We start from the raw sequence: 144,179 nt of genomic DNA, 5'->3' as shown, positions 1-144,179 counted from the left end.
GAGGATATCTATTTGAGAAATACAAGCTTGTGAATTTTTATCTAAATCAAATAATGAAGAAAAACCGCGAACATTCTGAAAAACGACATTTAATTTTTCATAATTGTAGCTAATATCTAAATTGTGGACATTATTGTTAGTATTAATTTCACAATAAGAAAAATTTTGATTAAGTATAGAACTACTTCTCTGCTTTTTTGTGGGGGCGAAAAAATTCGCCAATTTTTGAAGTTCTTGGAATCTTCTGAGTCCTCTTCCTCTTACTTTGTGTACTGCTTTCGGAGATATCAGTCGCATCGGATTCATCTAACTCTGCTTCATCCCCTAATAATCCTCGTACGTCTCTTTTAGGCTTGGTAATATTACTTAAATCCTCTTTACTTGTTATCAGCAATGGGCGAGATGATTCAGATATTTTAACAAATATTTTGCCATTCCTTACCCAAACAAATTTTAGCAGATTGCTCTTCTTCATGTTTCGAGCCTCTCTGAAGATAGCTGCCATTTCCGGTATTAAATATTCCGATATGTAGATTTGTGTGTTCGGTAAAGTTTCTTCAATCATTTGAGAAGTTAACCTTACTTTATTCTCTCTTAGAATCTTTAGAAAAGACATTTTATCTTTATTTCTAAGGAATTTCACTATAATTAAAGGGGTGTACACACTATTCTTAGAACTCAGTCTGTAACAATCTTCTATGAACACTATATTTACGCTAAACTTAATGTATTTACAAACTTTCTCAAAAATAGTAAAAAGATCTTCATTTTCACTAACAGGAAAATTTGAAATTTTTATTAAATTTTGTTTGGTTGTCTGCTTTAGGGCCAAAATTTCATTTTTATCATTAATCATTTCTTGCCTCAAATTAAATATTTCATTTTTCAGTTCTCTACAATTTTTCTTAAAGTACTTTTCCTGAGACGAAATAGAAAGAGAAATACGTTTGTTATCTTCTCTTAGTGCTTCCAAATCTTTTCTCATTGTTTTAATTTCAGCAGTAATATTTTGCATCATATCAAACATGCTAGTTAGAAGATTATCATTGTAATCCCCACTACTTATTTTAGGCACACTGGAGCTACTCCCACCTGACTCTATGTTTTCGTTTGTATTCGGCATCTTGATAAATATACAAACAGACAAAAGTTCAACAATCCGACTAATTTGAAATAAAGCACTCTTTCTCTATATTCTAAGTTATTTTACACTAAAATAATTAGAAAATTACTCGGTAAATTGTTCTGAAAATTCACAAAACTATTACCCACACAATAATCTCAATTTCTGCTAATTTTCACAAATGTCACTCACCATAAACCATAGAAAAAACAAGAAAATTACAGAGACGAAGTGTACACCTGCACAGTCACTGACAAACTCCTCGTCTCCAATAAAATGATAATATCGAATTGATTTAGATATTTAATAAATTCCGAATCGTGTTGTTTTCCTTTAAGACCAGCTATATTGTATGCCAAGGCGTCCAGGGAATCATAAATTAGGCTTGATTGCTATGTACCAAGGGCTGTTGCCCCTTTTGTAGACACGCGCTCGAGGTCTCGAGAACCAGCGGATGTAATAAGAGGCTGAATTGTGTCTTGCCCCACTATTGGTTTTAAAGATAGATTTTCACTAATTTTATTTTTCTTTATCATGGACTCATCCACCCGAGATGCATCACATTGTTCCTGTGGCGAGTTTGATAACTTGCGTTTTTTATTGTAAGGTTGAACGTCATCTCTTACAATAAGTTTATCATATTTGAGTGTAGCAAATTTACCCTCTTGCCTGGCTCGAGTGAGTTGTGGTTGCAAATTCTTTCGAATTGCTATCACATCTTTTGAGAAACCTTGTGCGATGAAGATTTGACTACCCTTTAATTTGCTCGCATTCTGTATTACCATCAGTTTCGAACGAAAACTAATGAATCCGACGAGAATAGGGCGACTTCTGTTCTCTATGTTTTTACCTATACGCCTAACAAAATCTATATCTTTCACATCAATATTTACAGTCAATTTTTCTAATAGGAAGTTACAGACAAATTTTTCCAGCTCCCAGTAGTCTGAAAATTCTTCCGAGATCCCAAAAATTACTACATTTCTTTTTCTCACCTCACGATCCAGATGACTGATTTTTGTTTCAATTGTTTTCACTTTGTTATCTATACAGTCAATATATTCTTTTATTTCACTGACAGTTTTAGAGCGACTATCTTCAATATCGTTTTTTATTTCACAATATAATTTGTTTAAATGGTCAATCACTTCAGAACCCATATTTTTATATTTAATTAAAAGTAATTTTATTATAATAAATGATTGTAAGAAATATTCTACGAGTATGATGTAGTAAACACAGTAGCACTATAAGCACGACCTTTAGAAAGTTGTGCACTACACTAATGTTTAATCAACTCTTACTCTCATTTAATTGAATTTTATTTCTTAACTAATTGTATTAATTCTAGTCGATAGATTTTTCTTAAACTTCACATACACAGTCATTAATGCTTGAGAAATATTTATGCAAATTTTCAACACGAAAGGTGAGTTACAAACCACTATTTAACAAGTTTTTTATAAGACACGATGTACACTGTATCACAGCTCAAACTAGACTCTTCTCTTTTAGTATCTAGATGCCCAATTATTTATACACACATTGTCAGGACTGGTTCGTTGGCAGACCATATTAGGGAATGTTCAAAGATGAACCCAGAGATTAAGCAATGTCAAGGATGTAAAGTATTTTGGGCACGATCGCAAATACTTTCATTTCATAAATCCAAATGTGTAAAGTACTTATTGTTGAAGAAAATTATAAAAAACAGATGTAAAAGATTAAGAATAAATTTTTTTTTTTCAATATCTTTTTCTTTTTTTTTTCCTTGTCCTTGACGGGGGTTAGGTAAGAAAAAAAAACACATGAATTTCTAATTCTCTTTATTATCCTCTGGATTATATTCTAGCGTACAAGGCTTATAGATTCTACTTAAATAATTAAACTGATCTTATAAACAATTATACATTGCCAACAGTTGAAAATATTCATTTCTTAATATAGATATTTTAGGAGGCTCTAAATTCAAAAATGTATCCATCCATGTAGGTTCGGCCGTAAATGTAATCACCTTATGCACACCCTTCTTCTCCAAAGTCATTGTCGAATATTGCAATCTAATTTCCTCCTCCTCTAACTTTTTTTTGTTGAAAAAATCTTCACATATTCCACGCTTGTCGTAGAAAACACGCCAATCCTCCTGGCTAATATAAATCACCTCAGCCTTATGTCCTTTCAACGCAGCAATAGAAATATCATCTTCAGATAGACCGGAAATGATTCTCTTACTATTACTATTGTTGATGGCAAAACTGGTGCACAATTGAAGTCCATACTCTTTATTAGACATGTTGGTAACTAAAGGTAGATATAATAAAAACTTGAATATATAATCCCCCACCACCACCACCGATTTCTTATCTAACTACCGCCGCACCACATTTAAGGTAGGTAGTAAAAAACAAAACTGTAGCCATTACTCTTTGCATAATGTTGTGCAATACAGCTGTCCAGTTGGTAAAGGAGTGGGAGTCGCTGAAATCGCTTCACTGAATAGCATAGCAAGGTGATTTCTTACCTATATGAATATATAATCCACCGATTTCTTATCTAACTACCGCCGCACCACGTGACGGCCGTAAGATTCAAATTTATTGCTCTTAAGAGTTTTTACCATAATTCTTTAAGATAAAATAAATATATATCCTATTTATACACGCCGGTAAAGGAAAGTTTGGAGTAAACAAAACTATAACCGGTGCAATAACCCTGCCAACAGCCACTGCCGCCAACGTAACCTTGACATTTAAAAACCGGATCTCAACACCACCGGTGCAATAACCCTGCTGTGCACGGACATGTTCCAGCAGTGCGCCAACCTGCCGCGACACTACCCAGACAACCCCCCTCTAAAGGAATTCACCGGTGCATTAACCCTGCCAGGCACGAACAAGTTCCAGCAGCGCGCCCACCTGCAATAACCCTGATCAAACACCGGGCCCAGTATCACCCACCACGGACCTCAGCCTTGACATTTAAAAACCAGACACAAAACTTGAATCCCCCACCGAGAACCGCCGACCGCGAAACATAAGATTCACATCTTTCATAATCATACACAAGACTACCACTATGGTCAAGGATGGTAAAGCGTCGGCTTTTGGTGCACAGAGTCGTCGGATCGAATACACCAGGTAAAAATAATTTTTTATTTCTCACTAGCTCATTTGGCCTGTCGGGGTGGGAGGGGGGGGGGGAGGGGTTGAGGGTAACAACCTGCACAATGTTGAGGGAGAGGGGTAAGGATATTGTAAACCAGAGGCGGCTGGGGGGCCTGGCTCATTTGCCCCTGTGCCAGGATCCCCACTTTATATCTACTGTACCGTTAAAAAGCAAATAGTCACTGGGCCTATTAATGTTTAATTTAATATTTTTAAATGTTCTATTATAGGAGGAATTTTGAATCCTATCCCGATCGTCTTGCCTGATTGTTTCATTAAACTTTTCTATTAATTGCTGCCTGAATTGTTTAACTGTTTGTGGACACTGTTCCGTCCACAACCACTCAAAGCCCAAATCACTAAGAATCTGCTTAATTTGGCTGACACAATTATAATTTACATCGTTACTAACAGATGATTCTAACTCCACCAATCTGCTATAGCATTGCTTTTCTATTCTATAATTAGGCATTGATAACAAAGTACACCACCAGTCGATAGCTCTCTTAAATACACTAGCACTTAGTTTCAATACATTACATTCTGTACGCAGCATATACCCTGGGGTTAGATTAGATTAGATTAAATTAGGGTGGCCTCAAGGCCTGCGCCACCGCGACACCTATGGATCTATTGTGGCTCCCCGGCTTTAGAGCTCACCCTCCAGACCAGTCCGTTTAATCAGACTCTTAATTCTGGAGAGTGGCTCCTGGGTAAAGCTCTCAGGCCTTGGTTTTTCCTCCCCGAGAAGTAACATCCTTAGCCATACGAGCCCCTCACACTGACTCAACACGTGCAGTGCAGTTTCCTCCTCTTCCTGACAGAACCTACAAAGGCTATCATCTGCCAGGCCCATGCGATGCATGTGCTTTCTGAGCCTGCAGTGGCCCGTTAATAGGCCAACAATTATCCTTATGGCCCCACGGCCTTGACGGATTAATTCTGCGGTCAGTCTCGGCGAATAGCCTCTGATGAACTCCTTCGCCTGTCTCAGACCAGTGGTGGCAAGCCACCACTCCTGAGCCTTATTCTGCACCCATACATTGATGGCCGCAGACTTAACACATTTCTAAACCCCAAAGCAGGGCTCCGGGCCGACGAAGTGTCCCGCAGAGCCTTCCCAGGCCAATAAATCTGCCACTTCGTTCCCCTTGTGTCCTGAATGACCAGGTACCCAAACTAAAAAGACCTTATTCTGGTCACTAATTTCCTTCAGGGCACCCAGACAGTCCCAAACCAGCCTTGAATTGACCTGGTAGGAACTAATTGCCCGTAGAGCAGCCTGAATATCCGAGAAAATTACGACCTTAGAGTTAATAATTCTTCGCCCTTTAATCTCGGTAGCACAGAACCTAATAGCAGCTAGCTCAGCCTGAAAAACTGTAACTAGTTTTCCTAGGCTAACCGAAAAGCTACATTTCGGTTTCGCCCCGTACACTCCCGCTCCTACTCCCTCCTCCATCTTGGAGCCATCTGTGTACCACATTGAATCTCCCACAACTGGGGGTCCACTTTTCCAAGCCTCCCGGTCCCCAATACAGACTTTGAAAGGCTTGTTGAAGTTATATTTGGGAGTCATAAAGTCCGAGGGCAGGCCCAGAATTGGGTCGGCCTCCAGCTCCTCGTATAACTCTTGATACGCTCCTCCATGCCTAACGGTAATGGGGGCTTGTCCTGTCATAAGCCTAATGACAACGGCCTTTGCAACACCTTGAATATATATGTGCAATGGGGGCAAATTTAATAAAACCTCCAAAGCAGCAGTAGGGGAAGTCCTCATGGCCCCAGTGACACTCAGGCAAACCAGCCTTTGAATACCACTGAGCGCTCGGATTCCTCCCACCTGCAAGGTTTTCGCCCACCACGCCACCGCCCCGTGTGACACCATGGGTCTAACCACACTTTTATAGATCCAGAGCGTCATCCTAGGGCTTAATCCCCAACTTTTCCCACACAGCCTTTTACAGCATCCTAAGGAAGCCTTAGCCTTGTGGGAAATCATATTTATGTGTGAATTCTATGTAAGCCCTTTATCGAAGATAACCCCAAGATATTTGGTCTCCATGGACAGGGGGATAGTAACTCCCCCCAGAGTTGGTTGCTCCAATCCACCCAGATTCCTCCTCCTCGTGAAGGGAACAACACTAGTTTTATGAGGATTGATGGAGAGACCTTCCGCTCTGCTCCATCTATCCACAATATTAAGCGCTCTTTGCATGCGCCCCGAAACCGTATGAGTGAATCGTCCTTTAACCACTACTGCCAGGTCATCCGCGAAACCTAGACAATAGAAACTCTCCGCCGTCATTTTCGCTAAGAGATCATCCACCAAAATCGTCCACAGAAGGGGTGACAAAACCCCCCCCTGCGGGCAACCCCGCGCCACTCTGACCTCTACCGTACAGTTATCCAACGTGGCCATAACAATACGGCCTAATAGGTTAGACTTAATCCACTGACAGATAGTTGGCGCCAAGCCTCTCCTTGACAGGGCATCAATCAGCGACATAGCCGAGACATTATTAAAAGCCCCTTGTATGTCTAAAAATGCGGCCATCGCAAATTCTTTGTCCTCTTGGGACTTTTGAAGTAGCCTATTAAAATCATCTAATGCAAGATCCACAGACTTGCCTGCCTGATAGGCATATTGACGATCACTAAGGGGTTGAATTCTTAGGATTTCGACCCGAATATGTCTGTCTAAAAACCTTTTCAATGTTTTAAGCAGAAAGGACGACAGACTAATCGGTCTGAATGACTGCAGTGTTTGGTCACCTAATCTCCCAAACTTAGGAAGGAACACGACCTTCACCCTTTGCCATACTTCAGGAATGAACCTCCAAGCCAAACAGCCTCTGAAGATTCTACACAGGAAGGGCATTAGCACCTCCCCTGCCTTTTGTAGAAAGGCTGGGTAAAATCCATCCGGCCCCGGGGATTTAAAGGTCTGGAACCTTGCGATCGCCCACCGCAGCCTATTTGGCTGAACGATGTGCGTCGCAATCCTCCAATCCGCTCTTGAGGGCCTTTTCGGATCCTCCGAGCTGACCTCTTCATAACCCGAGGCTGATAGTCGAGTGGACCCCGGAAAATGAGTACTCAAGAGTAATTCCAGGGTTTCCTCCATCGACTTAGTGTAGGTTCCATCATCTTTAGCCATGAAACCTACTCTGCCCGCAGTACCTTTTTTCGCCAAGACTATATGTATTCTGGCGCATTCTGGGGTTTCTTTAATATCCTCACAGAATGACCGCCAGGCGCTTCGCTTGGCCTTCCTTATCTCCTTGATGTACTGCGTCAGAGCTTGTCTATATAAATCCCAGTCCTGGTTATGTTTGGCCTTATTGAACAGCCTTCTCACCTCTTTCCTCCTCTTTTCGAGGTGACTATTCCACCAGACTGTTTTCGACCTTTGTGGTCTGATCTTTTCCGGGCAGTTATCCTGATAGGCCTCTAATATCGCCTCGTTAATATGGACCACTGCCTGTTCGATGCTCTCCGTCCTTCTAACATCAACCTTAAAGTTTGTTAGGGACTCTGTGAGCGATTGAGTAAATCCCGCCCAGTGGGTTTCTTTAGGGCTTCGCAGCCTCTTGATAACCAGGGGCGGGACGCATATATCGAATCTGATATGCCTATGATCGGAACAAGACGGCTCGTTCGTTACATGCCAATTAACTACGGTATTTGACATGCAACGCGTGGCTAGAGTTAAATCCAACACCTCCCTCCTAGTTGCAGTCACGAAAGTCGGGACTGCTCCTATATTATACACATGCAGCTGCTCACCAGAAATGAATTCTAAAAGTAACTTACCTCTGGCGTTGTCGTCGGTGCTCCCCCATGCAGTATTATGTGCGTTGGCGTCACACCCCAATATCAGCTGCAATCTATCTCTCCGGCAGTGGGCAACAATGTCGCCTAACAGAGATGGAAGGCAGTCCTCATCACCGGGAAAATAGGCCGAGCAAACCATAAGTTTTCTTGGTCCTCCCTCGGTGATGATGTTTAGAAGAGCTGTAACAAAATCTCCAGAGCGTAGCTCCGGTATTAGTGTACATCCAATTCCATGCTTAAGCACTATACAGGCTCTGGGTCTACTAGCAGACTTGCTGTATAGTGTCTTCCCCAATTTGGGATTAAGTCCCCGGACAAACGCCCCACGGTACCATGGCTCCTGCAGTAGGGCTAAATCTAGCCCCTCGTTGTCAAACCTCCTACACACCACGGCCGAAGCAGCCTTGGCGTGGTGAAGGTTTGCCTGCACCACTTTCAGCTCCATGTTAAGCGTCCAAGGTGGGCGGGGCGACGTCCCGAGTTCCCGCGACTCCCCCCCGTGTCTCAGCGGATCCTCACTCTTGCTCCAGGCCTCTAGGCCTCTGGGGCAAGGATCCGCTTCCACCCGGGAGCTCGCCCACGGAAATCTCCATCGCTTCCACTCCCTCTCCTTTGGGATATCCTACTCCCGCAGGTAATTCGGACAGAGCGGCACGCAGGGCCTCCATTTCCCCCTCCAACCCACTCTGCCCCCCCGACGTAGATTCTTTTTCCGGGTCTGTGGCCTTCAACATCAACCCCTCCTCTTCCGTTGATGTTTTGTCCTCTTCCGGGCCCTGATATTTTGAGGACTTCACCCTAAACTTCACCTGTCCCCAGTCGAAGAAAGGTGACATATTCAGTCTCCTCAATTCGTCTAATGAGGCCCTGTCCATGGAGAAGGTCCACACCTGACCGCCCTCCACAGGCTTACAACCCCATACTTTCCAGTTGTCGGTGCATAACTTTTGATTGCCTACCTCCAACCGTTTCAGCACTATATCGGCCTCTACTCTGCTACCCTGCTAATCGGGGATAAATACTACAGCGGTTTCAGGCCTTGGAATATCATCCCCTAGCAGTGGCAGCAGCCTGGCTCCCTCCCAGGATCTAAGCTTTGGGACAATGTCCCTAAGCCACTCTGCACTGAATTGATCAGCACAGGTGGCTAAGACAAACCCTGGCCTATACATGCATTTGGCTAATCTAACCTGCATGCTCCCTTTTGGGATTTGATCGTATTCCTTCAGCACGGCCTGCTGGATGGCGATGAGCCTTTCCGGAGCCAGCTGAGCTTCAGGGTACCCCTCCTGTACAATGGCAACCTTGACAAAGGAGAGTGCCTCGCTGTAGGATTTCTCCCCAGCCCTAGCCTTAGCCTTCTTTTCCGGCTGCCATTGTTGTGGAGATTCCCCCTCAGATCTGGGTCTTTTAGCTGCCTTAGAGGTTTGCTGGGCCCAGCGATTAAAATTGTCCCGGATTACCTGCCTCTTGGCTTGTACGTAAATTCCGGCCCTCTCTAGTAAGGGCCATGACCCTCTTCTTTGAGCTACCAGAGATACGCGCTTCTGCATCCGTCATGTTCTCTATCGCCTCTAGGGAGTCTGCCCTAAAACTAGATCGTTGTCCACCTCCCGCCCCTAGGGCCTCAGGTGTCTTAGGTTTAACTATACCGGCCATTTTGGTTGGAGGATTACCCATCCCCTTCCCTTGGCCTTTGCTGGGTTTTGTTTCCCCACTTGTACCCGCCATGGCCACATTTTTACGGCCTTTGGCTGTTACTGAGTTGGGATCGGCCTTAGAGGTCGTGGGGTTTTCACCTCCACCCCCCTGGCCAATTACAGTCCTTTCAGTCAGTTGGTCCCGTTGTTTCCGTCTGCTTTGTTTCCTTTGTTGTCGTGTCTGTTGTTGTCATTGTGTCTGTTGTTGTTGTGTCTGTTGTTGTTGTTGATGTTGTTGTTGTGACTGTTGTTGTTGTCCCTGTAGTGTCTGTTGTTGCTGTTCTTGTGCTGCCCCTCCCGTGTTTTTGTTTTTTGTTTTGACGTCCATTTTGGTCTCACGAGTAGCTAGGGAATTAAAAAGTCCGCCCGGCCAGAGCCCCGCATAGTCGGGTAAGGCTACTTACCACCAGGGGGTCGCCTGGTACCCCGGAGGATCCGTTACTGGCACAAAAACCCCTGTGCCATCCATCCCTCAGCACGGAGTCCCACACCTTGGATTGGGGGGGTGTTTTCCAGAGCTGCCCCCGGTGACACCACCCTGGTGACTTCTGAGAGTGACTTCCACCCTAAGCCACCCGGGATTTTTATCGACATCCATGTCTAGATCCGCCGAGTTTAGTTATCCAGCAGGGCCACCTCTTGCAGGATGTAGTATAACTTAATGCTACGCTCGGACGGTCTTGGTGAATAGAAGGTGAAGCCTTAACTATTCACCCTGGCGGAATGGAAGCCCAAAGGCTCCCCCCCTTGACCCCTAGCCAGGGGTTGTTAAAGGTACACCTAACAGCTGTTTAAGAAACTTTACCTGCGTTTGTTCTATACAATCAAAATAGCTAAGCGCCCAAATTTCACTACCATAAAGTAGGTTGTTTTTTACAATGTTATTGTATAAGAGCATCTTAGCCTCCCAAGAAGTGCATTTTGTGCTTATTAAAATTTGTCTGTCAGATGCAATCGCGGCTAAACATTTGTTAGACGCCATTTTACATGCATTTAGAAATACCCCCGAATTACTGAATTTAACACCCAGATAAGAGAAGGACTTCACAATTTCTATTTTAGCATTCTTGTCATAAATAAATTGCTCATCTTTTCTTCTTTCTTTTTTCTGAAAAATTATCATTTTGGTTTTATTAATATTAACTTTAAGTGAGTTAATTACACAATACTTTGTTAGTACGTTAATTTTTCTTTATTTATTGATTTCTTTATTTAAGACGGGCAATCACCCAGTTACAAAGAAATATAATTTAAAATAACATTTAATAATAACTCAATCTATAATAATTATAGAATATACATATATCACACATTTATAAATATATACTTTAACAAAAACTTACAGTTTAAAAAGTTAAGTATAAGGGTTGATTAAACGCCAAAAGGTACACAAATCAGCAAGTACCCAACATTTCATTAATACTTCATTGATATTTAAGTAATTTTACAGCATTAATTTTCATTAATATTTTTTTGAATTTATTAGATGTTTCACAGACCCTTATGCTGGCCATTTTAATCTACAAAATATTTGTTCAAGTAGAACACCATTTAACTTAGATTGACTGTAATATCTAATCAACAAACTATTAATCACAGGTTAAAAATAAAAACTTTATTAAAAAAAATTAAAAAAAAATATGAGGCTAGAAAATTCAAAAACTTTTTTAAAAAAATGCTTACACCAACATTCATCAATGATTTCATTTATTTATTTTTATTTTTAAATAAAAATCGTCGGTTTAAGTTCATTCTTCGATTAAAGTAATTGTTACTTTATGTAGTAGTAAAACGTTTATATTAATAGGTAATAATTATCTGGCTTTATCGCAAATAATATAGTTTTCTTCAATTACATTCTCAATCTAGGTATTCTTTCCACAGTATTATATATTCGGAATATAAGATAAATAAGATATGCATATTTTTATGACAGCTAACATAATTATTCCAGTATTTTACTATAAGTAAAATTAGAGGGACTACATTAAATTACAATTGAGAAATGAATAATTATTGTTGAATAATTTACTTGATATTACCTACGCGTTATTTGTGCTCATAAATACTTCGGAAAGACGAATTCTAGACTGAAATATTGTTTTAAATCCGTGATTCAAATTTAAATAGTAGCCGACTCTACCTTAGTCTTTTTCTACTTTAACGTGCATGTACAGTACATACATGTGACTACTCAGAATAAAAAGCATAATAAAGATAAATCAGAAGAATAATTTGGAATAAAGCTAAAAGAAAGTACCTATTTAATTATGAAGATATAATATACATATTATCATAATTATAACAAAAAAATAAAATATTATGAATGAACAAAGGGAAGGGATTAGCTATGCGGTTAGCGTATTGGATTCCCACGTGGAGGTTCCGGGTTCGAATCCAGCTGCAGACCCTTAGATTTTCTCTTTCTAATAGCTTCTTACAGCTCACTGTCCGGGTGATGGACAGTGTTGTCTGTAACGAGAGAATACTGTCCGGAGGCCGGCAGTGCACTGAAAAAAGCTCCGGGCGCCAATAACCTTAGATGTTGACGCGACTTAAATCATAAAAAAAAAGAAAAAGAAAATGAATGAACTGGCCAGCATAAGGGTCTGTGAAACATCTAATAAATTCAAAAAAATATTAATGAAAATTAATGCTGTAAAATTACTTAAAATAATATCAATGAAGTATTAATGAAATGTTGGGTACTTGCTGATTTGTGTACCTTTTGGCGTTTAATCAACCCTTATACTTAACTTTTTAAGCTGTAAGTTTTTGTTAAAGAGATTTTTGTACCTTTTGGATAGATTTTCCTTTTGTATGTTTTGCAAAGTTACAAATCTGCTTTACAGATTTTTTTAAAATTGGGAATAATAAATTTTAATTTTATCATTATAACCTGAAAAGGTGTTAAGTCGGAGTTACTACCACTGGAGAGAGCTTTTTAAAGAATGATTATAGTTGCGGTCCTCCAAACCATCCTCAATAACAATTTTTTTGAGAAAGCGTTTTGAATAAAATAGGAAGGTAATTTGTACGTAAATAGCAAAATTAAACTGCGATTTCAGTACTTCCCTTAAAGAGGACTAAGAAAAATAAACTGCGATTACAGTACTTCTCCCTAAAAGGCGAAGAGGCAAAAATTTTGAATCGAACTATCAATTCATTGATGTAAATCGGTTCACTCATTGATAATTTTAACGATTGCAGTACTTCCTCTTAGTAGGTGTAAGAGCATGATGGCACTTCACAGCCACGTAGAGGAGCTTTAACCACTTCTTCTTGCTAAATTTTATCAAAATCGGACTAAGCGTTATAGAAATATTGGCAATAATAGTTTTAGAAAGGGCCTAACTTGGGTGGGGCAAACTCCCCTCCTTATGAGGCACAGCGTCGAGACTTTAAAAGTGCAAATCTGTACAAAATTTCGATTCGAATGACACTTCATTCATGAAAATCGGTTCACGTTTCGATAATTTGAAACGATTGCTATACTTCCCCTTAACAAGTGTAAGAGCAGATCATCGTCTTAATGTTACGTAGGGGAGCCCTAACCCTGTCATTCTACCAAATTTTATCAAAATCGGGCTAAGATTTACTGATTAATAAATGATAATAATTTTGGAGGGGGCCTTACATAAAGGGGGCTAACTCCTCTCCCTTTCCATGTACAGCGTCGAGACCCCCAAAAGGCGCATCTACATAACATTCCGACTCGAATGATACCTCATTCATGAAAATCGGTTCACGCGTTTAGGCGCTACGTTGTTTACAAAAAAGGTAACAACAACAAGAAGAAGAACATGAACAATTTTTGAAAATGCCGTTTTTGCACATTTTCGGCAACTTTTTTCTCAAAATCTATCAGATCTAGGTTGTTGCAAAAAAAATTACAGTCATAAAGGAGGATTTGCCCTATATTATAAAGAAAATTTGGGAATTTTATCTTTTATAGAAAAAGAGAAAAAAATTGTCAAAGTTGGGTGTTTTTCAACGTTACGCTTTTTCGTGCAGTTTTTGACGATCAACCCTTTTAATTTCGTAGAATAGAAATAAAAATAAAATAGAAATAATATAAACACATAATTTACTTAATAGATAAAAAATACTTCAAAATATGTACTATAAAATATACTTTAAAAATAGAAACTTTACTCAATTAATAAATCTTAATAATATCACAAATAACTGGTAAGTTTTCCCTAGTACCTATCACCGCAAAATCAGCTATTTAACAAATGTTTCAACTCGATCATGTTGGTGTTGAATATATCAAAATCAGCGGGTAGATGATTAACTTGATCCACAACTCTTGGAAAAAAACTGAACTTACGATAATTAGTAATATGGCACACTTTAGAAAACACTTGTTTTTGTCTAGTACCGTTTATTGGCACGTGAAAATTTAACAATGATAAAAGTTCAGGGCAGTTAATATTATTATTTAGAATTTTGAAAATAAAATTTAAGTCTGTGTCTTGTCTACGAAACTGTAAAGTACTCAAACCAGTAAATTCCATTACGTCATCGTACGGTACCTCCGTCATGGCTTTTGTCTCTCGATACAAGAGCAATCTTAGGAATCTTCTTTGAAGTGATTCAAGTTTGTTGACGTAAGTTTTCTGATAAGGAGACCATAAAGCAGAGCAGTACTCAAGAATAGATCGCACCATTACTTTGTAAAGGATAATTATGGTTTTGGCATCTTTAAAGTTTCGAGTAGATCTAGATATAAAGCCAAGCATTTTATTTGCCTTTGTGACTATGGAGTTCATGTGGAGGTTGAATGAAAGGTTAGCACAGAACGTAACACCAAGGTCCTTCACTTCATTAGATCTACTTAGAGTTGAAGTATGAAGAGAATAATCGAAGTTTGTACACGTCCGACTACGATGATAGGATACTGCCTTACATTTAGAGATGTTTAGGCTCATATCATTTTCATCACACCAAACACTGAGTCTATGAAGAGAGCTTTGGAGGAGGAGAAAGACATCCGCAGAGTTAATGGCAGTATAAATCTTTAAATCGTCAGCAAAAAACAGAAAGTTTACTGAATTGAGACAGGTAGATATATCATTGATAAAAATTTTGAATAAAAAAAAAAAAAGGCCATGAATAGAACCTTGAGGTACACCAGAAGATACAAGAAATTCTTCTGACATTAGTGATTTGCATTTAACAGATTGATGTCTTGCGGTGAGGTAGGAGTAAAACCAGTCCAGTAGTGATCCATGAATTCCACAATGGGATAGTTTGAGCTTCTATAGGCGTATCTGATAAAAGCACAATATCGTCAGCATAAAATAAGACTGAGATACTATTCTTGTTATCGATATTAACGCCTGCACATCCGTTTTCCCCGAAAAAGTCCTCGAGATCGCTGATAAATATCGAGAATAAATACGATGATATTGTGACGCTTTATAAAACTCCTTTACTTATAAAGATTCATTTTCCATTCTAATCTTAGTGTGTATATTATTATAAAGACTGACCAGAATTTGAATAAATTTTCTACTGACGCCATAGTTATATAGTTTTCGCCACAGTATATTTCTGCCTAGCGAATCGAAAGCAACGAACTCAAAGTCAACGAACGTACAATATAATTTTCTCTTTTTATGCCTCAGATTGATACAAATTAATGACGACAAAGAAAAAATGCTATCCCTACAATTCCTTCCCCTTCGAAAACCATTTTGAGTCTGCGTGAGCGGATTTCCGTATTCTAACCAATCGACCAATCGATTACTTAGAGCTCGTGTAAATAATTTAGTCTGATTGTTCATTAGCGTAATTCCTCTATAATTTTCTGGGTTTTCAGGATCTCCCTTCTTAAATAATTGAATTCTATAACTATTACCCCACGTTTCAGGGATTTTCTCGGCATCTAAAATTTTATTAAACAAATTCCTAATAAAAATTATACAGTGTAACGGCAAATTCTTTAAGAATTCTATGGGTATCCCGTTCGGGCCAGGCGTTTTTTGTCTTTAAATTGTTTCAGACCATTTAATATTTCATTTTTACTGAAATGTACATCGAAAAATGGGTAGGTTACATCCAATACCCTGAAATCGGCTATATGTTTATCTGGGTACAAACTCCTAAAGTATTTATTCCAATCACTCAGTTCTATTTTATTATTATTTGCCCTGTTTGAATATTTATGTTACGATACTACATTCCAGAATTCTTTACTATTATTTGTATTTAGTAATTTTAAATTCAGATCATAATAATATTTTTTTTTTGTTTCTGCGATTATCAACTTAAATTCCCTTTTATTTTTCAAAAATGCCGATTTAACGTTGTTATCGAATTTTTTTTTTTGAATAATTTTAGTGATCGTTTCATTCGCAATTTAGCCTTTCGACATTCTGAATTAAACCACACTTTATTATACCGATTTTTTTGGAACCCTTTATTATAGCAGTAGAGAGGATTCGCCGATCCTGGCGCACATAAAATACAAAATGGCGGCCATCCCCACCCCTCCCAACCACCACCCTTATTGTCCAATCATCGATTTCGACGAGGGTTTAGGCCACGCCCTCTACCCCCACCCCACTTTATTGATCAATCATCGAACTCGACGAGGGCTTAAGGCCACCCCATTCCCGCACCCAACCCTTCTTAATCGACCAATCAGCGAATTCGTTGACACCACCTTTGCCCCCACTTCTACCCCCACCCTTCTTAATCGACCAATCAGCGTACTCAACGACACCCCTTTACCCCCACCCTAGCCCTTCTTTTATCACATGACACCTACCTTTACCCCCTCCACTCACACCACCTCTAGGTCGTCGTATTCGTTGGTCACTCAAGCTCCTCCTACAAGATGGCGTCTCTTCTGACAGCTATAGTACACAAGATGGCGGACCTCGTACCAGCTGATGACCACAAGATGGCGGACCTCGTACCAGCCGATGAAACATACCTCCACCCCCTTCGCCCATTGATAGACAGGAGGGTGAATTTTTATATTTTAATTATTTTTACTTACCTGGGATTCGATCCTACAACCTTCGTGCTGGTAGACACGTCATCTGCACCAGTCGGCCAAAGTGGTAGTCTCGCTTACTCTAGTTTTAAATGTTCTCTTATGTTTTAATTTGGAATTATTTTTTAAAAAATCTAACCCCCTCACCAAGAATTTTTTTAAAAATTTAAATTACCCCCACTATCACAAAAATATTCAACTTAAATAAAAATGGATAACCTCACTTTAGGTAATAGAAAAATTATTTACTTACCCCCTCCACCTGGACTGCTTCCGCTGCTGATGACGCGACCTAAACTCACTGAAAACTAAACCCGAACTGACACTTGGACTGCGATACTAGCTATTACTAGCATTAACCCCCCATCAAAATTACGTCACACTCAATATCGATTATCACATCGTCTATATGTATAGATTAATATCGATATATTTCTTAATATAATAATATATAACCACTGCTGTTTAAATAGCAATATGTTTTCACTGCTAACTTAATCAACTGCGCATGCGTAAACTACAGTTAATTGTGTTAGATCGCAATACAGAAGGCAGTTGCAATATCGATTATTCCTATCGATTATCACATTGACTATATGTATTGATTAATATCGATTTATTTCTTAATTCAAGTAATATATTAACCACTGCCATTTAAATAAGAATATGTTTTACACTGCTAACTTAATCATCTGCGCATGCGCAAACTCCAGTAAATTGTGTAAGACCTTAATACAGAAGGCAATTGCACCCAAATACATATGCGCTGCATTTATTAATATTTTTTTTTTTTTTTTGAAAAATTAAATCAAATTTGAACTTATTATGACGCAACTTGTTGCAACCTTAACTAATTATCATATCTTCCGTTTACCAACTATACAAACCTGTATGAGCATGTCCTTTTTGCTTTCTTGCACTAATAGAATGACTCATATTATTTCCGGTTATATTTAATAATTAATTTACCTTAACCCCATAAAACTTTCCTGTAATTTTAAGTGTAAAAAGGAAAAATACGAATGAACAAACATTAATTAAAACATTTTACGAGGGTCGTTTGAAAAGTCCGTGCAAAAATTAAACCTTTTTTATTTTTCAACATATCTCCTTTTAGGCTTATACACTTCGTCCAACGCTGCTCTAGTTTGTTGATCGCTTCCGAATAATAGGATTTGTCCAAGTCTGAAAAATAGCCATTCGTTTCTGCAGTCACCTCCTCGTGTGAATAAAATCTTTTTCCCGCCAGTTATTTCTTCATATTGGGGAAGAAATAGTAGTCCGAGGGAGCCAAGTCTGGAGAACAGGGGGGATTTGAAACGAGTTGGAACCCTATTTCCATTAATTTTGCGACCACAACTGCTGGTGCGTTGTCGTGATGAAAAAGGACTTTTTTGTGGGCCAATCGTGGGCGTTTTTCTTGCAGCTCGGTTTTCAAACGGTCCAATAACGATGAATAAAATGCACCTGTAATAGTTTTACCCTTTTCCAGATAGTCGATGAGGATTATTCCTTGCGAATCCCAAAAGACAGTCGCCATACACTTTCCGGCCGAAGGAACGGTCTTCGCCTTTTTTTAGCGCAGATTCCCCCTTGGTAACCCATTGTTTAGATTGTTCTTTGGTATCAGGAGTGTAGTGATGTATCCATGTTTCATCCACAGTGACGAAACGACGCTTAAAGTCCTGCGGATTCTTCTGGAACAGCTGCAAACCGTCCTTGCAACACTTCACACGATTTCGTTTTTGGTCAAGCGTGAGCAATCGCGGCACCCATCTTGCGGATAGCTTTGTCATGTCCAAATGTTGATGCAAAATATTATGTACCCGTTCATTCGAGATGCCTACAGCACTAGCAATCTCACGCACCTTCACTCTTCTGTCACCCATCACCATATCATGGATTTCTGGAGTAGTAACCTCAACAGGGATGATGATTGTTCCTTGCGAATCCCAAAAGACAGTCGCCATAATCTTTCCGGTCGAAGGAACGGTCTTCGCCTTTTTTGGCGCAGATTCCCCCTTGGTAACCCATTGGTTAGATTGTTCTTTGGTCTCAGGAGTGTAGTGATGTATCCATGTTTCATCCACAGTGACGAAACGACGCTTAAAGTCCTGCGGATTCTTCTGTCATCCACACTATGCCCACAGCACTAGCAATCTCACGCACCTTCACTCTTCTGTCATCCATCACCATATCATGGATTTCTGGAGTAGTAACCTCAACAGGGCGTCCTGAACGTTCAGCGTCACTTGTGCCCATACGGCCACCCCGAAAATTTTGAAACCACTTAAAAACTGTTCTAATCGAAGGTGCAGAGTCACCATAATGTTTATCAAGCTTCTCTTTAGTCTCCTGAGGCGTTTTGCCTTTCATAAAGTAGTGTTTAATCAACACACGAAATTCTTTTTCGTCCATTTTTTGAAAATCACTCGACTTCCTCGATTCAAACGAATGCCAAACACAAAGAAATAGACCGATCTGGCTGAAACTTGGTGTGTGTTCTTCCAAGAGATGCTACTAACTAAACATAACCTCGATACGCGCCAGTAGTGCTATCTCTCTGACTTTGCACGGACTTTTCAAACGACCCTCGTATTTTTATTTAAAGGAAGTATACAAGTAAAATAATTACATTTATTTCACATTACATTTTATTTAAATTCTATGTCATATCTTCCAGTATTATGCCTTTGTACTGTATTAAAAGTTTTTTCTTTGATTGTTGGTAATCTTCCACCATTTCATCGGTAATCACTGCCGCAAATCTGCGTGGAAGGAAGATCCTCGTTGGGAAGTCCATTGTCGGGCCAATATAATGTAAATGGGCAACGATATGAGTATCCGGTTCTTAGATCTGATAATTTGCCAATGCCCGCAGACCTTGTATTCACATCATTCAAAAAGCTTGCCAACTTAGACATCTAAAAGAAGAATATTATATGAAAGTATCACATCATTATCAATATATTGTTTCTTTAAAAAAGTATTATTACTTACCTTTGAAGTATGAAGTTAACCTCTCGAGCTGTGGGCAACGAATGACGAATTACCTTACTAGCCTTACTACTTTACCGTTACTGATGACTCCCCCTCTATGACGTCACTTATAGTTAGCCAATAGAATTGCGTGCTTGTCTTCCCTCTCTCTCTTGCAAGTGTCTCTCACTCTCTAAGGTGAATCATATCTCCCACCTTTGATGCAGGACTCAACCTGTCCGTTAACTTCATATATGTTTCTTCATATATATTTTTAAAACTGAACTTTGCCCTTATTAGCTTTTATTGCTTTATAAATAATAAAACTTTGAATGTTTGTAGACTTAAAAACTTACTTTTTAATAAATGTTAACACGCTTGCACAACATGTTTGAACAGGAAAGTAAAAATAATGATGACTCATACCATTGTCATTTCCTCAACGAGCACAAGCTGCAGCTTATTTTTTTTCTTTTTTTTGAACTAATTTTGTATATACGCCCCTCTTAGTTCGGCTTCCGCCTTAAGCTTCCTCACCACGTCAAGGTTGAAGGTCATCGAAAAAGATTTTTTTTTTGTTTTATTTATTTTTTTTTGTTTTTTGTTTTATTTTTTTATTTATTTTTTTTTAATTTTTTTAAATAATTTTATAATAATAAAAGGAATAATTGAAAAATAAAGCAATAAATTCAACTTAATACATTTATTGAAATAAAACTTAAAAAGATACATATCTACAGAAAAATATAAAAACTTAAAAATCAACTTCAAATACAAATAAAATATTTAATTTCTAATTAGTACATTAAAGTGAAATAAATAAGAAATGTTTTGCTATCGAATCAGTTTATTTTAATGGTTGTTGGAATTTTAGCTGCCTTGCATCCATCGCATTCATACATTTTACAGAATCTGTACAAATCCATTCATGGTTTACGGGGATTTTACACCCCGCCAGTGACCAACATTCAGGTTTGTGTGCAACTCAATGCATTCGCCAGTGATCACATTCGTTCTTCAAGGCAAAAATATTTCCGTCTCATTCCAACCAAACTTACTATTGAGCCAGCAATTGATGGCTTTAATTCGATATTGCGTACATTTCTCTTTACAAGTATTGTGTATAATACACTGATTTCCTGCTGTTTCTAATGAATCAAGTTTTGGACAGTCATAATCTTCTAAATTAATTATACAACAACTGTACAGATTTTGCAAAAGAAATCTTTTCTTTTCATAACCCTTAACAAACACAAATTTATAATTACAATCAATAAACTTGAAAATATCTCTAATCATTTCATATTCAATTTCCCCGTCATTCCATTTAATTTTATGATAATAATTTTCTAACCAATAATTGGTTCTTCTACTTTTTTCACATTGTTTATGTTGGGCAGGTGGCTTGAATATCCAATGTCTGACTGATTGAAAATTATAGTCTAATAGAGAAAGCTCTTTAACAATATAACCTTCTACACTGTCTACAAAGCACTGGAAGTCAGCTATCAGCACGCCAGTTTGAGCCATACTGAACACTGAACTAGCTCTTCAAGCCTTCTTATACCATACGACGTACAATACCTGTTAAAGGATTATATTCTACCACCCTGTCGTGTATAATAAGACAATATGCAGTGGTGTAGGGCGGGAACATTTCTTTTGATTCAAATTCCAATCTAACATCTACCGGGCCACATTTGATAGATTCACACTGTTTAGAACAATCTATTACAATTAAGGGTGTTTTCTCTTTGAAATTTTGTAAAGAACTTAGAGGATATATTTGTTCTCCATAATATGACATTTGAAAGGAAGCTTACATATGATATAGAATAGCAAAACGGTTAGAGGAAAAATCTACATTCAAATCACCGTATGAGAAAGCTTTACAATTAAGATAAAGTTTTACATTTGAAATAGAACAGTGGTCAAAGTGACTAGCGTTGCTTTCCACATTATTAGCACGTCCGATCTGAAAAGCTAGAATGATATATAGGGGATTTTCCATTTGACTAGAAGTCTTTAATGACCAGATTTGCCTCTGAGTGGCCGGCAACAAAGGGTAATCATAGAGTTCCCAACTTCTAAAACTTAGAGCAAATACCTTAGCAGATTTAAGATGACGCATAAGAGCCAATCTCTGATGTTCGTTGACTGTTACATAGGGCAGCATCCAGCAAAGCTTCACCATTTCAATTTTACACCTCTCCACCGCTTGTTCTTCATTCAATCTGTTGAATGCATAGGCATTTCCATCTTGTCTGCTTCTAACAAGTATCAATTATTGTTTAACTTTAATCACAATTTTCTGGCAATCTTCACAAAATCCCAGCAGCGATGATAGCGGAATGCATGAATTAAAACATCCTTCTGCTGAAGTGATGTTGAGAGCATCGCTTTGGGGATAGCACCAGCCCCAGTTTGTAAACTGGCAGCCTGCCTTAAGCGAAACCATTCCATTAAGTGTACAAGCTATTCCTGGGTTTTTTACTCGATCTATTTCAACTCCACTTAGTTCGTATCTTATTTCATCAAATAGAAATGCAAAAGCATTATTGGTCAATTTGGATGAAACAGGAACTGCAGAGCCGTCTTCCTTTAAAAACTTGCCTTCCAAGTAGAGCAAACTTTCACTGGGTAGCGTATATAGATCTTGATGTTGTACACCAATGCGTATTTCATCGCCTGGCAGTAGTTTTGAAGAAGCATATGGGTGATGGGAATGCAATTCTATGCACTCGATTGAATTATCAAACTGACATTTCTCTTCCAAATCTAACACTTCCATGATGATGATAGAACGTAGTAACCTGCAGACTGAAGAAATCGAATACTGCTGTTGGTCAGCGATGTTCGCTCGGCAACTGTTCTCACTGGAATGATGCTCTTTTTCTCCGCAACTGTCCTTTTATCCCTTCTTCTAAAGTCTAAACCCATCTCAGTCTAGTGATCAAATGGCCAACTTCAGTTGTGAGCCTCTTTTTTATAAGATATCCAGAAGGAAGAGTAGACAAAACTGACCGCATTTGTTAGTGCCAACTTTCTGATTCTGCTTCCGGAGTAGTATAGTTTTGGGCATACGAGGACGTTTTTTTGCGTCGACCCCTTATGGGTGACAGGGCGAGGGAATGCAGGGGGGTTTCCCCCTTCCTCACCCCTGTCAACACCAAAATCGAGCGTGCGTACGTATGAGAGGTAGCGCGCGTACGCGCGTCTTCTCCCATCTTTTCTACTTACCAATCATCGTACAGGATGAGGTCTTATGCCAAGCCCCTTCCCACCCCCTCACCCTCACTCACTCTAGGAGTGGGAGTAGGAGGGGATGAGGATGGCTTAGGACCTGCCCCATGTGACGTAGGAGATGCGTTTCTTTGACGTAACACATGCGCATCTCCTACGACGCAAGGAACGCAAGTCCTACGTCACAAGGCATACCTCTCATGCCGGTCAAATGGGTGAGAGGGGTTAGTGGCAGAGAGTACGTCACATGGTCGTCCAGTCCCACGACCATACTAATCTCCTACGTCACAAGAGGAACGCAAGTCCTACGTCACAAGGCATAACCCTCAAGCCGTCCAAATGGATGAAAGGGTTACAGGGGTGGGGGGCATATGACCAGGTACATTGCACATCTCTTATGACACACACACACACACACACATCCTATTAGCGCATTTTAATAATTAATTAAGAATATTAGTATTATTTATGTGGTTATTATGATGGCCATGTAGCGTTTTCCCATGTCCTATGACTCACACACACACACACACACACACGCCTCTCTTAACATGTTCTTATCACATCCTGTTTCTATTTTTTAGCACATCCTATCCAGTGTTTGTACATCATTTTAACACCTTTTTTTTTAATCGTAGAAAGATTATTAAATAATTTAAAAAAGAAAAAGATGGTAAAGCACTCATTATCTACACTACTCTATCTCTATGTTAACCACACAAGATCTCGTTGTGTACTGACCTTGAGGTAATGAGCGGAATCACAAAATGCACATGTATGGGTGAATCATACAAACTTGCATACATAGGAATGTTTATCTGGTTTTTTTTAATTACTATACACGTCTTGTGTCGCCACGCGCGTACGTGCACCTTATCATGTGTTATCACACCCTTTCTGTATTGTTTACATCATTTTAATGTTATTTAGACTTAGAATATTTTTAATTGGGAATATTATTAACACTTAATAACTATATTTATTATTAAGAAAGAGTGTGATATAACAAGAGTTTATTATGGAAAAAGTGATTTATGTTATGATACTAGTCAAGGTATACAACTGAACTTATGGTGTGATTATTCAAGGCTATCTATGGGTGGGCGGTGGTTCACTAAATAGTTGGGGTTGTAATACTATTAAAATAGTTTGTCATATATAATATAAATCTTTTATGTGACATAGTCAGTTTGTAGTTATATCTTAAGATGGCATGTGGTACAGGAATGCAGCTTACCACCAGCTTTCCGTTGAACACCAAACGATCAAAACAAGTGCTAACAGGTCTGTCTGACGACGGGACACCGCTTATCGCATTAAAAACAAAAAAAGCAGTTATCTACTTAAATGAGGAAGATTGGACAACTCTACAGGATAACAAGCAAATATGTGATGATTTCTTTGGTAAAAACAAAAACGGATCCGTACCGGTGGAAGTACAACTACAGCATGCAACAGTTTTCTTTGAGATGTTTACCCATAAAACCATGGTTATACGAGGAAAACCATCATGGCTAGAAGATCTCCTCAAAAATCAACGTCCGAAGATCAATTTATTAAGAAATGAATATTTTAAATTAATGAGTTTAACAGATGATGTTAATAAACAAGTCACTTATTTGAGGAAAATAATGAACTGTTTTAACACCGATGATGATGATGATGTAAAAACTATTGAATAATTTTTTATATAACCATTTCTTATTTTTTTCCTTAACAATGTGGAAGGTTAATAATACACAATTTAATTATAAAAACTTTATTATTCTACTAAATCATTTTTATTTATCCAAGAAGGTTTCTTAAAACCTAACCACTTTACGTACAGCTTATCATTTTTACGTCTTAGTATTTTTTCTACAAGATAAACATCTTTCAATTTAGTCTTCTGCAGTTCTTGTGTATAAAATGCTCCTTGAATAGGCTGTCCTATCAAATCTTCCAACAAGTAAGTATATGGAATAGTGTTGCGGACTTTAATAATTTTAAATAATTCAGTGCTCCAATTGGGTGTGTAACCTCTGCTAAATATAGTTCTCTTTTTCGAAACACGTACATAGTCTCCTTCTTCAAAGCGTTGTTTATCTTTCCTTTTTGCTTTAGAAAAGTAGACATTAGCTAGTAAGAATGCTTCATTGCTAGAATTTACTTCCGTTGGTGCCATACCAACAGTACGATGTACTTTGTTGTTGTAGGTATTTATGAGATCAGGTAAATGCTTTGTATAATTGTAGTTTCCTCTGAGACTAAATAAGCGATACAACATAGATTTAAAGGTTCTATTAAATCTTCCTACAATTGAACTTTTAACTTGGCTGTAAGTACTATAGTGATTAATGTTGCGCTTCTTCATGAGTTTCGTGAAGGAAACATTGTAGAATTCCTTCCCATTATCAGTCTGAATATTTTTCGGTACTCTTCCACTTGAAATAAAAATATCATTCATAGCTTGAGTGACATCTTTAGCGCTTTTGGATTTAACAGGCTCCACCCAGGCGTACTTTGAAAAACAATCAATCACTGCTAATATATATTTGAAACCGCTATTTTGACGAGCATATGGTATCATTTCCATTAAATCAGCTTGTCATAAATCATCAATACCTTTGAGCACTGTACGCCTTCGAGGGTAGCGTGAACGTGCTGGTCTATGAACTTCAACAACTACAGCCTCTTTGCTAGACATGTCTTTATGGTTCAAAAATCGTTTTAAGCGTAGCTGCAGTTATAGGAACATTTGGGTTCAATAAACTTAATCGATTCCTAAAAACAGTGAATAAACCGCGCACAAAATTATCTGTAACTTTTTTTCGGGCTTCGTCATACGTTTCTAAAAGATAACGTTTACTAACAAAGTGTTCTTGTAAATATGTATTTGTTACTAAATCTAACTCTTTTATATACTTTTCCAATTCTTCAGTTATAAAGTGTTCAAGGTAAATCTTATTAACAGCATCTGTACTATCAACAGGACTATTGATTCCAAGTAATCGTTTATTTTCAAAGTCGATATATTCTCCATCTTCCTCATCGCTAACATGAAATAGTGTTTTTAAGTGATGCTAAGCTCTGCCAAACTTATCTACAGACATATCGAAAACCAAAAAACAACTGATGATTTATTCCACAAGTAATTCCTAATAAATAATATCCGCCTCTCTCAACTCTTCGATTATAGAATGAATTTCATTTCCATGTCCAGTGTGACCAGCACTTGTTGATGCATATAAGAGCCGAAGTCGATCCACTAATTCATTTGGATCATCCCAGTATTCATAAATATTTTGCCCCACATCCATACCTTTACCAGTAGTAGTAGTGCCCGTATGTCTTAGACCGTATCTTCTTTGAATAGGCATTGTTGCAATTGTAGTCCGAGGTGTCCTAGTAACTTGATCCGCAGTTGATGGCGGCGTGAAATAGGGTTGAGCCATCTGTTCACCCATAGAAGGATAAAATAAAGGAGCTATTATATTTTTGTATTTGAATCCTTTGCTGGCGCTAAGAGGTTTTTCATCGCTAAATTGTTGTTTATGTGCGTTACTAACTTCTAAAATATTCTTATAATTTTCCAAATCTTCTACAGTGTATTTGTTCAGCTTTTTTAAAAATAATAATTGTAATAACCCAGGAGTACCTTTATACCAGTTTCCATTTACATTGATATCATTATCCTCCATGCCTCCAGTAGGTAACACTCTGATGCCGTATCTGTCATCAAGATCGCTAGTATCTGAAGTCATATGTTTCAATAAATATGGTTTTATTAAAGATCCTATCTCATCTACTTCTTCTAAGCTTTTCTCCAATTCCTCTTTACTATGTATTTGTTTAATTTGCTCTAGAGGAGAATCAGCGTCTTCAAACGTCTCTTCTTCCATTTTAATATCTAAAATATCCTTTCGTGGTATAGGAGTTGAAGGTTTAAGCGGTAATTTGACATCTTCTTCTTTGAGCGGTAATTTAACATCTTCTTCTTCTTTAAGCGGCACTTTAGCATCTTCTTCTTCAAGCGATGTCGCAGAAGTCGAAGCGTCGGATCTTTTAGAACGCTTTTTACTCTGTTCAACTAACTCTTGTAGCGGTTCTGAAATGGGCTTTAAACTTCTTTCCAGATCTTGCTGCGATAATTGAAGGCCTCTCTTTAAACTTTTGAACTTTTCTCGCAGAGTTTTAGAAGTTTTGATAAGATGTTGTGTAACTTTAGGATCCATTATGAATAATGATAGACCGATCGAAAACATTGCTCTATATATAGATGTATGTATCTAAACCTTTTCGAAATCTCCCATTGTGTAAGTCTCTTGTTTTATCTATTGTTAGAAAACTGTATGGTGCATCCCAGCAGACCTTACACATTTCTTTAAAATTATTAAATGACACACTTGGTGAACTTACATGATCGTTATAAATATGCCTTAATTTTAAATCATCTTGCGTAAAAATAACAATAAAATTGGCATTATCACGTATAAGATGTTTAGGAATCCTTGCATAGCTTTGTGTCAAATAGAAACAATCGATTCCTCTATGCCTTCCCATACTGAAATACTGTCTGATTATGTCCTGTTGATCCATTGCAATATCATCAAATACTATGATAGAATTCTTTTCAGCATTGTCTGGTGTGATTACCTGCTGCGTTTCATTGATTTCGTGAAAACCTATTTCTGGAACTAATTTGAATACGGTTTCTAAATATAGATATTTTTCTTGTTGGAGAGATCGGCTACATAAGTACACATTTCCAAATTTTAACCCATTCGGTTGTAAAAGCAAACAAGCTAAGAGATTGGTTTTACCAGACCCCGAACTACCACAAATAAGTGCACGTATATTATCAGGCAACAATTGGCCATGACGACCTTCATTTGCTTCCTGTTCTTCACCTGAAGGAATCACGTTATAAACAGGTAGACGTTCACTTTGTTTCTCCAAACGCATACTGATGTTGATGGCTCTAATTCTCAACCTATATAAGCAGATTCAGATCTAAGAATAGTCATAATAATGAAAAGGAAAACAACGGGTAGAGGTCTGATAAATTCAGTGATTAACAAGCTTCCATTTGAAGCGCATATTCCAGGTTATAGATTTTGTGGTCCCGGAACTAAATTACAGGAAAGATTAGCGCGTGGTGATAAAGGTATTAATCCTTTAGACGAGGCCTGCAGGGAGCACGACATTGCATATTTTAAAAACAAAGATTTAAAATCAAGGCATAAAGCTGATCGCATCTTAGCAGAAAAAGCTTGGCAAAGAACAAAGTCAAGTGACTCATCTTTTGGTGAAAAATCGGCTGCTTGGGCTGTTACTAACGCGATGAAAGCGAAAGTAAAATTAGGTGGTGGTAGTGCAGACAAGAAGAAGAAAAAAACTATCAAAGATATAATAAGTGCTGCTCGCGTCACATCGCCTACATCAATTAGTGGAGCCTCCAAAACAGCTCTGAAAAAAGCTAAACAGTTTTTATCCAAATCAAAACTAGACAGATTACCAAGAATATTACCAGTTCCAAGAACTGGAGGTATTCTCCCTTTTCTGGTGCCATTATTTGCAGGTTTATCTGCTCTAGGAAGTCTAGCGGGTGGAGCAGCAGCGGTTGCTAAGGCAGTTAAAGATACGAGAGATGCTAGAGACCGTCTAGAGGAAATGAGGCGTCACAATCAGAAGATGGAAGAACAGAAAATTGGCCAAGGTTTCTACCTTAAACCTTATAAAAAAGGATATGGTCTTTATATTAAGCAAGATTGACTACTACTACCTAACAGAGCTCTCACAAATATAGAGTTGATGAAATTTGCCAAAAACATACCCCATTTTAGAGGTGTTTATATGCGTGATTCTTTGCCAAGCACTCCTAAAACTCATGAATGTGGTATCGTAAATCTAGATTCAGTGAAAAACATCGGTACTCATTGGGTCGCCTATATTAAGAAAAATAATAAAGTAATTTATTTCGATCCTTATGGAAATCTAAGACCACCATTGGAACTCCTACATTATTTCAGAAACTGTGATATTACATACAATCGTAGAAGATATCAAGATTGGAATACTCCATATTGTGGACATTTATGTTTGAAATTTCTATATAATAACGCCAAATAAGCATTTACGGAATTCAGTCATATCGTACACCTTTACCTTAACAGGAGCTTCGAGCATTCTTAGTGCCGAGTTTTTTCCGCCAATTAATTTATTATACGTTGGTGATGATTATAGCATTGGTTTATTAAGTTTTCAGTCATACAATTCCATACCGAATATCATTGAAGGAGTTAACAATCTTTTTCATTATGGAGACAATGTTATTAGTTTACCTATAGGAACTTATGAAGTGGAAGCTATAGCACGTTATCTAAAATCGCATATAAATTCTGCAGATTCGTTGAAATTGAAAGGTAATACCAACACATTGAAGGTGGAATTAACATGTACACAACCTGTTTACTTCAATAAAGAACATTCGATCGGCCCTTTACTGGGCATCACTAAACATGAGGTGTTGGAAAAAATGATCACTCATAAATCAGACGAAATTGTACAGATTCATAGTGTCAATACAGTTGCAATTAACTGTAATATAGCATCCGGTTCATATAGAAACGGGAAACCAGGACATACTATATATGAATTTTCACCAATAGTTCCTCCAGGATTTAAGATCGTACAAGAACCTTCTCCAGTCATTTACTTTCCAGTTATCGGCGAAGTAATCAACAATATAACACTTGTTATAACGGATCAAAACCAGAACTTAGTGGATTTTAGCGGAGAGACAATTACCATCAGATTACATCTAAAGAAAAATGGGTATTGATTTTCGAAAGTATAAAATGGATTACGCTGCAATGAAATCAACTGGTATTCAACGGTCACCTTACCGAGTGTTAACGCCATCAAATAGTTACTTCCTACAAAGTATAGGACTTTTGATTAAACCAAAATGGAAGAAATACTAAATGTGGATAAAAAAGTGAGTTTTGAAGAGAGAATAACGGACTTTGAGTTTCACTCTCATCAGCCTTACAATCAATCATTGGACAATTCTGACGAAATTATAATTGCCGTACAACAGCAAGACATCTACACTGTTCCATCCAAGAGTTTTCTCTACATTCAAGGACAACTGGTCCAAGAAGGAGTAGCATCTATAGATCCAAGTGTATTGAGTTTAGTAAGAAATGGATTTTTGTTTTTGTTTGACGAAATCAAGTATCAGTTGAATGGTGTATTAATTGACCATGTTCGGAATCCTGGAACTGTTAGTACATTAAAAAGTTATGCATCTCTTAGCCCAGACCAAGCATTAGGATTGGAAATGAGTGGTTGGATGATGCCTGGTGAATATGTGAAATTAGTAGATGAAAAAGGCAATTTTGATGCTTGCATCCCCCGAGACGTTGTAATGGGTTTCTTCGTAGATTACAATCAAATAATTCTACAAGGAAAACACGAATTAATTCTACATCGCAGCAGATCAGATAATGATTGTATAAGAGTTTTAGGGGATCATACCAATGTTAAGGCATCCATTAAATTGAAGTCTATACAGTGGAAAGTAGAGGGAAAAAGAGAGTTCTGGCGTATGACGTCATCAACGTCGGATCCAAACCCCTTCCTCCCGCCATGTGGGTTGGGGGAGGGTCAGGTTAATATAAGAAAAAAAGTTTTTTAAAATACTCCTAGCTTCGATCCTGCGATCTTTTACTCCAAAGTCAGCAGCTCTAACCACTAGACCATCAGTGTTATTAGTAAAAGTATGTATTATTTAAGTTCTATCAAGTTGTGGTGGTCACTCCGCCTTTCCTCGCCGTAGCTGTGCCGATGGAGCGTGAGGTATATGTGGTGGTGGGGGGGGATGTATTGCATTCTCCATAGCTTCATCTCTGTTCACGGTTTAGACCACTAACAACATGCACCTTTTTATATTAAAATTCATAGCTGCCTATATGGTCACATGTTGGAATGCTAGGTTAACATTACTAGAAAATGCAAATTAATCTTTAGTAAATAAGTTCTACACAATGGGGATTATAAGTATTAAAGTGCTAAGTGCATGTTCATCGCCTTTCGCATCTCTACATACATTGTTTATACATTACATTACTTCCGCATTAGTTGAAAGTGCAAATGCATCTTTCGCCGTAATGGGAATTGCTAATATTAAATTTTTCTCACGCACATAAACATTCTATAGTCCATCTACCTAACTGGTTGTTAAAATACGAAGAATCATTTACCATCGCAAGTTAAATACGTGTTGTGGGGGGGGGGGGGTGATATTATTGTGTTTATAAACCACCTCCAGCTAGGAATTTTACTGAGTTTGCTGTCCTGTGTCTGCTGAAGAAAACTCCCATATCACAGTTAGTACACCATTTTGTATGTTTTATTAATTTTTTTTTCTTTCAGAGTCTAAAGTAACTAGAAGTTATTAGCATTACTTTTAATTTCATTGTTTTTAGATGTCTGATTTAAAGGAATTATTAAACCAAATAGCAGAAGAAGAAGAGACCCAATACCTTTCCGTGAGAGATTTAACTCTCAATATAGCCTACCCCATTATCAGTATAAATAAAATAAATACAAAATTTGGGGAAAGTATCTACGTAATTTTAAAAGAGAATAATCGAAAATTGAGATGTTTTTTACCGAAAATTTTCACAAAAAAGATAGATGAAAAAATTATTAATAAATACAAACCTCTTACGCTTTCCCTTATTTATAAGGGTATTGGAAAAAATAAATCTTTTCAGTTAGAATTTGCTTAATACATTTTATAAACAAAAAATATAAGTCTGATAACGAAATAATAGCCAAGGTTTTCAGTGGAAATAGAGGATATTCCCTAAGCAAAAAAATAAAAAGCTTATAATAATTCACAATAGTTCTGTTTCATTCAGACCTGTGTCGGTGAGGGTTACGTGTAAAACCGTGTGATTTCATAATGTCATCCAACTACTGCATTAAATGTAGTAAGTCCTTCACTTTAAAAAATAATCTTCGAAGGCATGAGAGATTTTGCGAGGGTAATGTTAGTTACTCTTGCAAAACATGCAAAAATATTTTTAGTAACAAATTTAATAGAGATAGACATGAATCTTTTTGTATTGGACAACCACCTCTCAAGAAAGTAAGAGTTGATGAGGATGTTTCCATTGAAAGACATCAGCAAACATTAAAGAAAAACTGTCTGGAACCACCCAAGATTCAACTTTTAAAACTTAAATCAGAGCAATATGAGTCAGCATGTTTAGGAAGGTTAAAATCTTATTTTGTGCGTTCTACGGAATTTGAAGACCTGGTTACATTTCTGCACTCTATTAAAAGCCGTCTGTATGAACTAATTAAACTTCAGTTAGAAAAGAAACATGCTTTGAAGATTAACATAGTAGTTGAATGTCTCTTTGAAAATGTAGCTGGGGAGCAGAGTGATCGCGCTTTTAAAACTCGCAACAAAGCTGTTTACACAACTACCGATCTCGATGAGTTTCTCGAACAGGAATTCAAGAAACTAGTAAATGAAATGGAAGAAAGTCAGTTAAAAAAAAGTGGCTGGCAGCTAGTTGGCGTTGATGGCGCGAGGTTGAGAATAAATATGTACAAGCCATTGGGAGGGTCAACTTATATAAAACTTCCTGACGCGATTGCAGCTAAGAAAGCTTGCATAAATCCCGAGAATTATGATGAACAGTGTTTCAGATATGCAGTGCTAGCTAAATATGTTGATAAAGAACCTCAACGAGTTAGTAAATATAAGCATGTGTCTCACAATTATGATTTTTCCTGTATTGCCTTCCCCACACCGCTTCATCAAATTAGGAAATTTGAGAAGGCTAATAGTATTTCTATAAATGTATTTGCACTTGATGAAGAGGATGCAATTTATCCGTTGAAGGTTACGAACAAAGAATTGCCAGACCATCGAGACCTTTTGCTCTTAGAAGATGGTGGAAAACACCATTATGTATATATTAAGGACTTTGAGAAATTAGTACGTAATCAAAAGACTAGACATAATGGTGCGATTAAAGTATGTAAGCGTTGTTTCACTCATTTTGACAATCAGCATGGGAGAACTGCAGCTGAGAAATTAACTGAGCATGGTATATATTGCAATGATAATGATCCAGTAGCCGTTAAACTCCCAACTGATGAGCCCATTATTAAATTCAAAAACGTCCAACATCAGTTAAAAGTGAATTTTGTGATTTATGCAGATTTTGAGTGCATTTTAAATCAAATACATACATGCGCACCTTCTCCAGCGAGTTCATACACAACGAAATATCAAGAACATATACCATTTTCTTTTTGTACATACGTTAAACCTAGCGATGAAATAGATCATCTTTGGTTGACTAAAGAACCATTCTTGTATAGAGGAAGTAATGCTGCTCAATATTTCTTAGACCATCTCAAAGACTTATCAGTTTCTATTAACAAAATTTTAAAAATTAATGAAGAAATGCTGATTGACGAATTAGAAGAGAGAGAATGGAAGGCGGCTAAGATCTGCTATCTCTGTAAGCAAGCATTTACAGAAGATAATCACAAGGTGCGTGATCACTGTCATATTTCCGGCATGTATAGGGGACCTGTCTGCAATAAATGTAACTTACGATGTAGGACACCTAACTATGTCCCCGTTATCATTCACAACCTCAGCGGATATGACGCACATCTCATCATCAAAGAATTAGCTAAGGCACCTGGGAGGATTGACATTTTACCCCACTCAGAGGAAAATTTTATTTCGTTCACCAAATTCATTAATGGAATAAAATTTCGTTTCATTGACTCATTTAGATTTATGTCCGAGAGTCTAAGTCAATTAGTTTTATATCTCCCAAAAAACAGTTTCAGAGAAACAACAAAATTTTTCAATGAAACTCAGTTACCGCTTGTATTAAGAAAAGGAGTTTTCCCATATGATTACGTTAACTCTTGGGAGAGGTTAGAGGAAAACAATTTACCACCGAAAGAGGCATTTTACAGCACATTAATGGACAGTAACATTGATGAAGAAGACTACAACCACGCTATGAAGGTATGGAATCATTTCAAATGCTCTACCTTAGGAGAGTACAGTGATATCTATTTAAAAACAGATGTTTTGTTACTCGCTGATAATCTATTTAAAAACAGATGTTTTGTTACTGGCTGATATCTTCCAAAACTTCAGAAATGTAACAATGGAGACACATAAAATTGATCCTGCACATTATTTCACAGCACCAGGAATGGCATGGGATGCGATGTTACGTTTAACCGGTGTCAAGTTAGAACTTTTACTAGATTATGATATGATTTTAATGGTTGAACGTGGAATAAGAGGAGGTATTTGTCAAGCTTCACTAAGACATTGCAAAGCTAACAATAGATACATGCATAATTACGATCCTTCTCAAGAATCCGTATTTATCATGTACTATGATGCTAACAACTTATATGGCGATGCCCAGAGCAGGTTTCTACCATACGGTGGTTTCAGATGGGTAGAACGACCAGAAGAAATAAGAGTTCAGGACATTCCAGATGATTCTGAATATGGATACATATTGGAAGTGGATGTGGAGTATCCTGAACATCTTCATTTGCTTCACGATGATCTACCATTCCTTGCAGAATCAATTGTACCTCCTAGCAGCAAAGCAAATATAAAAAAATTAATTCCTCATCTTGGCAAACGGGAGAGATATGTTGTTCATTACACTGCTCTCAAACAAGCTCTCGATTATGGATTAAAATTAGTGAAAGTTCACAGAGCCATACAATTTAAACAATCTCCCTGGCTTCTCCCATACATTAAGTTAAATACTGATATGAGAAAGAAGGCGGCTAACAATTTTGAAAAAAATCAATATAAATTGTATAATAATGCCAACTTTGGTAAGACCATGGGGAATGTTCGCAAGCGAATGAACTTCGAGTTAGTAAATAATGAAAAGAGATTATCAAAATTAATTGCAAAACCGAATTTTCTTGATAGAAAAATATACGACGAAAATTTAGTTGGAGTACAGATGGCTAAAACAAAACTATACTTCAACAAACCCATTTACGTTGGATTATCTGTACTTGATATCTCGAAAACAGTTCTTTATGGATTCCACTATGAAGTCATGCTCAACAAATATGGACCTGAGCGATTAAGCCTTATCTATACCGATACAGACGCCGTCTTATATAAAATAAGTACAGAAGATGTGTTCAAAGATATGAGGTAGTTGGAACATCATTTTGACACCTCAGACTATCCTCACGAGCACCCCAACTATTCTACCAAGAATAAAAAAGTGTTGGGGAAATTTAAAGATGAAGTGAATGGACAAATAATTAACGAAGTGATTGCCTTAAGACCGAAAATGTATGCCATCAATGTTGATGGTAATATAAAAAAACGTGCCAAAGGAGTTCAGAAAACCACTCTCAAACGGATAAGTTTTGAAGATTACAGACGTGTTTTATTTGAAAATATTTCCATGTTATCCATAATGAGATCTGTTAGATCGAAGGAGCATAATGTTTTCTCCCTTGAAGTTAATAAACTCTCTCTCTCCGCAAATGATGACAAACGGATAATCTCACAAGATTTTATACATACTAAAGCCTATGGTTTTTGCAATGAAACCCTTACGTGAATATTTTTTATTAGACTTATATTTAAATATAAAAAACATTTGTATTCTTATATTTTTTCTTAATCATTATTGTAATAAAAAAATTAATTCACTCTTGCAATGATATATAATATTGTAATATTAATTAGTAATATATATAATAATCCAAGAAAAGAAGAAGTAATCAAAGAAAAGTCTAAGGCTATGGATTCAATGATGCCTGATTCTATGAACATCAATGAAAAATTTCAAGTAAGTAAGGAGTAAAAAAAAAAAATTGGAAGTAGTAAAAATAGTGACAAAAATAAGCAAAACTAATAATTTTTTTTTTTCAGATAATTGAAAGAATTTTCTTTCATCCCATGATCGAGAACATCAGAACAGTTAAACAAATCTTACAAATATTTAATAATGCTAGTATTGCAGCACTGATCATAGAAAAGGAAGCCAGTGAATATCACGTTTTTGTTAATAACAAGAATTTTTATTCGGGGGTATTTATACCAGCCATATCATCAATTGACTCTAAAATTTATAGGAAGAGCCCCAGTGAACAGTGTTCCATGTATGGCTTTTAAAAACAGTTCAACTGATTTTATCTTTAGATTTCAACCGAGAGGTGCTTTAACGCTGAGTAACTTTGAATATTCCTTGAGAATAAATAATAATGTTTGTTGTATAATGCACAATGAATATTTAATTCCAATAGTAAAAGTTGTTGATAACTCAGCTTCATTGAAAGTTGTAAGCCTTAAGGCAATTACCTCTAATTGTGATATGACTATGAGGTAAATAAATAAAACAGTTAAGAAAAAAAATCTTTTATTTAATCAAACCATTTTTCACAAACCATATACATTCTGGATTATAGAGTTTATGAATTTCACAGGGACACTTCTTAATATTACTTTCTAATTCGAGTCCACAAAAAATACATTTTACACTATGATTTCTTGTTTTGAAAAAGCCATGATATGCTAAAAATTCTGAGGAAAGAGGATAAGTCCAATGGTTAAATGTTTTTTCCCTTATTTTTGCATCATAGAGATCCACCTTTGATCTGTTCCTTGAAATCCAATCAACCAATATTTTTGCAAATTTTAATGAACAGTTAGATTTCCTTCCGCAATGGTAGATGCATTTAGTGAATTCCAACGTTGAAGTGAGACATTTCAGTGATGGACAGCCAAAATCTTGGAGGTCAAAGACTTCTTTTCCTATAAGTTCTTCAAGAAATATAGATTTTTCAAGTCCTTTAGCAAAAAGAATGGTAAAATTTTCAGTTGATTTCTGACATAAGCTTCTTAATTCGGAATATTCCACATCTCCATCATACCAATTTAATCCATGAAGGTTATGAAATATCCATTTATTTGCAGATAAATTTTGAGCATTTTCTTGAGATGGGGGTTTGAATAACCAGTGCCAAAACACTGAAGGGTAGTCCAAATCTATGATAGTCACTTCCTTGGCGATATAACAGTTTTGAGGAGTAAGCTAACCCTGGAAGTCAATCACAGCCGCACGCATTGTGAAAACTAAATTTCTTCTACAAAATCTTCCTCAATTAAATACTAACCCCCACTTCCACTTATATTCTCCTGACTAAACCTGACAGCTGATTATATTCAACTAAAGCATCATGAAAAATTAATGCATAGACTGTTGTATTGGCTTTAAAATTTTCCGTCGTTTCTAGATCTATTCTAATATCAACTGAAGATGATCTAATTGCCTCTGATTGACGAGAACAATCTATAACTATAATAGGTCCTTCATCCCTAAATTCTTCTTTGCTTAAAAGAGGCTGATTTTCTTTAGCATAGTAGCTATGTTGAAAATTTCGATACATATAATAAAGAACCGTAAAATGATTCTTGGAAAAATCTATGTTGAGATCATCATAAGGATAAACTTCAGAATTTAGATGTAACTTTACATTTGATATACTACAGTGATTAAACTGAGACATATCACTTTCTGCATTATTCTTTTTATTTGTTTGAAATGCAATTATGATATAACGGGGCTTTTCTAGATTTGTTGACGTCTTCACAGACCAAGTTTGCTTGTTAGTATTAGTAGGCAAAGAAGGGTTCTCTACAAGGTCCCATGATCTAAATGCCATGTGAACGGTTTTTCCTTTATTGACTAAATTTAAAAACTTTAACCTTTGTTCATCAGACACTTTAACATATGGCATTTTCCATTGCACAGATTTTAGTTTAATAGAAGCTTTAACATTGGGGTGATCTTTTAAAACTTGAATGCTATCATTATCCGTTCTTCTGCGATGTAGAATTAACTCATGTTTTCCATTTAGAATTATTTGATTGTAATCTTCAAAGAATCCCATAACAATGTCTAGTGGAATGCAAGCATCAAAATTACCATTTTCATCAGCTAATTTAACGTATTCAGTAGGCATCATCCAACCGCTCATTTCCATTCCTGACGCCTTATTTGGACTAAGAGATGCATAGTTTTTTAATGTACTTGTGATTCCAGGATTTCTAACGTGATCAACCAGCACACCATTCAACTGATACTTGATTTCGTCAAACAAAAACAAAAATCCATTTCTTACTATTCTCAGTTCACTTGGATCGATAGTTTTAGAACCTTCTTTAATCAATTGTCCTTGAATATATAGAAAACTTTTGGCCGGAACAGTGTAGATGTCTTGATGTTGAACGGCGATTATTATTTCGTCAGAATTGTCGAATGATTGGTTGAAAGGCTGATGAGAGTGAAATTCAAAGTCTGTTATTCTCTCCTCAAAATTCACTTTTTTATTCACATCTAGTATTTCTTCCATTTTGGTTTAATCAAAAGTCCTATACTTTGTAGAAAGTATATATTTGATGGTGTTAACGCTCGGTAGGGTAATCGTTGAATACTAGCTGATTTCACTTCAGCGTAATCCATTTTATACTTTCGAAAATCAATACCCATTTTTCTTTAAATGCAATCTGATGGTAATTGTTTCTCCGCGAAAATCCACCAAGTTCTGGTTTTGATCTGTTATAGCAAGTGTTATATTGTTGATTACTTCACCGATAACTGGAAAGTAAATGACTGGAGAAGGTTCTTGCACGATTTTAAATCCTGGAGGAACTAATGGTGAAAATTCGTATATAGTATGTCCTGGTTTCCCGTTTCTATATGAACCGGATGCTATATTACAGTTAATTGCAACTGTATTGACACTATGAATCTGTACAATTTCGTCCGATTTATGAGTGATCATTTTTTCTAACACCTCATGTTTAGTAAAGCCCAGTAAAGGACCAATCGAATGTTCTTTATTGAAGTAAACAGGTTGTGTACATGTTAATTCCACCTTCAATGTGTTGGTATTACCTTTTAGTTTCAATGAATCTGGTGAATTAATATGTGATTTTAGATAACGTGCTATAGCTTCCACTTCATAAGTCCCTGTAGGTAAACTAATAACATTGTCTCCATAATGAAAAAGATTGTTAACTCCTTCAATGATATTCGGTATGGAATTGTATGACTGAAAACTTAATAAACCAATGCTATAATCACCACCACTGTCTAATAAATTAATGGGTGGAAAAAGATCTGCACTAAGAATGCTTGAAGCTCCTGTTAAGGTAAAGGTGTACGACTTGACTGAATTCCGTAAATGCTTATTCATCGTTATTATATAGAAATTTCAAACATAAATGACCACAATATGGTGTATTCCAATCTTGATATCTTTTACGATTGTATGTAATATCACAGTTTCTGAAATAATGTAGGAGTTCTAATGGTGGTCTTAGATTTCCATAAGGTTCGAAATAAATTACTTTATCATTTTTTTTAATATAGGCGACCCAATGAGTACCTATGTTTTGCACTGAATCTAGATTTACAATAGCACATTCATTAATTTTAGGAAAATTTGGCATTGAATCACGCATATAAACACCTCTAAAATGAGGTATGTTTTTGGCAAATTTCATCAACTCTATATTTGTGAGAGCTCTGTTAGGTGGTAGTCAATCTTGCTTAATATAAAGACCATATCCTTTTTTATAAGGTTTAAGGTAGAAACCTTGCCCAATTTTTTGCTCCTCCATCTTCTGATTGTGACGTCTCATTTCTTCTAGACGATCTCTAGCATCCCTCGTATCTTTAACTGCCTTAGCAACCGCAGCTGCTCCACCTGCTAGACTTCCTAGAGCGGACAAACCTGCAAATAATGGCACCAGAAAAGGGAGAATACCTCCAATTCTTGGAACTGGCAATATTCTTGGTAATTTGTTTAATTTCGATTTTGATAAAAACGTTTTAGCTTTTTTGAGTGCCGTTTTGGAGGCTCCACTAATTGATGTAGGTGATGTGACGCGAGCTGCACTTATTATATCTTTGATAGTTTTTTTCTTCTTCTTGTCTGCACTACCACCACCTAATTTTACTTTCGCTTTCATCGCGTTTGTAACTGCCCAAGCAGCTGCTTTTTCACCAAAAGATGAGTCACTTGACTTTGTTCTTTGCCAAGCTTTTTCCGCTAAGATGCGATCAGCTTTATGCCTCGATTTCAAATCTTTGTTTTTAAAATAAGCAATGTCATGCTCCTTACAGGCCTCGTCTAAAGGATTAATACCTTTATCGCCCCGGGCTAATCTTTCCTGTAATTTAGTTCCGGGTCCACAAAATCTATATCCTGGAATATGCGCTTCAAATGGAAGCTTGTTAATCACTGAATTTATTAGACCTTTCCCTGTCGTTTTCTTTCCCATTATGATGAGTATTTAGGACTGATTCTATTTATATAGGCCGCATATCAAACTTATCATCATCAGTATGAGATTAGAGAAGCAATGTGAATGCTTACCTGTATATAACTTGTTTCCTTCAGGTCAGGAAGCAAAATGAGGCTCGCCATGGCCAATTGTTACCCGACAATATACGTGCACTTATCTGTGGAAGTTCAGGGTCTGGTAAAACCAATTTCATAGCTTGTTTGCTTTTACAACCGAATGGATTAAAATTTGTAAATGTATACTTATGTAGCCGATCTCTAGAACAAGAAAAGTATTTATATTTAGAAAGCGTATTTAAACTAGTACCGGAAATAGGATTTCACAAAATCAATGATACGCAACAGGTAATCACTCCTGATGATGCTGAAAGGAATTCCATTATTGTATTTGATGATATTTCAATGGACCAACAGGACATAATTAGACAATATTACAGTATGGCTCGTCATAGAGGTATTGACTGTTTCTATTTAACACAGAGTTATGCAAGGATCCCTAAACATCTTATACGCGATAATGCCAATTTTATTATTATTTTCATGCAAGATGATTTAAATTTAAGGCATATTTATAACGATCATGTGAGTTCGCCAAGTGTGTCATTTAATAATTTTAAAAAGATGTGTGAAGTCTGCTGGAATGAGCCTTATGGTTTTTTAACTATAGATGAAACAAGAGACTTAAATAATGGGAGATTTCGAAAAGGTTTAGATACATTCATCTATATATAGAGCAATATTTTCCATTAGTCTATCATTTTTCATTATGGATCCTAAAGTTACACAGCATCTTATCAAAACTTCTAAATCTCTGCGAGAAAAATGCAAAACTTTAAAGAGAGGTCTTCAATTATCACAGCAAGATCTGGAAAGAAGTTTAAAGCCCATTACAGAACCGCTTCAAGAGTTAGTTGAACAGAGTAAAAAGCGTTCGAAAAAACCTACTTTAAAATCTGACATTTCAACTTCTACGACATCGCTTGAAGAAGATGTTAAATTACCGCTTAAAGAAGAAGAAAAAGAAGAAGGCAAATTACCGCTTAAAGCTTCAACTCCTATACCACGAAAGGATATTTTAGATATTAAAATGGAAGAAGAGACGTTTGAAGATGATGATTCTCCTCTAGAGCAAATTAAACAAATGCATAGTAAAGAGGAATTGGAGAAAAGCTTAGAAGAAGTAGAAGAGATAGGATCTTTAATAAAACCGTATTTATTGAAACATATGACTTCAGATACTAAAGATCTAGATGATAGATACGGCATTAGAATGTTACCTACTGGAGGCATGACGATAGGAAATGCACAGGTAGCCATTGATGATAATGATATCAATGTAAATGGAAACTGGTATAAAGGTACTCCTGGGTTATTACAATTATTATTTTTAAAAAAGCCTAACAAATACACTGTAGAAGATTTGGAAAATTATAAGGATATTTTAGAAGTTAGTAACGCACACAAACAACAATTTAGTGATGAAAAACCTCTTAGCTCCAGCAAAGGATTCAAATACAAAAATATTATAGCTCCTTTATTTTATCCTTCTATGGGTGAACAGTCGGCTCAACCCTATTTCACACCACCATCAACTGCAGATCAAGTTACTAGGACACCTCGGACTACAATTGCAACAAAGCCTATTCAAAGAAGATACGGTCTAAGGCACATGGCTACTACTGGTAAAGGTATGGATGTTGGGCAAAATATTTATGAATACTGGGATGATCCAAATGAATTAGTGGATCGACTTCGGCTCTTATATGCATCAACAAGTGCTGGTCACACTGGACATGGAAATGAAATTCATTCTATAATCGAAGAGTTGAGAGAGGCAGATATTATTTATTAGGAATTACTTGTGGGATAAATTATCAGTTGTTGTTTGGTTTTCGATATGTCTATAGACAAGTTTGGCAGACCTTTGCATCACTTAAAAACAGTATTTCATGCTAGTGATGATGAAGACGGAGAATTTATAGACTTTGAAAATAAACGAATACTCGGAATCAATAGTCCAGTTGGTAGTTCAGATGCTGTTAATAAGATTTATCTTGAACAATTTGTAACTGAAGGATTGGAAAAGTATATAAAAAAGTTAGATTTAGTAACAAATACATATTTACAAGAACAGTTTGTTAGTAAACGTTATCTTTTAGAAACGTACGACGAAGCCCGAAAAAAAGTTACAGATAATTTTGTGCGCGGTTTATTCACTGTTTTTAGGAATCGATTAAGTTTATTGAACCCAAATGTTCCTATAACTGCAGCTACGCTTAAAACGATTTTTGAACCATAAAGACATGTCTAGCAAAGAGGCAGTAGTTGTTGAACTTCATAGACCAGCACGTTCACGCTACCCTCGAAGGCATACATTGCTCAAAGGTATTGATGATTTATGGCAAGCTGATTTAATGGAAATGATACCATATGCTCGTCAAAATAGTGGTTACAAATATATATTAGCAGTGATTGATTGTTTTTCAAAGTATGCCTGGGTGGAGCCTGTTAAGTCCAAAAGCGCTAAAGATATCACTCAAGCTATGAATAATATTTTTATTTCAAGTGGAAGAGTACCAAAAAATATTCAGACTGATAATGGGAAGGAATTCTACAATGTTTCCTTTACAAAACTCATGAGGAAGCACAACATTAATCACTATAGTACTTACAGCCAAATTAAAAGTTCAATTGTTGAACGATTTAATAGAACCTTTAAATCTATGCTGTATCGCTTATTTAGTCTCAGAGGAAACTACAATTATACAAAGAACTTACCTGATCTCATAAATACCTACAACAACAAAGTACACCGTACTGTTGGTATGACACCATCGGAAGTAAATTCTAGCAATGAAGCATTCTTACTAGCTAATGTATACTCTTCTAAAGCAAAAAGGAAAGATAAACAACGTTTTAAAGAAGGAGACTTTGTACGTGTTTCAAAAAAGAGAACTATATTTAGCAGAGGTTACACACCCAATTGGAGCACTGAAGTATTTAAAATTATAAATGTCCGTAACACTATCCCATATACTTACTTGTTGGAAGATTTAACAGGACAGCCTATTCAAGGAGCATTTTATGCACAAGAACTGCAGAAAACTAAATATAAAGATGTATATCTTGTAGAAAAAATACTAAGACGTAAAAATGATAAGCTGTATGTAAAGTGGTTAGGGTTTAAGAAACCCTCTTGGATAAATAAAAATAATTTAGTAGAATAATAAAGTTTGTGTAGGTTTTTTTCTCTTATCCTGTCCTTACTAAAAAATTTTTAGAGGAATTTATAAAATATAAAAAAACTCAGTTTGCGGGTGAAAATGTTTATGAATTTTCTTTATAATATGGAAATAATGTATTAGGAACACAAAGTTTTGATAAATAATCCAATTGAACATTTACATCTTTTAACAAGCTTTGAAGTTTTAAGTATTCATTTCTTAGCAGGTTGATTTTCGTAGGTTGAAAACTTAGAAGGTTCTCCAACCAAGTTGCTTTCCCCTGGATGGAAATCATCTTGTGCGTGAACTTAATAAAATATATTGTTGCTTTGTTAAGGTTGATTTCACTTGGAGTAACTGCTTCTTTCCCATTGAAGAAGTCACTGAAAGTCTGCATGCTTGACTTCAAAGTTGTCCAGTCTTCAACATCTAGATAAATAACATCTTTTCTCGATCTCACCGCTATTAGAGGCACATAATCTTGGGAGAGACCAGTAATCAATACCTTGGAGTTGTTTTTGTTGAGTGGAAAACTTGTAGTCAGCTGCAGGCCCATTTCACTCGTAGCCATGTTTGCGTAAAACTGATGTTATAAAAGTAGAAATCACTGAAAGTCTCCCCCCCACTCTTAACCAAACCGTTTAAAAAAATATCGGTAAAAAATTAAACTAAGAGAAGAGGTGGTATAACGGAAGTTACTTGAGGAATACAATAGAGGTGGAAGTGAGAAAGATGGAGACAGTTATAAAACCTGCATTTTCTAGTAATGGTAACCTAGCATTCCAACATGTGACCATATAGGCAGCTATGAATTTTAATATAAAAAGGTGCATGTTGTTAGTGGTCTAAACCGTGAACAGAGATGAAGCTATGGAGAATGCAATACATCCCCCCCCCCCACCACCACATATACCTCACGCTCCATCGGCACAGCTACGGCGAGGAAAGGCGGAGTGACCACCACAACTTGATAGAACTTAAATAATACATACTTTTACCATTAACACTGATGGTCTAGTGGTTAGAGCTGCTGACTTTGGAGTAAAAGATCGCAGGATCGAAGCTAGGAGTATTTTAAAAAACTTTTTTCCTTATATTAACCTGACCCTCCCCCAACCCACATGGCGGGAGGAGGGGGTTTGGATCCGACGTTGATGACGTCATGCGCCAGAACTCTCTTTTTCCCTCTACTGTGGAAAATGCCTTACGTTAAAGTTTCTGACGAACAAAGGTTAACATTTTTAAATTTGGTCGACAAAGGAAAAACGGTTCACATGGCATTCCGTTCATGGGATTTAGTAGAATATCCTTCTTTACCTGTAACAAAGAAGCATACTTGGGTAGTGAAAACTACAACAAATTTGGAAAAACCCCGATATGTCATAATTGCATTTCAAACAAACAAAAAGAATAATGTACAAAGTGATATGTCTCAGTTCAATCATTGTAATATATCAAATGTTAAATTGCATCTAAATTCTGAGGTTTATCCTTATGATGATCTTAACTTAGACTTCTCAAAGAATCACTTTTCAATTCTTTACTATATGTATCAAAAATTTCAAAAGAGTTATTATGCGAAGGAAAATCAACCTATTTTAAGCAAAGAACAATTCAGGGATGAAGCTCCTATTATTATAATAGACTGTTCTCATCAGTCTGAGGCAATTAGATCATCTTCAGTTGACATTAGAATAGAATTGGAAGCATCAGAAACGTTTAAAGCTGATACAACAGCCTACGCTTTAATTCTACATGATGCTCTAGTTGAATATAATCCATTGACTGGTTTAGTTAGAAGAATTTAATTGGTGGGAGTGGGGGAAAGAATCACATAGTGCTATACAGTTCACCAATATGCATGCCTTCAATGTTATCAATGTTAACAATACGGCAAGCCTACTTTCATCGTATTGATTTTAATGTTTGGGGAGAGAAATCTTTCAGATCAGCTGTAAGTCCGGAATGACTTGCCTTTAACAAGTCTTCATCAAGAAGATAAGAGAGGATTGTGTATTTATTAGGGACAAGTGAGAGATTTTAAAAGATGTAATTGTCCATGTAAATTACATAGCAATCATGATCAAAATTGTATATTGCTTATGGTATTAAATAAATGGTTTTTTTCTTATAAAAATGAATGGTATTTTTTTTTTCTATCCTTAGATGCAGTTCTTTTTTCTCTAATTTTTCAATCATTAACTGGTAAAAACTCTGCTACATCTTCATCACATGCGCATACTAATCCACAGTGGTGGTGGTGGTGGTGGGGAGGTTTTAATATATTTAGTAACAGATACTAGATAATATTTTTAGTTCACATCCACACATTGTGCGTGTAACTCCTCAATCATGTATCCGCTAATTATTGATTTACAATGTTATCAAAAAAGGAAAAATTATAATAATGACGATACGTTTAATGTTCGTGAAATGGCCATGGCTGACACAAACCTCAACATCATTGGATGTTGGATGTTTAAATTACCCGACAATGACGACGACAGCTTGTGTAGTGCTCCAATCAGGTGGTTAATGAACAACCATCATGGGATTTCACAACAAAATGGCGACCTAAATTATGAGGAATTTGGCGCCATTTTAAAGAAGTCAACACTAGGGTGTAGTTATTTGTTCACAAAAGGTATGGAAAAATGTAGATTTTTAGAAAAGATATTGAACATACCTGTATAAGATTTACACGATTTTGGTTGTCCACCCATTAAATCATTACCTAATATTAATAATTATAAATGTTCGTTTCATTGTAATACTACTTTCATTTGTTCCTTACAATATGTGAATAGATTAGCCTCTTGGGTAAACATTAACAAATTTAAAATGGATTTTTTCAATTATAACGCTAGATTGATTACTTTCCTTCATTGTAATGTTGATGATTGTATGAGTAAAAAAGAGGTGCTAGCTTTTAATGGATCCATTTATGTAAGGAAAAATTGTATAAAATGCGTATATTGTAATCTTGTTTTAGATTTAAATACGCTAACAGATTGTCCATGTAGTAAACACAAAAAGGAAAGCCCCTTTTGTTCTTACCACTTTTAGATAAACTTATATGATTTTTGTAACTAAAATAAATAAATAAAAAATTCAATTTTTATTTTATTTTCCTCACCCCCTCATACTTTCATAATTAACGTATTAGTATATATAAAATATATATATATATATACTAGCTGACCCGGCAAACGTTGTTTTGCCATGTATGTTATTTCTAGGAAACATTTTTATAGTTAAATAAAAATAATTATCTACTATAAGTGTGCGGGGAAGTATTTATAATCGAATGCATTATAAAGAATAAAAGTATGTTTTATTTAGGTTAATAAATAAATCTTTATTAGAGTAACGAATACATTTTAAACAACAGTCTTTGATAGCTATCTAAACATCAAAAATAAATATTTATATTTTTACTATCAATTATGGCAGTTGAAAAAAAAAAAATTAATCTCTTAGCGCAATAGAGTGTACAATATTTTTGGTTAGTCCGTCTTTAGCCAACACAAACAAACTGGATGGTTTTCCCACGCGAGAACATCGCACATATAGTTGTCCGTGGGAGAAGCACGGTGTTTCCAAATCTAAGCCACATACAGACAATGTTTGTCCTTGTGACTTATTGATTGTCATAGCGAATGCCAATCTAATTGTGAATTGAGTGTGAATTCAATTGGCACATCTGTAGGAATCATAGGGATTCGTGGCAGCAACACATTTTCGCCTTGAAACTTGCCATTCAAGATGATGGCTTCAATACCGTTTTTCATTAATTTTTTAATGACTAATCGTGTGCCATTACATAGCCGTGGTGGGTTTAAGTTTCGAAGTAGAATAATCGGAGATCCAACCTTCAATTGTAAATGATGTGGTGGCATGCCTGGCAAATCCAATGAATTTAAGAACTCAATTGGATAATTCACAGTCTCGTTGGTATCGCAAACTGCATCGATAGATTTATATGACACCAAGTCCCCAGGCAACAGCTGTTGTATCTTTAAATTTAACCCATTGACGTCCACATTTTTAGCTGCCAAGATCGCTCTTTCTGCCAGCCACTTATGATTTGCATATTGTGTGTGTTCGTCGGGAAATATGTGATCGATGAGACTATTTTGCGAGTCGATGATTGTGCAGAAGTCCGTCTGTAATTTTATGCATCCAGTATTTTCATGTACAGCAACTTTCCCATCGCCAATATCTAACAGTGGTTTAGAGAAAGTTTCGGCGGATGGATCCTGAAGCATTTGAACGCGCATGTTCACCGTCAGTTGTACTTTTTCAACTTTACGCCATAGTCGCGATGATTTTAAGCACGCGTTGATTTCATCAGCGTAGGTTGAACGCGGAATAACGGGAAGTGTTTGTCTGAAATCACCTGAAAGGAGTAACAAAGTGCCGCCAAATAGTATATCGTTGTTTTTTATATCCTTTAATGTCCTATCCAATGCCTCAAGCGAATGTTTGTGTGCCATAGTGCATTCATCCCAGATAATAATTTTACATTGTTTCAGCACTGTGGCCATAGACGATTGTTTTTTTATGTTGCACACTGCATCTGGATTATTTTTAATGTTTAACGGCAGCTTAAATGCTGAATGAGCTGCTCTGCCTCCATCTAATAAAGTTGCTGCAATGCCAGAAGATGCAACGGCCAATGCGATGCCATTTTTTGATCGTATCTCGGCAAGAAGTAGCGAAATAAGAAATGTTTTGCCAGTCCCACCTGGTGCATCTAAAAAAAAGAATCCTCCTTGTCCTGCCGAAACTGCCAGCATGATACGGTCGTAGATAATTTTTTGTTCATCATTAAGTAGTGGAACATTGCGGCTAACAATGCTCGCCATTTGTACAGTATCGTACTGTAGTTCACGATTCATATCTGTGTTGAGTAAATCAGATGCACTTCGATTCGGTGAGCCCATACCGAAATGACTGATTGGTAAATTCGCAATAGCAATGCAAAGATCCTCGATAGCAATCAATGCTTCATTGTACATTGCTTCACTGAATGATATTGTTAGATCGTTGCACCTTGTACGATGTCGATACAATATATCATCAGTCATTGATTCTTTGTGATTATCCCACAACATTTGTGCTCGGGCCGGGAAACATGTAGTCAGTACTATAGCAAATAGTAGACGAATTTGTGTTCCTGTGCAGTTTAATGCTGCTTCAGCAAGCATGCTGTCCCAATGATTGTCGTCTTCTAGCAAGCCTAGAGCAAGGCATGCATCTTTATACGTAGGATACTGTTGTCCATCTACCTTCCGTATATCTTGAAATGACAATGGTCCGGTGACATTAACCAACAATAGTCGCAGATAAAAGCACTCAGTCTGCCTTGGATTGACGGTATATACACGACCCAAACTATTTGATTTGAATAAACCGGGGCACGCATCAACTGGTATCCCTTGCTTGCGGGGTATCCATTTTTTCGATTGAGCCCATGTAAAATACCGCGGAACTTCAGAATAGAGCAGTGTTTGTGCGAAGGCACCAAAAGCATCCGCACGATTGCACAATTCAAAAAATTCGGTGAGCGTAGTTTTCGGTGGATTTATAGCATGATCAAGCGCTGGCCGTTTTCAAGATGGACAGCTAAATGGATAACTGCTGGATCCCGTTCATGAATTGGGAAACCGAAAATACGCCAGACAGCTTCATTGGAACTGATATACCGGCCAATTTGGTAATTCGTGATTTCATCATTTTGATTCAACGGAGGAGAATGAACATTAGTATTTTCAATCCGAAATACAGCCATATCACTTCCTTTATTCACATACTTGCAAATATATTTGATACTCTTCACCGAACTGCATGACTCAACATTTATATGAGCATTAAAGGTTTTGCTCAGCAGAGGAGAATATGGTACCACCCAACGATTGTCAATGTCGATGTCTGCGTTGTTGGTAGTTTTAATGAAAGATTGTCCGCCATTTTCCAGATTTTTTATTGTAAGTCATCAAAAAATAAAAAAAAAAATTTGCCAAAAAATTAAAGTTTATAATTAACAAATAAAAAATAGGGGTTGATCGTAGAGGGGTGAAAAGTTGAGAGTAATATGAGATTTTTTATTGTAAGTCTTCACAAAAAAAAAAAAAATTTTACTAAAAAAAATTAAAGTTTACAAATAAAGTATAAGGGTTGATCGTAGAGGGGTAAAAATTCAGGGTTGTATGTATTTTTGTATGATGTGTCATAAAATAATAAAAACAAAAAATTTTGCCTAAAAAATAAAAAAAAAAAATTTAGGGGTGGACTACCCTTAACATTTAGGGGGATGAAAAATAGATGTTGGCCGATTCTCCACCCTGGCCGACAATCACGCTAAGGATCACAAAAATCGATCGAGCCGTTTCGGAGGAGTTCAAGTTCGAACACCGTGACACGAGAATTTTATATATTAGATATGTATATATATAGTTACTTAATTAGTAACGTAATATGATATGGGTGCATGCTAAAAAAAAAAAGTGTTAATATTATTCCCTTTATTGAAAATATTCCAAGTATTATTACTCTTAAAAAATATTCCCAATTAAATAATATTCCTAATAACATTAAAATGCACTATTAGAAACAGGATGTGATAAGAACATGTTAAGAGAGGTGTGTGTGAGTCATAGGACATGGGAAAACGCTACATGGCCATCATAATAACCACATAAATAATACTAATATTCTTAATTAATTATTAAAATGCGCTAATAGGATGTGTGTGTGTGTGTGTCATAAGAGATGTGCAATGTTCCTGGTCATATGCCCCCCACCCCTGTAACCCTTTCATCCATTTGGACGGCTTGAGGGTTATGCCTTGTGACGTAGGAGTTGCGTTCCTCTTGTGACGTAGGAGATTAGTATGGTCGTGGGACTGGACGACCATGTGACGTACTCTCTGCCACTAACCTTGTGTCGTAAGAGATGCGCATGTGTGACGTCAAAGGAACGCATCTCCTACGTCACATGGGGCAGGTCCTAAGCCATCCTCATCCCCTCCTACTCCCACTCCTAGAGTGAGTGAGGGTGAGGGGGTGGGAAGGGGCTTGGCATAAGACCTCATCCTGTACGATGATTGGTAAGTAGAAAAGATGGGAAAAGACGCGCGTACGCGCGCTACCTCTCATACGTACGCACGCTCGATTTTGGTGTGGACAGGGGTGAGGAAGGGGGGGGAAACCCCCCTGCATTCCCTCGCCCTGTCACCCATAAGGGGTCGACGCAAAAAAACGTCCTCGTATGCCCAAAACTATACTACTTTCCGGTTCCATGAAATTCGGCTACTCTTTACATAACGGACAAATTCAGAAGGGGGATTGGCACCACTGCTATCGAAGAATTGAATATATTCTCCTCTCTTCTTGTAACAAACCCAGTGAGAACCACTGCCAACACTGCTATCCAAATTAAAAATGGCTCGTTCATTTTTCCATGGTTTCTTTGGAAATTCATCAATCATGAATACTCCTCTGAAATGAGGAAATTTATTTGATTTCGCCAACTTAATTAGATCTAAATTACTTAGCCGCAAGCGAGGTAGCGTACCCAGCATTCGTCTAGCTTTTCCACTCAATTTTGAAGATTTGCCACCCATCCGTCTAGGAGTGGGGATGATTCTCTTCTTTTTCTTCTTATCTTTAGCACGTCTCATGATAAACTGAATCGTTGTTACTTTTTTCTGGCTTTATATATGAACATTTTTAACATTCTCCCAACCGATGTGTGAATTATCTAAGCCCAACCATTTCACCAAAATTCTATCACCTTTTCGTTTAATAACCTTCTCCACTAGGTAACTGTCGGGATGTTTGGCCAGCTGCAGTTCCTCTTGATAGAAACCTCCAGGATACATTTGCCCCTTATAATCTTTCAGATGATAGGTGACCAGTATGGTATTTTTCACTTCAGCAACTTTAAATATTGTTACGCCACCCTCTACAAACACAAACACCGCTGGAGAAGGTAAGCTCAGTGGTGACGGGGGGGTAAGGAGAAATGAGAAAACAAGGAGGAGGCAATATGCTGAATAATAATAAACAAATAACAATACTAGTGATTAGAATTAAAGTTAAAACAATACTCGGATAATAAGGGGAAAAAAATAAAATAAAAATAAATTTATAATAGAAACTAGTTACCTAGTAACAGCTTCTCCGTTAGCAAATCTGTGTAGTGCGCCCCTGCTGGCCGTTACTCTAACCAGATCACTACTTCATTAAATAATTAAATTTATTGTCCATGTGAGATGTTGCTAGGGGTTTAAATAAAGATTCAGGGTTATGAAAATATTATTATTGATCACAACAAAAAAAAGTCTTTTTACAGCAAAGTACAGTATCATAAACCCTGCTTAATACTGAAAAATACAAAACTTGATTACTAGGTAATGAAATAATTGTCCTCAATAGAACCAGAAAACTAGTCACTCTTATTACATTGCCTACACTTACAGTCAATCTCAGGCCTGGTTTTGCTCCAATCTACCCTTCTTTCCTGGTCTTCTTATGGGAAGCTCGCCACCAGTCAGGTACTATTCCTTCCTGCCGCCCTTTGGGAAGTAGAAGGTCCTCCGCTCAATGAATCCTCTCCCAGAGGCAAATCCCGCCAAGGTGATTTCTTTTCACTCCAATTTGTTTTGGCTCCAACCAGCTCGGTACAACAACTAATTTTCCACTCGAAATTAATTCTTTCTGAAAAAATCCCATCAGTCTCTAACCCCATATGATCCTCTCGTCGCTTGTCTTTTTTCCGCTGCCCTCTTCACACAACCCTGTGCTCTTCTCAATATAATTTATCAGCCATACATTCTTCATTTCTCTTGAACAAATTTCCTGGACTCATTTTCTTAATCCTAAATTTTCCCTAACCCTAACTAAATAGATAGAAAAAAATTTAGAAATAACTATAGTCATACTGCCAGAATTGTTTTCGTTTTGAGAAGCTGTTACATCGTAACAATATTTCTGTGACCATGAAGGGCAGTAGCCTTTAGCAAATTGCGCTTTATATTTGGATATGCGTACATGATCACCAGCTTTGAACTTGGGAATGCTGGCATTTTTCAAAGTTTTCTTCGCACATGCTTCTCGTAACAGCTGCTCTTCTATTTCTTTTCCCCGTACTGAAGCCGGTGTCATAGTTCTGTGTTTAGTGTTAATATATTTGTTCACTAGCGATTTAATACTGTTTAACCAGTCGTACGATCCTTGGAGACTAAATTTTTTCCACATTGCCGCTTTCAGAGTACGATTGAATCTCTCCACTATTGAAGCTTTTAAGTTACTATAGGTAGAATAGTGATTTATACTGTTCACGTTCATCAGCTTGCCAAATATCTTGTTGTAAAACACTTTTCCATTATCCGTTTGCAAATTGTTTGGCTTCCGATCGGCTAATACTTTCTCAAATGCTTGACTCACTTCCAGGGCTGACTTATTCTTCAGAGGGATCGCCCATGCAAATTTGGAGAAACAATCAATCACGGTCAACAGATATTTGTGGCCTTTATTGAATCTAGCGTAGGGTATTAGTTCCACATGGTCGGCTTGTCATCTAAGCCCTTCAGAAGGACTGCTCTTCTCTTGAACACTCTTCCTGCTGGTCTGTGCAACTCGTTAACGATCTGTTCCTTAACAGAGGCCATGATGAAATGAAGCTTGCTCATGTACACATTACGCTATTATACCTCCATCTCTCAGCTGGGCTTCAATACTTTTTATTTTCGCGCTGGCATTGTTGGTGCCAAGTAAGCTTCTTAATCGATCTACAAGCATGTTAGGATCTACATATCCGGCACCTCTTTTTGTTGAAAACAATTTTGAAATCACATTCTTGTATTTCATGTGTGTGTTTAGAACTTTAATTGGTCCGGAAGGGCTGTGCCCTTCTCTATGAGCGTTTCTCTGTTGCAGTATGCTCTTGTAATTGATATAATCCGTCTTTTTCACCATAGACAAGTTTGGATTTGTCATGAATAATAACTCAAAAGACCTGGTGTGCCGAAATAGGTATTATCACCAACAGATAGAATATCTTTGCTGATGGAAACCACTGAGTCACCAATACTAAATCTCCGGCCATCATAAACTACACCATATATCATATCCAAGTCCTTGGTCTCATTTTTAATAAATTTTTTTATATATTTTGAAGACGTTTCTCCAACTTCCTTCAAATATTTTGCTGAAATTTCCTTCCATTCGGGCGTTTGTGCTTGTTCTCGTACCTCTTGAAGCGGGCTTGAAGATAACTTTAGAACTTCCGGTCGCTTTGGGGTTGAAAGTTCTTCATGCCATTTTTTTGTTAATCTTGACGGCGGTGTTGTAGCCGATTCCAGACTCAGAAATTTTAGTCTCTTTGGAGGTGGAAGGGGTGTATCACAAGTAGCTACTTACGGTTTAGGAGATTGTATTAATTCAAGTGGTGGCTTTTCCTGCTTTTCCACCAATGCTTTCAATGGACTAAATAAAGGTTGATATTTCATTTTCAAATATTCATCGGTCTCTTCTCTGTTTCTCTTCAATAAATTACACTTTTCTTGAATCGCCTTTCTGGTTTCGATTATTTCACGCATTACAACGTCACTAGTTGACCCCTCCATGGCTCAATGAACAGTGATGTTCAAAAACGAGGTTAAGGTATTATATAGGCTTCGAAACCTTTTCGATACCTTCCCTCATTAATCTGTCTATCTTTGTCCAACACTAGGAAACCATATCTATTTTCTTTCCAACACCAATGGCAAATTTTTCTAAAAGTTTTGAATTCCATGTCGGAATTGATATGGTCATCGTAAATTCTTCTCAAATTTAATTCATCTTGCCGAAAGAGTATTAGGAAATTTGCATTTTGTCTTACTAAGTGCTTAGGAACTCTAGTATAACTTTGACTTAGATAAAATATATTAACTCCACTGTGGCGCCCCATACAAAAATAGGCTCTTACATTATCTTGCTTGTCACATGCTATATCATCGAAAATAATTTTTGAATTTGGCAGGGCCTCTTTAGGTGGGGGAACTTGAGAATTGTCTTCAAATTCAAAGTACCCAATATCTTTTAAAGGTTCTAAAATTTGAGTTAGCTTCCGGTACTTTGGCTGTTGTAATGACTTTGCAAACAAATATATATTTTCATATCTCAACCCTTTTGGATCGTATATTAAGCTCAACATCAGGTTAGTTTTCCCACAATTAGACGGTCCACATATTAAACATCTAATGGAATCTGGGAAAAGCGGACCGTGTTTGGAGCATTTCTTGGAAGAGGCCCTGTCGTCAAGGTTTTGCACGGAGAGGGTGTGATGTTGCTTTATCAAGCGCATGATGGGAACTAATAAGGAACGCTCTCTCGCTTTTGTATATATATAACTAAGCTATGTACATGGCACAGGAAATCTATCTACACTGCATTTACACACCCGCCACCAACATTCACACATCCTATTCACAAAAAATAAAATAACTTAAACTAATGCCCACCACCTTTTTTTTATTTGTTAATTTTTTTATTTTATTTTTTTATTTTAATAAACTATTAGTTAGAAAAAATTTAATACTATATACTAATAATAAATAGAAAAAATATTTACAAAAATAATAATATATGAGAAAAAATATTTTCAAAAATACGTTTAAAAAATTAATAAATAAAGATTGACTAGAACAAAAAAAAAAGACCTACTCTAAACAAGGTAACCATGTACATAGTATATGAAATATATATATTTACAAAAAATCCGCAACTTTACACAGGCAAGTCCGCTATGGTAAAGTGGCCATGGGCGAGAGTATGTACACGATCGACCAGATGGCGTTTGTCGTCGTGGGGCGAAAGGGATACTTTTCTCTGTTCGACGGAAAAGAGTTTATGTTCTTTAAAAATTATTGTTCTAAACGTTGTTGTAAACTCTTTTCCCTCGAACAGGGCAGCCATATAATCATCAAAGGTGATTTTTTTATCTACGGCTGCCTTCTTTATCCCTTTCGCCCGCTTCTTCTCTAGGCCGCGGATGCGTACTGCATACATCTTTGCGTGGAGGCCCACGAATTCAGATACAGGCTCTCCACTGGCTTCATCCTTAAACTTCCCGAACACCTTCTTATTTCTGTTGTTTTTACAACGATGTCCGACAGGGTAGTCACAGGTGTCAAATTCATCTATCATTGTAGTTATGTCCTCGTAAAAGTCTTTCGTCTGTACTAAGTACATGAGGCTGTCAGTGTCTGTGTATAAAAGTTTTAGTTTGTCAGGTCCGTATTTTGTCAGCATTGTAGCGTAATGAAAGTCATACATCCGGACTTTGGACAGATCAAGAAAGGCCATCCCAACATAGATTGGTTTGTTCATCGTGATCTGTTCAAAGTCCAGATGTACAGCAGTCAGCGCCTCAGAGTAGATCGTCCTGTCATTAAAAGTAGGTATTGCTATTAGTTTCCGTATTCTACGTTAGTCAGTTACTAGTTCTATTTTTGTTCGTTTTCGTACGTCCTCCATGAATTTGCCAAATACTGCGTTGTTCATCAGGGCGTAATAGCCGCTCAGATTGTGGAGGAAAACGGGAAGGAAACGAGGAGTGCGGTAGAGGATATTGCAGGAATTGTGAGCAGGACCACGATACACAGCAGTGATGTGATCGTGATCCGCCACTTTAGGATCGGTTCTATTGAAGGGATTACAGAGGTGACATTTTGGGGACCGTTTAAAGTCTTCCAGCTGAGATGGTGACAGGGGTAGCATTGGCCGCTTAATGGAGTATACCAGAGCCACCTTCTCGGCCACCGCCTTTATGTAAGCCATAAATTTCTCTGTGGAATCTTCACCCGTATAGATGTAAGGTTCCGCAGGAAAATCGGCAGGAAGGCAGTGGCGTATGTCTTCTGCCACTTTCACATAAGTGCAGAAACTCATAGGAAGATTGCTCTGGTAGGGAGTTGTGTACGACCGGCCCACATTGTTTCCGTTTGCATCCATTTTTTTTTTTTAAATTGCCTCAAAATCAGCATAAACGACGAAGGGAACCCTCATTTGGTTTTGTATTTTTGTGAAAGATATTTTTGGAGGGGTCCCATCGTCGTTACATTCTGGCAATACAATCCGGGTCGGTCTATTTACTCCACAATACTCCATATGTTCCCTCACCCGCTCGGCGATGCTTTCACCATCCATGTTGAAATGGGTAAAGCACCGCTTGCAAACGTGTACCCTTTTTCCATGCGCAGTAATTTGTCGGACCACTAATTTATTAAAATCTTTGATGTATGTGTAGTGGTTCCGTCCATTCTCTAAAGTCAGAAGAAGGAGATCGCGATGGTCTTCCTTCTCCTGCTTCACCACTTTTAGAGGGTACACGTTTCCTTTCTCTCCAAGGGTGAAAACATTTATCGTAATGTTGTTGTACTTTTCAAATTTTTTCACCTCATGGAGAGGAGTGGGGAAGGAAATGCAGTCAAAATTGTACCTGTGCTCTATATTAGCATATTTACTAACACGTTGTGGATCCTTTGTGACGAAGCGAGAAAGAATTGAGTACTGAAAACACCGGTCATCCGTGTTTTGGACATTGATGACGGCTTTTTTATTGGCAATGTGAGGAGGAAGGGGAATGAAGCTGGAGCCGCCGAGAGGGTTAAATTTATTTACTTTTAAGAGGACTCCGTCGAACTCTTTTAGGCACCAGCCGCTCCCCTTTAGTGTTGACTCCTCCATCTCTACTACAATCTTCTTGAAGCTCTCATTTAGAGAATCGTCTATGGAGGAGTCTTCATAAATTACTTTATTCTTAGTCTTGAAGGCGCTCTTCACAAGTTTCACCTTTGATGTTTTCAAAGTTCGCCTCCAAGACCAAGTTATATTTCAGGGGAGAATCGCTGTCTGCCATTACTTCCTGAAGCAGACGACGTAATGTTTCTATCTGACCTGTTAGAAATTCCATTGCGTCGACTGCCCCGGAACTTGGAAGGAAAAAAGTTCGAAGAGTCCTCCCAAAAGCTGACTCCACTTCATATAAATGGCCTTGAGCTGCCTCAATACGAGCTCTTTTGCCATGACTGGTGTTTCAGTACCGCAGCGTCGCAAATGAGCAAGCATCGTTTTTCTTGAGGAATAACTTTCTCTACAATTAGGACATTGACGAGATTGCTCATTTGCGGCGCAAGCACGTTCATGACGTTCCTTATAGTCCCCCCTTAAAAAGATTTTTCCACATTATTGACACTCCATTATTATTAAAATATTAAAAGAAAAAATAAGTACAAATATATATATAAATTTATAAAGCGCGAATATTAAAAAATTAAGAACAAAAATGAATAATGAATATAAACTAGACTAAGATATTACTAAAGAAATATATACAAGAAACAAAATTAACTATATAAAATGAAATTAAAATTGAAAAACTTATAAAAATGAAATACTAAAAAGTGAAATAATATAAAAAAACGAATATATATGTATATATATTTGTTGAAAATTAACAAAAAAAGTACTTACAGTTCAAAGAAGGCAAGACGTTGGAAAAGCTGTTGACACTAAGAACACTAAACACTGTATGACCGCAGCAGAATTCGGAGCGACTTTTATATTATCAGAAGAATCGATTATGATAATCGATTATTAGTAAAAACATGAAATGCTACTGGCTAACTAAAAGTGACGTCATACCCAAGGGTGGGAGATATTAGTTAGTTACTGACCAATACAAACAAGGCATGCTCAGACATGCAAGTTGAGCAATATTAAGCCATATACAAATAATGAGATAAATAAAGAAGAGTTAATTAAAACTTATATATATTTTATTAATAAGTTCAAAGTTCAATTTACATTTAACTTCATAATAACAAAAAAAATGATTAAAGTGAAAGAGGCAGCTGGCTACATGTCCGGACTTGTTGGAGCATGTACAGGTAAGTTAACCATTCAATAAAACGGAAATAATATGAGTCATCCTATTGAGACTACCACGATATGTTCATACAGGTTTGTATGTAAACGGAAGATATGGTAATTAGTTAAGGTTGCAACAAGTTGCGTCATAATAAGTTCAAATTTTATTTAATTTAAAAAAAAAATATGTATTTGGGTGCAATTGCCTTCTGTATTAAGGTCTCACACAATTTACTGGAGTTTGCGCATGCGCAGATGATTAAGTTAGCAGTGTAAAACATATTCTTATTTAAATGGCAGTGGTTATATATATATATATTACTTGAATTAAGAAATAAATCGATATTAATCAATACATATAGTCGATGTGATAATCGATAGGAATAATCGATATTGCAACTGCCTTCTGTATTGCGATCTAACACAATTGACTGTAGTTTACGCACGCGCAATTGATTAAGTTAGCAGTGTAAATTATTTTCTTATTTAAACCAGCTGGTACAATTGACTAAGGTTTACGCATGCGCAGTTGATTAAGTTAACAGTGTAAAACATATTGCTATTTAAACAGCAGTGGTTATATGTATTATTATATTAAGAAATATATCGATATTAATCAATACATATAATCGATAGGAATAATCGATATTGCAACTGCCTGCTGTATTAAGGTATCATACAATTTACTAGTATATGCGCATGCGCAGATGAGTATGTTAGCAGTGTAAATTATTTTTCTTATTTAAAAAAAAAACAGCTGTTGGCATATATATAAATTAACAGGTTTGATAAAAGCTGTGGAAGGGAAAGAGGGGCTTGCTACAGAGACCTGTCCAGAGAGGTAATCATTTGGAAAAAAAGATGCAATTCTATTGGCTAGTTAGAGTGTGACGTAATTGTGATGGGGGTTAATGCTAGTAATAGCTGGACTGCGATACTGCGGGTTTAGTTTTGTGAGAGTTGCGTCATCAGCAGCGGAAGCAGTCCAGGTGGAGAGGTAAGTAAATAATTTTTCTATTACCTAAAGTGAGGTTATCCATTTTTATTTAAGCTGAATATTTTTGTGATAGTGGGGGTAATTTTAAAAAAATTCTTGGTGAGGGGGGTTAGATTTATTAAAAAAAATAATTTCAAGTTAAAACGTAAGAGAACATTCAAAACTAGAGTAAGCGAGACTACCATTGTGGCCGACTGGTGCAGATGACGTGTCTACCAGCACGAAGGTTGTAGGATCGAATCCCAGGTAAGTAAAAATAATTAAAATAAAAAAAAATCACCCTCCTGTCTATCAATGGTTGAAGGGGGTGGAGGTATGTTTCATCGGCTGGTACGAGGTCCGCCATCTTGTGTACTACAGCTGTTAGAAGAGACGCCATCTTGTACGAGGAGCTTAGGAGGCCAACGAATACGACGACCTAGAAGTGGTGGGAGCGGAGGGGTAAAGGTAGGTGTCATGTGATAGAAGTAGGGCTAGGGTGGGGGTAAAGAGATGTCGTTGAGTACCTGATTGGTCGATTAAGAAGAGTGGGGGTAAAGGTGGTGTCATCGAATTCGCTGATTAGTCGATTAAAAAGGGTGGGGTGGGGTAGGGGGCGTGGTCTCAACCCTCGTCGAAATCGATGATTGGTCAATAAGGAGTGGGTGGGGGTAGGGGAGGGGGGTGGGATGGCTGCTATTTTGTATTTTAGGTGCGCCAGGATCGGCAAATCCTCTCTACTACTTTTGTTTTCACTAGATTTAAATTATCAGCCGCTTGTTTAATATTCTGAATCAAAGCGTTACACATTTCCTCCGCAGACAGATTTTCAAATTCGTTTAAGTTAGGGAATAAGCTAATATACACTTCTAAACTATCGTCACTTCATTCCAACAATTGTTTAGTACCCTCTATTGTATCATACAGGTGATGCACTTATATCATCAATAAATAGAATACAGGCAAGATGGTCGGATATAACAAAAGAGTGTGATACAATCATATCTTTAATTTTATATACTCCCTGACAGTTAGCCCAAATTAAGTCTGGTGCTGCACCCATTAGCGCCTATGAACGTAAAATTTCCTTCACGATCACTTAAACTTCTACTATTAGTCAAGTAAAATCCAAACATTTTCATACTATTCATTAATTCTGAACCCCTTTTGTTTTCAATTAAGTCACATGAATACCTATTAGCATGCAATTCGGAATTTTCGATAACATATATGTATGTCATCATTGTCCAGTTCCCCTACTCTACAATTAAAGTCCCCACCGTATATATTTCTAAATCGGAAAATTTGTCACAAATTTGTAGCAAGCTATCGTAAAACATTTCCAATACAAATTCGATGTTATCGCTTGGTCTGAAATAGACACTACCTATTATCATTTCAGAGTTACATACCATAACTTTTATAATTATCCAAAAGAGGGAAATTTCTAATACTTCACATTTGAATTCTTTCTTAATATAAATCATTAGGCCTCCGCTTGGGCGACCTTTAGATTTTTCCTTTATTGCCCTGGCTGTAATTAAATTATAATTTTGCAAATATGTAAGGGGTTTGGGCTCATTAATTAACCAACTTTCTGACAAACAGATAACATCGAATGACTGAAATTCTATACATTCCGTTTTGTCTAAGTTAAACATATTATTAAAGCCGTTTATATTAAGAAACGCTACTTTTAGAAATATTGTTTTAGAATACTGTTCAGTTGTATTACTCTTTTCATGCTTTCTATTTTTTGGATAATGGGGTGTTAGTTGCTATTCCGAAATAGGCCTATCCCTTGACGTTTTTACCTTTTTCAATACCTGCTCTAGTTTGTTTCGACCTGGTGTGTTCAGCCATTGAATTAATTGGCTAGTTCTCGGCGTAGAGGGGCGGCTGGAGTTTTCTGTCTGCGATGTTTCCTTTTCACTTCCTTGCTTCCTTGTAGATCTTTTTTTTGGCGTTATTTTTTTCTTCTTCTGCGATGTTTTGGTAGCTCCACTGGCATTCACTATATCTTCATAGAAAAATTTATTTGAGTTGACAACAACATAATCGTAACGCATCTTCGTATCTTCACCTTTTTCTTTAGCCAGTTGGTAATATTTATATAAAACTCTTCTTTCTTCTCTAATTTCTTTGGGGAAGTCCTCCGTTACAACCAAATTTGTTCCTTTTAAACTAAATCTCTTATACAAAACCTCGTGACTTTTTTTTCACTTTCAAATCTAATCAACAAAGTGGGCTTATTAGGACTGTATCCCAGCTTACGAATATAAGTAATGTCAAATTCCAAACAACTAACTTCTAATTTAGAATTAAATACTTGTACAGTTTCTGATAACATATCCTTCATATTATCGGACTCGATCTTTAAACCGTACAACACCAAATTTTTTGCTCGAGCTTCTTTTTCTAATATTTTACTTTTATACTCTGTTTCTTATTTAACTTTTTTAGTTCGGTGCACCCTTTTTTTATCGTTGTTATCTTCTTTTCCATTAAGTCGAACTTTTTATTTGTTTCAGCCAACATATTTTTAATTTCGTCGTTTTTTTTATGTTGTCATCAACACTAATTTTTAATGAACTGATTGCGCGAAAAATCTTTTCTAAATCAGTCATCTTACCAGATTAAATATGTGTAAGAAAAACAAATATTATTGACTGACAGCAGGCAGATTATTCTGCGATGGCACCAAGGTAATCTTTTGTGGATAAGTTCACTTTTAATATTTACCTTTAATAAACAGTAATTACCTGGAGGGGGTAACTCCGATACAAGCCGTATCCCCACCCAGACCACGCCTTCACATAAATTTCGCCAAAGTTAAATCCACGCTGTTGAAGCAACTTACGCTACACCGGATGAGCGAAGGCGAAACGGTAAGGGAACACCTGAATAAGTTTTTTGATGTGGTCGATAAACTTGGAGAGATGGGAGTCACAATAAATGCAGATCTTCTGACAATTAGTTGCTTTATAGTCTTCCTAATAGATTCGAAAACTTTCGATGTGCGATTGAATCGCGAGATACATTGCCAACACCGGAGGCGTTACGCATCAAGATTATAGAAGAATCGGATGCCAGATGCGCAGGAAACAAGCAATCAGAATCAAATGCCATGTATGCACAGAAACAAAAGAAATTCAACAATAAAGCCAAGGTGAAGTTAAAAATATAATAGTTCTAAAAGATTTAAATTCCAATGTTACCGATGTAAGAAATTCGGTCATAAGGGTAAAGATTGCCGAAGTAAATTTAAACAGTTTACTAGGAAAGCTGAAGATGCAAAAGTTGTGGATTTATTCTTATCGGAGGCACTTCATTCACCAGAAGAAAAGGCTAGGTGGTGCTTAGATAGTGGTGCTACTTAACATTTGTGTGACAAAATAGATAAATTCACAAGTTTATGCGGAAATCGGCCGAATAAAACCAATCTTGCGAATGATTCCTCAACCGATGTTACTGCGAAAGTAACTGTTAGGTTTGTAACCGGAAGTTCAAGTAAAGAGAGAAACGTAGTGCTGAAAAACGCTTTACATATGCCAGATCTGCGCACGAATTTATTATCTGTGGCGAAGATTACGGATAACAATTTAGAAGTTCTATTCAAGATGGACTGTGCACTGATCATGGATAAAAATCAAGTTAAAATAAAGGCTAAACGTTTGGGTGATTTATACTTCGTGGATGAAAATGTGGAATCTGTGTGTAACACCGTTCGTGAAGATTCGAATAATAAACTGATGTTGTGGCATCGTCGTTTGGAGCATATTAATTTTAGAGACCTAAACGAAGCCTGCAAGAAAGGTGTAATCAGGGGCAGTGATCTTAAAAATACAAATCAGAATGTGAAATTTGTCTTCAAGGAAAAATGACTCGTTCAACATTTCCTAAATATTCAAATAAAGAAGTGGATGTTGTAGAAATCATTCATTCGGATTTGTTTGGACCTGTACGAGTGGAATCTCATGGAAAATCTAAATACATGGTCATATTTACTGATGAAAGAACAAGATGGACAGAAGTTCGATTTCTTCGGTATAAAAACGATTTATTAAAAGTTTTTAAAGAATTCGTTAATTTGGTCGAAAATCAGAAGAATAAGAAAATAAAGTTTCTTCAAAGTGATAATGGAAAGGAATATGTTAATGATGAATTCGATGCGTTTTTTAAAGGAACGCGGAATTAGAAGAAGACTCACAGTTCCTTACACACCGGAACAGAATGGAATATGTGAGAGGAAAAATAGAATTCTTCTCAATGCTAGATGTCTATTAATCCAGTCTGGCCTTCAAGATAAGTTTTGGGCTGAAGCTGTAAATACAACGAACTACATAAGAAACAGATGTCCCACAAGCAAAGCGGTTTAACTCCGTATGAAGCTTGGACAGGAAGAAAACCCATTATTAAATATTTCAAGAGATTTGGATGTCGTTCATATTTTTTAGATTCTAGACCTTCACGAGGAAAGCTTGAACCTAGAGGAATGAGCGGAATATTTTTAGGGTATTCAGAAGAATCAAAAGAATATAGAATATGGCTAACAAATGAGAAGAAAATTATAATTACCCGAGATGTGAAATTTATTGATGATTCTAAGATATCATAGCTACCTACGCAGACGATTTAATCTTACTAGCAGACAGCCCCATAGACTTGCAAAAAAAAATAAATGTTCTTCAGTCATACTGTGAAACTAATGGTCTAACAGTTAATGTGAATAAGACCAAGATTGTAATTTTCCATAAGAGCCCGTACCAGAAAAAACATTCACAATTCTTCATCTATGATCAACCAATAGAAATTAAAAAATCTTTTGTCTACATAGGTTTTACGTTTTCAAGTACTGGACTCTTCAAACAATCTGCAGACGCTCAAATATCTAAAAGTTTTTCCGCTTTTGGTTCCGCAAAAGCTGTAATCAACAAAACGTCAGCAAACTCTTGGCCAGTCTCCCAGAAACTACTACACTCCATTATCCTCTCCATACTATTATATAGTGCAGAAGTATGGTCGCTACCTTACCTGGATAAAATAGAAGCAGTACCACCAAGGTTCTACAAATCTATATTACGCCTACCACTGTCTACTCCTCACCATTTCATCCGCCTAGAAACTCAAGATTATGTTCTACACTACCAAGTATTCTCCAGGACAATTAATTGGCTAATAAAATTGTTATTAATGCCACCGGATAGATATCCAAGAATATGCTATAATCGCTTCTTAATTCTGGATTCACTACACCCTAACTTGAAAACTAATTGGATCACCCAGATCAAGCAATTGTTTTACTCCATAAATAGAACAGAAATTTTCAACTCTCAAGATCCTTTTCTTATCATGCAATATAGATCTGAAATCGTTGAGGCGTTGGTGGAAAGAAGGACACAGATAGATATCAACAGAGCCAATATATCTTCCTACAATGAAGATTTCTCTCAGTTATACCCCTTTGCATTCCTTTGCATTCCTGGGCAAGTCATTTTCAAGCTCTTCTTAACCCTTCCTCTGTGTCGGTCTCCATTCTATACGCTGAACCTTATTCGGTTTGTTCTACTTTGGACTCCCCCTTTACTATGTAATTATTTACATTTTAATATGAGCTTCGATAAAATTCGTTTAGCATGTCAGCTCCGACTAGCCAGTGCAAAAGAAATCAAAATCTTTACAAAACATTTCAACTGTGCCATAGACTGTACCGAAGAATGTCACGTGTGTGGCTGCCAAGAAGCCGAAACCCTTCTTCATGTACTTTGGCAATGTCCAGCTTATCAACCACTGAGAGATCTTTATCTGAAAGACTACAGCTCCGATATTCTTCTCATGACCTCACAAAACTCCGTCAGTTCTGTTTATCAGCACTTTTTAAATGTTATAAAAATTCGCTCAAACATTCTCAATACTTAATTAATTCTTTATTAATAACTCATTAATAACTTAGATTAAAAAACAAATAATTGTTAAATTAATAACTATATTGTTTTCCGATCTGTTCAAGTTTAATTACTACAAATTTCATTACGGCAACCAAAAGAAAAGTTAAATAAATTATTTTTATTTTACCAAGGAATTTTGATGTTTTGGTAACTAAAAGAAGTGATATAATTTTTATTTTTACTTAAATGTATATTTATTATATTTATTTAAATCATTGCAAACATTATTATTGTAATAATTTATCATAATCAACAACATGATACTATTAGCTTCTTATTTTCATATTATTATTTTTTTTACTTTTTAGTATTACATTTTCTGTAATCTCAAGTATGTTTTAAGTTCATTTCAAAGTAAATTTCCTTTCCATAAATTGATATGTAAAATCTTTTTTTGTTTCTCTTTAAATTTAATTTCAATTTAAAGGTTGTGTGTAAAACCATTATGTTATTATAATCTAGATGATAGTGACAAACTCTTGTAAAAATGTTTAACTTTTGTACAATAAAGATTAATAATAATAATAATAAAGATATCACAACTCGCACCTAAAAGTTATCGTAGTTGGGGATCTTAATGCTAGAGTGGGAGACTCACAGGTTTTCCCTGAGGATCTCTTTATGGATCTCTCTGATTGTGTGCCTAAAAGAAACTCTAAGGATAAGGTTCTGAACGCCAATGGTAAAAGGTTATTGGAACTGTGTGATAATAATGACCTTGTCATATTGAATGGGCGTTCTCAGGATGATCCGGAGGGTGAGTATACTTTTATTGGTCCGCAAGGTTGTTCCGTTATTGATTTTTGCTGTGTGGCTCGCGATATTGTAACTTTGCTTGCTAACTTCAGAGTTTTGTCTGAATTTTTTTCAGACCATCTTCCTTTGTATTTTTCCGTGTCTGTTAGCTCTTGTCCTCCTCCGTCTTCCCTTCCGCTCCTCCCACAGTTAGTTTGGCAGGAACACAAGGCTGAGGCTTATAAAAATAAGTTAGAATCATTAGTAATGCATGTCAACTCCTTCTCTTCATTTCCTCAAGATTACCTAGATTTTTTTGTGAATGCTATTAAAGCCTCTTACCCTTCTGATTCCTCAGCTTCCTCGTTTATTAATTCTCGCCGTAAAAAGCCTTGGTTTGACTGTCATTGTTTGCATGCAAGAGCCAAAGCCTTTAAACTGCTTAATCTTTTTCGAAAAACGGATTCCTTCATTGTTAAGGATGCCTATATAGAGGCCGTAAGCTCTTACAAGGTGTTATGTCTTAGGAAGAAGAAAGAATTTTATGTCTCTGCTGCTGTACAGTTGCAGTTAGCTAAGGATTCCAAGGATTTTTGGCGTTTGGTGAAATACTTTAAAGGTAAACGCTTTATCTGTGGAAATAATATACCTTTGCATTCCTGGGCAAGTCATTTTCAAGCTCTTCTTAACCCTTCCTCTGTGTCGGTCTCCATTCTATACGCTGAACCTTATTCGGTTTGTTCTACTTTGGACTCCCCCTTTACTATAGAAGAACTTCATTCGGTAATTTCCAATTTAAATAATAACAAAGCCCCGGGTTGTGACCGGGTCCCTTACGATTTTTACAAAAATGCCCCCCGTATCTTTCTCGAAAAGCTTTTATCATTTTACAATTACATTTTTGATTTGGGTGTCACTCCTTCTTCTTTTAGTAAGTCGCTGATATTTCCACTTTTCAAAAAAGGGGATCTTGATGATGTCACAAATTATCGGGGTATTTCTTGTATTGACGCTGTTGCTAAAATATTTTCTTCTCTTCTGCTACGTCGAATTGAATCTTTTGTATCTGAGAAGGATCTTCTCAGCGAATTTCAAGCGGGCTTCCGTAGAGGATATTCGACCATTGATAACCTTTTTGTTTTGACTAACATCATTAATCTAAAGTTTTTACATAAGGGTCAGAAATTATTTTGTTTTGTTTATAGACTTAAGGGCGGCCTTCGACACTGTTGACCGTAATGCATTGTTTTACAAACTGTGTAATTTGGGGCTGTCCTCTAAGGTGGTGACAATCCTGAAAGTGCTCTTTGAGGGAACTGTTTCGGCTGTAAGGGGGACTAATGGAGTTTCGGATTTTTTCCCAGTAACTTCTGGACTCAGACAGGGTTGTATCCTAAGCCCTCTCTTGTTTTCCCTCTTTCTGGATGATCTCCCCCATGTCTTGGAAAGTGGTGTTTGGGTGGGAGGCACCAAAGTTAAGGTTTTAATGTATGCGGATGACGTTGTGTTGTTGGCCGACCATCCCCTGGGATTGCAGAGAAATATTAATTTGTTTGAGGAGTTTTGTACACAATGGAACCTGACGGTTAACCTTTCTAAGTCCAAGGTCATGGTTTTTAGAAGGGGCGGTAGATTGGCTCAAAAGGATCGTTGGTCATATGGAGGTTCTATAATTGAAATTGTTAGGGACTACAAGTACTTAGGGATTAATTTGACTCCGCGTCTTTCCTATGTTCCGCATTTACTTCAGGTTGTCTCCACTGCGAAACAGGGGCTCAACAGCATCTGGTCGGATTTTATGTCGCAGAATCAGGTGCCACTGACAGCGAAATATAAGTTATTTAATTCGATTTCTTGGTCGATCCTCTGTTACGCTTGCCAAATTTGGGGGTACCAAAGGTATGAGATTGTTGAAAGAGTGCTGAGGTTTTTTATAAAAAAATTGTTTCGTTTGCCGAGTTCTACCCCTAATTATATGGTGTATCTGGAAACTTCTGTTGAATTAATTTTAGTTTTTACGTTGAGGCTTCATTTCAAATATGTCTTGAAATCCCTGCAGCTTCCAGATAACCGCCTGCCTAAAGTTTCTGCCTTGGAAGTAATTAGGCATAATTCTTCCTGGTTTGTCCACTGGAATGTACTCTGTAGTAAATATGATTGCTCATTTAATTTTAGCAATAGTAACATGGCTGATTGGAAGCTCTTTTTCTCCACGTTACTTTCAGCTATCGCATCCCGCTCCCGGGAGGAGGCCGTAGTGTCGGCCCAAGCTTCAGACCGCTTTTTACTGTACAAGGTTCTTAGTCACAGCTCCCCTACGATGGACATATTAGTTGAAAAAGTTCCGAAGTACCCTCTACGAACTGCGTTGGTTTCTTAAGTTAAGGTGTGAGTTGTTGTGGTTAAATTATACCCCTTGGCTAGAGCGTCCTATAGTGATGTGTTCATTATGTAATTCTCGTGCCAGGGAAGATGTTTTTCATTTTGTCACCGAGTGCACCATACTAGTCGAGCTCAGACTGCTTTACATGGGTTGCCGGTCCCTAACCAGACCGCAACTTATAACAATTCTGAATGGCACCACTATTCAGCCGATTGTTCAGTTTGCCCGCCACGCCTGGGCTTACAGATATCAATTAGTGCAGGCCTTTAATTTCTAAGCCCTAAAACAACTTGTTTTCTTCAATGTTAGCTTTATTAATAAAAAATAAAAATAAAAGGAAAAAAAAATTGTTTTATCTGTTTATTGTGTTCATTATTATTTAATTTTAAATTGTATTCTTTACTTTTTTATCTGTATTTCATTATTTTCTATATGTTAAGCATTTTCTGTCTAAAGTTTTTTCCATTTTCACGTTATTTGCATTTTTAGTTGTAATAAGTGTGTTCTTTTTTGATATGTATCTTTTTTATTTTATGTTTGAGGCAAATTTTTTATTTTTTATTTCTTTTTTCCTTTATCTTCTTTTTTCTTTCAATTTTACTTTTTATTTCTTTTCTTAATTTTCAGTTTGTAAATTCTAATTAAGTTTGTAATTCTAAATATTAGCGACCTCCGGCAGACGGATTTTCCATGCCGTATGGTACTTTTTACTATACTCTTGTATTTTTTTTATTTGTTAAATAAAGTATTATTATTATTATTATTATTAATAAAGATATCATAGCTAAGAGTAAAGGTAGTGGTTCAATATTTGAAGCCAGTTACGAACATGAAAATAATTTAAAAGAATTCTCTGAAACCGAATTTAAAGTTGTTCAAATGAATCTTGACAACGAAAATATGGAACTTGTAAATGATGAGAGCATTGATGAACTTAAAGAGCAGAGCACAATAAAAAGAGGACGTGGTAGACCTAAAGTGATAAGAACAGGGTTGAGGGGAAGACATCGTAAACTCTACAATGTAACACCTGTTATTGAGGAAGAAGAACCCGAAGTTAACACCTCAACATTAGAAGAAGAAGTCTTATTCTCAGAAATTCCAATTGATCAGGCTTCAAATGGCCCATTTTCCAAGGAGTGGTACAAAGCTATCGCTACTGAGGTATCATCGATACTAAAAATTAAGACATGGGATCTAGTTGATCGAAACAATGTTGGACAGGTGATAGATAGGAATTAGAATTGTATTAACTAATAAGTACAACTCAACTGGTGTTCTAGAGAGGAGAAAAGCACGTCTTCTGGCACAGGGATTTTCACAAAGGCCTGGAGTTCATTTTGATCAAGCACATGCGCACATGGCCACAGGGCCAGATTAAGTTCGGTCAGGTTGTTAACTGCTATATCTGCTCAATATAATTTGTTTATAAATCAATTAGATGTTAAAACCGCATATTTAAATGCAGAGTTAGAAGAAGAGATTTATATGGAACCCCAAATATTTAAAAGAAGTGTTGAAAATAATTAAAAAAGACGTTGGAACAAATAAAGAGATTAGAAATAGCGCTAGTGAAACGTTATCATTATCACAGTTTAACAACGGTGGCTAGTTTGTCGTCTGAGAAAGGCTCTATATAGTTTAAAATAAGCCGGAAGGAATAGGTATTTTAAATTAGATTATGTGTTAAGGCGATTAGGAGCCGAACCTATTGATTGTGATCCTTGTTTATATCGTCCAAATAAGGGGAAGATTGCAACATTAGTGTTGCACGAGAAACGAGACAAATCTCGGTCTCGGTACCGAGACCGAGACGAGACTTGAGCAACCGAGACCGAGATGAGACATTATATATACTTCGTCGAGAAATCTCGGTCTCGTCTCGGTTTTTCAAATATTAATTTTTAGCTACAAAATTATAAGATTGTGTTCTTTACTAATAAATAATCATTACGGGTATTGTTGGATCCTCGCAAGGAGGTGCGGCCCCCCTTGTGGGAAATTTAGGTTGATGCAGTGGAGGGTTGGCTGCATTGGAGGTCTGGAAGGAGAAAGGGACTGCGTACGTGACCAAGCTCAGGCAGTTGTCCTTGACTTCACAAGGAAGTGAGAAGTGTCGTTCTCGTCAAGTGTAATTCTTTGTCTATATAGCGTCATTGCGCCAAGTTTGTTGTGTTTTTTACAAATTGTCAATGTGCTCTTGGTTTAACCAGCGTAGTCTGCCTGGAGTTAATCTATTAATACAAGTATCAGTGGAGAATAACTCCCTTTCTGACATTATTGTCATTTATGTTGTCTTGGCATATAATTGCCCCCTCAATTGTAAAGGCATTAAATCTGTAAGTGAAAACATTGTACGTACCTATTTGTACTCCCATGTGGAGAGATTTCCCTTGTCGCCAGGCAAGAAAATTGTAAAGTTGTTCGCATTAACATTCCCTCCGTCAGGAAGGATAAACTGTGTAGTTGTCAATTGCATGTTGTCTAGCCAATTGGTATTGTATCATCAATAAATACTTGTTATTTTTTGTAAGGCTTTGGCGAAGGTATTTTGGGTGGCTGTGGCGTCCACCAAGTCGCCTTAGCACTTGCCTGTGCGTTTTGTTGTCGTATGTACACTATTTTTAATTTCCCTGTTGTCATTTTATAGACTGAAACAGCCTTTGTGTTGCTGGTAACTACTATTATTTGAAAGTATATATATATATCTGATTTAGCCAGGCTCAGATGTAAATGTGTTTAGCTGATACATTCAATTCAATTTGTTTTTAAATTACTGTTAATTTTAAATAGAGATAGTTTGTTTTGTTTTGTATTGGTTGTAATTATAATATTAGCTCAAGTGTATGCTCACACACACATAGTGTATACAAGTGTATACACATATATTTGTATAATTGACCCAGTCAGCTTTAGATGTAAATGTGTTTAGTTGACACATTCAATTCAATTTGTTTTTAAATTACTTTTATCTTTGAATAGAAATAGTTTTTGCGTTGGTTGTAATCATACATTATTTTATGGTATTCGTGTTGCCTGTAGTCAGGCCATTGATTAATTTTATTTGTTTACATCTAGCTTATTGTAAACTGTTGCCCGTTTTTGTCGTGCACCTCCCCCTTGATTAAAATGGAAGAACAAATTCAAGCTACTCCTCCACTGTCGCCAGTCTCTCCCAGTCCCCCCAAGTTGGAAGAAACGCCTCGAGTTCAGTCACAGTCAGATCGCAGTTCTGACATACATGCAGTCAGATGCAGACATTTGATAGCTAGATTAGATAGTTGGTCGCGAAGGGTCCGTGACCTGTCCCCTAGTTCCCCCCATGCCTTGGAGCTCAGTCATCAGTACTCTTCCATGTTCTCCTTGCTGTCCCAGACTGTGGACAGGGAAGCATGGGAGTGGCTGCGCGCCCTGCCCCCAGAAGTCAGTAGTCCCCTCGCTTTATCCCTGTCTGAAAGCCATGAGCTAGCTGAATCAACGCAGCTAGCCATTATAATGCCCTTATTGGCCACAGCTCCCCCTGGCCACTCTGACTCGATGTGTCAAGGTTCTCCTGTCACAGTGACGGACGAGTCTATTATCGAATTAGCCCGACGGCAACTTCGAGAATTGGTCATTCCCAATATAACCCCTTTTAATGGAGATGTCCTGCAATACAAAAGTTTCAAATCGACCTTCACGTCTGAGGTCCACAAGTTATCCCTGTCTGCCGCCAAGCGGCTTGACGCCCTCAGATCCTCCTTGAGGGGCCCCCCTTTATCCATCATACAGAACGCTCAGTCCTCCGAGGAAGGCTATGCCTACGCGTGGGAAATACTCGATTCCAGATATGAGGGTAAGCTGCGCATCGCCAGTGCCATCATGGAGACATTCCTGCAGTTCCCTGGTGAGGACCCCAGCATTGACAACTGTATAGCATGGCTGTCACGCCGACAGATCATGTTAGATCAATGCGAGATTCCGCATCCCCTGGACTTCCTACTTTGTCATGTCACTCTCTCCGTCCTCTCCCCTGCCCTTCAAGAGGAATTTAGGAAGAAATATTTAGGATCCTTTGATTCACTTCCTACCAGCTCTCAGGTCCTGGATTTTCTAAAGGACCAGGAAGACAGGTTCTCGCCAAAATTAACCTTTGGTCAATCCTTCTCCAACCCTGTTGTACAGCCCACTCCTAGACACAGTTCTCCTTCTCCTTCCCCTTTACCTCAACCTCGTCCTGCTTCTCCCGTTCAGGGGATCCAGGTGGAGGCGCTCTCTTCTCCCAAACAGTTAAAAGGGTACACACCCTAATCGGTACGTTTCGTTCCCCGCCCCCCAAGGAGGCCTGTATCATCCTCATCACCACCTCCAGTTCATCCGCCGACTCCTTCCACCTCTCGTGCCCCAGTTTCCTCAACCTCTACGTCTCTCCAATGCTACGTGTGCGGGAATTCGCACCGTATGTCGAAGTGTGCTGACTACTTGAACATGTCAGTTACTGACAGGTGGAGCTTAGTGGTGAATAAAAATTTGTGCGTCAATTGTCTTTCCGCCAACCACTCCGTGGCTCGATGTCCATGCCAGGTCGGATGCGCAAAATGCCACGGGGAACACCACACTTCTCTACACCCCCCTCCACCTTCCACGAGTTTGAGTCAGAGAAGAGCACGTGCGGTTGACATTCCGCCACTAATGTCCCTGCAGACCCATCGGCCCCCAAAATCTAGAGTTCTAATGAAAAGGGCGCCCTCCCCGGGCCTCCCTGATTCTCCTCCCCCGTTTCCTCGGCGTTCCCTTCTTCCCCCCAGCTCTTTCGAATCTCACTTGTCTTTAGGCCAAGCCAGGGACTCTGAGTCTCGCCCTACGTCATCATCCTCCTCAGATAGTCTGCCCCCCGTACTTCCTATCACTTATTTTGGCCGCCACCCAGCACCATCCCCACAGCCAGAACAATAGGTTCTTGGCAGGCGCGATACCCCTTCATTGTCTAATTTCGTCTTCTGCCGTCGAAGATACTGTCGTCAATGTCATGCGACGAAATCCTTACGGATATCAATTGTTAAGTCCTTCCCATCAGACATGTCAGTCTCCCCCACTGCCCTGGTGCATCTTCTTGGAGGGGATGGCCAGTGGTATCGCGCTCGTGCCCTGCTGGATTCAGGCAGTGAGATCAACTTAATGACTAAAGCTTTTGCCAAGGAAAGCAAATTGACTTATAACCCCATGTCAGGCGGTGTTCGTGGCATAGGGGGCAATATTGCCACCCAAGTCGTGGGTCAGGTATCGACCAATTTAAGACAAGCCCCTCCTTTTGCCCAACTCAAAATCGCTTTCCGCGTAGTTACCAAGACTGTCCCAGATGCACCATCCTCCTATTTTCCTGTCAAGGATTGGTCGCATCTAATAGACAAACCTTTAGCCGACTCAACCTTTAATGAACCAAGGCCAGTGGATGTGGTCTTCTCAGCCTCAGTCTTTGATGCCATCGATCTCAGTAAGATAATTCGTTCCCAAAATGGTTCCCCTAACGCAAGATTGACCACTCTTGGTTGGATCATGTCTGGTCCCTTGAGTAGCTTCCCCACGAGAAGGGTTCGGTTTGACTCCTCCGTCAAGGACAGCAGGTCCAATTCTAAATTATATCGGACCTATTATAAAATTTTATTCAAGCATAAGTATGGCCAATTGACACCCCCTAAGATATCTTTTAACCAGTCTATCCCAGAAGATGAGCCTTCGATCGGCAACACTCCTAGTAACTCTGAGTCTGAGCCAATTGTCCCTTGTGACAACCCTCAAGAGTCAGACCAGCCCAGCTTACCCAGTTTGTCAGCATCCTCCCCGCAAATCCTATCCTCTTCCTCACAGGAAGCAAATCTTCAAGTACCTCCTCGTCCCATTGTAGCTAGTCAACTCCCCTCACCGAAACCACAACGTTCAATTAGAACGCGGCGTCCACTGCAAATTATAATAACTCCTCCTACTACCATACCTACTGCGGAAGACATTCCCTCTGAAGGTTCCGCTCTACCTGTCAATCTCTCTTTAGTCAATCCTGTGTCGGCAATTTCTTTTAAACCAACAGTACTTCGCCTCAGCTCTGGAAAAGCTTCACCACCTATTCCGCACCCCCCTGACTTAGTCTTGTCCCGTCTCATGGAAAAAATGTTCGCCCTGGAGGAAGTATCTGAAGTCTCGCCCCTTACGCCAGAGGAGTTGAAGGCCGAAGAGTGCTTCTCTAAGTCCCACTCTCGACTCCCTGATGGTAGTTTTTCAGTAGCACTACCGCTCAAAACCAGTCCTTGTTGTCTCGGCGAGTCTAGAAAGGTTGCTTTAAAGCGCCTTCTTCAGACTGAGTCTCGCCATGCGAAGTCTCCACATCTCCGCCCTCCCTACGTCGAGTTCATGCGAGACTACCTAGAGTCGCTACCTACATGGAGCTAGCTCCTCCCCTAAAGTTGGGTCAAGTCACTTATTACATACCCCATCACGCGGTACATCGCCCAGATGACCCCCCGGAGAAGATCAGAGTTGTCTTCAATGCCTCTCAGAAGTCCTCATCAGGCGTTTTCCTCAATGAGCTCTTACTTCCTGGTCCCAAGTTGCAACTCGACATTTGGAAGGTCGTTACCCGATTCAGATCTGACAAGTGGGTGTTCACTGCTGACATTCGTCAGATGTTTCGGCAGATACAACATCCACCGGAAGATAGAGACTTATTGCGTATCCTATGGCGATTTGACACCAGCCAACCGGTTCAGGAGTACCGTTTGTGCACTGTCACCTATGGAACCACGTCAGCTCCCTACTTAGCATGTCGCGTCCTTCAGGAATTAGCTCTTACTTCTCAGGCTTCCCTCTCCCTGGCATCTGAGATACTACGTGACCGCACCTATGTAGATGATATTTCTGGGAGAGGCCTTACTTTAGAAGCGGCATTGCAATCCAGAGATCAGTTAATCAAATTATTGAGTCAGGCTCAAATTGAACTCAGAAAATGGGCATCAAATCACCCACAATTGTTAAGTGAAATACCCTCTGAGCATCTTCTCCCTGCCATGTCCTCAGTCTGTTTGGAGAACGATGAGGAGTCGCAATTGAAAATTCTGGGACTTTGTTGGAACCCTTCTCAAGATTACTTCCATTTTCTGATTCGTTCTGTTCCTAGTGTTCAAACCAAAAGACAACTAGCCAGTCAGATTGCCAAGGTCTTTGACCCCTTGGGATGGCTAATTCCCATAACAGTTTTTGCGCGTGCAATATTTAGAATAGTCTGTCAAGCCTCGATTGATTGGGATGATCCCCTGCCCTCATCAATTGCCCAGGAATGGGGTCAGTTTGCTGTTTCCTTGCCTGATCTGTCCAAAATTCGCATACCTAGATTTTTGTCCTAACCCAATCCTAAGTGTTATTTAGTGGGTTTCGCTGACGCGTCTGAGCGAGCCTATGCGGCCGTGGTCTACCTGGTGTCCCAGTCTGAGAACACTGTCATTAGCCTGGTCATGTCCAAAGCCAGAATGGCCCCCATGAAACCTGTCACGCTCCCTCGTCTGGAGCTCTGTGCGGCCCACCCACTTGCCCTTACGATTCACAAAGTCAGTCTGCTGTTCCCTCAGATAACCACCCAAAATATCTTAGCCTTTTCTGATTCGACCATTGCCCTTGCCTGGATCACAGCAACTCCACCTCCGCATTGGAAAGTGTTCGTGGGTAATAGAGTAGCGGCTATTTCGGAAAAGGTTCCCGCCTCGCAATGGTTCCACATTTCGTCCTCACAAAACCCCGCTGACTGTGCCTCATGTGGACTGCGACCCCAAGAATTAGTGAGCCACCCGTTATGGTGGGAAGGTCCCTCTTGGCTGAAATCAAACCACGAGTCATGGCCCCTTGGGCAAGTGAGGGCCGATTTGTCTGACCCTGTCGTAGGAGCAGAAATTCGCTCCCAGGCCCTAATGTGTCAAGTGTAATGTCCTGCCCTGAGGAATTGGAGTCTAAATTTTCCAGTCTGTATACGCTGCAGAATGTAGTGGCCTGGTGCCAGCGATTTGCACACAATACTAGAAATCCAGTACATCGGATGTCAGGCCCATTGAATGTAAAGGAACGCAGTGAAGCCCTGCGAGTTCTAATTGTCCGAGCCCAGCAGCACTCGCTTACTGAGGAAATTGAAGACGCTCAGTCCCCCCGGCCTAGTCAAAACCTTAGGCTTTTTTGCACCCTGATGGCGTGTTGCGAGTTGGAGGGAGATTAAGACTGGCCGACATCCCTGAATCGCAGAAGCACCCTGCCTTGTTGCCCTCGCAACACTCCCTTACTGCCTTGATTATACAGGAAGCCCACATCTCCAATCTTCATGTAGGCCCTACTGCCACCCACGCTTTACTTCGAAACCGATACTGGATTACCAATGGAAAAAACGTGGTTCGACGGCAGTTGTCATCTTGTAATAAATGTTTTAACATTAAACCATCACCTTTCAACCCTATCATGGGGCAACTGCCTGAAGGAAGAGCCAGTGCTTCACCACCCTTCACGACTACGGGCATTGACTACGCAGGCCCCTTCAGTGTGAAAATTGCGTCACTACGTTCCGCCAAGGTCCTCCAATGCTACCTCGCCATCTTCATCTGTTTTTCGACCAAGGCCATTCATTTAGAATTGGTTACCGACCTCACTACTCAGGCTTTTCTGGCTGCCTTGAATCGTTTCATCGCTAGGCGCGGCGTGCCCAGCCACATATGGTCAGACAATGGCACAAATTTCGTAGGTGCGACCAGAAAACTTAAAGAGATATCTGCCCTGCTGAATGATAGTCAGACACAGGAGGCCATATTAAGAGAGTCCGGCAGGAGAGGTGTAGAATGGCATTTCATACCACCTAGAGCGCCATACTTTGGAGGATTATGGGAGGCCGCTGTCAAGTCTACAAAGCGCTTGCTAAAGGTGACCCTGGACCTACAAGAACCAACCATGGAGTGTTTACTCACAATTATCTGCCAAGTGGAGGCCATCTTAAATTCCCGGCCACTCACAACCGTTTCATCTTCGCCAGATGATTTACAAGTGCTGACGCCAGGTCACTTTCTTATTATGCGGCCAATGACTGCCCTTCCTACCGACGGTTCATTAACTCCCCGCACAGCGCTTCGCTCCAAGTGGACCATGGCACAATTTACAGTCAACCAGTTCTGGAAGAGGTGGCACAAGGAGTACCTCCTTGAGCAGCAAGCCATGCTCAAGTGGCATTCACCATCCTTCCCAGCGGCAGAAGGAGAAGTGGTGGCCATTATGGACTACAACCTTCCTCTGTTGCAGTGGTCCTTAGGCCGGATCACCAAGCTACATTATGGCCGAGATAACGTGGCCAGGGTGGCCGAGGTGAAGACGGCGTCCGGAGTTATCAGCCGCCCTGTCAGGAAGCTGTGCCCTCTCCCAAATCAGTAAGTGGGACTCAGGCGAGTCCACTGCGGGGGAGGATGTTGGATCCTCGCAAGGAGGTGCGGCCCCCCTTGTGGGAAATTTAGGTTGATGCAGTGGAGGGTTGGCTGCATTGGAGGTCTGGAAGGAGAAAGGGACTGCGTACGTGACCAAGCTCAGGCAGTTGTCCTTGACTTCACAAGGAAGTGAGAAGTGTCGTTCTCGTCAAGTGTAATTCTTTGTCTATATAGCGTCATTGCGCCAAGTTTGTTGTGTTTTTTACAAATTGTCAATGTGCTCTTGGTTTAACCAGCGTAGTCTGCCTGGAGTTAATCTATTAATACAAGTATCAGTGGAGAATAACTCCCTTTCTGACATTATTGTCATTTATGTTGTCTTGGCATATAATTGCCCCTCAATCGTAAAGGCCTTAATTCTGTAAGTGAAAACATTGTACGTACCTATTTGTACTCCCATGTGGAGAGATTTCCCTTGTCGCCAGGCAAGAAAATTGTAAAGTTGTTCGCATTAACATTCCCTCCGTCAGGAAGGATAAACTGTGTAGTTGTCAATTGCATGTTGTCTAGCCAATTGGTATTGTATCATCAATAAATACTTGTTATTTTTTGTAAGGCTTTGGCGAAGGTATTTTGGGTGGCTGTGGCGTCCACCACATTTTATTTCTCCTCCTTTCAATACAACATAATTAGACTAAACTGCTCTCCCACATTTCGTCCTCGCCTTGGACATTTCATTTAGCCCTCTTCGAATATTTTTCAGGTATTTAATTAATTATTAAAAGATACGATTTTATTATATATGTTCAATAATACTACATCTATTTGACTTCGAATTACTTAAGTAAAGTAAGCAAAGTAATCGCCTATTTTTTCAGGCGGGGCTTTACGCCCAACTACCAATTAGGTGTCGCAGACGGAGGCGACTAGCAAACATACTTTACTGTAAATTTCTTTTATTATCCATTAAATAAAATCCAAGGCCTAAGACCGGGGATCGAACCCAGTACCACCACAATACATATTAGCTTCGCAGGTCTCGCCTTTACCGCTCGGCTTCCGTGGCGGCCCTTCGAATTACCTAATTTTTACATAAATTCACTAAATTTCACTATTCATATCATTCATTCATTCAATTTCATAAATTTCACTATTAATAATCTAATACTTTGAACTTAAGATATTATTTGAATTATATTTTAGAATTAGTGAATTTGAAAAAAAAGACTATGAAAAATGTTGGAAGGAGGAGGGGAGATTAGAGAGACAAAAGGGCATTAAAAGCAGAGATTGGGAGAGCAGACTGGAAAAGGAGAATTATGAATGATAAACTAATATTAAAGGTTGGGAAGAGTGGGAGACGCCACCAACACTCAGAATACCTTTGACACAAATACCACAATATATTATTTTATTAAAAAAGATTATAATTTTACAGTCATTTACAAGGTAATACCAATTGAGGTACAAGAAAACAGACAGATACAACGCAAAAGTAATAAAGAGCAATGTCTCTTTATAGTCAAATATAATGCCCACAGGGACACCTGATTTAACAATTGTTTTAATACACCAGACAGTATAATACATGATGGACAAATGTCTATAATTGATTTCTGTACTGCCAGACACTGCACTTGATTTAATAATAATTTCAATATACCAGACAGTATATTACAGGAACAAATGTCCATCATTAGTTACAATAAATAAACATATATATATATATATATATATATATATATATATATATATATATTACAGGTGGTTGAAAGGCAACATAATCATGGTCATAACCAATTCAGTATTGAATTTTAACACAAAGAAACGTGCACGAGGTTTTTAAGACCTGACGGGAAAGAAGCCAACATGGCGGCACAGTCACACTTATACACTACTGCCCATAAAGGCACTTGACACTCCTGGCTCTGTTGAGTGCCCAAGGACAACTGAACGAACTCCCAGGCACAAGCTGGAGCCCCCTCTCCTTCCTCTTCTCCTATTCGGCCAACTGGGCCATGGTGCGCTATCAGCGCCAAAAGACAAATTCTAGGCAGGGGGGCCGCACATCCTTTCGAGGATTGAACAGACTATCTATGCATCTAAAAAATATTGCCACAAAATTTCGTTTTTAAGATACTCTTTGCCAAAGCATTGATACATAAAAAAACATTTACTGAGTCAGAAGTTAGAGAAGATCTTCTATGGTCATTATCAACGCAGCTTGCGCAAATAATCTTTCAGATGGCACTGAAGTTGCACAGATACTAAAAATATCTTTCGTCATTCTAGACAAATTTTTGAAGGAATTCTCAAGTGTTTTCTACCATTCTAAAATGTCAACGTCTACTGGTGCTTGGTCTAATTTGGTATAATTAATTATTTCTGTCTTCCATGCTTCGGTGATATTTGCTGATTTTTGAGCAAATGGTGCAAAAATATTGATGCAGTCGTCGTCGTCGTCAAAAGGTGAATCATCAGATTCCTTATCTTCACCAACAGCCATAACTAATGTAGCGGGAAGTTTGTGGGAGGTGTATTTTTTATTTCACGAATCGACTTGATATAGGAAGCAGATATGATATTTGGGTATTTCATGTGTCTAGTTTTTAACATCTTTTTGAAATTATCTAAAGATATATAACAATAATAGTAACATATGATGCATTGAAGTGTAAGTAGTTGTCTTCTTTTACACACATTTTTTTTTCTTTATATCAATACCAATATATAAATTAAAATAATTATTAGAAAATAATAACATTTTTTGAAAAGATTATTAATAGCAAACCATTTTTAATACTTAAACAAAAATTCAAAAAACTGAGGTATATCGACTAGTCCGAGACCGAGACCGAGATATCTCGACGAGACCGAGACCGAGACTGAATAAAGTCTCGCCTCGTCTCGGTCTCGTGCAGTACTATGCAACATTAATACTTACGTATGTTGATGACATATTAATTGCATCACCAAATAAGGAAATTATATCAAAAATAACTAAAAGTCTCTTAAAAGAGTTCGAAGTAAAGGACATAGGTCAAGTTAGTTATTGTTTGGGTATACGTAGAGTTCCTATGTGAACGTAATAAAATAACTCTATGGCAAAGAAGTTTTATAAAAGATCTACTTGAAAGATATGGCATGGCAAACGCTAATCCTGTCAAAACCCCGATGAATACCAATGTAAAATTATCCAAACCAGAAGGGCCACCATCTGACGGGGATATGAAGCTCCCATATAGAGAACTTATAGGTGCGTTAACCTACCTAGTGTTAGCCACCAGACCTGATATAAGCTATTCTGTTAGCCGCTTAGGTCAATTTAATAATTGTTACACCAAAGAGCACTGGGTTGCCGCTAAACGTGTCTTAAGATATCTAAAGGGTACAGCGGATGTCGGAATAACTTATGTGTCTGACAAGAAGCCGTTAGTTGGTTATGTGGAGGCTGACTGGGCTGGGAATACTGACGGTAGAAGATCATGTACTGGATTTATATTTATGTATTCAGGAGGACCTATATCCTGGGATTCCAAGAAACAAAGAACAGTGGCTCTAAGTTCGACTGAAGCGGAATTCATGAGTATGACAGAAGCTGTTAAGGAGAGTATTTATCTTCAAAGGATCTTTGGCGAAGTTGGTTGTGAAGTCTCCGAACCAATTACGCTATTCAATGATGATAAGGGCGCGCTTAAGCTAGCTGAGAATCCAGTGACTCACAACAGGACTAAGCATATTGATTTGAGATATTGCTTCATTAGAGATCCGATTAAAGATGAGCTGGTTGAAGTTAAGCATAAGGAAACAAAGAACATGCTGGCTGATTTATAAACTAAAGGACTTCCGGGGCCGAAGCATCTGTACCTGATGGAGATGATTGGAATTCGTGAAGTTCCAACCAAGACTTGAGGGGAAGTGTTAAGGATATAAAATATTTAGTGTTAGCAAGACTTGGTTGGCACTATTGGAAGAGTTAGGCAAAGGGAGAAGCTGCTGTGCGTTTCCTATGTCTAATCTATTATATCAATATTGTGTTATACTCTGTGCAGTATATACAAGCCTTTATGATAAAGTTTGATTCTTAAAATGTGTTTAATTATGATTATTATAATATAACCCTTATTGTTTATTGTGTTTTTACTGTATATACTCTTAATTTCCCCCTTTAACTCTGACTGCCCTGTACATCTAAAGGTTTTCTGAGTGTTTTCCCAAGTTTCGACACCATGAAAAATATATGACTATATAAGAAAAATATATAAGGCTTATATAAAAATATATAAGGGACAAATAGACCTTTCTACGCAATTTCGGAGAGGAACACAAATAAAATAAAATGACATCAAATAAAGGAAAGGAAAGGATGGGGGACGCCACCAACACTCAGAATACCTTAACAGATTTATACAAATACAATAAAAATTTTATTTTACAACTTTGAACTCATACAAAACGGATCATGACCCAATTACTTAAAACTGACTTAGTTAGACTTACAGGTTTTCTGACTTAATTAGACTCAAATTGACTTAACACAAAACAACAAAAGAAAACGAAATTTACATCGTTCAACCGGGCGGCTAAAAGGTTGTCCAGCCCTCTGCTGCCTCATTTTCATTTTAATTTGTTTCAATTTTTTGGGGTGGGGCGGAATCACTTTTTTTTTAAATAGGGATTTGAATCAACTCGTTCCACCATCGGATTCGTTCCAGTGGACCGAGTCCGCTCAAATAGCTCAGAGGAGATGAGGATATGCTGGTTGAAATAGTAGAATATTTATTAATATTAAATTGTTGCAAAGTTAAAATAAATTTTTTTATGAGTAAATGGAATCTTGAATTTACCAAAAGTTACTCTGCTAATATAATACAAAGAATAAGAAGAGCCAAACAAAATATATGAGAATGAAATTGGATAAGGAGCACTCCAATCCAGCGGAAATTTACATAGTTCATAATAAAAAACACCGACCAAAGAGCCATATGAATTTCCTAATGAATATAAAACTCCACAATAAACTGTAATAGAATTTTAGTAATTGTAAGAAACATTGCAAATATAAAATGTTAAAAAATAGCATGAAGTAATAAGAAACTACTAAAGTGTACATTTTATTGAACTTTTATGGAAATTTTCCATAATATAGGGTTCACCTTCGAAAATTGTACGAAAAACCGAAACGTTGAAAAATCACCCAAATTTGACCATTTTTTTTTATTTTCCTATAAAATTTATACTACGGTAAATCAAATATAAACGGTAATTTTGCTATTGTTAGAGTGCTCCTACCTAGATAATGTTGTGTGGAGTAGATGTTTGGTTTATGAGGAGTGGGGGAACCGGTCTAGTTAGCGTTCAACGTCGCCATTGACGTCAGTACAGCCATGACCAAGCAAGAGGCCCCTTCGTCTATTACGCAGCAGATTATCATAAAGTTTTTAATCAATGAAGGCGTTAAACCGTCTGAATTTTAACTCGTTTGCGGGTACAGTTTTGGGACAGTACACTGTCTCAGAATCGTGTGTTTGCGTGGGCGAGAGAATTTAAGGGCGGACGAGAACGGGTTGAAAACGAAAGTCACGCCCAAGGACAAGCCTTACAGATGACAATATTCTTGCCGTTCGAGAGCTTATTGAACGTGATCGCCCACGCAAACACACGATTCTGAGACAGTGTACTGTGCCCGCAAACGAGTTAAAATTTCCTTCTTTTTTTTAACATAGATAAATAAGTAATTATTATTGCTGCTGCTGCTATTGTTACCTTTTTTGCAACAACGTAGTGCGTGAATTGATTTTCTTGAATGAGGTGTCATTCGATTCGGGATTTCAAGTAGATCTGTGCTTTGGTGGTCTCATGCCTGTACATTACGTAAAAGCCCCATTTATAAGCCCGCTATAAAACTGTTAATATTTACTAATAACTCTGCAAATATCTAAACCCAATTTTGGTTAAATTTGACACGATTAAGAAATCAAAGCTTCTCTAAGTGACGTGAAAGCAACAATCTACTCTTACTAAGGAGAGTCCTACTAAGGAGAAGTTTTAAAATCGTTTTAAATTATCGTCGCGACCCCCGATTTTCGTCAATGAAGTGACGTTTAATACAAAATTTATATATATTTTTTATTTTAGAGGACTCGACTCGGAGTATTTTTAAGAGGGTAGTACGCCTCATATGGGTAAGGCTCCTGTAAATCTATTAATACTAATAACTCTAAAATCATAGCCAATCATAGACGATTTAGCTTACTAATAATTTAATTATTTTTAACTGATTTCTAGGGAAATATTTTGGCAAAAGTTCAACTTTGTAGCTATATAAAGTTTGCAGTTTTTTGGAGGACTAAAAGAAATTCATTTCAAATTCATCCAAAATAGGGAACTTTGTGGAGATAAGGAGCTCATCAAAAATTTATCATTTTTCCGCGGAAAATTTTTGTTTTTTACCCTTGTAATCTATACAATATTAAAGTGCTAAAACAAAGAACAAACCTCAAAGAGAAACATGGAGGAGAGTAGCGTGAATCCCAATGCAAGGAAAACAAATAAAAGATCGCTGGCTTGGGAGAGGACTCATTTGGGCCTAATCCGGGCTCCCAAATAGGGTGAAAGTGACCACATGGTATAAAATGTGGTAATGTTGCTATAGAAACTTTACAATTACCGACTGAAAATAAATTCAAGCCCATTGATAAAGGTTCCTATTTCATTTATGTTGAGAGAAATGAGGGAAACTTAGGAAGTATCCATCGGGTTACTTTTGGCAAATGGATTTACGCCGAAGATAAAAAATATTCCCAAGACATTTTGGACGTAAGAGCTGTCGGAAAAAAAAGTATGAAAATTGAAACCGGTACCTCGAGGCAGCGAACTATTTAAGTAGTCACTTTAACAAAAAACTTGCAGTTTAAAAAGTTAAGTATAAAGATTGATTAAACGCCAAAAGGTACACAAATCAGCAGGTAACCCACATTTCATTAATGATTTATTTATTTATTTATTGTTATAGTGGTCTTGTTTGCACATTAACCAATTACTTTATATATTGGTATGAACAATTACAGTTGGCTCCTAGCGCCTCAATCTACCAATATGCTGGTGGAAAAAAACCAGCCCTATCTTTTCCAATATTCAATTTGAGGAATAGCACAGCCTCTTTCCCTTCTTTCTTCGTCATGCCAGCCACTCTTCTACTACATTCTGCTTCGTGGCTTCCATGAGATAAGGATATCTTGAGCGCTGCGTACTGACATTCCTTCCTAGAACAACACAATGGTCTCTGAATGTGACTCATTAATGATTTATTGATATCATTAACGTAATTGGAAGAGGTAGGAGTTGTTTGGACCACTTATATACACTCTATTCAATGATCTCCTTAACAAAATAAGTTTTTGTTAAAAAGTTAAGTATAAGGGTTGATTGAACGCCAAAAGGTACACAAATCAGCTAGTAACCAACATTTCATTTACATTTCATTGATATTTAAGTAATTTTACTGCATTAATTTTCATTCATGTTTTTTAGAATTTATTAGATGTCACAGACCCTTATGCTGGCCATTTTCATCTACAAAATATTTGTTCAAGTAGCACTATAGATTGACTGTAATATCTATTTTAGGCTAATGTAAAGAATAGTTACCCGGAGGTGTGGCCTGATTATTTTTAGGACATGCGCAGTACAGCACACTTACCGTTGAGTTTTTAAACTACTTCCCGCCAATGTACTGTATATAATTTGTTTGAATTTCTTACCTCTTATGTTTCGCGAGCGTGCGCAGTACACTTACTGCATAGCAACTGCTTCCTTTTTAATGTATTATCAGTTCCCGCGAGTGCCCTGTTTGTGACTTGAGGTATCTTTTTTTTTTGTAACTTTATGAGCATGAGCGTTTTTTTTGCAGTTTTTTTTTAAATTAAAGCATGAATGTAGTGTGAGTGAGGATGGAGTAATGAATGTTTTAAAATTTTGTATGGATGTTGGTTTGGATTTTCTGGAGGGAGTCCACCAAGTATACCCTCCTCAGGAAAAGGACTCCACAGAATAAGGTAAGTTTCTTTTGTGTTGTTCTTTGTATTTATTGTAATGAATCTTGTGACTCAAATTAAAAAATTGAGGGTGATTAGGTAGGTTAGGAGGGGGTGTGGGGGCAAAGCCCCCACATAAAGGGGGGTTTAAATAAAATTATCAATCTTAAATAAATAAATCGAAGTGATTCTGATTCGCTGTTACCATATAACCCGCCAGATTTAAATGTAAATATAAAATAAATAGTTTTATATTTATATTTGAATATGGCGGGTTATATAGTAACAGCGAATCAGAATCACTTCGAATTAGGCCACACCTCCGGGTAACTATTCTTTACATTTACCCTATTTTATATAAAACAATCAAACTATTAATTACAGATTAGAAAGAAAAACGTTATACAAAATTAAAAAAAAATTCAAAAACTTCTTTTTAAAAATGCTTTCACCGACAAACATTAATGATTTTGTTTATTTTATTTATTTATTTTATTATTAAATAAAAATCATCGGTTTAAGTTCATTCTTCGATTAAAGTAATTGTCATTTTATGTAGTAGTCAACGTTTATAAAAATAGATAATTAATCTGGCTTTATCGCAAATAATATAGTTTTCTTCAATTACATTCTCAATCTAGGTATTCTTCCCACAGTGTTATATATTTGGAATATAAGATAAATAAGATATGCATATTTTTAGGACAGCTAATTATTCCAGTATTTAACTGTAAGTAAAATTAGGGGGACTAAATTAAATTACAATTGAAAAATGAATAATTGTTGTTGAATAATCTACTTGTTATTAACTGTGTTTTATTAGTGCTCACGAATATTTCGGTAAGACGAATTCAAGACTGAAATATTCTTTTAAATCCGTGATTCAAATTTAAACAGTATCCGACTCTTAGTCTATTTCTACTTTAACATGCATGTGTTTGTGACTACTCAAAATAAAGGGCATATTAAAGTTAAATCAGAAGAATAATTTGGAATAGAGTTAATATAAAGTACCTATTTAATAACGAAGATATACTATATTTTATATTTTATCAAAATTTTAACAAAAAAATATCATGAATGAACTGGCCAGCATAAGGGTCTGTGACATCTAATAAGTTCTAAAAAATATGAATGAAAATTAATGCAGTAAAATTACTTAAATATATTCTGAAGTGTAAATGAAATGTTGAGTACTCGCTGATTTGTGTACCTTTTGGCGTTCAATCAACCCTTATACTTAACTTTTTAAACTGTAAGTTTTTGTTAAGGAGATTTTTGTACCTTTTGGATAGATTTTCCTTTTTGTCTATTCTGCAAAGTCACATATCTGCTTTACGGATTGGATTTTTTTAAAATTTGAAATAAGCAATCCTATCATTAAAACCTGATAAGGTGTTAAGTCGGAACCGTAACTACTACTGGAGAGATCTTTTTAAAGAATGATCATAGTTGCGGTGCCCAAACCATCCTCAATAACAATTTTTTTTTGAGAAAACGTTTTGAATAAAATAGGAAGGTATTTGTACTTAAGTAACAAAATTAAACTGCGATTTCAGTACTTCTTTTTAAAAGGAGTAAGAAAAATAAACTCCAATTATAGTACTGCTCCCAAAAAGGCAATGAGGCAAAGATTTTGAATCGAACGACAATTCATTGATGTAAATCGGTTCTCTCATTGATAATTTTAACGATTGCAGTACTTCCTCTTAGTAGGTGTAAGAGCATGATGGCACTTCACAGCCACGTAGAGGAGCTTTAATCACTTCTTCGTGCTAAATTTTATCAAAATCGGACAAAGCATTTTAGAAATATAGGTAATAATAATTTTAGAAAGGGCCTTACTTGGGTGGACCAAACTCACCTCCTTATGAGGCTTAGCGTCGAGACTTTAAAAGTGCAAATCTGCAAAAAAATGCGATTCGAATGACACTTTATTCATTAAAATCTGTTCACTTTTCGATAATTTAAAACGATTGCTATACTTCCCCTTAAAAAGTGTAAGAGCAGAACGTCACACTGATGTTACGTAGGGAAGCCCTAACCCTATCACCCTACCAAATTTTATCATAATCGGGCCAAGATTTAAAGAGTAATTATAATTAGTAATAATTTTGGAGGGGGCCTTATATACATGAGGCTAACTCCTCTCCGATTTGATGTACAGCGTCATGACCCCCAAAAGGCACATCTACATAAAATTCCGAATCGAAGGACACCTTATTCATGAAAATCGGTCCGCGCGTTTAGGTGCTACGTTGTTTACAAAAAAGGTAACAAGAAGAAGATCAAGAACAAGACCAATTTTTGAAAATGCCGTTTTTGCTCGTTTTCAACAACTTTTTTCTCGAAATCTATAACATCTGGGTTGTTGCAAAAAATTACATATATAAAGGAGGATTTGCCCTATATTTTAAAGAAAGTTTGAAAATTTTATCTTTTATACAAAAAGAGAAAAAAAAAAAAATTCAAATTTGGGCGTTTTTCAACGTTTCGCTTTTTCGTGCACTTTTTGACGATCAACCCTTATACAACTGTCCTACTGGACAGTTTTAATAAACATACATACATGACTTAAAAAAAAGTTATTTTTTAGCAATATGTATCGATTTTAAAAAAAGCGTTCGATAGTGTGAATCAGGAAAAATTATGGCTAAAGCTGTTTAGTTTTGGGTTGAGTGGTAAATTAAAAATAATTATAAAAAATATGTACGATAGCGCTTGTCTTTTCTTGGAGGAGAACTGTGAGAGCACTGATTTTATAGAAATTAGTCAGGGTGTTTTACAGAGCGATTGTTTAAGTCCACTCCTCTTCATACTCTATATCAGTGATATTGTAGATTTCTTTGTAAAACCGACCATATCGGATTAAATATCAACAATAAGAAAGAATTAATGATGCTGCTTTTTGCTGACGATTTACTGATATTTGGAGAATCCTGGGTCGATGCAATCAAAAAATTCTGTGCAGACAATTCTATCACCCTTAATTCAGAAAAAACTAAAATAATACCTTTTGGTAGATCAAACAAATTAAAACTTTAAAAAAATTATGTGGAATGATAAGCTTTTTATTTTACTTCTAATTCTAAATTTAAATTCGCGGCAAACCACTTTGTTAGCAAGTCGACGCCACAGGTGGGCAAAGCATTAAGCATCTTAGCTAAAGGTAAATCTAATTCTTGGGAGTCTAAAGTAAAATTATTGGATGCCATAGTTCCATCTAGCCTTCTTTATGGATCAGAAGTTTGGGCTTCTAGGTTTTTCTACGTAGGGGAAGGTCAAATTTTTTAAGCAACTGATGGGTTGGGCTAAAAATACTCCGGATTATTTAGTGCGTTTGGAATCTGGTAGACCTTCCTTGAGTGTGCAAGTGTTTAAGAGAACTGAAAAATAGTATAATTCCAGACAACACAAGGACAATTCAAGTCCATTTGATGACAAGAGGGAATTACAAATAGTGTACATACGGCAAAAAAAAGGAACAGGCAAGTACTAAGGCGACAAGGCAATTTTTCGCTTTTTAGCATAACTGGCGACAGGCCAGACAAGTGAAGACGATGCTAAGGTATTCTGGGTGGGCTCCCGGGTTTCGGCACCATGCAAAATCTTTGAAAGGCTATATAAGACCTTCCTAGGCAAAGACAATATTTGGGGGAGCAAAAGGAGAATAATGGGAGACAGATAGATAAGGGGAGATCAGTGTGGTGGACGCCACAGCCACTCAAAATACCTTTGCAAATAACAGTTTTATTTCAAACAATACAATCTTTGACCTAACTCTTATTGTTTATCTATGTTATAATTGATTATTAATGACAAAAATATTTACAAACTTACAATCAACTTGCCTGGCAAATTCAACAGGATCATGATCCAATATACCAATGAAGTTATTAAATACACTTCCTGACAAATGACAAAACTTAAAGACAAATTCCAACTGACAATTTGGTTAGATACAAAGTCCAGACGGTAAACAAGGTTTGGCTGAGCCAAGTGATGCTGTTGAACGTTTTACCCAAAACCGACCAACGCAATAGGACGCCAACACCAAACAACATCCACTTCCTTTTTTCAGTCAAGGACAACTGCCTGCACTTGGTCACGTACGCCACAGTCCCTCTCTCCTTCCAGACCTTCAATGCAGCCAACCGACAATTACGACAAACTTAAATTTCAGACAAGGGGGGCCGCACCTCCTTGCGCCAGAGTTCCACTCACTGATTTGGGAGAGGGCACGGAGGAAGGTTGTCATCCATAATGGCCACCACTTGTTCTTCTGCCGCTGGGAAGGACGGTGAATGCCACTTAAGCATGGCTTGCTGCTCAAGGAGGTACTCCTTGTGCCACCTCTTCCAGAACTGGTTGACTGTAAATTGTGCAATGGTCCACTTGGAACGGAGCGCTGTGCGGGAAGTTAATGAATCGTCGGTAGGAAGGGCAGTTATTGTCGTGGACAAACTTAAATTTCAGACAAGGGGGGCCGTACCTCCTTGCGAGGATCAAACAAGAACTCTGAACTATTGGCTGAGGTTATTGAAAATGAGTGATGATAGGCTGCCAAGAATTTGTTTCCTCAGGTTGAGAGAACTACATAATTCAGGGTACAATAAAGTTGAATGGAACTGGAAGTGGCTAAGTATCATTGGGGAGTCAGATATGTATTATTCAATCTGATAGACGGAGTATATTACAAAGAATATCCCTGATTTAATTGAGTAGTGGACTAACCAAGCGATCTCATTGGATGTGGAGAGAGCTATTCATTCCGGTTTAGTCACATTTACAGAGAAATAAGTTTGTTAGGAATCCCATAGGAATATATTCACTACACATGTGCTATAGACAAACTGAGGATGCTTAGTCAATTGAAAATTCCTAGTGACAGATTTTTAAGAATGAGAAATAGAAACGGATACCATTCCATCGAGACAAGCTCTACCTGTACCCTTTGTAATTTGAACTGTAAATAGAGCCTGGAGCACATCCTCTTGGTCTGTCCAATATATTGTAACGAAATTGACCTGGGCGGAGAAGAAAGGCCTAGATTGTTCTAGAGGTTGAACGACCAAAGTCAGTAATAGGCCGCCACTGCATTAACAAAAGGGCGGTATCTACCTGTGGCAGAGAAGAAAGGCCTAGATTGTTCTAGGGGTTAAGCGACCAAAGTCGGTATCAGGCCACCACTGTGTAGACAAAAGGGCCGGTCTCTATCTGAACTAGAAAAGAATGGGCTAGATTGTTCAAGGAGTTAGTGACCTGTGTAAAAGCCAGCTAAGAGAAAGGCCTCAGTTGGGGTGGTGGCATATATGTTTTCCCAGCCAGTGATTGACAGGTAGGAGCGAGACAGAGAGTAGGAGGAGGGCGGCCCCAGCTGAGGTGGTGGCAGTATGTTTTCTCCAGCCAATGAACGTCAGGAGGGCGTGGAAACTTATGTTCAGAGAGTTGGAGGAGGGCAGTCCCAGTTGGAGGGAGGCACGCAGTTAAAAGGAGGCAGACACAGCTGGAGAAGTCAGTCTTAATGAGTTTTAAGGAGTTCTTAACGAGTTGTCAATCAGTGTTTAATCGAGTTTTCAGTCTTGTAGTTTTAGTCAAGTTTTTGAGTTAGTTTTGGAGAGACACTTTGGAAGTGATAGTTTTTTGAGAGAGTCAGTGTTGCGGAGTGCTTCATTGGTAGCTAGTTGGGCAATTAGTCAGTTAGTGAGTAGAGCTTTGTTTGTGTAGCAGAGACTAGTGCAATTCGGTGCAGTGCGGACCAGTGGTCAGTCGGGGAACAGTTTTGTGGCGTTACGTAGTGAGTAAGTAACAGAAAACTGTTGTGACTGTTGTAAATGGTGACTGTAATGAATAGCGTTAGTTGCTAGTAAATGTTAATGTGAGTAAAGGTAATGTGTTAATAAATCAGGTTAATAATTACAAATTTAGCGAGTTTGATTATTTTATCAAACCCACATATTATTTAACGTAACTAGTGGCAGGCATTAGTTATAGGTAAAGTTTCTAGATAAATGATAGAAAAACTACAATATTCACCTCTTAGACAACATCATTTATCTAAATTTATATTCAATGTAGATAATTACACAAATTTGACTGCTATACTCTCAATCTGCTCAATCCAACAGTTGAACAGTGTGTGTGCCAATACATTGTAAAGTTTTTGTCATTTTACTAAAAACTTTAACAACACAACTAATGCCTGCCACTAGTTATTAAATAATATGTGGGTTTGATAAATAATAAAATTCGCTAAACTTACAAGTAGTCTGATTTATTAACACATTAACATTACCCACATTAACATTTACTAGCAACTAACTATTCATTACAGTTACCATTTACAACAGTCACAACAGTTTACTGTTACTTACTCACTACGTAACGCCACAAAACTGTTGCACGACTGACCACTAATCCGCACTGCACCGAATTGCACTAGTCTCAACTGCACTAACACAGCTCTACTCACTAACTAACTAACCTCCTAACTGGCTAACTCCGAAGCACTCCGCAACACTGACTCTCTAAAAAACTATCACTTCTAAAGTGTCTCTCCAAACTAACTCAAAGACTGACTTCTCCAGCTGTGTCTGCCTCCCTTTAACTGCGACTGCCCTACTCCGTCTGTCTCACGCCCACCTGCCGCTCACTGGTTGAGGAAAACACACACTGCCACCACCCCAACTGGGGCCGCCCTCCTCCAACTCTCTGTCTCACTCCAACTCCGTCTGTCTCACTCCCACCTGTCAATCACTGGCTGGGGAAAACACATACTCCCACCACCCCAACTGGGGCCGCTGTCTTAGTCGGCTTTTACACAGCGGTGGACCGTTATAGGCTACGGTCACTAAACTCTTTGAACAATCTAGGTAGAGACCGGCCTTTTGTTCACTCAGTGGTGGCCTGTTACCGACTTTGTTCGCTCAACCCCTAGAACAATCTAGGCCTTTCTTCTCTGCCCAGGTCAACTTCGTTACAATATTATAGATGTACTCAAGTTAAGATCTTTTATAATAAACGAATAATAGTACAATAATAATGATAATAATTGAAAATTTTGATTGAACCTTAATTACTATCGCTTAAATCTAATTCAAAAGATAAATTAATTTATTAACCCTCTCCAATGTATACAGTCCGAATATAATGGTAATATTTTAAGTTTGGTCAGAATTAATTTATTAATTAATTTATTTTATTTATTTTGTCACGTCAAGTCGTGCATTCAGTTAAGTATTTTATCATATTTTTCTTAATTATTTAATTAATTATTATTTAATTTTTTTGTCATTAGATATTATTTATTTATGTATAATTTATTTTTGTAACTGAGGAATAATTTTATTTGTTTACTGAACACTACCACATTGTAAATGTTATATATAAATACATAAAATATAGTATTTTTATCATCATCATCATCATTAACGTAATTTTACTGCATATACTTAGCATCAATATTTTTTAGAATTTATTACATGTCTCAGATCCTTATGTTGGCCATTTTCATACATAAAATATTTTTTATGCAGCGAGGAGACCCGCTTCATTTAATTTAGATTGATTTTAAAAGGAGGTATCTATCTATTAATGCACAGGTTTTTAATAAAACGCAATTATAAAAAAAAAAAATTATGACCCCGATTGATTTAAGTTCATCCTTTATTAAATTGGTTGGATACACTTTGTCAAGAATACGTCGTTAAAAATAATAGATAATTAATACTAAATATGGTTTATTAATATTAAATATTTTATTAGGTACACTTTTAATTTGATTACTTAAATTTGTATATAAATTATATTTATAGTATAATACAAATATAAATATTGATTTACTAGAGGCGAGTGCTGGCCTTGTGGCTTTTAAGTGGGAGATCCCTTGTTCGAATCATGAGTAATACTACTTTTTATTTGCTAGAAAAAATTGTTTATAGTGTAGTATGAGCTTTCGCCCCCGTCCACGTCACCTAATTGGTAGTTGGACGATAAATCCCGCCTGAAAATATAGGCGACCACTTTACTTCACTTGGTTCACAAGGCCGTTGTCACTCCGGTTGAAAGCTTGTGCGAGTTCGGAAGTCAGAAGGCAAGTCAACTCTTACTTCCTCGTTAGAGTGGACTGGAAACGTAGCATTTGATGATGCGGCCTACGGGAGCCCTGACGGGTCGGTGTGTCTCCCGCATCGGCTTCCTTTGTTCCCTTCCCCTTCTTTCTTTCTTGCCTTTCCCTTTTCTGATACGGTCTAATCCTCCCTCCCCGTAGAGAGAAGTGTAATAGACACTACTTCAGGGACTCTGGCGTCCCTGTGGGTGTTCTAGCCTCACAACATGAACATGCTGCACAACCGTTGCACGATAATACATTTACATAGTACACTTAGGGTATAGTGTGGTGTACCTCCACCCTAATCCTTAATCCTAATTCTATCCCTCCTTCTAGTCCGTCTTTCTCTTTCCTTACCCCTTGTATCCCTACCCAAGCTGAAATGTGGACTCGTGTCGAGGCTGAATGGGTACAGGGTAGTAAAACATATGTGCGGTAACGATCACTTTCGGGCACCGGGTGAAACCCCATTGCATTGTAGCCTACCTGTGGCAGTGGGGGTCTGCCACAGGTGACCGTTGATCCCCAGCTTCTCGCGAGAACTAGATAGAATTAATTAATTTTTTAAATAAAAACGAAACCAACAGCGGGTGAAGTTCCTCAGGTTACAGAGGAAAGCACACCGTCGGATTTAAGGGCAGTATTGTGTCAGACCCTAAAATCTAAGCGACGGGACCTCAGGAGAGTGTTCCTATCGCTGACCCACTAGAAACTCGTTAAGGTCTTGGTTAAGCTCAAGAACTTACAGCTCACAAAAAGGAAGCAGAGTGAAGCTCAGCGGAAGAAGCTTGCTAGGCTTAAGGCCGCTAAGGTTAGCTCGGAGTGGCTACCTAAAAACGTCTGGAGGGAAAGGAGGAGAGTGCGGATGTCCTCCAGCGTTCCTCAACGGTCTGAAGAGCAGGGGTGGTTCCTCTGGTCTCCTCGGTTAGAGTAGGTGAGGGGAAGGAGATGGGAGTTGTCAAAACTCTCTCTCCCAAAGCTCACCAGACGCCCCAGAGGCTTAGATCGGAGGTACGCACTCAAAGAACGGCGTCTGAGAAGGGGACGGCGCAGGGGAGTAAGAGGATGAAGTTCCCAGAAAAGGAGCAAACATGCACAAACGATGAAATTTGGTGAATCGCCAGCACAAACGAGGCCAAATAGATTGGCAAAAAATAAATTTTGAAAAATCGTAAAGACAATCGAAATCGCATGTCCAACTTCCGTCAAGTTAGTATGGCCACATTAAATCCTTAATACCCTTTTCAATTTTTGAGCTAAATGGCTGAAATTTGGTGATAAATGGCACAAACGAATGATAAAAAGAAATTTTCAAAAAAATTCAAAAAATAAAAAGTGGCCAGCCCAACTTTACATGCGAATATAATAAAAATAATGCAGTACAAACGATGAAATTTGGAGCATTGCCAGCACAAACGAAGCCCAAACGAACGGTAAAAAGAAATATTGAAAAAACTCAAAAATAAAAAGTGGCCATACCAAATTGACATGCGAATATCTCGCTTAATAATGCGGCGCAAACGATGAAATTTGGCAAATCACTGGCACAAACGAGGCCAAAGAGATTGGCAAAAAGAATTTTGAAAAAATTCAAAAAATAAAAAGTTATATCAATTTTTGTCATGTTAACTTGACACACTAATATCTCGCTCGTTATGGCGGCACAAACGAAAAAACTTATGATATTATTAAAATAGATATCTGTAAAGTTATAGGTAAAAGAAAAATACTATTATTTGCTGTAATAGATAAGTATTTATGGCTAAATATAAACCCATCAGCCGCTGGTGTATGATGGCAGTTAGTTACATTAGTTGACGTAGAGATCCGCTGCTGGTGTCAGTATGTCAGTAACAGTTTTTCTTTAATAACTTCCGTAATTTAGCAGCAAAAACGATAAAATTTGGTGCATCACCGGCACAAACGATAAAGTTTGGTGCATCGCCGACAAACGAAGCCCCAAAAAAATGATAAAAAGAAATTTTGAAAATACTCAAAAATAAAAAGTGGCCATACCAACTTGACATGCGAATATCTACCCTAATAATAAGTTGACTCGAGTGGGAGTTTGTCAGTTGGACAGTGCTCTTCGTGTCCGTTAAAATCAATTAGATTTTTAAGGTTTTTGGTCGAAGTGAGTGATGAAAATTGGCAAAGTGATAGTTTAATGAGTGATCTGTATTACTGTAAAATTTCAAGATTTTTTATCGAGTTGTTTTTCGTAAAATCGTTGAAATATTTACTAGTGTTAGCAAGCTGTTTTTACCTGCATTAGTAACCTGTATAAACTTGAATATTACGTAGGTCTGACGTATTAAGTGAACAATAGAAGTTTTTGTTTGTTATCTGATAGAGATAAGCGTCACGAATCACGTCAGAGATTAAGAATGAAGTACTTTTAAAGTTAGATATTGGACTGCTGTATTATCTGTGAAGCAGTACAAACAAGTATAAATACAAACAATTCTTTTTATGCAAAAAAAAAAAAAAGGGATATAGAGAAATTAAATATATGATTATTACTTAAAATTTTTATTTCTCTGTAAAATAAATCTATTAAAATAGAATAAAATAAATGCAAAAATCAATTAAAGATAATAAAGAGTCAGTTGAAAGGTTTAGTAACGCCAAAACAAAAAAGAGAAACGGTTAAAAGAAGTCGTTCATCTCCTGAATTTTTGGAAAAAACTAAAATAATTAAAACTGAAGAGAGAAAATCTTACAAAATGGGTGAAAAAGAAGGCAACAAAAAAGATTACGCAGAATTGATGAAACAATTTTCTATGATGTTAGATACAAAGGGATTAGCTAAAAAAGATGATATAACGGATTTGAAAACGGAAATCAAGCAATTGCGAGAGGAAAATTTGAATTTGAGAGTAAATGGAGTTAGATAACGGGAGAAAAGATAGAAGACGAGGCTGTGGAAAATCAATTAAGAAGAAACAACTTAATATTTAAAGGTTTTGATGGAAAAGAAAATGTTGAAGAAGTAGTCAATTTCTGCAAAGATGTTTTGGAAGTTGAAGTTGAAGGTAAGATAGAAAATAGTTTCTTTCTAGGAAAGGATGGTAAAGGCCTAATGGCTAGGAAAGTAATGTTTACATCAAGTAAAGTGGTAACAGATATATTAAGGGGACTGGTTTTTACGTAGATAGAGACTACTCTTTGGAATGTGAGAAATAGAAGAAGGAGGATGTTCTGGGTAAGAAAAGAAATTAAGAAAAAAGATGGAAATGTAAAATGCATTGTCAAGAAGGATATTTTGGTTCTAAATGGTGGGATCAAATATCAGTGGGATGAAGAAAATGGAGTTACTGGGAAAAAAGAAGATATTGACTATTTAAGAGGTTTGCTGAAAGAAGAATTGTGGCTGCGATGTTGTGTTCCAGAATGCCAGAACAACAAACAAACTACAAGGGAAGAAGGAAAGTCATCAATTAATAGTAAATAGGGATATACCGTCTGCCAGGTAAATACAAATATGAATAACAGATTGCTCGTAACTAACAAAAATATTCAAATATTAGGGTATAATATAGCTGGGATAAAAAATAAATTAAATAATGTAACATTCTTAAATTTTGTATACAACTATGATATTATTTGCCTGTTCGAGACACATTTAGAAAGTGATAATTCTAAGATTCAAATTGAAAATTATTTCTCAGATTGTTTGTACTGCGAAGAGTTGTCTCAGGACTGCCACAGAGTACACATCGTGTGTGATAAAAGTTTTTAATTTACCCGGTTCTCTATAGAATTTTGCGCTGAAAATTTGTGTGTTTTGAATCTATAGTTTCATCTGTAATTGTGAAAATTTTTACGTTTTTTTATCGAGCCGTTTTCAATTAATTAATTGAAATTAATTGTTATAAAAACGTACACAAGACTAACAAGTTCTGCCGTGTGTACAGGTGGGGATGCCACGTCACCGGTGATAACAATACATGGATTAACTTCTACATAAGAATTAGTAAGTTTGTCTATTTGTAATACTATAGTGGGAGAACGTTCAAGGTCAGCATAATAGATAATCCACTGACTGTGGTATTACATGTGTACGCTTGTTGCAGTTCGCATTGCCTTTTTTTATTAAATAAAAGTTGTTTGAGGTTGGTAAATACTAATAATAAAAAAAAAGGAAAAGGAGGGAGGAGATATGGATAAGAGCGAGCTGGTTAATCTTTTTGCAAGTTTTAAAACAGATATTAAGGCCGACTTAGAAGAAATAATAAAAAAGGAAATTGCTAATTTAAATGTATCTGTAAGATTCGAAGAGCAAGAAAAAAAGTATAAAGCCTTAAAAAAGGAAAATTTGGAGCTTAAAGTTATTATCGCAAAACAACAAAAAGTAATTGAATCTACCCGGAGGCAGTTGGAGTTGTTTGGCAGTTGTTTGGTATTGATGAGACAGTTGGAGAAAATGTTGATTTATTGGAAAATGCTGTCTTAGACCTATGCAATAAGGTTTTGACTGTCCATACTAGTAAAGCTGATTTAAACTATGTTCGTAGAATAGGAAAAGTGGGCAATAAGCCTAGGCCTATAGTTGTCTCATTTGTATCGAATTGGAAGAAAAGGGAGATGTTTCAAAATGTTAGTAAGCTTAAGAGAAGTAGAATTTTCGTAGCGGAAGACCAAGATAAGGAGACTCAGTCGCAGCGGAAAGAATTGTCTCAAGTTTATACACAGCTAAAGGCAGTGGGAAAGAATTGTAGGATGAGAAGAAATGGGCTTGTAGTAGATGGTCAATTCTATCACTATTCAGATTTAGTTAAGAAGGATAACTCAGAAACAGTAGTAGATAAGGGTGAGGAAGGAGATGAAGAGGATGAAGATGGTATTAATGAAGTAGGGGTTTCTGATGCTCTGACTAAGTCGAACAAAAGGAAGCGGATTAAGAAGAATCAGCAAGAAATTGTCATGCCTGCCCAGTCAGTTTCTGAAAAACACTCTTAAAGAGCTTTACGTGCCCGCAGTGACTCCGGCTCTTCAACAAAGTCAAGTAGGAAGTAGGGAAAACGCAGGTACGAATCCAGTTAATTATTTTAGTGTTGTTGCTTATAATGTATGCGGTTCAAAGAATAAATTATATAATATAGATTTTTTGTTTATCTGCGTAAATATGAGGTTTTCTTTCTGTTTGAAACTTTTGTGTATGAAGAGAAGTATTTTTTAATATTTGAAGAACGTATTAAAGATTACTCACTAATGTGGGTCCCAGCTGTTAAAAAATCAAAATTTGGTCGAGCTAGTGAAGGGTTAATAATGGGTATTAATAAGTTGTTGAGAAAAAATAATAATGTTAGATTTTGCACTCTCATTCATACTCCTGTAGTTGAAGTAATTTTTGATGTTAATAGTAATTACTACTTAGTGGTTGTGTATTTAAACTTCAATAACTGGAGTTGTGATTTCGAGAAATTGTACACGGTTATTGATAGTACTCCTGATTCTAGATTTATTCTCATAGGGGACTTTAATTGTAGAGTTGGCGACTCACAAGTGATTCCCAAAGATTTGTTGCCTAGTTCACTTGCTCATTCACGACTGTCTAAAGAAGTTGTTATTAATGCAAATGGTAAAATGTTGCTTTCATTACTGGAAGATTTTAATTTATTATTGTTGAATGGCCGAACTAAGGGAGACAGTTTAGGTGAATTTACATATATTAGTTCACAGGGTTCATCTGTTATAGACCTTTGTGTAGTATCAGCAGATTTACTTGATTATGTGCTAGACTTTCAAGTGGCATCAATACCTTTCTCTGACCATATGCCGATTGTCCTTAAATGTGGCGCAGTTAGTGCCGTCTCTGCGGATGTCACCCCTCTGCTACCTAAACTGAAATGGAAAGCCCAAATTCGTGCCGTCTACCATGAAGAATTACAAAGGACTTTGGGAGACGTATCATTTATACCCGATAACCCCCATAATAATTTAAAACAATTGATTAATTTAATTATAAATTTTGCTAAGAAACAAGAGCTATTAAACTATAAACATAAACATAACAGTTATAACAGAAAACAGGAATGGTTTGACAGAGATTGTGCAGTAATGCGTTCTAAGCTGTATGGTTTATTAAATATTTTCAGAAAAACAGATTCCTCTACAATTTAGCTTCTATATTTAAAGACTGTAAAAGATTATAAAAAAATATGTAATTTTAAAAAAAAGGAGTTTTTAGATGGTACTATAAATAAATTTAAAAGTGTCAAAGGAATTTTGGGGTTTAGTTCGTTCATCTAAATTTAAAACTTTTCATTTTGATAAAAGTATATTGCCATTTGAATAGTTTCAACATTTTAAAAATATTGTAACGAAGTTGACCTGGGCAGAAAAGAAAGGCCTAGATTGTTCTAGGGGTTGAACGACCAAAGTCAGTAACAGGCCACCACTGTGTAGACAAAAGGGCCGGTCTCTACCTGAACTGGAAAGGAAAGGGCTAGATTGTTCAAGGAGTTTAGTGACCGTAGCCTGTAACGGACCACCGCTGTGTAAAAGCCAGCTAAGAGAAAGGCTTCAGTTGGGGTGGAGGCAGTATGTGTTTTCCTCAGCCAATGAGCGGCCGTTGGGCGTGAGACAAACGGAGTGGGGCAGCCGCAGTTAAAGGGAGGCAGACACAGCTGGAGCAGTCAGTTATTAGAGTTTTTAGTAAGTTTTTAGTGAAGTCTTTGCAGTTAGTTTTTGAGTTAGCCTTGGAAAGTTAGTTTGGAGAGACTCTTTGGAAGTGGCAGTTTTAAGAGAGTCAGTGTTGCGGGGTGCTTCAGAGTTAGCCAGTTAGGCGGTTAGTCAGTTAGTGAGTAGTGCTTTAATAGTGCGGTTGAGTCTAGCGCAATTCGGTGCAGTGCGGACCAATGGTCAGTCGTGGAACAGATTTGTGGCGTTACGAAGTGAGTAAGTAACAGTAAACTGTTGTGACTTTTGTAAATGGTAACTGTAATGAATAGCGTTAGTTAATGCTAGTAAATGTTAATGTTAGTAAAGGCAATGTGTTAATAAATCAGGTTATTACTTACAAATTTAGCGTGTTTTATTATTTAATAAAACCCACATTATTATTAAATTAACTAGTGGCAGGCACTAGTTGTTGTGAAGTTTTTAGTAAAAGGACAAAAACTTTACAATATGTTAAATCCTCCCTTGAATACTATTAGAATTAGTTATGCAGAACCATATATTTAATAAACCCTGCTTTGAATGCGCCTTTCTGTATGAAAGAGTTAGTGCAAGTGCTCAAAAATGCTAAAAATAATAAAGCACCCGGTACAGACCAAATACCATACGAGTATTTTAAAAATAGTCCTGAGTTTTATTTTAAAAAAATCCTCTAGTCTTTAATAAAATTTTTGAAAAAGAAACTACCTGAAACATATAAAAGCGCCATTGTGTTTCCTTTACATAAGAAGGGAAGTATTAAGGAAGTGGGCAATTATCGTAGTATTTCTTTCGGAAATACTATAGGAAAACTGTTTACTGGCCTTCTTTTGCCAAGGCTGACCAGCTGGGCGGATGAAAATGGTATAATTGGACAATATCAGGCGAGATTTAGGAAGAGCTACTCAACCATTGATAATATAATGAATTTAATGAGTATAGTTAAGATTAGGCTGAGTAGGAAGAGGGGTAAAGTGTTTGCATTCTTCATCGACCTATCCGCAGCCTTTGTTTATATTGACCGCCATGCGCTGTTCTACAAGTTGTCAGAGATAGGTGTATCAAGCAAAGTCACCAATGTACTAAGAGATTTGTATTCAGGTACACATGCAAGAGTCTGGTGTCACAATGGTCTGACCGAGAGTTTCGAGACAACCGTGGGTATGAAGCAGGGGTGTTTGCTGAGCCCCCTCTGGTTCTCTTTTTTTATAAATGATTTAATAAACTATGTTAATGGGGGCGTGCAAATTAATAATAGTCTGTTTAAAACATTGGCATACGCGGACGATGTGGTGATGTTAGCTACAGACGGAGTCGCCCTACAACAGATGGTTAACTCGCTTCAAAACTATTGTTTAAAGTGGAACTTGAAAATTAATTTAAATAAGTCAAAAATCGTTGTTTTCAGAAATGGTGGCAAACTTGACAAATGGTGCTATAACAATGAAAAAATTGAAGTTGTGAACTGGTATAAGTATTTGGGAGTCACCCTCTCCTCAGGGCTATCCTTGGATAAGCATTTCAGGGAGAGAACTGAGGTATCCAAATATGCCCTGAATTCCTTAAAGAACTTAATATTAAATAGAAGCATACCCTTCTCCTCCAAGTTACAGGTATATAATGCTGTCAGTAGGGCTATCATTTGCTATGGAGCCCAGATATGGGGTAGTACATGGTATAATCAAGTGGAGATTGTTCTTAAGTTCTTTGTCAAAAAAACGTTTAGCCTACCGCGTAACTACCTGACTTTGTGCTATATCTCGAGACTAATGTACTGCCCACATTCTGTATACAGTAAAATTGCACATAAAGTATTTAAAAAGATGTCTTACCCAAATATTCTGATGAACGAGTCATTGCGAGAAAATTGTTTCTGTATAAGGATTGGGTAAAACTCTGTGATAAATATAACATCTCGTTCACTGAGTTCATCAAATTTAACATAAGTGTCAATTCAGTAATGGAAAATATTAAGAATGGCCTACTTAATAAATACAAGCTTTTAGCCATAAAAAGTCAGCATCAAATACTTTATAAAACGTTTGACAGTTATGACGTCACCCTGCCTTTCGCCGAAAATAAAAGAGAATGTACCTTTCTCTTGAAGATACGATATCTATCGCAAAGCTATGTAATAATAAGTTAGATCTATGGGAATATGAACTATTTAAGATTATTGGCATCTATGCGATACTCAATGTAAACTGTAATTAATATATAAGGACATGCAATTATGAATATAGAGATTAGTAAAAGTTTAGCCAGAGAGCAGTCAAGATTAGTCGAAGATTATTAGTATTGTACGTTACTAGAAGTTAGCTTGTATATAAATGTTCTCAGTTTGTGTGTAACATATCAATAAAAGTTTTATTTGTGATTCTGCTAGTCGCGATTCTTTAATTGGCGCCCGAACGCAGGGACTTGGAAACGTGAAGTGCTATTTTAATACTTAATTCCAAGTCGAACTTTTTAGGCAAAAAGTAAGCTATAAGTTTTACTACTAATTGGCAAACATCATTCAAGAATCACTCAAGATACAAGGCGACAAGTTTCTGCAAAGTTAACTTCGTATCCTGAAGCACTAGAAGAATCATCCTTACAAGTCATCCCAGGTAGTACTGCAGTTTTCAAGAGATTCCGACGAAATATTAACAGGAATTGGAGAACCACAGAAAGCCTGACACATCAAGACTCAAGGTATACTAAAACTATATGGTTATACAAATTGACAAACTAAGTAATTTATTTAATAATGTAACGAAGTTAACCTGGGCAGAGAAGAAATGCCTAGATTGTTCTAGGGGTTGAGCGACCAAAGTCGGTAACAGGCCACCACTGTGAACAAAAGGGCGGTCTCTACCTGAGGAGAAAAAAAAGGCCTAGATTGTTCTAGGGGTTAAGCGACCAAAGCCGGTAACAGGCCACCACTGTGTAGACAAAAGGGCCGGTCTCTACCTGAACTAGAAAAGAAAGAGCTAGATTGTTCAAGGAGTTAGTGACCTGTGTAAAAGCCAGCCAAGAGAAAGGCCTCAGTTGGGTTGGTGGCATATGTGTTTCCCAACCAGTGATTGACAGGTGAGAGTGAGACAGACGGAGTTGGAGAGAGACAGAGAATGGGAGGAGGCGGCTCACAGCTGAGGTGGTGGCAGTATGTTTTCTCCAGCCAATGAACGTCAGGAGGGCGTGGAAACTTATGCTCAGAGAGTTGGAGGAGGGCAGTCCCCGTTGAAGGGAGGCACGCAATTAAAAGGAGGCAGACACAGCTGGAGAAGTCAGTTTTTAAGGAGTTCTTAATGAGTTGTTAATCAGTTTTAATCAGTTAGTTTTGAGTGAGTCTTGGAGAGACGTTAGTTTGGAGAGACACTTTGGAAGTGACAGTTTGAGAGAGTCAGTGTTGCGGAGTGCTTCAGTGGTAGCTAGTCAGGCGGTTAGTTAGTGAGTAGAGCTTTATTTGTGTAGCAGAGTCTAGTGCAATTCGGTGCAGTGCGGACCAGTGGTCAGTCGGGGAACAGTTTGTGGCGTTACGTAGTGAGTAAGTAACAGAAAACTGTTGTGACTGTTGTAAATGGTAACTGTAATGAATAGCGTTAGTTGCTAGTAAATGTTAATGTGAGTAAAGGTAATGTGTTAATATATCAGGTTATTACTTACAACTTTAGTGAGTTTTATTATTTATCAAACCCACATATTATTCAATAACTAGTGGCAGCCATTAGTTGTGTAAGTAAAGTTCTTTCTTAGTAAAAGGACAAGAAAAACTTTACAATAATTTAAATACTAATAGTAATAATAATAGTAACAGTAGTAATTGCAAAGATAATCAAGTAGAAACTGAGGTCACAAAATGAAGTAAATAAACAAAAGTAGATTAACATGTTTTTTCCATACATGAATTCTTCTTAATAACAAATTTGCTGGTGCTATATATATATATATATATATATATATATATATTAAAAAGGATAAATGTACACAAACTGAGTTAAAAGAAAAATACTGGAATCATAAAAATAGAATTAAAGAAAAATAAAAAAAATAAAAATTAAATAAAAATATGAGAGTATAATAGAAATACCTAAATATCAGATTCTTAATTACTCAAAATAAAACTTCTTATTTTTAACGCTTTAGTTGCATAAATATCAAATTCTTAATTATTCAGAATAAAACTTCTTATTTTTAACGCTTTAGATACATAAATGTAAACATATTTCACTTGGTGCTGACTATCAAAAGATAACAGATTTTCCATAACTGTTTTAGATAGAGGCACATTAATATATTTTATTATGAACTTATACCTTAAAACATCGAAAATTGGACAAGTTATTAAAAAGTGCATAATATTGTCCTTGTCCTCCTTGCATAGGGGGCAAGGCGCCTCTGAGTTAAACTTATCTTTCCCATCAACAAATAGTTGGGGCTTTTTCTGGGAAAACAGTCTAAGTTGGCAGGCAACCCGGGTCACATTTATGTTACATTTGAAATGAATATATTGTTCACTTGAACCAAAACTGCTGATGTTTCTAAAAATGGAATTAAATTTCGAATTTATCGCAATGTCAACGTCCTTACAGATGAGGTGATTATTGAAACTTGTTATAATGCCAGGTACTCTGCTAGAAATGAAATCTATATCTTGTTGGTCAAATATATTTTCGGCACCAATAATAATAAAACTTTTACGCGTGTTTGTGACCCAGTTGAATGGAATGCTCCCATTGTCAATATTTGCTAAAAGCGCTTCATAGCAGATACGAGGAATTCTTTCGCGTGGCATAGTCAGGATCTTCAACCACCAAGAGACAGTACGTTTAAAAACTTTCGATATTATATGTATAATCCCAATTTCAAGTCTCACAAAACAGTCGGGCGTGTTTCTAGATAGCCTCAACAAATTTTTGTAAAATCTTAGCGGTATTCTTTCTGCAATCTCCGCATAGCGGAGCCCCCATAACTCTGATGAATACAGGCGAACGCTAGAGACAAGAGAATTAAACAGATAATTCTTTACATCCCAAGAATCCGATTTTATCTTCGATAACAAAGAGAGTACGGAAGAAACCGCGATTGAGCTTTTATTTTTAAAATGTTGGGCCGCCTGCAAGAATTTACCCGATGTCGAGAAAGGAACACCCAGGTAGGAAAACGAATTAACAATTTCAATTCTTTCATTGTTACAAAAATATTTTGGAATATTTGAAGATAATTTACCTTTATAGAAAGGCATAACAACAGTTTTGGAGGTATTAATTTGGAGATAATTAGTGTCACAGTAAGACTGTAGTAAATTGAGCTTAAACTGAACATCCTTAGGGGAGTAAGCGGCTATGGCCAAATCATCCGCATATGATAGCATTAGTAGTTCATTAGATTTGTCAATGCTAATTCCTTTGGCGCCCCTAATCTTAAATTATTCGACAATATTTGAAGTATACAAATTAAATAAAAGTGGGCTTAATTTCTCCCCTTGCAACACTCCCTGTGTGATGTTAATGGAATTTAAATCGTCATGAGTGTCTGTTAAGGTTAGTGATGCATATTCATACAGTGCTTTAATAACTCGTACCATTTTAGCACTAATACCTAATTTATATAATTTATTAAATAGTAAATTATGAGGCACCGAGTCAAATGCGCGTTTGAAGTCTACAAAAATGATATAAACACGTCTTTTGCTAAATCTGAAATTAAGATTTATCGCGCTGGAGACTAAAAATCGCATCCATACAACCCCTACCCGGTCTGAAGCCGCACTGTTCCTCGGGAATTAAGGAAAACTTTTCTGACCAGCTAAGTATGCGTTCATATAGTATTTCCGTGAATATCTTTAAGATATTATTGATAAGGGCAATGCCTCTGTAATTAAGGGGGTCTTTGGGGTCCCCTTTCTTATAAAACATTTTTAGCTTGACCGCACTCCAGGCCTGAGGGATTTTTTCTTCATTCCAAATTACTTTAAATAATTGTAACAGATAATGTTCCCAGGAGGGAGGTAATAATTTAAAAGCCTCATTGGGTATGAGGTCAAGACCGGGGGCCTTACCATTACTGCTTTTATAGATACTTCTCTGCAATTCAAGTAGATCTATGTCTTGATCCAAAGCAGGTTGATACGTACCAAAAAAAGTAAAATTGTAATCAACATTCTCAGGAAATATATTATTATAAAACGACCGCCATTCAGACGTAGAGATGTTACAGTCGGGGTTTCTTACGCCCGCGATACCTGCTTAAGACCCTTCAGAACTCTGCAGGGTTATTTATCCCGGAAAATATTTTTTTCAAATTATTCTGAAATAATAATTTTGTACTTCGAATAAGACTGAAATGGTTCTTTTTAGCAGACAAATAAACTAATAAATCTTTTTCGGAATTGTTTTTCTTATATATCTTATAAAGCCGGTTTAGATTTCTCTTTGATTTTCTACAATCAGGGGAATACCAAAGATTATTGTTGTTACTAATATTCAAGTTTCCAAAATTTATCTTAAAAATTTTCCTGATTATACCCGCCTTAACGAGCGCGTTGTAAAGGGTACTGATCAAATTAGACGATAGAATATCGGCACTGTCGTGATTCACATAAATATTATTTGAGGTAGCAATAGTCTCAATGTAAGCATTCCATTTTTCAGAATTCACTCTATCTATATAATAATAAGAGGTAGTAAAAGGTTCGGAACGAACTTGGGAGTTGACATTGTTATCAAAGAATAAAGAAAACAAACACAAATTGTGATCCGAGTTACCAGCCACATTTACAATTTTACTAATTAGTAATGTGTTATAATTAATCCATAATAAATCAATACAACTGCAGCCCCTCTCGCTTAGAAAAGTAAATTGGCCGGGCATATCGGACGGAATTCTGCCATTACACACAATAAATCCACTGTCTTCCATCAAATCAACTAAATACTTACCCCTTCGATCTGATATCTGGTCTTGAGAAACCCTACATGGGCTAAAATGAGAACCAGCAAAAATATCGCCATCTAAATTATTATAAAGGCCAGGTCTGGCGTTAAAATCGCCTCCTATGATTATATTTGATAATTCAAATTCGGCAATCAAGTCACTTAAGTGCACATTAAAGGTATTAATAATAAATTCATCCCCCAGACTAGGGCGCCAGTAATTAGCGCAAATAACATACGATTCACTATTGTAGTTTAAAAGGACAGAAAGCCAGTACTGACTTTTGTTTATAACTCTAAGATTATCAATTAGGCCATCACGAACTAATACGATTATTCCCCCACTACCTCTACCTTTTTTATAGTATTTACTAGCCGGGCAATTAAATATAGAATAATTACGAAGAAACAGCGGTAATTTAACCTCTTCATTGCAACACCAAGTTTCTAACAAACATACAACATCGAATGACAAAAATAGTTTGATTTCGTTAGGGCCAAAATTATATAAAGTATTCAAACCTTTGACATTCCAGAAAACAATTTTTAAATCATTTACCTGAAATAAGTCATTATCTAATACTATTTCTTTCACTGTCGATCTAAAAAAGAATCCGCTGATTTTTTACCTGATGTTTTCTGTTTTGGTGATCGCTTTTTATGACTCCTAGATTTATTTACTGCCTGTTGTTCAATGGTTTCCGTTGTTACGGGTTTATTTTGAGAAGTAGCACCGGTTTCAACTTCATTTGCCTCAAGCTTGCAAGACAGTTTCACCAAATCGTCTTTACTCCTAATGTGCATGATAGACGAGTTCTCATTCACACGAACCTTTAAATAGTTGTTATTGAACCAAACATACTTAATTATCTTACGCTGTTGTAGACGCTTAGCTTCTTGAAATAATAAAGAATTATGTGGAGACATAGTTTCATTCATAAAGATCTGTGATTTGGCTGGATCATTAAATAATTTAGTATTTAACTTAGTTTTCTGTAATTTTTTCTTTTTCAAAAACTCCTGCTTATCAATATCTTTGATAAATTTAATTAAAATTGGTGGAGGAAATTTAAAGTTGTTCGACTTAAGCTTGACTCTAAGTAGTTAGAACATTTCTCGCATATCTTGTCAAATTCAATTGCAGCCCTGACTTTTTCCAAAATGAATTGTAAATTCTCTTCTTCAGAGTAAGGGACATTTAAAATCTTTATACAATTATATTGAGTAGTTTGAATAATTTCTTGCATTTCATAACAACATGAATCAATTAGACTTTTTAGCTTACTATTTTCTTTTTTTAAATCTTTATTTTCTACAATACATATCTTGACTGATCTTTCTAACTCCTGAACTAAATTAGTAACTTCATTTCTGAAAGATTTAATTTCATTTTTATAAGCATTAAACTCCTTTTTAGTGGAGGTTATTTCCTCTGTGATTATATCGAGCTTATCAGATAAAAGGCTTAGTAACTTACGCTCACCAGAGGCACTATCATCGACAGTGAGACCGCCCACTTCATGACGTAATGCAGTTGCACTAGCCCCACCACTCATATCAGCACGTACGTACCAATTTATGCCAAGAAATACACTAAAAGTTATTATGTTCTTTTTCCAAATTATGCAATTAAAAAATTGGAATAGAACCTACAAAATCACACATTTGTTCACAGAAAAAAACTGAAGAAGAATATGTAATTTTCTTCTAAAAAAAAAAAACCACCTTAAGCCACTCAAAAAAATAAAAAAATAGAGTAATAAAAATACGTCTGTACTCTACGAGAGCACAGGCCAAACTCATGTGTTAATAAATCAGGTTATTACTTACAACTTTAGCGAGTTTTATTATTTATCAAACCCACATATTATTCAATAACTAGTGGCAGGCATTAGTTGTGTAAGTAAAGTTCTTTCTTAGTATTTAAAAAATAATTTAAATACTAATAGTAATAATAATAGTAACAGTAGTAATTGCAATGATAATTAAGTAGAAACAATGGCCATGAGTTTAACTAAAGAATTTTATAAAAGAATACCAACTTTTGACGGTAATCCCTCTGAATTAGTTATATTCACAAGTAAAGTAGAAAATTTATTCGAAACGTTTTGTAGAGAGAACAATCCTCAAAGAATTCAGAATCATTTGACACTATTAGAAGAAGTACAATTAAGACTTGTTGGGGAAGCTCGACAATGCCTATACGAGCAAGAATTTACAACGGTAGCGCAACTCTTAGACAGACTAAAATCACAGTTTAAAGACTCGAGAACAACAGACCAACTTAAACTAAACTTATTTAACACAAAACCAATCCACGCGAACATCCATTCAACTTTTTAAAACGAGTACAGCAACAAAAAACACTAATACTAGCGAGAATTCGTATAGATGACGGACCGGATAAAGAAGTAGAAATGCGAATAGCAGAAAGAGAAGTAGCAAGATACCCTCTATCCCACTTACATCCCAGAATTCAAGACAGTTTTAGACACATGATAGTAAATGACTTAAACACCATAATAAATACATTAAATAACGACAACTCGGACTTAGTAGATCAAATTTACCCACGGACACGACAAGAAACTAACATTAAACACTTCAATTACCATCAGGACTTCAAGCCACAGACAAATTTTAAACCTCCAAGGGAGACATTCCGACCAAATTACTCTTATAACCGCTACGAACAACCAATACCACAATATAAATATCAAAGACCATACTTCAATCGAAACGACTTCCAACAAAACACAACTTGACCAAACTGGCAAAATCCCCCAAAATTCGAATCGCCACAGATAAACACATCACAAAACACAGTTTCAATGAGAACAGTACGAAGCAATCAACGAAACTTTCGCACACAACATGTAGACGAAGACAAAACGGAACTAAAAAATAAAATTGACCAACTAGAACAAAAGCTGGATCATTTTTTAGACTTAGGCTCGCACAGCAGCAGACCGCCGTATTTAGATTGTACCTAACTGACAGCAAACTACCACATTTTAAAGATCTGACTGGCAAACTTGGCTAATCGACACAGGCTCTACGAAAAATTACATCAATCCAAATTCCGTACCGGTAGGAATTAAAACTAAATCCGAAGATTTCACAATTGTAACTCCAACAGGACACGAGAATGGCAAGAGTTCAGTCGAACTAGACCTAGCTCCATAATTTGGGTTCAATAATGAAACGAAAGTTAAATTCTACATTTATCCATTTAGCAAAGACTTCGACATGTTATTAGGCTACGAAACAATGAAGAATATAGATTTGAAAATAAATGTTAAAAAGAATGAAATTAATTTAAAAGATAATATAACAAGAAAGGAAAATAATATACAAAAGAAAAGAGAAGCTAAATGCGACGATATTAAAGAAAATGGGTTTTATCAAATAGACTTGCATGACAAAGAAAAGATAAAAGAATTAATACGAGCGGAACATATGTCTCATAACGAGCAGGACAAGTTATCATAAATTATAAGCAAGTATCCCAATATAATCAAAGAGGAAAAAGATAGTTTAAAAAGTACTAATCTCATTAAACATAGAATTAAATTAAAAACAGATAGACCAATTTATAGTCAAAATTATCGATACCCTCAACAATTTAAGGATCAAGTAGACGAGGAAATAAAGAAATTATTAAAAGTCGGCATTATTCGCGAAAGCAACTCTCCGTACAACTCCCCGGTTTGGGTAGTAGCAAAGAAACCAGATGTGAGCGGTAAAAATAAAATAAGAATGGTCATCGACTATCGAAAACTAAATCAAGAAACCATACTAGATAAATTTCCACTTCCAAACATCGAGGATCTTTTAAACAAATTAGAAGGATCAAACATTTTTTCCATAATAGATTTAGCATCTGGGTTTCATCAGATCGAAATGGATCCAGAAGATATTTGTAAAACCACGCTCAGTACCAACACAGGACACTACGAATTTCTTAGAATGCCTTTCGGACTGTGTAATGCACCACCAACTTTCCAAAGAGCTATGAACGCAATGCTCTCAAGCACTCCAAATACACTAGTTTACATGGATGATATTATTGTTTATTCTAAAACTAAAGAAGAGCACTATAAACACTTGGAAACACTTTTCCAGAAACTTTCAAAACACCAATTATCAATTCAACCAGACAAGATCGAATTTTTAAAAACAGAACTATTATTTTAAGCCCACAGGGTATTAGACCAAACCCTTTAAAGATAGCAGCCATCAAGGAATTCCCAATACCAAAAACACAGAAACAAGTGAAACAGTTCCAAGGTTTGACGGGTTACTATAGGAAGTTTATACAAGGATATGCTAACATAGCCAAACCTATGACTTCCACACTCAAGAAGGAAGAAAATATTAACTACAAAGACCTTCAATTCAAGAAAGCTTTTGAAAATTTAAAAGAATTCATTATTAATGCTCCGATTCTGCAATATCCAAATTTCAATTTGCCCTTTACCCGACGTCCGAAGGACACAAGTAATTATGCATTGAGAGCAGTGCTTTCCCAATCTTCAGAAAGGAGAGATCACCCGATATCCTTCGCTTCTAGAACTCTTTCTACCACAGAACAAAAATATTCAGCAATTGAAAAGGAGTGCTTAGCAATAGTATGGGCGTGCAATCACTTCAAACCGTACCAATATGGAAAAAGATTCGAAATACATACCGACCACAAACCACTAAAATGGCTTTTTACAATGAAGAATACAAACGCAAGATTAATGAAATGAATCTTTCAATTGAGCGATTTCGAATTCGAAATTAAGCACATAGAAGGAAAAACCAACTATGTTGCAGACGCGTTATCACGCAATCCAGTCGAAAATGAACTGAACATGTTAGAAAATGATGAACTTGATGAAATTTTAGATAATTTATCCGATCGTTCTATTAATCCCGAAAAACAGGAAATCATTAACGAAGAACTGGAAGAAAACGAAACTGACATGGCCACAATCCACTTGCAGGAATCCTCGAATGAAATTATTCAGATAATGGAAAACGAAAAACCAAAAGTTATAAAAAGATTCAAAAATGAAATAATAATCGAAATACACATCAATGAAAACCGAGATAAATTAAGACAAGAGTTAACTGAATACTTAGAACCGAATAAAGTTTACGGTGTTTTCTGCGAAACCAAAATTTTGAGTTTAAAAGAAGAATACGAAAAAATATTTAACATATTCTCACTAATCTAATAAAAATAATGAAATACTACAAAATGTTTGGACGTTGAAGATGAAGATGAACAAAAAGAAATAACAAATAATTATCATATGGGAAAAAATATTCATCGCGGTAGTCTTGAAACATATTACAAATTGAAAAACATATATTACTGGCCCAGAATGAAGGACTTGATTACAGACTTTATAAATCGCTGCGACATTTGCAGAAAAGTGAAGTATGATAGAAAACTAATTAAAACAAAATTTCAGATAACACCAACACCTAACAAACCATTTGAGACAATCATGATTGATACCCTACATTTTAAACAAAAATACATAATTACCATTATGGACACGTTCTCTAAACGACTAACATGCAAACTAACAAAACAAATTAATGCTATAAACATTGCCAATGTAATTATTGAATACCTATCAATATTTCCCACCCTAGTAGAAATCATAATGGACAATGGCAAAGAATACAACAACAATATCGTAAAAGAACTTCTAAAGTTGTATAACATACAAGAACATTACACTACACCTAATCACTCAAACTCACTAGGACTTCTCAACAGAGCACACTCTACACTCATCGAATTGCTTAGGACTTTGCCAAACACGCACAAAGGCGAATCGTTAGAGAAACAACTACACTTAGCTACACACGCATTTAACAACACTGTAAACCAAAACTTAAAAATGACACCGAACGAAATTACATTTGGGATAAAAAACAACGACATAAGCTACTACGACGACTCCTACAGACAGAACTAATAATTAAACATAGAAAAGAACTTGACTTACTACATAAACTAACAAGAAATAAAATCATGACAGAAAAAGAAACGCGAACGAAAACCCTCAATGAAGAATGGGAAGATCCCGAAATACCGGACGTTACTTACTGTAGAAAACGCGCTAAAACAAAGGACGTAAATAAATACAAACCAGTTGTACAATTTAAAAACGTTACCAGCAAAAATAAACTATTCAAAGTACATAAAGACGATGTTCAAAGACAAAGGAAAGTATACAATTCCTTTTCAGATGCTGACCAAAATAATGTCGCTATTAAAATGGACAGTAGTTAAGGGAAACCCGCAAAGTTGTTTGTTCTTTAAACAAAAATACAGCCTATTATTTTGTTTCTATTCCAAAGAAAGCGAAATCTCACCAAACTATGTATTTATTATCCACACCAAATCTAATAAATCAGAAATATGTAAGTGTGCATAATTTAAATCAACTGATTCACATTGTAATAATACTACTATAAAGCTGCATGCATTCATGTTAACAAGAATTATTATTGTACTAAACCGTTGAAGTTACAGATATGTGTAAGCTCCAAATATTATCAAAAGGCAGCTTAAATTATTGTAAAAACATAAGCGTAAATTTAAAAACTTTCATAAAATATATTCCTGACATTAACGCTTACGCTGCTTAATACCGATGTACATTTCGCTTTCCTACCTAGAGTGGCTATAATAAAATTAAATAATGATAGAATATCCTAATGTAATAAAATCTTCGATCGATGCTGATCCTATAAATTTCTCTGCAGAAATAAAAGAAATTATACCTTATAATGTATTTTAAGAATTGAAAAATGTGAATCTAACAGAAATTAACTAAGAGAAACTAGACGATTTTGTACTATTTGATGTAAACATTACTATAAAAATATTAATCGCCATCATAAGCTATTTATTACTATTTAATGTTATGTCAATTGTATGCCATATATCAAAAGTAAAATGCAAATCTCAGAAGGGCAACATGCCGAAGCCATACAACTCCGACACCTAGTACCTCCAAGTGCACCTGAGTTGGATATCAGATGGGCACCTTCACCATCATAAGAATCTTCAGAGGACTTCAGAGCTTCAGAAGGGAGAAGTTATGACGTTACCTTTGCCTTTCGCCGAAAATAAAAGAGAATGTACCTTTCTCTTGAAGATACGATATCTATCGCAAAGCTATCATTGTAAATATGTAACAATAAGTTAGATCTATGGGAATATGAACTATTTAAGATTATTGGTATCTATGCGATACTCAATGGAAACTGTAATTAATATATAAGGACATGCAATTATGAACATAGAGATTAGTAAAAGTTTAGCCAGAGAGCAGTCAAGATTAGTCGAAGATTATTAGTATGGTACGTTACTAGAAGTTAGCTTGTATATAAATGTTCTCAGTTTGTGTGTAACATATCAATAAAAGTTTTATTTGTGATTCTGCTAGTCGCGATTCTTTAATTGACCCACAACCCAATTTAGTACATTGCAATAACTTGGATGCTCGCTCCATTGGGTGGATAATTAAAGTTAGGGGAGACTCGCTATACCTCAATAAATACGTATTCAACAAGGAAATCAAGTTATGTTCTCTGTGTAATTTACAAAACAGAGAAGAAAACGTGTTTCACTTTATAGCGGTATGCCCAATATTAAGAGAGTTTAGGTCCATATATTTTAAGAAAGATTGTTTAAATGAGCTGGTGTTTATGGACTGTTTAAATGGCAAATGTTGGAAAAGCTTGGTAAACTATTGAAAAGGGGGCTGGGGATATAGATACGAACTGGTGAAGGAATTCAATTATTAAACTGTTTTATCTATTATTAATGTGTATCTGTATCACCTAAATGTGTTTGTATCCCTATTCCGTAAATACATGAAATATTAAGTAGCCTTAATTTTGATTATTATTTATTATATAACGTCGTGTACTGTATTAAAAATATTTAGTTTTCTGTATTTTATTTTTTGCTTCTGTCTCTTGTGCCTTATTTTTGTTTTTTTTTGTTTTATCTTTGTTTCTTTTATTGTTTCTGTTTTTCTTTGTTTTGTTGTATTTATTTAACAGTTCATTCATTGTGCTTTCATCATGTAGAAGGGTAAAAATAAGTAGAGACAACCCTCAGACGGTTCTTCAAGCATGAGTATTTGTCTGTTACGAATTAAATAAACAAATATGTAATGCTGTAAAATTTTGAATAAAGGCACTTTATTATTATTATTATTATATTATTGTTTGTACTGCGAACCAGCCGGTAGATGTAGTAGGTAAGGTAGAGCTAGCTGGGGTAAAGTGTACGGTTTTAAAAAGTGGTTGAAAAAGGAAAAACTGTGTAATTATATAACGGTAGAAAATCAGACGCTGATGCAATTGAAAATAAGCATATTGTTCCTTTATATATTAATGCTAGGTGTTGGTTGGATGAATTTGAAAGGGTGCGCAATTTAATATTTAACAATGATAAATTGCAATACTTGTTGGTGGGAGATGTAAATGCCAGAGTAGGAGTAGAACAGTATCTGTATTGCGACGATGTTGTTAGTGACGTAGGTTTTTTTAAATAGTAGAAAATCAAGAGATAGGAAAGTGAATAAAGAAGGCAGGAAACTATTAGAACTATGTGAGAATCACGGGTTAATTATACTGAATGGGAGATCAGAGGGCGACAAAGAGGGAGAATTTACTTATATTAGTAAAGTCGGTTGCTCTGTAATAGATTTGGGTATAGTTTCATTAGGAATTAAAGATTCGATAAAAGATTTAGAGGTAGGGAAGCAAATATTCTCAGATCACATGCCACTGATAATAAAAGTAGAAGTTGTGAGGGTGGGGGTAGAAGATCAATGTTGTCAATTATTACCGAAATTGATTTGGAAAGAAGATAAATTGCACCAATATTAAGAGACGTTAGGAAAAGAGACGGAGAAGGTTTTAACAGGAAAAGAATTGACAGCATTGGAAGATCTGGAAAAGTTAAAAGGATTAATTAATGTTACCCTACAAAAAGTACAGGTAGCTTTCATTTTAGTAAGAAACAGCCCTGGTATGATTTCGAGTGCTACAATCAAAGGAAAAGAATCTTTAGATTACTAAATTTATTTAGAATTAGTAACTCAAATGTGATCAGGGGCGCATATTTAAATAATTTAAAGAAATATAAGGAGCAATGTAAGAGGAAAAAGGAAGACTATTTCTTAGATATATGTTCAAGTTTGAGAGGGCAAGAGACTCAAAGGAATTCTGGAGTTTGACTAATAATTTCAAACAAAAATGTAAAACTAGAATAGGTGATATAGAGCCTAAAATATGGAAAGAAAATTTTGAAAAATTATATAATCTGCCATTTCCTGTTGACTCATTCTCTTATGCAGCTCCTATGGTTAAGGATGAGTATTTAGATCATCAGTTTACCTATGAGGAAGTAAGAGCAGCTGTGAACAAGTAAGACAACAAGGCGCCAGTATTGGATAGAATACTAAGTGAATTTTATAAAAATGCCCCAGAAGGCTTTGTAAAAGGTCTCACAGATATTTAATTTTTGCTTAGAAGAAGGCAAAGTTCCAGAAAGTTTTGGAAAGTCAATCATATTTCCTCTTCATAAAAAAGGTGAGCTGAGTAATTTCGCAAATTACAGGGGTATTTCTTTTTTGGACTCCGTTTCAAAGATATACTCAATTATGTTAGCAGTGAGGACAAATAATTGGTTGGTTGAAAAAAACATACTAATGGAAGAGCAAGCTGGCTTTAGAAAGGGTCGCTCTGCGGTTGATAATTTATTCGTGTTGTGCAATTTAATTGAATACAAGTGGAAACAAGGACATAATAAAATTTATTGTTTCTTTGTAGATCACAAGGCAGCTTTTGACTCTGTGGATAGGAACGCCTTAGTTTACAAATTACATCATTGGGGTCTTTCTACTAAGTTCATAAATGCAATTAAAAGTCTTTGTAAAAATACGGAGGCTATGGTATGGACGAAACGAGGAACAACGGCACCTTTTAAAACAGAGTCTGGAGTAAAGCAGGGTTGTATACTAAGTCCATATTTGTTTAACCTCTTTGTAAATGACCTTGCAGAGGATCTCGGTGGTGGGGTGATTATAGGAAATAAAAAAGTAAATATGTTGGCCTATGCTGACGATATTGTTCTTATATCTGATAATTCGGTTGGTTTGCAGTACATGATAGGTGAGCTAGAGAGATATTGTAAAACGTGGAATCTGCATATTTTAAATAAATCCAAAATCATGGTTTTTAAAAAAAGTAATAGTGGTAAGATGTGTACGAAAAATGAGAATTGGTTTTTAAACAAGGAGCAAATAGAATGTGTGAAAAATTATAAGTATTTAGGATTAGTATTGAGTAATAATTTAAAAATAAGTGTGATATTAAAGAGAAAGTGAATAAGGCAAAAGTAGGAATTAATATGATCTGGAAAGATTTTTTTGGCAATTTGCATGTACCCTATCAGTCTAAATTTAGAGTGTTTGACTCTACAATTCAAAATGTAATAAGTTATGGGTGTCAAGTGTGGGGATATAAGCTTTATGAGGAAATTGAAAAGGTGGAACGATATTTTATAAAAAAAAGTCTTCAAATTACCCCCCAATGCGCCAAATTTCTTCATCTATTTAGAGACCGGAAGAAATTTAATTCATATGTACACACTTAGAATACATTTTAGTTACATATTAAACATTCTAAAATATGAAGAAAATAGATTGTGTAAAGTTGTAGCAAAAGAAATAATAAAGAAGAATTGGTCATGGTTTAAAGAGTGGCGTGAATTGGCAGCCAAAATAAATTATATATTGGATTTGAAACTGGATTCTTTGAGTTCATGGGATAGGGAGCTGTATAAGATGTTAGATGTGTGTTTCACTCGGGAATGTATGGAAAAGGCTACACAGGGGACACATCATGGCCTTTATAATATTGTAAAGTTTTTCTTGTCCATTTACTAAGAAAGAACTTTACTTACATAACTAATGCCTGCCACTAGTTACTTTAAATATGTGGGTTTGATTAAATAATAAAACTCGCTAAAGTTGTAAGTAATAACCTGATTTATTCACACATTAACATTAACTAACATGAACATTTACTAGCAACTAACGCTATTCATTACAGTCACCATTTACAACAGTCACAACAGTTTACTGTTACTTACTCACTACGTAACGCCACAAAACTGTTCCACGACTGACCCCTGGTCCGCACTGCACCGAATTGCACTAGGCTCAGCTGCACTAACACAGCTCTACTCATCAACTGACTAATTGCCCAACTAGCTACCACTGAAGCACTCCGCAACACTGACTCTCCAAGACTAACTCCAAAACTCACTGACTGACTAGAAACTACAAGACTGTACAACTCTTAGAACTCGATTAAAAACTGATTAACAACTCGTTAAGAATTTCTTAAAAACTGACTTTCCAGCTGTGTCTGCCTCCTTTTAACTGCGTGCCTCCCTCCAACTGGGACTGCCCTCCTCCAACTCTCTGAGCATAAGTTTCCACGCTCTCCTGACGTTCATTGGCTGGAGAAAACATACTGCCACCACCTCAGCTGGGGCCGCCCTCCTCCTACTCTCTGTCTCGCTCCTACCCAGTCAATCACTGGCTGGGAAAACACATATGCCACCACCCCAACTGAGGCCTTTCTCTTAGCTGGCTTTTACACAGGTCACTAACTCCTTGAACAATCTAGCCTTTTCCTTTCTAGTTCAGGTAGAGACCGGCCCTTTTGTCTACACAGTGGTGGCCTCTCCGGCTAGATACCGACTTTGGTCGCTTAACCCCTAGAACAATCTAGGCCTTTCTTCTCTGCCACAGGTAGATACCGCCCTTTTGTTTATGCAGTGGCGGCCTGTAACTGACTTTGATCGCTCAACCCCTAGAACAATCTAGGCCTTTCTTCTATGCCTAGGTCAACTTCGTTACAATATATTGAATAAAAAAATAGATTATTTTCCTCACTTAAAGTACACCAACAAAATTGGAATTGTAATGAAATGTAGAGGAGAAATTTTGAATTTGAATTAGACAAGGTACAGATGTGTTCAATGTGCAGCCTGAGAGAAATAGAAGATATTTATCATTTTTTAGCAGTATGCCCTATCCTGAGCTCCTTTAGGAAAAAGTTTTAAAAAACGAAAATATGTCAAAAGAGGAATTGATGAACATTCTAAATGGAGAAAACTTAATAGGTTTATATAATTTTGTTATAAAAGCAGGGCAATACAGGAATTTTTTTTGGATTTTAGAATTTAATTATTAATTTTTAGGTTTTCTTTGTTTTTTTGTTATTTTCATCTAGAAGAGACGTTTTTTAATTGTGGGTTAATTTATTTTTATTATTATGGAATTAAGATTTGTTTTTTGACAAACTAAAACTCCTGGCAGACGGTACGGAGTACCATGCTGTATCATTTTTCTTATTGTTGACTCGCGAATATTTCGCTTAATACTCGTAATGCGGCACAAACGATACCAAAGAGATTGGCAAAAATTTTTTTTGAAAAATCTTAAAGACAAGCGAAATCGCATGACCAACTTCCGACAAGTGGTATGGCCACTTTAAATCATTAATAACTTTTTCAATTTTAATGCTAATTGGCTGAAATTTGGTGAATGGCCGGCACAAACGCGGCACAAAGGAACGGTAAAAATAAATTTTCAAAAAACTCAAAAAATAAAAAGTTGCCTGACCAACTTGACATGCAAATATCTCGCCTTATAATGCGGCACCAACGATGAAATTAGGTGAATCGCCGGCACAAACAAAGCCCAAACGAATGGTAAAGGAAATTTTGAAAAACTCAAAAATAAAAAGTGGCCATACCAACTTTACATGCAAATATCTCGCCTAATAATGAATGAACGATGAAATTTGGTGAATCGCCGGCACAAACGAGGCCAGTGAGATTGGCAAAAAGAAATTTCGAAAAAATTCAAAAAATAAAAAGATATATCAATTTTTGTCATGTTAACTTGACACACTAATATCTCGTTATGGCGGTACAAACGAAAAAAGCTTTAAATATTTTTAAAATAGATATCTATAAAGTTGTATGTAAAAGAAAAATACTATTTGCTGTAATAGATAAGTATTTATGGCTAAATATAAACCCATCAGCCGCTGGTGTATGATGGCAGTTAGTTGACTTAGAGATCCGCTGCTGGATATTGATTATCCCTGTAGGATAGCACCTCGCCTTCAAAAACCGGTATCTTAGGGATAACCAATTCCTGTAACTTCTGGCCAGCTCAGACACAGACTCATCGGCTACTGCACTGGGAGAAGATGAGGATGTCGGCGCAGATTCAACAGGAAGAGAGGTAGCTAGGGCAGGCAGAACAATAGACAAGTGAGCAAGCTCAGCTTGCTCATGACTTCCAGATAGGGCCAGGGCTAGAGGGCCACTGTCCTCGGGTGCTAAAAGTTGAAGCCACTCCTAGGCTTCCTTGTCCGCAGTCTAGGACAATGATTGGAATAGTGAGGTCAGCTGCTGGCACCTCCCTACTGGGTCTGGGGAATCTGGTTTTAACAGTTGAACACTTCGTGTCCATTGATCCAATCTGGCAACGAGGTGGCGGCATCTGATGGCATTCTGATCCCCGCTGGCCTCAGACTGGATGGGCGCTCGAGGAGTTTCCTCCAACGAGGGGGAAATGGACATTACTGGCGAAATAGGAGGAGTGACTTTCTCGTGGGGCTCCATGTTCCTTAAAATGAGCACATCGAATAGGAGAGGAGATAACCCCCTTTATGTAAGGCCCCCTCCAAAATTATTATTATTGTTTATAACACTGTAAATCTTGGCCCGATTTTGATAAAATTTGGCAGGGTAAAAGGGTTAGGGCTCCCCTACGTACCTCTAAAGCGACGTTCTCCTCTTACACCTACTAAGGGGAAGTTTTGCAATCGTTTTAAACGATCGTCGCTATAGGACCGATTTTCGTGAATGAAGTGTCATTTAATTCCAAATTTTATGTAGATTTGAATTTTAGAGACCTCGACCTGTGCATCTTTGGGAGGGGAGTTCGCCCCACGCGCGTAAGGGCCTCTGTAAAACTATTATTACTAATAACTTTGAAAATTTGAGCCAGATTTTGATAAAAATTAGCATGTACGGGTAGTTGAAGCTTTTCTACGTGACATTAAAGCGCCATCATGCTCTAACATCTACTAAAGGGAAGTATTGCATACGTTACAAATCATCAATGCGTGAATTCATTTTCATGAATGGAGCGTCATTAGAATCGAAAATTAATGTAGAAATGTCATTTGAGAGTCTCGACGCATTATATACTTTCTGAGGGAAGTTTGCTTACGTAAATAATACCGCCTCAAACTAATATATTATTAAACATTTTAATAAGGCGCCACGGTAGCCGAGCGGTTAGAGGCGAGACCTGCGAAGCTAATATGTATTGTGGTACTGGATTCGATTCCCGGTCTTAGGCCTTGGATTTTATTTAATGGTTAATAGAAGAAATTAACAGTAAAGTATGTTTGCTAGTTGCCTCCGTCCACGACACCTAATTGGTATTTGGACGTTAAGCCCCGCCTGAAAAAATTGGCATCACAATTTATCTCACCGCTCTTACTAGAAGGTTATGTAATCACAATTTTTTTTCTATTGTACCTCTTCATGGGATGTGAAATCATTCATAATTTCATCCATAAAATTTCACTCAATATCCATTTTCTTACCACCAATTTGTTACCATTCCCCCATAACTTGTAACAGTTTTTTATTTTCATTCTGCATCTTCCAACTAATTGTTCACCTATCTCCCATAACTTTTCTCAGTCTGCATTTTCTTCATAACAACTTGGCAACATTCCCCCCCCCCCCAACTTTTCTTTAGTCTTTATCTTCTACTCACTAATTTGATAAGGCTACAACTACCTTCCACTAACTTGGTATAATAATATAAAGTATTAAAGTACAGTGTATAAAACTATTGTTTATCCCAAATGTTGACAAAACCTGTAAACCAGAATAGACACTTTACAGAGTAGACTTTTAATGGTTTAGAATATTTTGGAAAATGATAAGGAGATAGTCAAGGAGGGGAGTTTGCCTCACCTAAGTTAAGCCACTCTAAAATTATCATTATTAACATAAGGGACTGTGACATCTAATAAATTCAAAAAAATATTAATGAAAATGCTGTAAAATTTCTTAAATGATATCAATGAAGTATAAATGAAATGTTGGGTACTTGCTGATTTGTGTACCTTTTGGCGTTTAATCAACCCTTATATTTAACTTTTTAAACTGTAAGTTTTTGTTAAGGAGATTTTTGTACCTCTTGGATAGATTTTTCTTTTTGTCTATTTTGCAAAGTTACATTATGTATCTGCTTTAAAGATTTTTTTTTTTAATTTGAAATAAGCAATTCTATCATTATAACCTGATAAGGTGTTAAGTCGGAACCGTAACTACCACTGGAGAGATTATTTTTAAAGAATGACTATAGTTGCGGTCCCCAAACCATCCTCAATAACAATTTTTTTTAGAAAGCGTTTTGAATAAAGTAGGAAGGTATTTGTACGTAAATAGTTACATTAAACTGCGATTTCAGTACTTCCTTTTAAGAGGAGCAAGAAAAATAAACTGTGATTACAGTACTTCTCCCTAAAAGCCAAAGAGGCAAAGATTTTGAATCGAACGACTATTCAATGATGTAAATTGGTTTAATCGTTGATAATTTTATAAGCAACGTAATTCGTAAATAAGCCCTAAGTGTCATTCGCAAAATTGAAAAAACGGATACAGACTCGAAAAAAGATAAATTGGTTTCTAGGTGAATGCGCGTTAATAAACAGATTGTGTGCAAATTTAAAGCTAAATAGTAAATTTAATGAACATTATATTGTCAAAAATAAAACTAAACGCACACTGTTTTATTACCTGATAAAACATTCTAATCATTTAGTCGGAATCGCTTGATCATACTTAAGATTTCTAATCAATAAATTAAAAGCCGTTGTTGATGAGGCGTTAATAAGTTCGAAATCAATAAAATTAAACCCTAACTCCTAAAAATATTGTGAAAGTTTTTGGAGGTAAACAGAAACACACTGCACATTCTGAACCTTATTTCTTCGAAAGCTTTCATACATTTCTTGCTAATACAGAACGTTTTCGTGAACGGACTCAATTTAAAAAAGTACGTTACCAAAGGTAATAATATTCAATGTGTAATTCGTCTCCAGCCGAAAAAAGGGAAAATTGCGATCAGTGAAAAACTTAAACGGTTAAAGGTCGCGCACTTATTTACCCCTCCCTTTACAGAAAAACGTGGACCTACGAGTACTTCCGAACGAACTGCCCCAAAATCATGAAGTGGTTGTACTCGTTAATGGCGTACCTGCACAAAACCGAGTCATATGGCGAGATTTAGTGAGCGCGAATAAAATTTACAAAGCGATTGCCGCTTTAAAAGAAATTAACCCATTCTACGCGAACGTAACTCTAAATGTAAAATTATTACGGAATATTAACAAAAATATAGGCTGTAACAAATATACTTTTAAGCAGAGTTGGGCAATGATTAAAAAAACAATTTAATTCTAAATTTAATTGATTAAATTTTTTAATTGATTAAATTTTATTTTTAATTTTAGAATTTAATCGGCGAATTTAATCATAATATGACACATGACAATTATTTAATCTCTTTAACAAAAACTTACAGTTTAAAATGTTAAGTATAAGGGTTGATTAAATGCCAAAAGGTACACAAATCAGCAAGTACCCAACATTTCATTAATACTTCATTGATATTATTTTAAGTAATTTTACTACATTAATTTTCATTAATATTTTTTAGAATTTATTAGATGTCACAGACCCTTATGCTGGCCATTTTAATCTACAAAATCTTTGTTCAAGTAGAACACCATTTAACTTAGATTGACTGTAATATCTAATCAACAAACTATTAATCACAGGTTAAAATAAAAACTTTATTTAAAAAAATCAAAAATAATTATGAGGCTAAAAAATTTAAAAACTTTTTTAAAAAAATGCTTACACCAACATTCATCAATGATTTAATTTATTTATTTTTATTTTTAAATAAAAATCGTCGGTTTATGTTCATTCTTCGATTAAAGCAATTCTTATTTTATGTAGGAGTCAAAAGTTAATAATAATCGGAAATAATTATCTGGCTTTAGCGCAAATAATATAGTTTTCTTCAATTACATTCTCAATCTAGGTATTCTTCCCACAGTGTTATATATTTGGAATATAAGATAAATAAGATATGCATATTTTTAGGACAGCTAACATAATTATTCCAGTATTTTACTATAAGTAAAATTAGAGGGACTACATTAAATTACAATTGAGAAATGAATAATTATTGTTGAATAATTTACTTGATATTACCTACGCGTTATTTGTGCTCACAAATACTTCGGAAAGACGAATTCTAGACTGAAATATTATTTTAAGTCCGTGATTCAAATTTAAATAGTAGCCGACTCTGCCTTTGCCTTTTTCTACTTTAACGTGCTTGTACATACATATATGTGACTTCTCAGAATAAAGAGCATAATAAAGATAAATCAGAAGAATAATTTGGAATAAAACTAAAATAAAGTACCTATTTAATTACAAAGATATAATATACATTTTATCATAATTATAACAAAAAAATAAAATATTATTAATGAACAAAGGGGAGGGATTAGCTATGCGGTTAGCGTATTGGATTCCCTCGTGGAGGTTCCGGGTTTGAATCCAGCTGCAAACCCTTAGATTTTCTCTTTCTAAGAGCTTCTTACAGCTCACTGTCCGGGTGATGGACAGTGTTGTCTGTAACGAGAGAACACTGTCCGGAGGCCGGCAGTGCACTGAAAAAAGCTGCGAGCGCCAATAACCGCAGATGTTAAGGCGACTTAAATCATAAAAAAAAAGAAAAAGAAAATGAATGAAGTGGCCAGCATAAGTGTCTGTGAAACATCTAATAAATTCAAAAAAATATTAATGAAAATTAATGCTGTAAAATTACTTAAAATAATATCAATGAAGTATTAATGAAATGTTGGGAACTTGCTGATTTATGTACCTTTTGGCGTTTAATCAACCCTTATACTTAACTTTTTAAACTGTAAGTTTTTGTTAAAGAGATTTTTGTACCTTTTGGATAGATTTTCCTTTTTGTATGTTTTGCAAAGTTACAAATCTGCTTTACAGATTTTATTAAAATTGGGAATAGAAAATTTTAATTTTATCATTATAACCTGAAAAGGTGTTAAGTTGGAGTTACTACCACTGGAGAGATCTTTTTAAAGAATGATTATAGTTGCGGTCCCCAAACCATCCTCAATAACAATTTTTTTGAGAAAGCGTTTTGAATAAAATAGGAAGGTAATTTGTATGTAAATAGCAAAATTAAATTGCGATTTCAGTCCTTCCCTTTAAGAGGAGTAAGAAAAATAAACTGCGATTACAGTACTTCTCCCTAAAAGGCAAAGATTTTGAATCGAACGACAATTCATTGATGAAAATCGGTTCACTCATTGAAAATTTTAACGATTGCAGTACTTCCTCTTAGTAGGTGTAAGAGCATGATGACACTTCACAGCCACGTAGAGGAGCTTTAACCGCTTCTTCTTGCTAAATTTTATCAAAATCGGACTAAGCGTTATAGAAATATTGGTAATAATAGTTTTAGAAAGGGTCTTATTTGGGTGGAGCAAACTCCCCTCCTTATGAGACACGGCGTCGAGACTTTTAAAGTGCAAATCTGTACAAAAATTTCGATTCGAATGACACTTCATTCATGAAAATTGGTTCACGTGTCGATAATTTGCAACGATTGCTATACTTCCCCTTAAAAAGTGTAAGAGCTGATCGTCGCTTTAATGTTACGTAGGGGAGCCTTAACCCTATCACCCTACCAAATTTTATCAAAATCGGGCCAAGATTTACAGAGTAATTAGCAACAATAATTTTGGAGGGGGCCTTACATAAAGGGGGCTAACTCCTCTCCCATTCTATGTACAGCACAAAAGGCACATCTACATAAAATTCCGAATCGAATGACACCTCATTCATGAAAATCGGTTCCCGCGTTTAGGCGCTACGTTGTTTACAAAAAAGGTAACAACAACAACACAACAACAAGAACAAGAAGAACAAGAACAAGAACAATTTTTGAAAATGCCGTTTTTGCTCATTTTCAGCATCTTTTTTCTCAAAATCTATCAAATCTAGGTTGTTGCAAAAAAATTACAGCTATAATTAAAGGAGGATTTGCCCTTTATTTTAAAGAAAATTTGGGAATTTTATCTTTTATAGAAAAAGAGAAAAAATATTCAAACTGTCCGGTAGGACAGTTGTATAAGGGTTGAACGTCAAAAAGTGCACGAAAAAGCGTAACGTTGAAAAACACCCAACTTTGACAATTTTTTTCTCTTTTTCTACTAAAGATAAAATTCCCAAATTTTCTTTAAAATATGGGGCAAATCCTCCTTTATAGCTGTAATTTTTTTGCAACAACCCAGATCTAATAGGTTTCGAGAAAAAAGTTGCCGAAAATGAGCAAAAACGGCTTTTTCAAAAAATGTTCTTGTTCTTGTTCTTGTTGTTGTTGTTACCTTTTTTGTAAACAACGTAGCGCCTAAACGCGCGAACCGATTTTATCTTTTATAGAAAAAGAGAAAAAAATTGTCAAAGTTGGGTGTTTTTTAACGTTACGCTTTTTCGTGCAGTTTTTGATGATCAACCCTTATACAACTGTCCTACCGGACAGTTTTAATCAAACTAATTTAATCAAACTAAAAAAATTATGATTAAATCTGAGAATTAAATTGAACTTTAATTTTAATCACCAAATTACCTAGTTCAATTTCAATCGTTAATCAAACTATTTTAATCATCCACTTTTATGGCTTTTCAACCAATGGTTCGAACCTAAATTGACGAGGTTTTGGCGAGGCCATTTTTCTGAGCGTCTTCAATAAATACTTTTCGGTTAATTTTTGAAGACATGGACTTCTTCACAAACATATGACTCTCTAGACTTTATACCAGATGTCGAATTGGATTTCCGCGTAAAGTTACTGACGAATTAATAATTAATGACATAATTTCTACAATTGCGTCTAGAGTTGAATGTTTCTGTCCCAAACGTGTTTATGACTTGCCTAGACAGAGAAGTGAGGTTCGTATTAATGACTACAAGCCTGTCCTATTAGCTTCCGGCGGGTTTAACGTTGACGTGCAATTTGTTAAGACGGTAGTAGAGAGGATTTGGGGGTTCTGGCGCACCTAAAATACAAAATGGCAGCCATCCCCTCCCCTCCCAACCTCTCCCCTAACCCTCTCCCCTCCCCTCCTTATTGACCAATCATCGATTTCGACGAGGGTTTAAGCCACGCCCCCTACCACACCCACCTTTTTGACCAATCATCGAAATCGACGAGGGCTTTAAGCCACGCCCCTTCTCTCACCCCATCCTTCTTAATCGACCAATCAGCGAATTCGATGACACCACCTTTACCCCCACTCCTACCCACACCCTTCTTAATCGACCAATCAGCGTATTCGACGACATCCCTTTACCCCCACCCAAGCCCTACTCCTATCACATGACACCTACCTTTACCCCCTCCACTCCCACCACCTCTAGGTCGTCGTATTCGTTGGCCTCCTAAGCTCCTCCTACAAAATGGCGTCTCTTCCAACAGCTGTAGTACACAAGATGGCGGATCTCGTACCAGCTGATGACCACAAGATGGCGGACCTCAAACCAGCTGTAGACCACAAGATGGCGGACCTCGTACCAGCCGATGAAACATACCTCCACTCCCCTCGCCCATTGATAGGCAGGAGGGTGAAATTTTTTATTTTAATTATTTTTACTTACCTGGGATTCGATCCTACAATCTTCGTGCTGGTAGACACGTCATCTGCACCAGTCGGCCACTGTGGTAGTCTCGCTTACTCTAGTTTTGAATGTTCTCTTATGTTTTAACTTGGAATTATTTTTTAAAAAATCTAACTCCCCTCACCAAGAATTTTTTTAAAAATTTAAATTACCCCCACTATCACAAAAATATTCAACTTAAATAAAAATGGATAACCTCACTTTAGGTAATAGAAAAATTATTTACTTACCCCTCCACCTGGACTGCTTCCGCTGTTGATGACGCGACCTACACTCACTAAAAACTAAACCCGAACTGACACTTGGACTGCGATACAAACTATTACTAGCATTAACCCCCCACCACAATTACGTCACACTCTAACTAGCCAATAGAATTGCATCTTTTTTTCCAAATGATTACCTCTCTGGACAGGTCTCTGTAGCAAGCTTCTCCTTTCCCTTGTACAGCTTTTATCATACCTGTTAATTTATGTATATGCCAACAGCTGTTTTTTTTTTTTTTTTAAATAAGAAAAATAATTTACACTGCTAACATAATCATCTGCGCATGCGCATATACTAGTAAATTGTATGATACCTTAATACAGCAGGCAGTTGCAATATCGATTATTCCTATCGATTATATGTATTGATTAATATCGATATATTTCTTAATATAATCTCCTTAACAAAAACTTACAGTTTTAAATGTTAAGTATAAGGGTTATTAAACGACAAAAGGTACACAAATCAGCAAGTACCCAACATTTCAATCATACTACATCTCGTAATAATTTCAGCCATTTAGAAACATTTTCTAAAAGCTTATTTTATTTAAATTGGTTTCTAATTTTCGCGATTTTTATAAAAGATTTCTCTTACCATTAAGTTTTCCGAGAACATTCCCCTGTGAACAGTGTCTTAATGTATCCTTACAGAAGATATTAGAAAAAGAATCCATTGTACTTTTGAAACAATTGATATCATTTAAGTATAACTTTACTGCATTAAATTTTCATTAATATTTTTTACATTCTAATACACGTCACAGACCCTTATGCTGGCCATTTTTTTATCAATAAAATATTTTTGCTCAGGGATGAGTAGCACCCCTCTAGCTCATATTGATTGTAATAGGAGTTATTAAACGATTAATGCATAGGTTTTTAATGAGACGCTATTCTATTAAACAATTCAAAAAATCAGAAAACGTTTTTAATAAAATTCACCTAACCAACATATATTTACGCAATTATTGTTATTATTACTTTTACTTGTTTACATTTAAGTGCAATTTAGGAAATTATACCTCGTCGGTTTAAGTTCATCCTTTGATTAAACGGATTGGCACTATACTGTACCAAATGGTCAAATGTTAATTAAAAATAAGAGTTAATTAATTACAAATATTTATAGTAATACAATATATTAATGTATACAGCTTCCTTTAAATCTGTCCTCATCTGATTATACATATGAATTTTCTTATTTGTTTTTTAGTGCAACATTCTGCATAGGACGTTAATCTCCACAGTAATGGTTCTCAAAGCATTTTTGTCCAGAACTTTTTTTCCATTGCCTGATTCCCAGCTTTCTGAGATGCTCCTTCAGTTCCTCAGTTCCCCTCCTTTTAGGTCTGCCTATTATCCGTCTACTCTCCTGTCACTCCTTCTACAGCTTTTTGATTCCTCTGTAAAATGGATTAAGATAACGTATATTTTTAGATCAGGACATTACTGTTACTTTTACTAATTATTTGATTATTAAAATTCTATATAAGTATTTAATTAAAGGGACTTCATTTGTTTATAATTTAGAATGGATTATTATTACAAATAGGTATATATTGGCTATTAGCCATTTAAGAGTGGGATTCCTTTTAACTCCGTGATTCAATTTTTAACAGTGATAGAAAAACTCTAGCTTTATCTTTTTCTATTTCATTGTGCGTGTGATTTGAGTAGGGTTTGCCAGGTCGAGTGATGATTATTCAAAATAAAGAGCATAGTAAAGATAAAACAAAAATAATTGGGAACGGAGTTAAATTAAAATGCCTGTTTACTAACATTTATTAAGCCGTAATATAAACTGCATTTTTATATTAGCAGAAATATAAAAGAGCAAAAACGAGCGTAAGATTTAAAAAAATCGGAAAAGAAGTTGAACAAGAACTTTTTAATTTAATGTTTATAGTCATCAGCTGTGAAAGATTCATCTATAGATACGTAGAATTTCAAAAATTTATAAATATAGACTAAAATTGTTCAAAATATGCAAATTAATAAAATGAAGAAATTAACTTATAAATATCGTTGAATATGACATAGAATTTGTTTTAATCGCAAATATAAATGTAAATTACAATGAAATATATTTCTTCTTTGAAAATGACGGACCATTTCTTACAAAAAAACAAAATAACATTAATGTATTTTCATTCACATCGATGAAAAAAAATATTTCGGGACAAAAAAGACTCATTGCGAAATTTTATATCAATGATATTTTTAACAGAAACGTGCACAAACAGATTAATAATATCATTAAATAAAAATCACATGCAGTCAGTCCAAATGTCCGTTACCTGCTGGCTCTCTAACGACCGAAATTAAATATTTTAAATTTAAAATATATCGGGTTTGTTTTTGTTTTCACATTGTATTTGTTTTTAACATTAAAATGTACGCGTCTTTTAATCCCGGATTAAATTTAAAATTATAATTAATAATCTCGTCATTTAGCAATGTCCACGAATTATTTTGACTTTTTATCGCGCAAACATAGTGACCGGAATTAAGGCCCGAACCGTAGTGATAAATCACGGACGCCAGTGAGAAATTAAAACCGTCAATTTTAACATTATTTTCATCGAAAGAACGGATTTCATTTAAAACACGATTTCCTTGATAACGCTTTAATATTACAATGAGATAATCCGATACCGAATGTAATTTACTTCGAATATAAATTTTATTTTAACTGCATTCTGAACACGTGATATCCGATAATTTATAGTCCAATAACGTTTGAAAACTAACCGGCTCGTTATTTTGGACAACCCCGAATTCTAGAAAGTACATTAAAAAAGTTTTGAATTTTTTAGCCTCATAATTTTTTTTTATTTTTTATAAAGTTTTTCTTTTTAACCTGTAATTAATAGGTTGATTATTATAAATAACTAGATATTACAGTCAATCTACAGTGCTACTTGAACATATACTTTGTAGACGAAAATGGCCAGCATAAGGGTCTGTGACATCTAATAAATTCTAAAAAATAACTTATTAATGAAAATTAATGCAGTAGAATTACTTAACTATTAATGAAGTATTAATGAAATGTTGGGTACTCGCTGATTTGTGTACCTTTTGGCGTTTAATCAACCCTTATACTTAACATTTTAAACTGTAAGTTTTTGTTAAGGAGATTTTTGTACCTTTTGTATAGATTTTCCTTTTTGTCTATTTTACAAAGTTACATATCTTCTTTACAGATTTTTTTAAAATTTGGAAAAAACAATTCTATCATTATAATCTGATAAGGTGTTAAGTCGGAACCGTAACTACCACTGGAGAAATCTTTTTAAAGAATGATTATAGTTGCGTTTCCCCAAACCATCCTCAATAACAATTTTTTAGAAAAAGCGTTTTGAATAACATAGGAAGGTATTTGTACGTAAATAGCAAAAATGAATGACACTTCATTCAAGAAAATCGGTTCACGTGTCGATAATTTGCAACGATTGCTGTACTTCCCCTTAACAAGTGTAAGAGCTGATCGCCGCTTTAATGTTACGTAGGGGAGCCCTAACCCTATCATCCTACCAAATTTTATCAAAATTGGACCAAGATTGGCAGAGTAATTAGTGATAATAATTTTGGAGGGGGCCTTACATAAAGGTGGCTAACTCCTCTCCCATTCACAGTACAGGATCGAGACCCCCAAAAGGCACATCTACAAAAAATTCCAAATCGAATGACACCTCATTCATGAAAATCGGTTCACGCGTTTAGAAGAAGAAGAAGAAGAAGAAGAAGAAGCCGTTTTTGCTCATTTTCGGCAACTTTTTTCTCGAAACCTATTAGATCTGGGTGGTTGCAAAAAAAATACAGTTATAAAGGAGGGTTTGGAGTAAGATTTAAACAAAATTTGGGAATGTTATCTTTTATAGAAAAATAGAAAAAAATTGTCAAAGTTGGGCGTTTTTCAACGTTACGCTTTTTCGTGCAGTTTTTGACGATCAACCCTTATACAACTGTCCTACTGGACAGTTTTAATTATTGGACAGGTTATTTTTTAGGTTAAATTTAACGAGATCTATATTAATCAAACACTGTGCAACAACATTCGCATAACATGAAACGCCGTCAGAATTGGTTAAGCCAAATATTTCCGTTTTCGAACAAATTTCGCGATTATCATATGATTGAGGAAGGCATTTTGTTTTTGTTAACTTGATGGTGGGGGAAACGCAAATATTATTATTCGCAGTATGCAAACATGGTGATTGGATCATTTTATTTAAACGATGGTATTCACTTATCGCGTCCGTATCTGCTTTTATTTTTGACGGATCGAAATCAATTAAATACAAACCGTTTAAATTAGTGACCCGCGAGAGAGCTACATAGTGCATGCCCGGTGCAAACACTTCTTTACCTAAACTCGTGAACAAACAATCCAAGGTTAAGCCTTGAGATTTGTGGATGGTTATCGCGTACGAAAGAGACGCCGGAAATTGTTTCCTATGCACGTAAATATTTTTTATTAATTGAAATCGCGCTAGTACCCTTTCTAAAGTAAAGGGTTTATTATTTACGACGACAATTAATGAATCAACGAATTTTCCTTTATAAACAAACCGTTCCACTACACCAATTGTTCCGTTTACAATTCCGTTAGCAATATCAATGTTTCTTTTCATCATTATTTTAGCGCCCACAAATAAATTTATAGTTTTAGATAAATTAGCCTACACCAGAGACGAATAATTTTATTTGACTATTGCATTTTTTTTTTACTTTGGTCGATAAGTGTTTTAGATATTTTATTAAAAATCCGGCTCTGATCTTCGTTTAAATTAAATTTACTATCGCGAACATCAATGTTAGTATACATCGCCGCGCAAACTTCCAACATCGCCACGTCTGCATCCTGCTCTTCTCGGATAATATTATCCTCTTCTAAATTAATGAAATTCTCTTCTTTGAATTCCGCAATTTTGCTCTGAAGTACTTTGATTCCTTCTTCAATCATAATTAATTTATCGTGATAAGTCATGGCCTCTTTTAATTCCGCGGAATAATGGTCATACGCTTCTTGTTACGTCCGAAAAACTTTTAAAATATCCGATTCATTTCGCCACGGTTTATAAAGAAGTAAAAGGGAATGATAATACTTATTGCGGTCTTGTTCTGTATTTAAAGTTTGGTAAATGGGGTGTTGAATCACGTAAGGTTTACCGCGCTTTCTTAAAATAACATTTTTTAATTTTATTCGGTTTTCGGCTTCTAATTGATCGCGGGAAAGATCGTAATAACGAGAGAAATCGTACAAGTTTAAATTTTCAAGATCGTCGGGTCGATTCGGATAGTAATCGTCTAGCCATGACTTCAAATATATATCCGTGGAATTAGCCGGCATATTTTGTAATTGGTAATACGGTTTTAAACATCGTTTTCTATTCTCGCGAAACGTGGTGCTGATATATCTCATATCTTCCGATTTACCGTACAAATGATGCCCGAGTAACCGATCCACTGTTTCGTATAACCCGATCTGCCGATGCGTTAATTTTTTTAAGCCTAAACTCCACAACGCTTTTTTATTGAATTCTTTACATATCAGCCCATAAATCTTCTAATTCCGTTTTTTCATTTTTAGATATATAACTAGTTACTTAAATGACTAATCTCAAATCACCGTCTTTAACAAATCGCACGTCAACGTTAAACCCGCCGGAAGCTAATAGAAAGTCAGGGTTGTAGTCATTAATGCGAACCTCACTTCTCTGTCTAGGCAAGTCATAAACCGTTTCGGACCGAAACCTTTAACTCTAGACGCGATTGTGGAAATTATGTCATTAATTATTAATTCGTCAGTAACTTTACGCGGAAATCCAAACCGACATCTAGTTTAAATTTTTTGTTTAACGCGATATTTTCGTTGGCAATACGAGTTACACTTATGCAATTGATATTTGCGGACAAACGAGTGTAAGACAGGTGACTCTAAAGGATCCGGTAATCGAGCACAAATATAAGTGTTAATAAAATTCTACGCGCCAAAAATAGTGCTCCACGAAACCTAATACCGGGTTTATTTTATCGTTAATTAGGAACTTTAAAATATTTCGGATGAGACGGTGATAATATCTACTTACGCTAGACGGATCTAACGCACATAACTCCCCGGCGGACATTTTCTCCACGTTAGGAACATCTTTATTAATTTTGATAATGTATTGCAATAATTCAGAATGATCATATTCTGCACATGACAAAGTTACAAAAATAGTCGGCGCCCCAAAATCGCGTGTCACGGCATTGAGTTCTTGGCGTCGACGTTGCCAATACTCTTTAGTACCCCGTAACGAACTAAATAAATTGATTAAATGCTGTTCTAACTATTCATCGTTTACGGTAACTTTAGTTAAAATATCATTTACCGTGTACGGTTTGTACGCGTGAACGTTTAACAAGTGGGCAATGGTTACGCCAAGGTATTTAAATTCACTGTCATTTAACAAATGAAATAAATAACAAGATCCCGCCGAAATCGCCCGTCTTTATTCAATATTCGCGTTTTACGATACTCAGCGTCCGACAGAGGAATATTTCTATTTATGTCAAATTTTCCGAACCTGCCTTTAGGAAATAAATGCGGAAATGTTAAATAATCTAAATTTTTATCAAAAACCGACACGTACTTTCCCTTCATTTGCTGCATTTGATACGATTCGATATCGCTCGATTCAACCGCGCTCATATTTATCGGATGAAGGGAGTGAAAAGTATAAAATCCGGTTTTATAAAAAGTTGTACTATCTACTTTTTTTAAGGAAGCCCCGGGATACATCCTTAAAAGTATATTTGTTACCTATATTTTTGTTAATATTCGGTAATAATTTTACATTTTGATTTACGTTCGCGTACAATGGGTTAATTTCAATTAAAGCGGCAATCGCTTTGTAAATTTTATTCGCGCTCACTAAATCTCGCCATATGACTCGGTTTTGAGTAGGTACGTCATTAACCAGTACAACCACTTCATGATTTTGGGGCAGTTCATTCGGAAGTAGGTCCACGTTTTTCTGCAAAGGGAGGGGTAAATAAGTGACGCGACCCTTTAACCCTTTAAGTTTTTCTCTGACCGCAATTTTCCCTTTTTTCGACTGGAGACGGATTACACATTGGAATGACTTAACTAATTGCGTCAGTATTGTTTCGAAAATATTCAGCTAACCAACTTCTTCAGGCACGGGATCTACTTCTAAACAGTTGTACGCGGCGCGTCCGGGAATATAATTTTGATTCAATTTTCGAGCACAGTATGTACAAATTTTAAGACTACGTCGGCGAATATTGTCATAGTTTTTATTAATATAAAGAATTATAGATTGCCATGATTTGTTATTGTTTTTCTTAAAATTTACGAAATCTTTTAAATCCTCGTCATAAGTTAACATATTGCAACACGCGCAAAAATTCTCCGGAAAAGAACAGACTGTACGTTTTGTGGAAGGTAAGTTTTTTTTATATTTATGCAGAATTTTTATTTCATTGGTGTCGCAACTAGTAGATGGTACGTACTTCTTAAATTTATTGGTGTCGATTTTAAGTGTTCCGAGAAACTTTTTTAAATCTTTAACGGACCGTAAAATAGAGTCGACATTATGTGCTTTATTAATTCTTGTACTTACACGATTAATTTTGAAAAATAGATTACGTATGATGTAAATCTGTCTTTTTATGTCCCTAAACGCGGTGTAATGTACCGATAATTCCGATAGAAGTTGTAGAAGTGTACTGCATTTGAATATACTGTTGTGTGAAGCGCAGTGTATGGTGTGACCTTTTTTATTGTGATGTCTGTACCGACAAGTGTTTGCAAGCTTTTTGATTGACACAGTATTTATACTGCCGTGAAAAAATTCAACTAATTTATTTAAAATAGTGCTCATACTTTGTTTTGAAAATTTACACGTGATACCGCAAGGCCATTCTACAATATTATTACCTATAGTAATGTACTTTTTTAAATTGTGTCCGTTCACGAAAACGTTCTGGCTATTAGCAAGTAATGTATGACCGGGAGGAATCGCACTATAAGAGCTTTCGAAGAAATAAGGTTCAGAATGTGCAGTGTGTTTCTGTTTACCTCCAAAAACTTTCACGATATTTTTAGGAGTTAGAATTTTAATTTTATTGATTTCGAACTGATTAACGGCCTCATCAACAACGGCTTTTAATTTATGGGTTAGAAATCTTAAGTATGATCGAGCGATTCCGACTAAATGATTAGAATGTTTTATCAGGTAATAAAACACTGTGCGTTTAGTTTTAATTTTGACAATATAATGTTCATTAAATTTACTATTTAGCTTTAAATTTGCACATAATCTGTTTAATAACGCGGTTTCACCTTGAAAACTATTTATCTTTTTTCGAGTCTGTATCCGTTTTTTCAATAAATTTGCGAATGACACTGAGGGCTTATTTACGCCTTGACGAGTCAAAAAGTACCGGATATTTCTTTTTAAGTTGATAACAGCTCAATTTCTTCCATCATAACGTTTTCGTCTACTGCTGACTTGGAAGGCATTTTTGTAAAAATATAAATATAAGTAAATAATTAATATAGCAGATAAATACTTAACGCATTTGTTTTTCTTAGATTCTGAAAACAAAAACAAAAATTATTTTATAACTTAGTAAAAAAAAGTGAATTTGGTTTGTTGCAATAGAACTTCAAAAAGTAATTTATCCGATGGAAATATTTTATGGTATAGAAAGAAAAAAAGAAATGGACCTCTAGAACAATAGTTGACCATAACTACAAACAGTAATGAAGGAAAAAAATTTTTAGTTATCCAAGCTGAATTTTAGTTATGGATTGGCAACTTACAAAAATAAATAAAAACCCAAAAGGAAAATTAAAATGATGTAAATAAAAAACCTGAACTCGAAACAAGAATGAATTACAATGACAGAGAGTTGAAAAATGACTGTGGTTTAGGACTCATGTAATCGTATTTGATACTAAATATAATAAAGCACTTAAAAAAATGTTTCAAATAAAACCTATTTATTGAAGTATAAAACTAATAAGCTCTAGTAATCGTGAAAGTGAAAAACTACTTAGTAAAGTGGTTGACACTTTCGGTAGCAAGTTTATTATCGACTTGAACTAATTTGGGCGATTGGAATATTTTCCTCACCAGAAGCAGACAAAAAAAATGTTGCAAGTTGACCAAACAAAGATGACACACTCCGAAAAACATAGAAATAAATAAATAAATTAGGGGATCCACATCTAAAAACTACATCAGGCAGGTAATTACTTTATTCTTTTGATCAAACAACGAAAACAATCTAAGCAATATAATAATAATAACTTGTAGAAATAGAAACTGAAATTTAACAAATAATCACAGTTAGGCTTACTTTTTGACGAGACATCAGCATTTAAGGTGCACACAATCTTACTAAAACAAGCTGTACGAACTTTGAATATTCAGCTAGTTTTTGAAGTAAATTATATGAAACTAAGGAGTTCACATCGAGCATTCATAGAGTAAAGATCGTGTCTTACTTGTTTCTCGAAAAAGTGTGGTGAAACGAAGAATTAATTGACGAAAATTGGCAGAGTTGTAGCGAATTGTACTTAGTTTAATCCTGTGTAAATAGAAGAATTTTCATCGAGTGGTTTGTGGAAAATCTTGATGTAAAGTTTTCAACTGATAAAGGCAGTTATAAACCGGATTGTGCAGGTGTATTACGTAGTGCTGACGTACCAAGTGACGTGTGCATGACAAGCTGTGTCGAATGTGTTAGTGGTCATATTCCCTTAGTATAAATATTAAGGTATTTAAACTTTGGAGCATTGGGTTTAAACACGACACTGGGTCAGTGGTGTCTCTGTTCAACTCGGTTGCTTATTTATAAAGATTTATTTACTCCGGCAAGGTCACTTGATATTAAACATCACAATAATAATAATAATAATAATAATAATAATAATATACATTTATTTTAGAAGATATAGTACATAATATTTTTTAACAATGTACAAAAGGCATGGCTAACGCCGTCTGCCAGAGTTTGGTTACCAAAATGAAAAGAGAAAAAACTTAATAAATTATATGAAAATAAACTTAATGGCACAAAAAAAAAAAAAAATAAATAAAATAAAATAAAAAAAATAATAATAATAATACAACAATAAAATAAAATAGTACACTGTGAGCGAAAATTAAAAGTCAATTTTTTAAATCAAATTAATTGTAATTAAAAAAGTAGTATTTTCAAAATAAAAAAATTAATAATTGAATTCTCTAATGAGACTGTATCTATAGTTCCAAGCCTGCCTGGCAAAACTAATCAAATCACTGCAAATATGCTGATTCCCCAAAACATCAATGACATATTGAGCATCTAAGAATTTCACACCGAGGCTCCTCAGTCGAAATTCCGAAAGGATTGGGCACTCGCAGAGGAAGTGATGCAAGTCCTCCCTGCTATTCAAATTGCATAATGCACATTTCTCTTTTTGGGCAGCTTTATCAATCCATGGCACATAGTTCAGATAAAGCATTTCCCCTCTAATTTTAAACCACCACCTCAGACTTGACATGCCCAACTGGGTGGTAGAGCCAACTTTAAAGATCCCAAGCCGTCCTTTAGTCTCAAGCAGTGTCCCATAAAGGATAAAACGCTCGGATTTCAAAGCGCGGCCCACAGATTCGTCCAGACAAGCCTCTTTCATCCTGCGCAACAGTTCAGAAAAATTAGCTTCCCAACCCGACATGTTATCGCGCGAAAAATCAAACCGGAGTGAGTACTTTTGGGCGAGGTTGGACCAATCTCTGAACCAAAATAAGTTATTATTTACTATTACATCAGCAACAATTTTTGAGAGGCGGTTATCATTTGCTGACAAGATTTTGAAACAAAATTTAAAATGCAGACGCAGAGTGTAAATGTAGACTGGATCTATATCAGTTTCTATGTTTAAAATAAAAGCCGGTGCTGTTGAAGGGAGTGCGAACAATTTTTTAATAAAATATCTTTGAAATCTTTCCAGTAACTCGAACCGCTGGTAGCCCCATACTTGAGCAGCGTAACAAGTTACTGAGCGTAAAACACTGAAGTACACGCGATATTTAGAATTTAGAGGTACGTCATTCAAAGAAAAAAAATTGTTCCACATTCTGTTGAGGCCAAGTTTAGCAGCTGAAACCTTGTCTTTGAAATGGTGAATATAGGAATGGCGTGACGACAATGAAACACCAAGATATTTATAAGTGTTCGTTATATCAATTGGGACACCATTGAACTTCCATTTTTCCACAGAACTCAATCTGCCTCCCTTTCTAAAAACTACTATTTTGGTTTTGGCCAAATTTACATTTATACTCCATTGTTGGCAATATTTACCAAGAATATTTATGTTCCTCTGCAGACTAGTTGGGTTATCAGCGATAATTACCAAATCATCGGCATATAACAAGGAGTTGATCTTCATGTTACCAACTAAAACACCACCCTCGAACGCGGAAGGGAGGTCGTCAATAAACAAAGAGAAGAGGAGAGGACTCAAAAGACAACCTTGCCGTACACCACAACCGACTCGGAAATAATCAGAAACACCATCACTCCCTCGTACCGCCGAGCTTGAATGAGAGTAAAGATTCTTTAAAATGTTAATAAATTTGGATGAAATACCGAGATTGAAAAGTTTAAGAATTAACATATTATGATTCACTACATCGAAGGCCGCTTTAAAATCAACGAATAGACAGTACAGTTTTTGCCCACGATGAAGTTGCTTAATATTTATTAAATTAGTTAAAATGAACAGATTGTCATTAACAGAATAACCCCGTCTAAATCCGGTTTGATTTTCGCTCAGAAGGGAATTCTGTTTGATATAGGATTCCAAGCGCAAAAGGAGCAGACCTGTAAATATTTTTGCAATCGAATTTAGACAGGAAATTCCTCGATAATTAGATGTGTCATTTACGTCACCGCGTTTAAACAAAGGGAAAATAAGTGAAAGGCCAAAAGATTGCGGAACCTCGCCTAAGTCATATAAATAATTAAAACAGTCCAGTAATTTGTCCTGAAAAATGGAGGGAGAATTTTTAAAGAATTCGTTAATAATCTGGTCGGGACCAGGAGCTTTATTATTTTTAGTATTTTTAATAACATATTGTAGCTCAGCCATGGCAAAAGGAGCGTCTAATTCAGAATGAAAAATTTGAGGCTCAGCATAAAAGACGGAAACAGTTTGGCCTGGGTTAAGAAGGGATTTAAAATGGGTCACCCAATCCGCCATTCCTATTTGATTACCACAAACAAATTCTTTTTTTTAAAATCTATTAACCAGGCACCAAAATTGTTTGGAATCCTTCGCCGAGGTAAACTGGTCTACAAGCGAGGAATAATACTCTTTCTTTTTATTTACACACACTGACTTATAAACCTTATGAGCTGCGTGATATGCTGTTTTAACAATTAAGGAATTGGTATCGCGAAATAAGTTTAATAACTTAAGCACCCTTTCTCTAGCTTTTAAACAATGCCAATCAAACCACGGACTCTTTCGGATATTTTTAATCAAATAATTGGGATTAACCAGAACTGGAGAACATGTTTTTATTGAAGAGATAAACACGTTTAAATACTCCCGTGGATCAGAAGGAAAATCAATAATCCCAGAAATTAACTTTTCTAAATTTATTTTATATGATTCCAAATACTTATCAACCCAGATCAACTGAGTAAGAAGTGGTAAAGTTTGAGAAGAAGAACATGAAGAGGAAGTGTCAGGATCGATATTGAGGGAGGAGAAAATCGGAAAATGATAATCTGAGAATAATTCAGGAACAATTTTAAAATTTTCTATATATGGAATGCAAGAAAAAGAAACACAGCAGAGGTCGATAACCGACGAAGCCGTATGTCTAACGAATGTAAATTCGCCCTCAACATCGCCATCAAAGCGGCCATTTAAAATAATTAAGTCGTTATCATCGCACAGTTCCAAGAAATGGGAGCCATTACTGTTCAACATGGTATCTTTTGATTTTCTAATAAAATTGCATTTATCGTTAGAAATAAAGAGGTCATCCGGAAGAGCCTGCGAAGCGCCAACCCTCGCATTAAAATCGCCAATTAGTATTTTATTGTCATAAGAACACTGCTCAAGAAAATCAGACAGCCTGGCAAACTCATCTAACCAGAAATTACAATTCAAATAGCAGGGAACGACCAATATCTCAGAATCCCCCCTTTTGACAACAATCGTGCTAACATTGTTTATATTGAGAAAATAAGCATATTTATGGTAAATGTTGATTTTAATACCATACAAGGCCCCACCAATGGCGCGACCAAACTTTGAGAGTTTAATAGCAGAAACCCAGACAAGTTTATAATTTGGAAAAAAATTTGAATATAAAGCAAAATCATTTTCCATGACAAAAGTCTCCAAAAGAATGAATACATCATATTTATTAAGAAAAGATAAAAACATATGATCATTTAACTTACTTTTTAAGCCAGCTAAATTAAGAGAGACAAAAGAAATAAATTTAAATAAAGGGCTCTTTTTTGTTAAATTAAGATTTTTTTGAAAAGGTACTCTGACAGACTTCTTAATCTCAGGAGTGACGCTGACCACCAGACTGGGCGAACCGATGAGCTGAGTTGGTACCAGGCTGAGTCGAAGTCCTGTTGAAATAGTCTTTAGGCAAATTGTCGTTATGAAGGGCTGCCACAAACTCAGTGAGGTCATGACCCACTAAAGCATTCAACTTCTGGAGTGCGTTTTCATTAGAAGCTATAACACCTACATGGTTGCACCATTGAAATCTCTGACCTTCAACAATCAGCAAGTCCAATTTCAGACTACATTTAACATGCGGATTCAGCCTCATAATCTGTTTGCGTAATAAAAGAAGTTTAACTCTTTTCCTCCTAGTTGTTTCGGGCAGGTCGCAGTGCACGACAAAACCAGAATTTTTTAATACTTTTGTAGAACTAAGCACCGCAAGTTTATCCTGTTGGCGAATAAAGGATACCAGCAAAGGGTTGTTAGTTATAGTTCCAGGCCCGAGAGGAAAGGCGTGTATATTATCGATGTTAATATCGACTTTTAATACTTCATGACAAAAATCACCAACCAGCTGGGTACAACTTTTATCTCCACTTCTAGCAATGCCTCTAAAAATTAGATTATTATCACGAGATTTTATCTCCAATTTTTCAATTTGTCTCTCATTCATCAAATTTACAGTTTTAAGTAAATTCACTTCCTTTTTCAGTTGAGTATTTTCCTCTTTTAAAGAAGCAACAGTGGCCGTAATAGTCTGAAGGTCCTTTTTAAAACCTGCCGCTAACGAGGAAAATTTAGAATCTAACAATGTTGACAATGAGGTTGCAATTTTAGACTCAATTAAAATTGATAGAGAATCAATTGATTTTGAATCCAATTGAGTCAAAATAGGATTGGGTGAGAGGGGTTGCGATACGGTTCCAGTTAAAGAAGGTCGATTGGAGTCAGCCATTATGAATAAATCAGAAGAAACTTTTTTACTATCTCTATCCAAACCCTCTGGGGAACTTCTAGATCTCTTCAGCGTAATTACACTACTTTTTGAGATCGGAGTAGAATTGTTTGACATAGACAACTTGTAATTAATTTGTAGTAGCAAAAATAGTGTAGTGATATTCACAAAAAGTATTCAAACAGTATTTATCCACTATCAAATTTATATGTAGATTAAATGTTGCGAATTACAAGTGAATAAACTGTTACAATAATATTTACGTAGATAGCTCAGCTACACAAAAGAGTCCAGTTTATATTTTTGTTTTACTTTTGTTAATGTTCTTTAAAGTTTATAACAATAATCCCCCACTCACCTTGACTATTGTACTCTACTGCCAACGAAACACTAACGGCCAAAATTTAAACTAAAATATTCAACTCTTCAACCACTGATATTTTCAAAACCGTTCGATGAAAAGTCTTGAAAATTCCACACAGTGTTCAGAGCACTGAAATGTTTAAACACACAAAAAACCAGATTGAAAATCACAGTATAAACCACTTAAAAGATTCAATAAGACAGAGCCGATCTGACCACATCAAGTAACAGTACCAAACTCCAAACGAAAATTAAAATAATGTAAATAAAAAACCTGAACTCGAAACAAGAATGAATTACAATGACAGAGAGTTGAA

General features: G+C 36.4%; 7 protein-coding genes and 1 pseudogene across 7 annotated transcripts; 4 read left to right on the top strand and 4 right to left on the bottom strand.

Annotated features, from left to right (window-relative positions):
* Positions 1 to 28,065: 28,065 nt before the first annotated feature.
* LOC141452010 (uncharacterized) lies at positions 28,066 to 28,887 on the top strand. Its single transcript, XM_074123832.1, has one exon. It carries the CDS (start codon positions 28,066 to 28,068, stop codon positions 28,807 to 28,809), a length of 744 nt encoding a protein of 247 aa, XP_073979933.1. The 3' UTR covers positions 28,810 to 28,887.
* An 8,388-nt stretch (positions 28,888 to 37,275) lies between these two features.
* LOC141452009 (uncharacterized) lies at positions 37,276 to 38,502 on the bottom strand. The gene has a single exon (XM_074123831.1). The coding sequence runs from the start codon at positions 38,500 to 38,502 to the stop codon at positions 37,276 to 37,278; it is 1,227 nt and encodes a 408-aa protein (XP_073979932.1).
* Positions 38,503 to 39,694: 1,192 nt separating this feature from the next.
* On the bottom strand, positions 39,695 to 40,472 carry LOC141452008 (uncharacterized). The gene has a single exon (XM_074123830.1). The coding sequence runs from the start codon at positions 40,436 to 40,438 to the stop codon at positions 39,695 to 39,697; it is 744 nt and encodes a 247-aa protein (XP_073979931.1). The 5' UTR covers positions 40,439 to 40,472.
* Positions 40,473 to 47,153: 6,681 nt separating this feature from the next.
* Positions 47,154 to 47,983, bottom strand: LOC141452033 (ATP-dependent DNA helicase pif1-like; annotated as a pseudogene).
* A 32-nt stretch (positions 47,984 to 48,015) lies between these two features.
* Positions 48,016 to 55,987, bottom strand: LOC141452007 (uncharacterized). The gene is made up of 4 exons (XM_074123829.1): positions 55,743 to 55,987; positions 49,365 to 49,531; positions 48,179 to 49,290; positions 48,016 to 48,084 (listed from the first exon to the last, which is right to left on the bottom strand). Exons 1-4 carry the CDS (start codon positions 55,985 to 55,987, stop codon positions 48,016 to 48,018), a joined length of 1,593 nt encoding a protein of 530 aa, XP_073979930.1.
* A 19,317-nt stretch (positions 55,988 to 75,304) lies between these two features.
* On the top strand, positions 75,305 to 76,021 carry LOC141452006 (uncharacterized). The gene has a single exon (XM_074123827.1). It carries the CDS (start codon positions 75,305 to 75,307, stop codon positions 76,019 to 76,021), a length of 717 nt encoding a protein of 238 aa, XP_073979928.1.
* Positions 76,022 to 77,114: 1,093 nt separating this feature from the next.
* LOC141452005 (uncharacterized) lies at positions 77,115 to 78,071 on the top strand. Its single transcript, XM_074123826.1, has one exon. It carries the CDS (start codon positions 77,115 to 77,117, stop codon positions 78,069 to 78,071), a length of 957 nt encoding a protein of 318 aa, XP_073979927.1.
* Positions 78,072 to 81,205: 3,134 nt separating this feature from the next.
* On the top strand, positions 81,206 to 81,895 carry LOC141452004 (uncharacterized). The gene has a single exon (XM_074123825.1). It carries the CDS (start codon positions 81,206 to 81,208, stop codon positions 81,893 to 81,895), a length of 690 nt encoding a protein of 229 aa, XP_073979926.1.
* Positions 81,896 to 144,179: the final 62,284 nt, after the last annotated feature.

The sequence above is a fragment of the Rhodnius prolixus genome, unplaced genomic scaffold, assembly GCF_049639745.1.
Source record: "Rhodnius prolixus isolate KJV_2025 unplaced genomic scaffold, Rpr scaffold_26, whole genome shotgun sequence".
In the NCBI taxonomy this organism is placed as follows: Eukaryota; Metazoa; Arthropoda; class Insecta; order Hemiptera; family Reduviidae; genus Rhodnius; species Rhodnius prolixus.
Note: the sequence above shows the minus strand (reverse complement) of the source record. Positions and strands in the feature narration are given on the sequence as shown.

What these genes read in the sequence shown, in the direction of transcription:
- LOC141452010 (XM_074123832.1), top strand. Translation starts at nt 28,066, where the DNA reads ATGAAAAGGAAAACAACGGGTAGAGGTCTGATAAATTCAGTGATTAAC.
- LOC141452009 (XM_074123831.1), bottom strand. Translation starts at nt 38,502, where the DNA reads ATGGAAGAAATACTAGATGTGAATAAAAAAGTGAATTTTGAGGAGAGA.
- LOC141452008 (XM_074123830.1), bottom strand. Translation starts at nt 40,438, where the DNA reads ATGGGAAAGAAAACGACAGGGAAAGGTCTAATAAATTCAGTGATTAAC.
- LOC141452007 (XM_074123829.1), bottom strand. Translation starts at nt 55,987, where the DNA reads ATGCTGACAAAATACGGACCTGACAAACTAAAACTTTTATACACAGAC. An exon ending in GTGGGCCTCCACGCAAAGAT is followed by an intron (nt 49,532 to 55,742) that starts GTATGCAGTACG and finishes TGAGTCATGCAG; the next exon opens with TTCGGTGAAGAGTATCAAAT. An exon ending in TTCCAATGAAGCTGTCTGGC is followed by an intron (nt 49,291 to 49,364) that starts GTATTTTCGGTT and finishes GAAAACGGCCAG; the next exon opens with CGCTTGATCATGCTATAAAT.
- LOC141452006 (XM_074123827.1), top strand. Translation starts at nt 75,305, where the DNA reads ATGTTTCGGCAGATACAACATCCACCGGAAGATAGAGACTTATTGCGT.
- LOC141452005 (XM_074123826.1), top strand. Translation starts at nt 77,115, where the DNA reads ATGGGGCAACTGCCTGAAGGAAGAGCCAGTGCTTCACCACCCTTCACG.
- LOC141452004 (XM_074123825.1), top strand. Translation starts at nt 81,206, where the DNA reads ATGGCAAACGCTAATCCTGTCAAAACCCCGATGAATACCAATGTAAAA.